The sequence below is a fragment of the Strix uralensis genome, chromosome 1 (assembly GCF_047716275.1).
Source record: "Strix uralensis isolate ZFMK-TIS-50842 chromosome 1, bStrUra1, whole genome shotgun sequence".
NCBI lineage: Eukaryota > Metazoa > Chordata > Aves > Strigiformes > Strigidae > Strix > Strix uralensis.
In genome coordinates, this window is record NC_133972.1 from 175368835 (window position 1) to 175503275 (window position 134441).

At 58.6% G+C, this 134441-nt stretch overlaps 3 protein-coding genes and 4 long non-coding RNA genes across 42 annotated transcripts; all 7 read left to right on the forward strand.

Annotated features, from left to right (window-relative positions):
- Positions 1–30218: 30218 nt before the first annotated feature.
- Positions 30219–43845, forward strand: LOC141952455 (uncharacterized). 3 transcript variants are annotated; one of them, XR_012631631.1, is made up of 13 exons: positions 30219–30862; positions 31037–31141; positions 31923–33199; positions 33374–33478; positions 34260–35536; positions 35711–35815; positions 36597–37873; positions 38048–38152; positions 38934–40210; positions 40385–40489; positions 41271–42547; positions 42736–42790; positions 42897–43845. It is a non-coding gene; the product is annotated as an uncharacterized LOC141952455 (long non-coding RNA). The 3 variants fall into 3 exon arrangements; XR_012631630.1 differs by having other exon boundaries at positions 42900–43845; XR_012631632.1 differs by lacking the exons at positions 30219–30862; positions 31037–31141; positions 31923–33199; ... (5 more) ...; positions 38934–40210; positions 40385–40489 and having other exon boundaries at positions 42538–42547; positions 42739–42790; positions 42900–43845.
- Positions 43846–57967: 14122 nt separating this feature from the next.
- Positions 57968–66524, forward strand: LOC141940234 (uncharacterized). The gene is made up of 7 exons (XM_074861034.1): positions 57968–57977; positions 58373–58440; positions 58531–58647; positions 59193–59389; positions 59657–59838; positions 64987–66247; positions 66392–66524. The coding sequence occupies exons 1-6, from the start codon at positions 57968–57970 to the stop codon at positions 65310–65312; spliced, it is 900 nt and encodes a 299-aa protein (XP_074717135.1). The 3' UTR covers positions 65313–66247; positions 66392–66524.
- Positions 66525–69692: 3168 nt separating this feature from the next.
- Positions 69693–72435, forward strand: LOC141952711 (uncharacterized). Its single transcript, XR_012631708.1, has 3 exons — positions 69693–70962; positions 71137–71191; positions 72010–72435. It is a non-coding gene; the product is annotated as an uncharacterized LOC141952711 (long non-coding RNA).
- A 2-nt stretch (positions 72436–72437) lies between these two features.
- On the forward strand, positions 72438–77267 carry LOC141952708 (uncharacterized). The gene is made up of 5 exons (XR_012631701.1): positions 72438–73281; positions 73456–73510; positions 74346–75617; positions 75792–75846; positions 76682–77267. It is a non-coding gene; the product is annotated as an uncharacterized LOC141952708 (long non-coding RNA).
- A 13-nt stretch (positions 77268–77280) lies between these two features.
- LOC141952702 (uncharacterized) lies at positions 77281–79253 on the forward strand. Of its 3 annotated transcripts, none has more exons than XR_012631698.1 (3): positions 77281–77955; positions 78138–78192; positions 78299–79253. It is a non-coding gene; the product is annotated as an uncharacterized LOC141952702 (long non-coding RNA). The 3 variants fall into 3 exon arrangements; XR_012631697.1 differs by having other exon boundaries at positions 78141–78192; positions 78302–79253; XR_012631696.1 differs by having other exon boundaries at positions 77282–77955; positions 78302–79253.
- A 2177-nt stretch (positions 79254–81430) lies between these two features.
- On the forward strand, positions 81431–103193 carry LOC141952717 (uncharacterized). 26 transcript variants are annotated; one of them, XM_074890538.1, is made up of 16 exons: positions 81431–82111; positions 83189–83279; positions 83854–84049; positions 97012–97074; positions 97154–97194; positions 97287–97350; positions 97435–97491; positions 97575–97615; positions 97701–97747; positions 97840–97928; positions 99176–99228; positions 99464–99521; positions 99620–99647; positions 99875–99989; positions 100311–100337; positions 101127–103193. In XM_074890538.1, the coding sequence occupies exons 10-16, from the start codon at positions 97885–97887 to the stop codon at positions 101168–101170; spliced, it is 369 nt and encodes a 122-aa protein (XP_074746639.1). In that variant the 5' UTR covers positions 81431–82111; positions 83189–83279; positions 83854–84049; positions 97012–97074; positions 97154–97194; positions 97287–97350; positions 97435–97491; positions 97575–97615; positions 97701–97747; positions 97840–97884; the 3' UTR covers positions 101171–103193. The 26 variants fall into 26 exon arrangements, 9 of the variants coding, with proteins under 9 accessions (XP_074746639.1, XP_074746656.1, XP_074746603.1 ...); XM_074890555.1 differs by lacking the exon at positions 97701–97747 and adding an exon at positions 99311–99373 and having other exon boundaries at positions 97840–98304; positions 99178–99228; positions 99483–99521; XM_074890502.1 differs by lacking the exon at positions 99620–99647 and adding an exon at positions 99311–99373 and having other exon boundaries at positions 97701–97928.
- Positions 103194–113941: 10748 nt separating this feature from the next.
- Positions 113942–117398, forward strand: LOC141952779 (uncharacterized). Of its 7 annotated transcripts, XM_074890640.1 has the most exons (6): positions 113942–114018; positions 114448–114722; positions 114897–115013; positions 115561–115755; positions 116051–116201; positions 117198–117398. In XM_074890640.1, exons 1-6 carry the CDS (start codon positions 113985–113987, stop codon positions 117242–117244), a joined length of 819 nt encoding a protein of 272 aa, XP_074746741.1. In that variant the 5' UTR covers positions 113942–113984; the 3' UTR covers positions 117245–117398. The 7 variants fall into 7 exon arrangements, 5 of the variants coding, with proteins under 5 accessions (XP_074746741.1, XP_074746757.1, XP_074746722.1 ...); XM_074890656.1 differs by lacking the exon at positions 117198–117398 and having other exon boundaries at positions 115567–115670; positions 116053–116875; XM_074890621.1 differs by lacking the exon at positions 117198–117398 and having other exon boundaries at positions 113944–114018; positions 116051–116875.
- The last annotated feature ends 17043 nt before the right edge of the window (positions 117399–134441 follow it).

The following is a 134441-nucleotide window of genomic DNA, read 5'->3' on the forward strand; positions in this document are numbered from 1 at the left end:
TGGTTAGTGGGGTAGCTGAATGCGTGTTGTGTTTACAATGTGTTTGCCTGTGCATGACTGCGTAATGTAATGTGGGTTTTCTTGTTGCAGGTGGTGTTTTTTGAGTAGTTAGGGAAAAAAAAAAAACCCAACTGGGGGATTTTATTTTTCACCCGGGTCCTAGCCACTCAGCGAGGTGACAGTTGTTGCCCGTGTTTTGACATAGAGCAGTCTAGGGATGGCATTTTTGCAGGCAGGGTGGTTTTGTGTGGTCCTTGGGAATGGTGTTGCTGGAGTCACGTATGTCATAGTCTCTAAACAGTTATGAATCTAGTGAGTAAAGACATGATGCTAATGGGCATGTGTGAAATGACCATAAGTGCTGTGAGAGGTAATAGTGGTAGGTAAAGCACTCATCATGGTTGTAGGGGTTTTGAAGTCCGTAAGTTTTTGTGTAAGGTAGGTTCAATAAAGGTGTATTTGCTGTTGGTTCCAAGGTTTAATCAGTATGTAAAAGGTGGTTTGTAATGTGCATGTAGTGAAGGTGCTTGCAGTGCTTGTAAGGTTTCCAAAGTAAATAAAGGGTTTTGATCAATGTAGGCTCAATGAAAGCGTATGTGCTCTTGGTTCTAACTTTATTAAAGAAGTAAAAGCTGTTTTGTAATGTAGCTTTAATAAAGGTGTGGTTGGGGGGGTTGGCTCCTGTGTGGTTTTTTTGGATGTGTGACTTGGTCTCTCTCTCTACCTCTGTCTGACTCTGCTCCTCTGTCTTACTCCTTGTCTGACTTTGCCCCCTCTGTGTCTGACTTTGACTCTCTGTCTGTCTGGGTCTGACTTTTGTCTTGGAGTCTCTCTGCCTTTGACTCTCTTTCTGCCTTAGCCTCTGTCTGGGTGTTTGTCTGTATTTGTCTCTCTCTGTCTCGCTTTGACTCTTTGTCTCTCTCTGTCTCCCTTAGTCCCTCTCTGTTTAGTTAAGTCCCCCTCTATTTAGTTAAGAGGGAATTAACAGCACGGGTTGTGGCCTGGGAGTAATGGAATATATGAAATTTTGATTTTAAAAAATAAAATTGATTACTCCTAGGCATTTTGGCCACATTCTACTGCTGCACCGGCCTTATTATTTTTTTGTTCTTTTCCATACACAACTCTTACACCACTACAAAATGAACCACCCCCAAACAACCCCCCCTTCACAAAACAACTTCACCTCCCTTCACAGCTGAAAAATCACAACCCAAGCACAACGCAACCACACCCCTTCCACCCATTCACCCCCCAGTATCTGCCCCAAGTCACTGTTTCCGCGCGGACCCTATTCTGGGTTGAACCTTGCCGCGGGTCACTGTTTCCGCCCCGACTCTGTTCGGGGTCGCACCTTCCCCGCGCACTGCCGTGCCCGGGGTCATGCTCGGGAAGTGCCGCCCCCACTCCGTGCGCGCTGTCGGCGGGTGCTCGGGGCGCAAAGCGCGGAACGGCAGCGCCGGTGCCGCCCGTGAACAAGTGCCGGGGGCGATCAGCGGCAATAACGGTCAGTGCTGCTGCTCTCTGCCCTCTTCCAGAGGCTGCACTGAGGACACGCTGCCTGGCCTTAATCCCGGTGCTGGTCGCTAGAGTTACCGCGGGGGGGAGGGAGGGAGCGTGGGCCGGGCTGGAGGAGCCCCCGGGGGGGGCAGTGAGGCTGCGGGCAGCGGCCCTTCCCTGTCCGGGGCGGTGCTGGAGGAGGAGCCGGTGCGAGCCGAGGGAGCAGCAGAGAGAAGGGGAGCGGGGCCGCGCGGTCGGTCGCCTGGCGGCTGCCGGGTAAAGCCGCGACGGGGCGGGCCGTGCAGTGCAGCGGGACCGGCGGCAGAAGCCGCTCCGGGTCGGGGCCGGGCGGCGGCGGCGCTTCCCGGGGCCGCGCGGGGCCGGGTTTCCGGGTGCGTAGGCGGCGTGGCTGGCGCTGTAGTCACGTGAGCGGGGCTTCCGGTCGGCCATGTTGTCTCCCCGGGGCACGCCGGGAGCTGTAGTTTTTGCGCACTCGGCTGCCCGGCAGCTGCGTCGCTCCCGCGCGCGCGCGGCACGGCACAGTCCTCGCTACCGGCGCGGCCCCGCGGCGCAGCGCGAGGGGCGGTTTTGTGGCGGGTTCGTGCGGTTTCCCGCGGGCTGCCCGCGGCTCCCCCAGGACCGGTGTGCCCGTGCCCCAGCAGTGCGCATGCGCGATGGCGGCCCCCGGAAGTGCCGCAATCCCCAAGCGCTTCCCAAACCTGCCCGTGGGTCTCTGGGAGTGCAGGGCTATGGGGTGGCTGCATTTCCCCCTCCCCCTCCCCCCCCCCCTCGGCATCGCCCGTGGGGACTGCGGAGGGGGTCAGAGAGCAGACGGGGTGAGCTGTGCCGTGGGCCAGAAATGGAGGCAACGTTTTGCCTTCCTGGGGCTTGAGAACAGACGCGTGTGGCTGATTGAGGGGCTCTGAAACAGACGGAGTTGTGTGGCTTTGGGCTCAGAAACAGAGGTCAAGTCGTGCATTTTTTGGACTTGAGAAGAGGCTCAGCAGGCAGGTTTTTGGGCTCAGAAAGAGGCACTAAGGCAGCTGGTTTGGGGGCCAAAAGCAGAATGCAGTTTGGCTGGTTTTGCAGGCAGGTGAGAGGCGGAGGGTTGTGGGAGGGCCCTGGGGGCTGCGGGGGAAAGGAGGGGGTGGGTGTCGGGGTGGCATGGGACCCCGAAGCTTGGGAGGCCGGCGTGCACCAGGCCAAACTCCACGTCTGCGGTGACTGGCGGCGCTCTGTCTTGCGGGTGATGGAGAGGAACCTGTTGAATGCGGGAGCATCCCAGTGAGATGACGTGCTCCTGATGAGGATGGATTCTGGAGCGTGCTCTCTGAAAGGTAAGTCAAGGGGCAAAAGCCGTGGGTAGGGTGGGGCCAGCAGAGGCTCTGCCATCAGGGCTGTGGAGAGGGCTATTTAGGCTTCCTTAAGTCTGTGGGAAGAGAGCAGGGTCTGTCCCACAGGACGTGCATGTTCTGGCCTGTGTCTGTGTCCTCGTGTCGTTTGTGGTGTCTGTGTTCTGTCTTGTATGCGGTGCCTTCCCCACGTCTCTGTGGTGCCCCGTGGGCTCTCTGCACGGCGCATGCACCTTGGTAGGTGTCCATGGGGTCTCGGATGCCTTGCTGCTTTGGAAAAGAGCCCGTTGAGCACTCCACATCTTGTGAGTGGTGCTTACAGCGTCTTTTGCATCACAGATGTTTGTGGAGGGTTGCCTTTGTGGAGGAGATCTGGGCCAGAATGACAGCTCTGCTCTTCAGAGTTCTGTTTCCACAGAGGTCCCTCCCGTACAGCACTTCACCCCCCGCCCCGTGTCCTTGTGGTCCTCGGCCTTAAAGCCCGGCTCCTCCCACGTCGGTTGTTCTGGTTGTGTATTGCACTGCAGCACTCGCTGTCGGTTTTGACTACGCCTTGCTTTGCAGGGCTTTGTGTTCTGCAGCTGACGCAGGGCCATCTGGATCCCCAGAGCAAATCCTCGAGCGAGGTTTGCCGGAGTGTACAAACGCAAGCGAAGGAGGAGCGGGAGCGGGGCCCGTTGCGAAACATCTTCCTTGGCTCCCGGTTAGGAAGGCTGACACCGTGGGGGCGTGTGGAGCAGCGACGCTGCCGAGGCGCACGGTGAGGCAGTTCCAGGGGTGGGTTTAGAATGGGGGTGATCTGCCACTGTGGCAGGTGGGCAGTGGAACGGATGTTTGGAGTGAGGGGTGGATCGAGTGGCTGTTGAATGAGCGTCAGTTTCTGAATGTGTCTAACCTTGTGTGTGTGAAGTTTTTTTCATTTCAGGTTGTATTTAATGTTGAGATAGTAAATGTTTTTTTAAAATTGTGTTTAATAAAAAGCCCAGGTGGGGGTTCGATGTCTCTCTTACTCAGACAGAACCCTTCCTCAGGCTTTCTCTGTGCCCCGGAGCTCTCTCACAGTCTTCACTGCTGTCTTGGATGTCTCCATTCAGTCGCTCATCCCCTGAGGACATCTGTACGTTGCTGGAATGCCTTGACTTTTGCACCGTGTCCCAGAGCCGCCCTCTGTCTCTCTTTCAGTCTCAGCACCCTGCTCCTGCTGTCATCACACCTACTGAGGCCAACCTCGTGCCCCACAGCCCCCTTTTGGCACCGTGGCGCACTCTGCACCCTCCTTCCTCCCTGAGACCCTTTCCTGATGCCACCTTTCATCTGCAGAACGCTCGCGTTGTCCTCTGTGATAGCTAGGATACCTACCTGGTCCGCTGAGGACACCTGTAGTTTCTTCAAATCCCCTTCGGAATTCTTCATCATGTCCTTGAGCATACTTTTGGCTGTCCTCCTCTGCCCTCCTGAGACTCCAGGGCCCTCGCTGTGTCTGCAAGGCTTCTTTTCTTACCCTCCTAACTTCTCTACTCTCTACAACGATGTCTTCCGAGTCCTTTTGCGTACTCCACCGCGCTCTTGTGGCACTTCAGCTCCCTTTGGATTTTGGTTTTTGGCACTCTTCAGAGCACTCTTCTCTTACTCTCTGGCGTGTCAGCCTGCACACATATCTGGGTTGGAACTGCCCTGCCTGGGGGCACAGCGATGTCGGTCAGGGGAAGAATAGCACTAAGAGTCTGTAGTTAATGTTGATTTGCCTGGACTGTTTAGGTACAGCCCGTACAGCCCACTTAGAGCAAGCAGCCCTCAGCAGCAGGCAAGGATGTCACGGGGATGACCGGAGCTATCTGGGAGAGGCTGCGGGAGTGGTAGTTGAACAGATGGAATCTCAAAGGTGTTAAGGCTTGTGTGTGTAGGGCTTAATGCTGTTTTGTGTCTATGTTTTTTTTTAATGGCAGGCTGTAATGAGACCCTAGACAGTGTTCCTACATGGAGTCAAGAACTCTGGAATTGTTAAGCTGTCACTCAGCATCCAGGTGACCTGCTTAAAAATTTTTTTCAGATCCAGAGGGACAATATATGCACCAAAGAGTGACAGAGGCAGCGAGCAGGGCACTGTAAGAAGGTGGGTCAGCGTGTGGTGTCGGAGGAGAAGACGTGACTGGTTGCTACATGACTGGCTTATCGGTTTGGGGTTTTTTTTGTTTTGAAGGTGCAAAGCAGGATATCGGCACCGGAGATGACTCGGGCAAGGTGAGACGCGTGGGCTGAAGTAGCAGTTATTTTTCAGGTGTCGTACTGTTGGTGAAGCTAGAAGCATCTCCTGTTGTCTGTGTCTTACAGGTGGTACCCAGGCCTCGACGTGGGCGACCGGTAAATGTCAGAGGCAGGGTGGGTGAGCGGCCAAGGTAACGGGGCAGGAGATGGCAGTCGGTGTGGGCAGGCTGCAGGTTCAGCTTGTGCCTCTCGCTTTGGTTTATGCAGGTGCCACATGTAGGCTGGGAGGGGTGAAGCCACGTGCCGCTGAGCAGTCCAGGACAGCGAGGCGGTTGTCGGCTGGGTCAGGGTTTCTGTGCAGAGAATCACGTGGCAGCTCGATGAAGCATTTCTCTTTGGTTTTGCAGGTGCCGGGCAGGCTGCCTTTGGAATCGGACGAGCGTTTGAGGTGAGCTGGGTAGTAGAGAGCAGGAGCACGGGGCTGGTGATTTCTCGCAAGCACAGTGGTAGCTCTCTGTCTTTTGGTATCGTAGGTGCCACGGGCCACGCTGGCCGCAGCGTCCGACACTGGACTCTGCACAGAGCAGCTGAGCGGAAAGCCCCGTGGCTGTTGAGGTGGAGGGTGTTGTGGCAGAGGTGTGTCAGCTGACGTGATGCTGACTGCTGGCACTGTTGGTTTTTTTTGCAGATGATGAAGAGGAACCTGGCAGCTGCAGGAATGTCCCGGTTAGCTGATGTGGTTTTTGTGGAGGATGGATTCAGACCCCTGGCTCTCTGAAAGTTGAGGGATGAGGGACCGCTGCCCTACAGTGTCTAATCTTGACTTCAGTTAGAAAGAGACTTTACAAAATGGAAACCTTTCTCAAGGAAGTTTCATTTTATGAACTCTCCATCAGAGTGGATCTTCAGAGATGATGTATTTGGCAGTAGTACTCTTGGGTGGTGCAGCTGGCCCGACGTCCCTGCTAATTATGGAACACACCAAACCCGCCCCCCCCCTTGTCAAGTTGTCCGTGTGTATTTTGGAGATAGACAGTCTAATGGTATCAGCTCACAGCTGGGCGAGTTCAGGGAATGCAAAAGGAAAATCAAATACTTACACATCTAATAAAAACACTTCTATAAGCATATGCCCACCTTTACACTAAAGAGTGAAGGACTGAGCTTTATTCTTTATTGTTTGTTTTACCCTTTAAAGTTTTACACTTCACTTCTGATTTTATTGACCCAGCAAGCAGGATGTGCAGCAGCAGCAGCAGCAGCAGCGCAAGGGTCGCGGCGGATCCGTCGGCTGTAGGTTGTGATGACCGTACGACCTCGTCCTGCAGCCTCGCAGGGTTCCCTCCTTGCAGCCCTGCTGTAAGGACAGGATGAGACATTCCGACGCCAGCAAGAGCGTTTGCTTTTATGGGCAGAATGTGCTCGGGATCGTATCGATCGGCCTTGCTGGTGATTTGAGGAGTTGAAATCGCTCCGGCCTTGCCAGGGTGTGTTGTATGTGGAGCTGACCTGTTCACGCAGAGTCTTCCCCGAGCTCCACTGCTATTCCGTCCCTTCTTCTGACAGAACTTTCTTCTGTGTTAGTTTTTCAAGATGCTGGAATAGGATTTGGGGTTTTTGTTTTTCAGGTGTGTTGTTGTCAGCATCTTCTGATGCTCGACAGGTTCCCCCCGGGCCAGGTTTGCCTGGCGGCCGTTAACCCCCTGACCACGGGGCCAGCCCTGTGTCGCTGCCACGGCACAAAAATACCCCAAGCACCCTGATTCAGGGTCTGCAACGGGAGGGAAAAAAAACAGGGTTTTTTTGGAAAAAAAACTTCAATTTGGGGCTCCTGGGAAAGCCAAACCTGCCTGGAGTGGTGCAGCTGGAAAGCAGAAAACCCACCATTTTCATGCACAAGACCAAAAATCACCAATTTTGATGTTGTGGAGAAGTGCTGAAAAAAAATAAAATGGAATATTTTGGAAAAGCAAAAAACCCGATTTTCGTATTGCAGAAAAACAAAAAAAAACCCCAGACCCAATTTGGGGAAAATCTGGGGTGAGATGCCGGCTGTTTGAGGGGCATTGCTGGGGGTTCTCTGGTGTGGATTATCTGGTGAGGGACAGTTCTCCAGAGTGGATCATCTGTTGGGGTTGTCCCAGATGAGTGATCTGCTGCGGGTTATCCCGGGTGGACTCCCTGGTGCGGGTCATCCCCACCCGCGTCCCCCCACGCGCGTTTCTACCCACACGCAGACCCCGCTGCCGTGTCTGCCCCAGGTTCCCCCCCGCCCTGCGTGAGGTTTTTTTCCCCCACAAAAGGTGGGTGTACTGGTTTTTTCTTTTATTAAACTATTTGTATCTCAACCCATGAGTTTTCTCACGTTCCCCTTCCCGTTCTTTCCCTGTCCCGCTGGTGGGGGGTGTGAGTAAGCGGTTGTGTGGTGCTCAGTGTCCAGCTGGGCTCAAACCATGACATGAGGTGAGTTGCCAGCCCTGCCCGGCTGATGCTTTAGTCTCTCCTTGTTACTGCCACCATCCCGATGGGCCGTCCTCGTTCTTCACTGCTGTTTTCTAGTGCCTGTTGCTCTGTAAGCAGCAGTGCTCACGCTGCGCCCGCAGACCCGTCTGCCGACCTCTGGGACGTAACTCTGCCAAAGAGAAAGAGCTAAACGGCCCCGGCACAATCTGCAGCCGTTCTGCTTCTGAAGGGAACCGCCGGCCCTTCTCCTGCCCCTTCCTCTGCCCAGCTGGGCTGGGAAAGTACGGTTGTTGCAGAAGCTGCTACACACCCTGGGGTTCCTTCTTAGGTTCCTTCTGTCAGCTTTGCCCTGTGTCTGGGCTGCCGAGGCCATCGACTGCGCGTGGGACACAGGCAGTCTGGAGAGCTTTAGCCCAAGTCCTTCCTCTCCCCTTTGGGCAGCAGCGGTTCTGCCGCTGCTACAGGCAGCCGCTTTCTCGGGGGCGAGGGGCTGGTACGCCAACAGGCCGCTGCCCGCTCCAGTCAGAGGAAGAGGCTGTTCTCCGGGCACCAGGCGCAGGGCAAGCGGAGGGACGTTCTGCGCTGCCGATGGCTCTTCCCGAGGGAGCTGTGCTCTGGTTTTAGCAGAAAAAGGTGTCGGTCCCAGGCAGCCGCGTATGGCTGTGCACAGCTATTTGGCCGGTGTCTTGCTTGTTCGAGTAAAGGCATATTTCTTGCCTTGCAGTCCTGCTGACAGGTCAGACGTCCGAGTTACAAAAGCCTTTTGCCATCAAAGCAAGATGACCGCTAGATTTCCACCAGCACTGTATGTCAGCTGTGTTGCTAGCTGAAAACAGCTGGCAGGCCAGGAGATAGCTAGAGGGGTCTCAATTAAAGAAAGCGAGGGTTGAAGTGCGTGTTTTAAGGAGGTGAATCAGGCAGCCGAAGGCACTGAGCTGCTCACCTGACCCAGTGGCAGAAGAGCCCCTCCAGCCGACCAAGTATTGCGTGTTGCAGGCAGCAAAGTGCTCGCTGGCGGGAGCGGCAAGGAGCACGGGGCTCCGCGGCTGCCCGGAGCAAAGACGGACCCTCCCGGGCTCTGCGGTCCCCTGCTGAGGACATCTCCCAGCCCAACGGGCCTCTCTGCTTTCCCTGCCGCCCGGCTCGCTGCGCGCTGGAGGGCAGGCTGGGGAGGAACTTTGTGCGGCGTCTCTTCTCGAAGGGACAGGCCCTGCCCAGGGAGCCTCGTGTGGATGCCGGGGGAGGAGAGCAGAGCACCGGTAGCCCAGAGGTGAGGAAAGGTGCAAACAGCCTCGCAGAGCCCGCGGGTCCCCAGGGTGTCATCGCTGCTGTGCAGCTCCGCCGCTGGCACCGGCTCTGCTCGGCCGTGCTGTTTGCTGCTGAGCGCGGCCCACCCCCCGGCACAAAGCAGCTTTCCGTCTGTGCCCTGCTGCCTTCAGCACCCGCTGTGCTGCCGCCGGGGTGAAAACTCTCTCTGCAGTGTCTGCTGCCGGCACTGCCGGGGCCGGGGAACGCGAGCCCTGTCCGCCCGGGGAGCAGTTGCCGCGTTGGGATGGTAGAAGGGGGCTGCTGCGGGCGTCATTTCTGCTGCCGGGAACTGCTCCGAGGGGCGGGATGGGGCGATGGCGCCGCCCGGCGGGTAAATGTCGGTACTGCAGCGCGGGGCCGGGCTGGCGGAGCGGCGCGGCTGTTTGCCGTGTTCTGTGCTGCCACCCTGTGGTTAAAGCCGGGTACTGCAGCCCGGGTACCGCGCCCGCGCACGGCCGTGCCCGGGGTCATGCTCGGGAAGTGCCGCCCCCACTCCGTGCGCGCTGTCGGCGGGTGCTCGCAGCGCAAAGCGCGGAACTGCAGCGCCGGTGCCGCCCGTGAACAAGTGCCGGGGGCGATCTACGGCAATAACGGTCAGTGCTTCTGCCTCTTGCCCTCTTCCAGAGGCTGCACTGAGGACACGCTGCCTGGCCTTAATCCCGGTGCTGGTCGCTAGAGTTACCGCGGGGAGGGGGGGAGCGTGGGCCGGGCTGGAGGAGCCCCCGGGGGGGGCAGTGAGGCTGCGGGCAGCGGCCCTTCCCTGTCCGGGGCGGTGCTGGAGGAGGAGCCGGTGCGAGCCGAGGGAGCAGCAGAGAGAAGGGGAGCGGGGCCGCGCGGTCGGTCGCCAGGCGGCTGCCGGGTAAAGCCGCGACGGGGGGGCCGCGCGGTGCGGCGGGACCGGCGGCAGAAGCCGCTCCGGGTCGGGGCCGGGCGGCGGCGGCGCTTCCCAGGGCCGCGTGGGCCGGGCTTCCGGGTGCGTGGGCGAAGGGCGGGCGCTGTAGTCACGTGAGCGGGGCTTCTGGTCGGCCATGTTGGCTCCCCGGGGGACGCCGGGAGTTGTAGTTTGTCGGCACTCGGCTGCCCGGCAGCTGCGTCGCTCCCGCGCGCGCGCGGCACGGCACAGTCCTCGCTACCGGCGCGGCCCCGCGGCGCAGCGCGAGGGGCGGTTTTGTGGCGGGTTCGTGCGGTTTCCCGCGGGCTGCCCGCGGCTCCCCCAGGACCGGTGTGCCCGTGCCCCAGCAGTGCGCATGCGCGATGGCGGCCCCCGGAAGTGCCGCAATCCCCAAGCGCTTCCCAAACCTGCCCGTGGGTCTCTGGGAGTGCAGGGCTATGGGGTGGCTGCATTTCCCCCTCCCCCTCCCCCCCCCCTCGGTATCGCCCGTGGGGACTGCGGAGGGGGTCAGAGAGCAGACGGGGTGAGCTGTGCCGTGGGCCAGAAATGGAGGCAACGTTTTGCCTTCCTGGGGCTTGAGAACAGACGCGTGTGGCTGATTGAGGGGCTCTGAAACAGACGGAGTTGTGTGGCTTTGGGCTCAGAAACAGAGGTCAAGTCGTGCATTTTTTGGACTTGAGAAGAGGCTCAGCAGGCAGGTTTTTGGGCTCAGAAAGAGGCACTAAGGCAGCTGGTTTGGGGGCCAAAAGCAGAATGCAGTTTGGCTGGTTTTGCAGGCAGGTGAGAGGCGGAGGGTTGTGGGAGGGCCCTGGGGGCTGCGGGGGAAAGGAGGGGGTGGGTGTCGGGGTGGCATGGGACCCCGAAGCTTGGGAGGCCGGCGTGCACCAGGCCAAACTCCACGTCTGCGGTGACTGGCGGCGCTCTGTCTTGCGGGTGATGGAGAGGAACCTGTTGAATGCGGGAGCATCCCAGTGAGATGACGTGCTCCTGATGAGGATGGATTCTGGAGTGTGCTCTCTGAAAGGTAAGTCAAGGGGCAAAAGCCGTGGGTAGGGTGGGGCCAGCAGAGGCTCTGCCATCAGGGCTGTGGAGAGGGCTATTTAGGCTTCCTTAAGTCTGTGGGAAGAGAGCAGGGTCTGTCCCACAGGACGTGCATGTTCTGGCCTGTGTCTGTGTCCTCGTGTCGTTTGTGGTGTCTGTGTTCTGTCTTGTATGCGGTGCCTTCCCCACGTCTCTGTGGTGCCCCGTGGGCTCTCTGCACGGGACACCCACCTTGGTAGGTGTCCATGGGGTCTGTGATGCCTTGCTGCGCGGTGGGAGGTGGAAGGTGGGGCTCCGGCCGCGTGCGATCTACAGCAATAATGGTCAGTGCTGCTTCTTTCCCTCTTCCAGAGGCCGTGCTGAGGCTGCGCTTGTCTGTTCCTGCCCAGGGGTGCTGTTGACTGCGCCCACCTCGGGCTTGTGTGAGGTATCTCTGCCTGGCCTTGCGCTTCTCACGGCACGGGGGCAAAAAGGGACAGGCGGAGCCCTTCCCGGCTGTGGACAGCGGACAGGAGCTGCCGCGGCTGAAGCTGGAGAGACCAGAGAAAGCGGAAGAAAGAGAAAATCAAGACCATCTGTGCAGCACCCGCCTCCCAGTGCAGGAAGAGAGAGCCTGCCTCTCTGCGTGAGGAAGGAGCCCTCTTCACAGTCAGACCGCCAGCGTGCACCCAGGGTCTGCGTGCGTCACCCCAAGCGTGGTACGGCCGCGTAGTGCGCGAGCAAGCGAGGCTGCGTGTGTCGGAAGCCTGGTCTTGTAAGAGGTGAGAGACACCCGCGTATTCTTTTAGGGTGAGGACAGCCAGGCGACTGGATTTTCAGAAGAAGAAGAGGGGCGGGCAGGAGGAAGGAAGGAGAAAGAAGCATCTGACCCGTCAAATTCTCCCGGCAGTGCCGAGAACGAGAGCTGCGGTGAGTCCTGGGCCTTCAGGGCCCTGTCACACGTCTTGTGCGTCCCGGTCCTTTCCTGCCCGTCACCTGGACCTCTTTTTTCCATGCTGCTGTTATTTCTGCCGCCCCCGCCCCTTTCCTAGACCTCTCCTCGTCTTTATTCTTCTGTCCTGCTCCCCCTTCCTTTCTCACTTTCTCTCTCTTGTCCTACTGCTCCCTTTTCTCATTTCTCTCTGTGCTTTTGTCCTGCCTCTCCCTCCTTTTTTTCATCTTCCATCTCTGCGCTTAGTGTCGTCATTTTTTAAATTTTCATTCTACGTCTTTTAGTTTGCTGTCGCTATTTCGTGTTTCCTTAGTGCTGCCGCTTTTTAAATTTTCTTTTCTGTGCCTCTGTTCTAGTTCGGTATCCCTGTGTGATCATTTTTTCCTTTATTTCACCAACACCTGTTGCTTTTAAAATGTTCTTTTTCCCTTCAGTGTCTTTTTAGTGAGTTTTTCTCTTTCCTTAGTGCCCTCTCTGTCTTTTTAAATCGTCCCCTCTTTTGTTTGACGTGGCTACTTTTTAGTTCCAGGGCGTGGTTGGACCAGATGACCTGCAAGAGTTCCCTTCCCACCTCAAACCGTTCTGCAGTTCTGGAGTCACAGCTGTCACATCCAGGGCCGTGAGCTACCACAGGCGTGAGAAAGTTGCCCCAGGCTTCAAGGCCATCCCGAGGGCCTGCTGCTTTACTCCGGCCGCAGCGCTCCTGAAGAAGAGGAGAAGGTAATTTTGCAGTGGTCAGGGCTTTTAGGGCTCAGTGGTCGTGCTCAGTGGGTTGCGTGGTAGGGTGGTTTGAAGGGACAGTCCGAGAGGGCGTCTGAAATGCCCTTGCAGGGTGGAGGGAGGCAGGAAAGTGGGGGGGGGGGGTTAGAGCTGGCAAGGGACTGCCCCGGGCTTGGGGGCGGTGTGCCCGTGGGTGCCAGTACCTCAGCTGCTGTGTCGGCATTGCGGGAGCCGTGGAGGTCGTGGACTTTACTCTGCCTCCCCCCAGAAAGCTCCGGCTGACGAAGTTATGCCACAACAGAGACTGCAGCCGTCAGCACCACGGGATGCTGATAATGACCAGCACAGGCCTCGCTGTACTGTCGTTTTCCCTGCTGCTTGCAGTGGGTCTGCAGTGGTCTTTGATTCGCGGAAAAAGACTCTACAACTCGAAATGGAGTTATAAAGCAGGTATGTTTTACTCCGGCCAGGGTGCAAGGGGATTTCTCCACAAACCTTGCACACCAACAGCACATTTTACCAAAACGTTACAGAGTGTGGATACACTTATTCACTGGATTACATAACACAAACATACATATGCATGAGTAAGGCTGGGTTAGTTCTAGAGGCTGGTGTCAGCAGTTTATGTTATCTTTGCACCTGCGCATTGCCTCCTGGGGGGCGTCTTCGGGGTCTTTGGGAGGAAGGCTCGTAGTCTTTCTCACCTTGTTTTTTCCCCGGAGCATGCGCAGATTCTCTTAGCCAATTTCTTGAACAACGAAAAACAAAAATGTTTTTCAGCTGGTTTACTCATGCTATCTTATTTAAGGGAAGCAATGAAACTTCTACCATCCGTATATGTCTATCTTTACTCATTACCGAGGCCCAACTAGTTAGAGCACACCTGTTCCTCGAGGACAAAAACATGATGTTTTGCTGAACACTGCAGTTCTTGGTAGATTTTTACAGTAAACCGCTTTGTTTTGATGAACACATCAGTCCTTGGTAAAATTCCACAGAACAGTCTGGGCAAGCAGGATTTTTAGCAATATTAAAAAGTACTATAAGTAGTACTATAACTTGCTAGAAGTAAGTAAATAAGTTGCTAAGCAGCTTTCTATTGCAGATTTAGAAAAACGACAGATTACTCGCCTCCCCCCCCCCCCTACAATTTTCCTGTTTGGCCAGTCAGTAAACCAGAGGGGGAGGTGGCGTTGAACAGGCCATTATGGGCATTTAAGTGCTTAAATAGAGCCCCATTGTCAGCGGCAGACCCCAACAATGCAGCCTTAACGACTAGGCTGCAAGTCCCTGCACGTCCTTGGCTGGCAGTGCTACATGTCAAAGACATGGTTTTTCCCTTAGGGGAAGAAGGCAAAACAAAAATTTGCATTTACATGGGCGGGTAGCCAGCATACCTTTACCAGACTCCCAGAGGGGGGTAGAAACAATCAGAAATGCCCCAATCTAGAAAAAAAATTACAACAGCTTTGTAATGGGTACTTTAGGATATTGGAGAAAACAGGTACCTGGATTCTCCATTGCCTGTCCACTGTATTCGCTTTTACAAAAAGGAAAACGGTGGAGTTGGCATTCAGAACATGAAGAAGCGATTAAAACTCTGATACTCGAATTAAAAACATATCTAAATTACAAATGCCTATTAATACTTGACCCACGAGCATTACAGCAGCCATTTAAACGTTCACCAATTTTAGATGCACCCCCCCTACCTCTAGCATGGGATGCTAGTGACAACAATGGAGTAAAAGAAACTCAGTACGAGATGGATTTATCCTGCATCCTAAGGGGTAACCTGTTCAGCCTTCCCCCCCCCCCCCCCGCCCCGAGACAGCTCTCTTTTCTTTCCTGGAAGAACATCGATGGTGGGAAAACTTATCTGGATGGTCACCACCACCAACAGGACTGTTCAATTCCATGTTTCACTCGGTCTGATTTTCCTAATTCCAACTTTAATATGTTTACTACTTCTAATAGTATTGTATATTAAGGTTTGGAGGATGATTAAACAGATCACTCGCTTACAAAAGCATCCCTGTGTGTATGCTTCCCTAAAATAATTTTTTTTTAATAGCAGCTAATAAAACACAAAATTCGCTTCAGTTATAATTGGATTATGGCATCCGCTGCTTATAGGCATAGAGGCAAGAGGCAACCACACTGTTGCTTGTGGGAGGCATTGGCCTGTCAGCCTTGCACAGCCTCTGAGAAATAGCTAGGCTTTGATGAAAAACAGGCCTTAGAAGAAAGATAAGAAACTGCTGAGTAGTGCCAAGGTGGCAGGGAAAAACAGACAGCTGCAACACTGAACTGTGGAAAAGTACTGAATTGTGAGAAGTTACTGCTGCGAAAACAGCGCGTGAACGAGAGGGTGATTGGTCTGCACAGGGCATGTTAGAGTGGTCTGATGCTGATAGGAGAAAAGGTTGGTAGCTGTCTAATTGCTGATTTGGTAGCTATGAAGTAAGAGCTTTACTGACAGCATCCTAGAGCATAAGTATGTACCATTGTAACAATAAAGTCTCTTTTTTCCTTCTGCACTTCATGGAGAGTCCGTGCCTCAGTTGCCTCAAATGGTGCCCCGTGTGAGGCAGCGATAGGCGTGATTAGCTTGGATCACTGCGGTGGCAAACCCCACAGAACTTAGGTAGCTGCTGAAAGGAAGCAGGAGCCGGCATCAGTCACCATTGCAGTGTGAGCAAGGTGAGCTGTGGGGAAGCGATGGGTAGGTCAATACCCTCGGAAGAAAAGTCAGTGCTTGCACTGATGGAAAGACTGTTAGCTAAATATAAGGTGCATATTAATCTGCATGCCTTGAAGAGAATTTTAAAGTGGGTAGCAGCCGCGGTTACTATATTCACTGTTCCGATATGGGATAAAGCAGGAGTAAGACTGTGGGACTGTGCAACCCGAGGGAATGAGGTTGCAGATAATAAAGCAGGTTTTTTTTTTTTTTGAGATCCAGATTTTGAGATAATAAAAAGACAAAATAATGAACACGGCCAGACTGTAAACACAGAGAATGAGAACCCAGAGAGCAAGGACGCATATTTTGAACCCCGGGAGCAAGATTTATATGCTGGGTCTCTAGACTGTGATAATCTTTTAGACCCTGACACTGTAAATCCTAAAAGACAACCTGGGCTCTGTCCTCCCTTAGCTGGGGATGATCGTGGGTAAAAGTGAGGCAAGAAGCCTTGGCGCAAGGGGATATGGACATGGCAAAAAAGATTGTTGCTCCTGTAATTTATGAGCCAGGACGTCAGCCACGTTGTGAAGGACTGCATTTTTCTGTTATTAAAGAACTACAGAAGACCGTTAATGAGGACAGACTTAAACTCATTTACAACAGGTATACTGGAGGCAATCGCTCATGGATGTCAATTGGTCCCATGGGATTGGCTGGCACTGTTAAAAACGGCATTAACGCCGGCACAGTGTTCTATCTGGAAAACCGACTGTGTGGATCTCTGTACTCAGCATTCACGCCCCCCCACCTGCAAGCGCCCCGGACCTCCCCGAGCCCCCCCCCCCCGGCGTGGGGCAACTGCCTGCAGCCAAGCCCGGCACCAGGCGAAGCCCGGCACCGCGCTCTAGGCCCCCCGCCGCCCCCCGCCAAAAGCGGCAGTTTTTACAGAAGGTGCTGAAACTGGGATGCGGTGTCCCTTGTCTGTCAAGACCACATAACCTATAAGCAATGGCTTTATATATTCTTAATATTATATTCATGGCGAGTCCGTGCCTCAGTTGCCACTGCCACTCTATGGAGAAGATAAATTGACTTTAGTCACGGGGTGGATTGTGGTGGTGCAATTCTTACCCCTCCCCGCTCCTCCTTGTTGGGCTGCTTGGTGCTAGGTGTGATTCCACCCACATCCCCCCCGAGCTACACACCGATCTGGGGAGATAAAGCAATCACCTCGTCCTCGGTGTCTTTTGCAGGGCTTTTGCGAGCTGTCATTACGCTACTTGTCTGACTTTGGCTCACTGTTTGACATATGATTTCCACTGCACTCGCAACAGTCGTGGCTATGTAATAATGTTCTCTCTTGTCTCCTTAACCTGCATTGCTCTAAATTTCCCATCTCCCGGAGTTTTGCTCGCTATTGGTGTGTGTGAAGGTGCCTTTGGCTCTAAAAAGATGCCTGACGTATAATGCTTATATCTCAGAAAGGCCACAAGAAATGAAGTACTGTAGCCCAGGTAATAGACAGTGAGGGCGGGAAAGTCGCTGTGGTGGCGGAGCGGCCGCCTGAGGGGAAGGGGGCGGGACCCGCCTGTGGGAAGGGGAAGGGCGGGAAAGTCGCGCGCCGCTGTGAGGGGCGGAGCGGCCGCCTGAGGGGAAGGGGGCGGGTCCAGCCCCGCCAGACGCGGCCAGGAGTCCGAGCAGAGGAGTGGCGGTCGCAGTCGTCTCTGCGGGAAGCACTGGCGCAGCAACTGGGTGAGTAAAGCCGATCTGTGAGTTTTTGGCGGGGCGGGGCGGGGCGGGGGGGGGGAGGCGCTGAGATTCGGGTGGTGCAGTGGCGAGCTCTGTCCGGGGGCCGGCGACCCTCTCAGACCCGACGGCGTCTTCTTGCCCTTGCAACAGCTGGTGGTGGAGCAGAAAGAAGAGACAAACATGGCGTGCAGAAGGACCCGCAAGACAAGAGAGAGCGGCAGGAGGAGCGGAGGAAGTCTGAGCAACAAGTGCAGGAAAGAGAAGGGCGCTCCGGGCAAAGCGCCGCTGTGAGGGGCGGAGCGGCCACCTGAGGGGAAGGGTAGTGGGACCTGTCTGGGGTGGGGGGGAAGCGCCGTCGCCGTGGGGCGGGCGGGGGAAGAGCGTCGTCGCCGCGGGGCGGGCGGGGGGTGGTGTGGAGCCGTCTGTGGGGGGGAGCACCGTAGCCGCCTGGGGTGGGGGGAAGAGCGCCGTCGCCGTCCGACGCGGGGGGGGAGCGCTGTCGCCGTGGAGGGGGGGGGGAAGAGCGTCGTCGCCGCGGGGCGGGCGGGGGGTGGTGTGGAGCCGTCTGTGGGGGGGAGCACCGTCGCCGCCTGGGGTGGGGGGAAGCCGCCGCCCGGGGGGGGGGGGAGGGAAAGAGAGCCGTCGCCGTCCGACGGCGGGGGGGTCGCAGTCTCGGACGGGGGAGCAGCGACATCGCCGTCTGAGGCGGGAGCGGGGGGAGCACCGTCGCCGCGGGGCGGGCGGGGGGTGGACTGGACCCGCTTGGGGGGGCGAGCACCGTCGCCTCAGGGGCTGAGGAGGGTCCAAGGCCCCGCTGGATGCAGCCAGGAGCCCGGAGCAGATGAGTGGCCGTCGCAGTCGTTGAGCATTGAAGCACCAACTGGGTGAGACAAGCTGATCTGTGAGGTTTTCTCGGGGGGGGGGGGGTGGGTGTTGGGTTATGGGCGGGGGGGGCCGGCTTCCCTCTATCCTCCCTGTGGGGAAGCTGGCATCTGACCGTACTCTCCTTCCAAGCAGCAGCTCCTGAAGAAGAAAGAAGAGGCATCGTGAGGAGCGGTGGGCTGAAGAGAGGAGCGGGGCGAGAGAAGGGAGCTCTGGACAAAGGGGACCTCCCTGTTACCGGGGCTGCGGTCGCACGAGACCGTTGCCGGCACTTCTGGTGTCCTGGCCGGCGCTGCGCTGGGTGACCTCCCTGTAAGCAGGGCTCGGGTCTCTGGTCTTTTGCCACCTTGCCCCACGGTTTGGCTGCCCGGAGAGAAGGGCGGCCCTGTCAGGAGAGTGAGCGGCGCTGTCTCCGCGCCGAGGGGGAAACGGGGCTCTCCGGACCCCACGCCCGCCCTGTAAGCAGGGGAGGGCTGTGTCCCCGGCCCCGGCGGCTTTCTGGCTGCTGGCGGCCTGGCCAGCGTGACCCCCTGGAGTCGGGGCGTGTCACGGCACTTGTCCCTTGGCCACCCCATGAAGCCCCGCGGCACGTTGAGTCCCTGTGGCCTGCGTGCATCCTGCGGGGCAGGTCTGGGGCTCTGCTCTCCTGCTCGTGGGAAGGGATGGCTCCCCAGACTCTGGCTGCACAGAGCTCGCTCTCTCTTCCGGGAAGTTTTGTTTGTCCCTGTGTGTGTGTGTGTGTGTGTGTGTGTCTGTCTGTCTGTCTGTCTGTGTGTGCCTGCCCGTGTCTGTGTCTGTGTCTGTGAGTGAGCGAGCGAGCGAATGAGCTTCTCGTTTAGGCCCCTGTTGAAATCGCTGCAGTGTACTTAGCTTAAACTTCCCGGGAGGGAAAGAAGGGCTCTGTGCAGCAACAGGGGGTCGGTCCCCTCTGAGCCCGCGAGCGGAGGGCGAGTCCCGGCTTGCCCCTCCTTGCCCCTCCTTTCGAAGGAGAGAGCGAAGCCCCGTGGCCGTAGCGCGGCCAGCGTGCGACCCGCCTGTGTTCAGGGCCCGGGTCTCTGCCTGGGTGGCCGCCTGTCCTGGCTGGCGACCTGCCAGCGTGCCCGCCCCGTACTCGGGGCGAGTGCCACGAGCCGTGGAGCCCTCTGTCCCCAGGAGCCGCTCGGCCGCCCTGTAATCAGGGCTGGGCGGGCTGCTGTAGGCAGCCAGCAGAGGCTGCCCTGTAAGTCCGGGGCTGGCCAGTGACCTGCAGGCCCGGGCACTCTGCAGTGCCGGCAGCGGCTCGAGCCCCGCTGTGTAAGCAGGGGCGCAGCTTCCTTGGCCGCCGCTTTTGTGTGCCCAGCTCCCCTTTGTCCAGAGTTCCCAACTCCGAGCCCAGCTCCAGCGCCGGCCGGCACTGCACGCGTGGCAGCCCCGGAGCGTCGATTGGGTGAGAAAAGCCGATCTGTGAGGGTTTTTTTGGGGGAGGCGGGGGGTGGTGGTGGTGTTAGGTTATACGGGGTTGCGGGTGGGAGGGCGTCTGGGATTCGGGTGGTGCTGTGGCGAGCTCTGTCCGGGGGCCGGTGTCCCTCTCAGACCTGACGGCGTCCTTCTGCCGTTACAGGAGCTGGTGGAGAAGAAGGAAGAGCCAAACATCGCATGCGGAAAGACCTTCAAAGGCAAGAGAGAGCGGGGGGAGGAGCGGAGGAAGTCTGGGCAACAAGCGGAGGTAAAAGAAGGGCGCTCTGGGCAACAGGACCACCCTGACACTGGGCTCTGGTCGCGCAAGGGTGTCACCAGGACCTTTGGTGCCCTGGCCGGCTTGGTGCCGTGGCCGGCATTGTGCCCTGGCCGGCTTTGTGCTGGGTGATCTCCCTGTAAGCGGGGCTCGGGTCTTTGGGTTTTTGCCGGCCTTTTGCCACGTTGCCCCATGGTTAGGCTGCCCGGGCGGGTGGCAAGCGTCTGAGGGGGTTGAGCAGCACCGTCTCCGCAGCCGAGGCGGGAAGCTGGGCTCCTAAAGCGCACCGTGGTGGTGAGCTGCAGTCAGGACGGCCAGCCCATAACTCGGGCGTAGATGGGAGCCTTGAAGTGCACGGGGCTCGTTGAGCGGGCCGAGCCAAGGGAGAACCCCCTGTAAGGAAGGCCGTGAGCATCCCCTGTGCTTAAGGGGAGGTGCTGGGAGGGACGAGGGACCCTCCCCTGTGAGCAGGCCGGTGTCCCTGGCCCCGGCCTTTCAGAGGCGTGGGGCTGAGACGTGCAGGGCTGGGCGTGCCCTGCCCTAGCCCTCTTTCTGTGTGCTGTCAGCCCCAGGAGCAGCTTGGGAGGAAGAGAGGCACGGGGGAAGGCAGGAGGCTGGGAGGCAACGGTGCCTGCGAGCCGGGCCCAGGTCCGGCCCGGGCAGGCCTGGCAGTGCTTTGAGCTGGGCCAGTGCCCTGGAAGCAGGGCTGGGGCCTCTGCTCCATCCTCCGGGTGGGGGAGCTGGCGCCTGACTGCACTCTCCTTCCAAGCAGTTCCTCTTGGAGAAGAAAGGCGAGGCATCGTGAGGAGCGGCGGGCTGAAGAGAGGAGCGGGGCGAGAGAAGGGAGCTCTGGACAAAGGGGACCTCCCTGTTACCGGGGCTGCGGTCGCACGAGACCGTTGCCGGCACTTCTGGTGTCCTGGCCGGCGCTGCGCTGGGTGACCTCCCTGTAAGCAGGGCTCGGGTCTCTGGTCTTTTGCCACCTTGCCCCACGGTTTGGCTGCCCGGAGAGATGGGCGGCCCTGTCAGGAGAGTGAGCGGCGCTGTCTCCGCGCCGAGGGGGAAACGGGGCTCTCCAGACCCCACGCCCGCCCTGTAAGCAGGGGAGGGCTGTGTCCCCGGCCCCGGCGGCTTTCTGGCTGCTGGCGGCCTGGCCAGCGTGACCCCCTGGAGTCGGGGCGTGTCACGGCACTTGTCCCTTGGCCACCCCGTGAAGCCCCGCGGCACGTTGAGTCCCTGTGGCCTGCGTGCGTCCTGCGGGGCAGGTCTGGGGCTCTGCTCTCCTGCTCGTGGGAAGGGATGGCTCCCCAGACTCTGGCTGCACAGAGCTCGCTCTCTCTTCCGGGAAGTTTTGTTTATCCCTGTGTGTGTGTGTGTGTGTGTCTGTCTGTCTGTCTGTCTGTGTGTGCCTGCCCGTGTCTGTGTCTGTGAGTGAGCGAGCGAGCGAATGAGCTTCTCGTTTAGGCCCCTGTTGAAATCGCTGCAGTGTACTTAGCTTAAACTTCCCGGGAGGGAAAGAAGGGCTCTGTGCAGCAACAGGGGGTCGGTCCCCTCTGAGCCCGCGAGCGGAGGGCGAGTCCCGGCTTGCCCCTCCTTGCCCCTCCTTTCGAAGGAGAGAGCGAAGCCCCGTGGCCGTAGCGCGGCCAGCGTGCGACCCGCCTGTGTTCAGGGCCCGGGTCTCTGCCTGGGTGGCCGCCTGTCCTGGCTGGCGACCTGCCAGCGTGCCCGCCCCGTACTCGGGGCGAGTGCCACGAGCCGTGGAGCCCTCTGTCCCCAGGAGCCGCTCGGCCGCCCTGTAATCAGGGCTGGGCGGGCTGCTGTAGGCAGCCAGCAGAGGCTGCCCTGTAAGTCCGGGGCTGGCCAGTGACCTGCAGGCCCGGGCACTCTGCAGTGCCGGCAGCGGCTCGAGCCCCGCTGTGTAAGCAGGGGCGCAGCTTCCTTGGCCGCCGCTTTTGTGTGCCCAGCTCCCCTTTGTCCAGAGTTCCCAACTCCGAGCCCAGCTCCAGCGCCGGCCGGCACTGCACGCGTGGCAGCCCCGGAGCGTCGATTGGGTGAGAAAAGCCGATCTGTGAGGGTTTTTTTGGGGGAGGCGGGGGGTGGTGGTGGTGTTAGGTTATACGGGGTTGCGGGTGGGAGGGCGTCTGGGATTCGGGTGGTGCTGTGGCGAGCTCTGTCCGGGGGCCGGTGTCCCTCTCAGACCTGACGGCGTCCTTCTGCCGTTACAGGAGCTGGTGGAGAAGAAGGAAGAGCCAAACATCGCATGCGGAAAGACCTTCAAAGGCAAGAGAGAGCGGGGGGAGGAGCGGAGGAAGTCTGGGCAACAAGCGGAGGTAAAAGAAGGGCGCTCTGGGCAACAGGACCACCCTGACACTGGGCTCTGGTCGCGCAAGGGTGTCACCAGGACCTTTGGTGCCCTGGCCGGCTTGGTGCCGTGGCCGGCATTGTGCCCTGGCCGGCTTTGTGCTGGGTGATCTCCCTGTAAGCGGGGCTCGGGTCTTTGGGTTTTTGCCGGCCTTTTGCCACGTTGCCCCATGGTTAGGCTGCCCGGGCGGGTGGCAAGCGTCTGAGGGGGTTGAGCAGCACCGTCTCCGCAGCCGAGGCGGGAAGCTGGGCTCCTAAAGCGCACCGTGGTGGTGAGCTGCAGTCAGGACGGCCAGCCCATAACTCGGGCGTAGATGGGAGCCTTGAAGTGCACGGGGCTCGTTGAGCGGGCCGAGCCAAGGGAGAACCCCCTGTAAGGAAGGCCGTGAGCATCCCCTGTGCTTAAGGGGAGGTGCTGGGAGGGACGAGGGACCCTCCCCTGTGAGCAGGCCGGTGTCCCTGGCCCCGGCCTTTCAGAGGCGTGGGGCTGAGACGTGCAGGGCTGGGCGTGCCCTGCCCTAGCCCTCTTTCTGTGTGCTGTCAGCCCCAGGAGCAGCTTGGGAGGAAGAGAGGCACGGGGGAAGGCAGGAGGCTGGGAGGCAACGGTGCCTGCGAGCCGGGCCCAGGTCCGGCCCGGGCAGGCCTGGCAGTGCTTTGAGCTGGGCCAGCGCCCTGGAAGCAGGGCTGGGGCCTCTGCTCCATCCTCCGGGTGGGGGAGCTGGCGCCTGACTGCACTCTCCTTCCAAGCAGTTCCTCTTGGAGAAGAAAGGCGAGGCATCGTGAGGAGCGGCGGGCTGAAGAGAGGAGCGGGGCGAGAGAAGGGAGCTCTGGACAAAGGGGACCTCCCTGTTACCGGGGCTGCGGTCGCACGAGACCGTTGCCGGCACTTCTGGTGTCCTGGCCGGCGCTGCGCTGGGTGACCTCCCTGTAAGCAGGGCTCGGGTCTCTGGTCTTTTGCCACCTTGCCCCACGGTTTGGCTGCCCGGAGAGATGGGCGGCCCTGTCAGGAGAGTGAGCGGCGCTGTCTCCGCGCCGAGGGGGAAACGGGGCTCTCCGGACCCCACGCCCGCCCTGTAAGCAGGGGAGGGCTGTGTCCCCGGCCCCGGCGGCTTTCTGGCTGCTGGCGGCCTGGCCAGCGTGACCCCCTGGAGTCGGGGCGTGTCACGGCACTTGTCCCTTGGCCACCCCGTGAAGCCCCGCGGCACGTTGAGTCCCTGTGGCCTGCGTGCGTCCTGCGGGGCAGGTCTGGGGCTCTGCTCTCCTGCTCGTGGGAAGGGATGGCTCCCCAGACTCTGGCTGCACAGAGCTCGCTCTCTCTTCCGGGAAGTTTTGTTTATCCCTGTGTGTGTGTGTGTGTGTGTCTGTCTGTCTGTCTGTCTGTGTGTGCCTGCCCGTGTCTGTGTCTGTGAGTGAGCGAGCGAGCGAATGAGCTTCTCGTTTAGGCCCCTGTTGAAATCGCTGCAGTGTACTTAGCTTAAACTTCCCGGGAGGGAAAGAAGGGCTCTGTGCAGCAACAGGGGGTCGGTCCCCTCTGAGCCCGCGAGCGGAGGGCGAGTCCCGGCTTGCCCCTCCTTGCCCCTCCTTTCGAAGGAGAGAGCGAAGCCCCGTGGCCGTAGCGCGGCCAGCGTGCGACCCGCCTGTGTTCAGGGCCCGGGTCTCTGCCTGGGTGGCCGCCTGTCCTGGCTGGCGACCTGCCAGCGTGCCCGCCCCGTACTCGGGGCGAGTGCCACGAGCCGTGGAGCCCTCTGTCCCCAGGAGCCGCTCGGCCGCCCTGTAATCAGGGCTGGGCGGGCTGCTGTAGGCAGCCAGCAGAGGCTGCCCTGTAAGTCCGGGGCTGGCCAGTGACCTGCAGGCCCGGGCACTCTGCAGTGCCGGCAGCGGCTCGAGCCCCGCTGTGTAAGCAGGGGCGCAGCTTCCTTGGCCGCCGCTTTTGTGTGCCCAGCTCCCCTTTGTCCAGAGTTCCCAACTCCGAGCCCAGCTCCAGCGCCGGCCGGCACTGCACGCGTGGCAGCCCCGGAGCGTCGATTGGGTGAGAAAAGCCGATCTGTGAGGGTTTTTTTGGGGGAGGCGGGGGGTGGTGGTGGTGTTAGGTTATACGGGGTTGCGGGTGGGAGGGCGTCTGGGATTCGGGTGGTGCTGTGGCGAGCTCTGTCCGGGGGCCGGTGTCCCTCTCAGACCTGACGGCGTCCTTCTGCCGTTACAGGAGCTGGTGGAGAAGAAGGAAGAGCCAAACATCGCATGCGGAAAGACCTTCAAAGGCAAGAGAGAGCGGGGGGAGGAGCGGAGGAAGTCTGGGCAACAAGCGGAGGTAAAAGAAGGGCGCTCTGGGCAACAGGACCACCCTGACACTGGGCTCTGGTCGCGCAAGGGTGTCACCAGGACCTTTGGTGCCCTGGCCGGCTTGGTGCCGTGGCCGGCATTGTGCCCTGGCCGGCTTTGTGCTGGGTGATCTCCCTGTAAGCGGGGCTCGGGTCTTTGGGTTTTTGCCGGCCTTTTGCCACGTTGCCCCATGGTTAGGCTGCCCGGGCGGGTGGCAAGCGTCTGAGGGGGTTGAGCAGCACCGTCTCCGCAGCCGAGGCGGGAAGCTGGGCTCCTAAAGCGCACCGTGGTGGTGAGCTGCAGTCAGGACGGCCAGCCCATAACTCGGGCGTAGATGGGAGCCTTGAAGTGCACGGGGCTCGTTGAGCGGGCCGAGCCAAGGGAGAACCCCCTGTAAGGAAGGCCGTGAGCATCCCCTGTGCTTAAGGGGAGGTGCTGGGAGGGACGAGGGACCCTCCCCTGTGAGCAGGCCGGTGTCCCTGGCCCCGGCCTTTCAGAGGCGTGGGGCTGAGACGTGCAGGGCTGGGCATGCCCTGCCCTAGCCCTCTTTCTGTGTGCTGTCAGCCCCAGGAGCAGCTTGGGAGGAAGAGAGGCACGGGGGAAGGCAGGAGGCTGGGAGGCAACGGTGCCTGCGAGCCGGGCCCAGGTCCGGCCCGGGCAGGCCTGGCAGTGCTTTGAGCTGGGCCAGCGCCCTGGAAGCAGGGCTGGGGCCTCTGCTCCATCCTCCGGGTGGGGGAGCTGGCGCCTGACCGTGCCCCCCTTCCAAGCAGCAGCTCCTGGAGAAGAAAGGCGAGGCATCGTGAGGAGCGGCAGGCTGAAGAGAGGAGCGGGGCGAGAGAAGGGAGCTCTGGACAAAGGGGACCTCCCTGTTACCGGGGCTGCGGTCGCACGAGACCGTTGCCGGCACTTCTGGTGTCCTGGCCGGCGCTGCGCTGGGTGACCTCCCTGTAAGCAGGGCTCGGGTCTCTGGTCTTTTGCCACCTTGCCCCACGGTTTGGCTGCCCGGAGAGATGGGCGGCCCTGTCAGGAGAGTGAGCGGCGCTGTCTCCGCGCCGAGGGGGAAACGGGGCTCTCCGGACCCCACGCCCGCCCTGTAAGCAGGGGAGGGCTGTGTCCCCGGCCCCGGCGGCTTTCTGGCTGCTGGCGGCCTGGCCAGCGTGACCCCCTGGAGTCGGGGCGTGTCACGGCACTTGTCCCTTGGCCACCCCGTGAAGCCCCGCGGCACGTTGAGTCCCTGTGGCCTGCGTGCGTCCTGCGGGGCAGGTCTGGGGCTCTGCTCTCCTGCTCGTGGGAAGGGATGGCTCCCCAGACTCTGGCTGCACAGAGCTCGCTCTCTCTTCCGGGAAGTTTTGTTTATCCCTGTGTGTGTGTGTGTGTGTGTGTCTGTCTGTCTGTCTGTCTGTGTGTGCCTGCCCGTGTCTGTGTCTGTGAGTGAGCGAGCGAGCGAATGAGCTTCTCGTTTAGGCCCCTGTTGAAATCGCTGCAGTGTACTTAGCTTAAACTTCCCGGGAGGGAAAGAAGGGCTCTGTGCAGCAACAGGGGGTCGGTCCCCTCTGAGCCCGCGAGCGGAGGGCGAGTCCCGGCTTGCCCCTCCTTGCCCCTCCTTTCGAAGGAGAGAGCGAAGCCCCGTGGCCGTAGCGCGGCCAGCGTGCGACCCGCCTGTGTTCAGGGCCCGGGTCTCTGCCTGGGTGGCCGCCTGTCCTGGCTGGCGACCTGCCAGCGTGCCCGCCCCGTACTCGGGGCGAGTGCCACGAGCCGTGGAGCCCTCTGTCCCCAGGAGCCGCTCGGCCGCCCTGTAATCAGGGCTGGGCGGGCTGCTGTAGGCAGCCAGCAGAGGCTGCCCTGTAAGTCCGGGGCTGGCCAGTGACCTGCAGGCCCGGGCACTCTGCAGTGCCGGCAGCGGCTCGAGCCCCGCTGTGTAAGCAGGGGCGCAGCTTCCTTGGCCGCCGCTTTTGTGTGCCCAGCTCCCCTTTGTCCAGAGTTCCCAACTCCGAGCCCAGCTCCAGCGCCGGCCGGCACTGCACGCGTGGCAGCCCCGGAGCGTCGATTGGGTGAGAAAAGCCGATCTGTGAGGGTTTTTTTGGGGGAGGCGGGGGGTGGTGGTGGTGTTAGGTTATACGGGGTTGCGGGTGGGAGGGCGTCTGGGATTCGGGTGGTGCTGTGGCGAGCTCTGTCCGGGGGCCGGTGTCCCTCTCAGACCTGACGGCGTCCTTCTGCCGTTACAGGAGCTGGTGGAGAAGAAGGAAGAGCCAAACATCGCATGCGGAAAGACCTTCAAAGGCAAGAGAGAGCGGGGGGAGGAGCGGAGGAAGTCTGGGCAACAAGCGGAGGTAAAAGAAGGGCGCTCTGGGCAACAGGACCACCCTGACACTGGGCTCTGGTCGCGCAAGGGTGTCACCAGGACCTTTGGTGCCCTGGCCGGCTTGGTGCCGTGGCCGGCATTGTGCCCTGGCCGGCTTTGTGCTGGGTGATCTCCCTGTAAGCGGGGCTCGGGTCTTTGGGTTTTTGCCGGCCTTTTGCCACGTTGCCCCATGGTTAGGCTGCCCGGGCGGGTGGCAAGCGTCTGAGGGGGTTGAGCAGCACCGTCTCCGCAGCCGAGGCGGGAAGCTGGGCTCCTAAAGCGCACCGTGGTGGTGAGCTGCAGTCAGGACGGCCAGCCCATAACTCGGGCGTAGATGGGAGCCTTGAAGTGCACGGGGCTCGTTGAGCGGGCCGAGCCAAGGGAGAACCCCCTGTAAGGAAGGCCGTGAGCATCCCCTGTGCTTAAGGGGAGGTGCTGGGAGGGACGAGGGACCCTCCCCTGTGAGCAGGCCGGTGTCCCTGGCCCCGGCCTTTCAGAGGCGTGGGGCTGAGACGTGCAGGGCTGGGCATGCCCTGCCCTAGCCCTCTTTCTGTGTGCTGTCAGCCCCAGGAGCAGCTTGGGAGGAAGAGAGGCACGGGGGAAGGCAGGAGGCTGGGAGGCAACGGTGCCTGCGAGCCGGGCCCAGGTCCGGCCCGGGCAGGCCTGGCAGTGCTTTGAGCTGGGCCAGCGCCCTGGAAGCAGGGCTGGGGCCTCTGCTCCATCCTCCGGGTGGGGGAGCTGGCGCCTGACCGTGCCCCCCTTCCAAGCAGCAGCTCCTGGAGAAGAAAGGCGAGGCATCGTGAGGAGCGGCAGGCTGAAGAGAGGAGCGGGGCGAGAGAAGGGAGCTCTGGACAAAGGGGACCTCCCTGTTACCGGGGCTGCGGTCGCACGAGACCGTTGCCGGCACTTCTGGTGTCCTGGCCGGCGCTGCGCTGGGTGACCTCCCTGTAAGCAGGGCTCGGGTCTCTGGTCTTTTGCCACCTTGCCCCACGGTTTGGCTGCCCGGAGAGATGGGCGGCCCTGTCAGGAGAGTGAGCGGCGCTGTCTCCGCGCCGAGGGGGAAACGGGGCTCTCCGGACCCCACGCCCGCCCTGTAAGCAGGGGAGGGCTGTGTCCCCGGCCCCGGCGGCTTTCTGGCTGCTGGCGGCCTGGCCAGCGTGACCCCCTGGAGTCGGGGCGTGTCACGGCACTTGTCCCTTGGCCACCCCGTGAAGCCCCGCGGCACGTTGAGTCCCTGTGGCCTGCGTGCGTCCTGCGGGGCAGGTCTGGGGCTCTGCTCTCCTGCTCGTGGGAAGGGATGGCTCCCCAGACTCTGGCTGCACAGAGCTCGCTCTCTCTTCCGGGAAGTTTTGTTTATCCCTGTGTGTGTGTGTGTGTGTGTGTGTGTCTGTCTGTCTGTCTGTGTGTGCCTGCCCGTGTCTGTGTCTGTGAGTGAGCGAGCGAGCGAATGAGCTTCTCGTTTAGGCCCCTGTTGAAATCGCTGCAGTGTACTTAGCTTAAACTTCCCGGGAGGGAAAGAAGGGCTCTGTGCAGCAACAGGGGGTCGGTCCCCTCTGAGCCCGCGAGCGGAGGGCGAGTCCCGGCTTGCCCCTCCTTGCCCCTCCTTTCGAAGGAGAGAGCGAAGCCCCGTGGCCGTAGCGCGGCCAGCGTGCGACCCGCCTGTGTTCAGGGCCCGGGTCTCTGCCTGGGTGGCCGCCTGTCCTGGCTGGCGACCTGCCAGCGTGCCCGCCCCGTACTCGGGGCGAGTGCCACGAGCCGTGGAGCCCTCTGTCCCCAGGAGCCGCTCGGCCGCCCTGTAATCAGGGCTGGGCGGGCTGCTGTAGGCAGCCAGCAGAGGCTGCCCTGTAAGTCCGGGGCTGGCCAGTGACCTGCAGGCCCGGGCACTCTGCAGTGCCGGCAGCGGCTCGAGCCCCGCTGTGTAAGCAGGGGCGCAGCTTCCTTGGCCGCCGCTTTTGTGTGCCCAGCTCCCCTTTGTCCAGAGTTCCCAACTCCGAGCCCAGCTCCAGCGCCGGCCGGCACTGCACGCGTGGCAGCCCCGGAGCGTCGATTGGGTGAGAAAAGCCGATCTGTGAGGGTTTTTTTGGGGGAGGCGGGGGGTGGTGGTGGTGTTAGGTTATACGGGGTTGCGGGTGGGAGGGCGTCTGGGATTCGGGTGGTGCTGTGGCGAGCTCTGTCCGGGGGCCGGTGTCCCTCTCAGACCTGACGGCGTCCTTCTGCCGTTACAGGAGCTGGTGGAGAAGAAGGAAGAGCCAAACATCGCATGCGGAAAGACCTTCAAAGGCAAGAGAGAGCGGGGGGAGGAGCGGAGGAAGTCTGGGCAACAAGCGGAGGTAAAAGAAGGGCGCTCTGGGCAACAGGACCACCCTGACACTGGGCTCTGGTCGCGCAAGGGTGTCACCAGGACCTTTGGTGCCCTGGCCGGCTTGGTGCCGTGGCCGGCATTGTGCCCTGGCCGGCTTTGTGCTGGGTGATCTCCCTGTAAGCGGGGCTCGGGTCTTTGGGTTTTTGCCGGCCTTTTGCCACGTTGCCCCATGGTTAGGCTGCCCGGGCGGGTGGCAAGCGTCTGAGGGGGTTGAGCAGCACCGTCTCCGCAGCCGAGGCGGGAAGCTGGGCTCCTAAAGCGCACCGTGGTGGTGAGCTGCAGTCAGGACGGCCAGCCCATAACTCGGGCGTAGATGGGAGCCTTGAAGTGCACGGGGCTCGTTGAGCGGGCCGAGCCAAGGGAGAACCCCCTGTAAGGAAGGCCGTGAGCATCCCCTGTGCTTAAGGGGAGGTGCTGGGAGGGACGAGGGACCCTCCCCTGTGAGCAGGCCGGTGTCCCTGGCCCCGGCCTTTCAGAGGCGTGGGGCTGAGACGTGCAGGGCTGGGCGTGCCCTGCCCTAGCCCTCTTTCTGTGTGCTGTCAGCCCCAGGAGCAGCTTGGGAGGAAGAGAGGCACGGGGGAAGGCAGGAGGCTGGGAGGCAACGGTGCCTGCGAGCCGGGCCCAGGTCCGGCCCGGGCAGGCCTGGCAGTGCTTTGAGCTGGGCCAGCGCCCTGGAAGCAGGGCTGGGGCCTCTGCTCCATCCTCCGGGTGGGGGAGCTGGCGCCTGACTGCACTCTCCTTCCAAGCAGTTCCTCTTGGAGAAGAAAGGCGAGGCATCGTGAGGAGCGGCAGGCTGAAGAGAGGAGCGGGGCGAGAGAAGGGAGCTCTGGACAAAGGGGACCTCCCTGTTACCGGGGCTGCGGTCGCACGAGACCGTTGCCGGCACTTCTGGTGTCCTGGCCGGCGCTGCGCTGGGTGACCTCCCTGTAAGCAGGGCTCGGGTCTCTGGTCTTTTGCCACCTTGCCCCACGGTTTGGCTGCCCGGAGAGATGGGCGGCCCTGTCAGGAGAGTGAGCGGCGCTGTCTCCGCGCCGAGGGGGAAACGGGGCTCTCCGGACCCCACGCCCGCCCTGTAAGCAGGGGAGGGCTGTGTCCCCGGCCCCGGCGGCTTTCTGGCTGCTGGCGGCCTGGCCAGCGTGACCCCCTGGAGTCGGGGCGTGTCACGGCACTTGTCCCTTGGCCACCCCGTGAAGCCCCGCGGCACGTTGAGTCCCTGTGGCCTGCGTGCGTCCTGCGGGGCAGGTCTGGGGCTCTGCTCTCCTGCTCGTGGGAAGGGATGGCTCCCCAGACTCTGGCTGCACAGAGCTCGCTCTCTCTTCCGGGAAGTTTTGTTTATCCCTGTGTGTGTGTGTGTGTGTCTGTCTGTCTGTCTGTCTGTCTGTGTGTGCCTGCCCGTGTCTGTGTCTGTGAGTGAGCGAGCGAGCGAATGAGCTTCTCGTTTAGGCCCCTGTTGAAATCGCTGCAGTGTACTTAGCTTAAACTTCCCGGGAGGGAAAGAAGGGCTCTGTGCAGCAACAGGGGGTCGGTCCCCTCTGAGCCCGCGAGCGGAGGGCGAGTCCCGGCTTGCCCCTCCTTGCCCCTCCTTTCGAAGGAGAGAGCGAAGCCCCGTGGCCGTAGCGCGGCCAGCGTGCGACCCGCCTGTGTTCAGGGCCCGGGTCTCTGCCTGGGTGGCCGCCTGTCCTGGCTGGCGACCTGCCAGCGTGCCCGCCCCGTACTCGGGGCGAGTGCCACGAGCCGTGGAGCCCTCTGTCCCCAGGAGCCGCTCGGCCGCCCTGTAATCAGGGCTGGGCGGGCTGCTGTAGGCAGCCAGCAGAGGCTGCCCTGTAAGTCCGGGGCTGGCCAGTGACCTGCAGGCCCGGGCACTCTGCAGTGCCGGCAGCGGCTCGAGCCCCGCTGTGTAAGCAGGGGCGCAGCTTCCTTGGCCGCCGCTTTTGTGTGCCCAGCTCCCCTTTGTCCAGAGTTCCCAACTCCGAGCCCAGCTCCAGCGCCGGCCGGCACTGCACGCGTGGCAGCCCCGGAGCGTCGATTGGGTGAGAAAAGCCGATCTGTGAGGGTTTTTTTGGGGGAGGCGGGGGGTGGTGGTGGTGTTAGGTTATACGGGGTTGCGGGTGGGAGGGCGTCTGGGATTCGGGTGGTGCTGTGGCGAGCTCTGTCCGGGGGCCGGTGTCCCTCTCAGACCTGACGGCGTCCTTCTGCCATTACAGGAGCTGGTGGAGAAGAAGGAAGAGCCAAACATCGCATGCGGAAAGACCTTCAAAGGCAAGAGAGAGCGGGGGGAGGAGCGGAGGAAGTCTGGGCAACAAGCGGAGGTAAAAGAAGGGCGCTCTGGGCAACAGGACCACCCTGACACTGGGCTCTGGTCGCGCAAGGGTGTCACCAGGACCTTTGGTGCCCTGGCCGGCTTGGTGCCGTGGCCGGCATTGTGCCCTGGCCGGCTTTGTGCTGGGTGATCTCCCTGTAAGCGGGGCTCGGGTCTTTGGGTTTTTGCCGGCCTTTTGCCACGTTGCCCCATGGTTAGGCTGCCCGGGCGGGTGGCAAGCGTCTGAGGGGGTTGAGCAGCACCGTCTCCGCAGCCGAGGCGGGAAGCTGGGCTCCTAAAGCGCACCGTGGTGGTGAGCTGCAGTCAGGACGGCCAGCCCATAACTCGGGCGTAGATGGGAGCCTTGAAGTGCACGGGGCTCGTTGAGCGGGCCGAGCCAAGGGAGAACCCCCTGTAAGGAAGGCCGTGAGCATCCCCTGTGCTTAAGGGGAGGTGCTGGGAGGGACGAGGGACCCTCCCCTGTGAGCAGGCCGGTGTCCCTGGCCCCGGCCTTTCAGAGGCGTGGGGCTGAGACGTGCAGGGCTGGGCGTGCCCTGCCCTAGCCCTCTTTCTGTGTGCTGTCAGCCCCAGGAGCAGCTTGGGAGGAAGAGAGGCACGGGGGAAGGCAGGAGGCTGGGAGGCAACGGTGCCTGCGAGCCGGGCCCAGGTCCGGCCCGGGCAGGCCTGGCAGTGCTTTGAGCTGGGCCAGCGCCCTGGAAGCAGGGCTGGGGCCTCTGCTCCATCCTCCGGGTGGGGGAGCTGGCGCCTGACTGCACTCTCCTTCCAAGCAGTTCCTCTTGGAGAAGAAAGGCGAGGCATCGTGAGGAGCGGCAGGCTGAAGAGAGGAGCGGGGCGAGAGAAGGGAGCTCTGGACAAAGGGGACCTCCCTGTTACCGGGGCTGCGGTCGCACGAGACCGTTGCCGGCACTTCTGGTGTCCTGGCCGGCGCTGCGCTGGGTGACCTCCCTGTAAGCAGGGCTCGGGTCTCTGGTCTTTTGCCACCTTGCCCCACGGTTTGGCTGCCCGGAGAGATGGGCGGCCCTGTCAGGAGAGTGAGCGGCGCTGTCTCCGCGCCGAGGGGGAAACGGGGCTCTCCGGACCCCACGCCCGCCCTGTAAGCAGGGGAGGGCTGTGTCCCCGGCCCCGGCGGCTTTCTGGCTGCTGGCGGCCTGGCCAGCGTGACCCCCTGGAGTCGGGGCGTGTCACGGCACTTGTCCCTTGGCCACCCCGTGAAGCCCCGCGGCACGTTGAGTCCCTGTGGCCTGCGTGCGTCCTGCGGGGCAGGTCTGGGGCTCTGCTCTCCTGCTCGTGGGAAGGGATGGCTCCCCAGACTCTGGCTGCACAGAGCTCGCTCTCTCTTCCGGGAAGTTTTGTTTATCCCTGTGTGTGTGTGTGTGTGTGTGTCTGTCTGTCTGTCTGTGTGTGCCTGCCCGTGTCTGTGGGTGTGAGTGAGCGAGCGAGCGAATGAGCTTCTCGTTTAGGCCCCTGTTGAAATCGCTGCAGTGTACTTAGCTTAAACTTCCCGGGAGGGAAAGAAGGGCTCTGTGCAGCAACAGGGGGTCGGTCCCCTCTGAGCCCGCGAGCGGAGGGCGAGTCCCGGCTTGCCCCTCCTTGCCCCTCCTTTCGAAGGAGAGAGCGAAGCCCCGTGGCCGTAGCGCGGCCAGCGTGCGACCCGCCTGTGTTCAGGGCCCGGGTCTCTGCCTGGGTGGCCGCCTGTCCTGGCTGGCGACCTGCCAGCGTGCCCGCCCCGTACTCGGGGCGAGTGCCACGAGCCGTGGAGCCCTCTGTCCCCAGGAGCCGCTCGGCCGCCCTGTAATCAGGGCTGGGCGGGCTGCTGTAGGCAGCCAGCAGAGGCTGCCCTGTAAGTCCGGGGCTGGCCAGTGACCTGCAGGCCCGGGCACTCTGCAGTGCCGGCAGCGGCTCGAGCCCCGCTGTGTAAGCAGGGGCGCAGCTTCCTTGGCCGCCGCTTTTGTGTGCCCAGCTCCCCTTTGTCCAGAGTTCCCAACTCCGAGCCCAGCTCCAGCGCCGGCCGGCACTGCACGCGTGGCAGCCCCGGAGCGTCGATTGGGTGAGAAAAGCCGATCTGTGAGGGTTTTTTTGGGGGAGGCGGGGGGTGGTGGTGGTGTTAGGTTATACGGGGTTGCGGGTGGGAGGGCGTCTGGGATTCGGGTGGTGCTGTGGCGAGCTCTGTCCGGGGGCCGGTGTCCCTCTCAGACCTGACGGCGTCCTTCTGCCGTTACAGGAGCTGGTGGAGAAGAAGGAAGAGCCAAACATCGCATGCGGAAAGACCTTCAAAGGCAAGAGAGAGCGGGGGGAGGAGCGGAGGAAGTCTGGGCAACAAGCGGAGGTAAAAGAAGGGCGCTCTGGGCAACAGGACCACCCTGACACTGGGCTCTGGTCGCGCAAGGGTGTCACCAGGACCTTTGGTGCCCTGGCCGGCTTGGTGCCGTGGCCGGCATTGTGCCCTGGCCGGCTTTGTGCTGGGTGATCTCCCTGTAAGCGGGGCTCGGGTCTTTGGGTTTTTGCCGGCCTTTTGCCACGTTGCCCCATGGTTAGGCTGCCCGGGCGGGTGGCAAGCGTCTGAGGGGGTTGAGCAGCACCGTCTCCGCAGCCGAGGCGGGAAGCTGGGCTCCTAAAGCGCACCGTGGTGGTGAGCTGCAGTCAGGACGGCCAGCCCATAACTCGGGCGTAGATGGGAGCCTTGAAGTGCACGGGGCTCGTTGAGCGGGCCGAGCCAAGGGAGAACCCCCTGTAAGGAAGGCCGTGAGCATCCCCTGTGCTTAAGGGGAGGTGCTGGGAGGGACGAGGGACCCTCCCCTGTGAGCAGGCCGGTGTCCCTGGCCCCGGCCTTTCAGAGGCGTGGGGCTGAGACGTGCAGGGCTGGGCGTGCCCTGCCCTAGCCCTCTTTCTGTGTGCTGTCAGCCCCAGGAGCAGCTTGGGAGGAAGAGAGGCACGGGGGAAGGCAGGAGGCTGGGAGGCAACGGTGCCTGCGAGCCGGGCCCAGGTCCGGCCCGGGCAGGCCTGGCAGTGCTTTGAGCTGGGCCAGCGCCCTGGAAGCAGGGCTGGGGCCTCTGCTCCATCCTCCGGGTGGGGGAGCTGGCGCCTGACTGCACTCTCCTTCCAAGCAGTTCCTCTTGGAGAAGAAAGGCGAGGCATCGTGAGGAGCGGCAGGCTGAAGAGAGGAGCGGGGCGAGAGAAGGGAGCTCTGGACAAAGGGGACCTCCCTGTTACCGGGGCTGCGGTCGCACGAGACCGTTGCCGGCACTTCTGGTGTCCTGGCCGGCGCTGCGCTGGGTGACCTCCCTGTAAGCAGGGCTCGGGTCTCTGGTCTTTTGCCACCTTGCCCCACGGTTTGGCTGCCCGGAGAGATGGGCGGCCCTGTCAGGAGAGTGAGCGGCGCTGTCTCCGCGCCGAGGGGGAAACGGGGCTCTCCGGACCCCACGCCCGCCCTGTAAGCAGGGGAGGGCTGTGTCCCCGGCCCCGGCGGCTTTCTGGCTGCTGGCGGCCTGGCCAGCGTGACCCCCTGGAGTCGGGGCGTGTCACGGCACTTGTCCCTTGGCCACCCCGTGAAGCCCCGCGGCACGTTGAGTCCCTGTGGCCTGCGTGCGTCCTGCGGGGCAGGTCTGGGGCTCTGCTCTCCTGCTCGTGGGAAGGGATGGCTCCCCAGACTCTGGCTGCACAGAGCTCGCTCTCTCTTCCGGGAAGTTTTGTTTATCCCTGTGTGTGTGTGTGTGTGTGTGTCTGTCTGTCTGTCTGTGTGTGCCTGCCCGTGTCTGTGGGTGTGAGTGAGCGAGCGAGCGAATGAGCTTCTCGTTTAGGCCCCTGTTGAAATCGCTGCAGTGTACTTAGCTTAAACTTCCCGGGAGGGAAAGAAGGGCTCTGTGCAGCAACAGGGGGTCGGTCCCCTCTGAGCCCGCGAGCGGAGGGCGAGTCCCGGCTTGCCCCTCCTTGCCCCTCCTTTCGAAGGAGAGAGCGAAGCCCCGTGGCCGTAGCGCGGCCAGCGTGCGACCCGCCTGTGTTCAGGGCCCGGGTCTCTGCCTGGGTGGCCGCCTGTCCTGGCTGGCGACCTGCCAGCGTGCCCGCCCCGTACTCGGGGCGAGTGCCACGAGCCGTGGAGCCCTCTGTCCCCAGGAGCCGCTCGGCCGCCCTGTAATCAGGGCTGGGCGGGCTGCTGTAGGCAGCCAGCAGAGGCTGCCCTGTAAGTCCGGGGCTGGCCAGTGACCTGCAGGCCCGGGCACTCTGCAGTGCCGGCAGCGGCTCGAGCCCCGCTGTGTAAGCAGGGGCGCAGCTTCCTTGGCCGCCGCTTTTGTGTGCCCAGCTCCCCTTTGTCCAGAGTTCCCAACTCCGAGCCCAGCTCCAGCGCCGGCCGGCACTGCACGCGTGGCAGCCCCGGAGCGTCGATTGGGTGAGAAAAGCCGATCTGTGAGGGTTTTTTTGGGGGAGGCGGGGGGTGGTGGTGGTGTTAGGTTATACGGGGTTGCGGGTGGGAGGGCGTCTGGGATTCGGGTGGTGCTGTGGCGAGCTCTGTCCGGGGGCCGGTGTCCCTCTCAGACCTGACGGCGTCCTTCTGCCGTTACAGGAGCTGGTGGAGAAGAAGGAAGAGCCAAACATCGCATGCGGAAAGACCTTCAAAGGCAAGAGAGAGCGGGGGGAGGAGCGGAGGAAGTCTGGGCAACAAGCGGAGGTAAAAGAAGGGCGCTCTGGGCAACAGGACCACCCTGACACTGGGCTCTGGTCGCGCAAGGGTGTCACCAGGACCTTTGGTGCCCTGGCCGGCTTGGTGCCGTGGCCGGCATTGTGCCCTGGCCGGCTTTGTGCTGGGTGATCTCCCTGTAAGCGGGGCTCGGGTCTTTGGGTTTTTGCCGGCCTTTTGCCACGTTGCCCCATGGTTAGGCTGCCCGGGCGGGTGGCAAGCGTCTGAGGGGGTTGAGCAGCACCGTCTCCGCAGCCGAGGCGGGAAGCTGGGCTCCTAAAGCGCACCGTGGTGGTGAGCTGCAGTCAGGACGGCCAGCCCATAACTCGGGCGTAGATGGGAGCCTTGAAGTGCACGGGGCTCGTTGAGCGGGCCGAGCCAAGGGAGAACCCCCTGTAAGGAAGGCCGTGAGCATCCCCTGTGCTTAAGGGGAGGTGCTGGGAGGGACGAGGGACCCTCCCCTGTGAGCAGGCCGGTGTCCCTGGCCCCGGCCTTTCAGAGGCGTGGGGCTGAGACGTGCAGGGCTGGGCATGCCCTGCCCTAGCCCTCTTTCTGTGTGCTGTCAGCCCCAGGAGCAGCTTGGGAGGAAGAGAGGCACGGGGGAAGGCAGGAGGCTGGGAGGCAACGGTGCCTGCGAGCCGGGCCCAGGTCCGGCCCGGGCAGGCCTGGCAGTGCTTTGAGCTGGGCCAGCGCCCTGGAAGCAGGGCTGGGGCCTCTGCTCCATCCTCCGGGTGGGGGAGCTGGCGCCTGACCGTGCCCCCCTTCCAAGCAGCAGCTCCTGGAGAAGAAAGGCGAGGCATCGTGAGGAGCGGCAGGCTGAAGAGAGGAGCGGGGCGAGAGAAGGGAGCTCTGGACAAAGGGGACCTCCCTGTTACCGGGGCTGCGGTCGCACGAGACCGTTGCCGGCACTTCTGGTGTCCTGGCCGGCGCTGCGCTGGGTGACCTCCCTGTAAGCAGGGCTCGGGTCTCTGGTCTTTTGCCACCTTGCCCCACGGTTTGGCTGCCCGGAGAGATGGGCGGCCCTGTCAGGAGAGTGAGCGGCGCTGTCTCCGCGCCGAGGGGGAAACGGGGCTCTCCGGACCCCACGCCCGCCCTGTAAGCAGGGGAGGGCTGTGTCCCCGGCCCCGGCGGCTTTCTGGCTGCTGGCGGCCTGGCCAGCGTGACCCCCTGGAGTCGGGGCGTGTCACGGCACTTGTCCCTTGGCCACCCCGTGAAGCCCCGCGGCACGTTGAGTCCCTGTGGCCTGCGTGCGTCCTGCGGGGCAGGTCTGGGGCTCTGCTCTCCTGCTCGTGGGAAGGGATGGCTCCCCAGACTCTGGCTGCACAGAGCTCGCTCTCTCTTCCGGGAAGTTTTGTTTATCCCTGTGTGTGTGTGTGTGTGTGTGTCTGTCTGTCTGTCTGTGTGTGCCTGCCCGTGTCTGTGTCTGTGAGTGAGCGAGCGAGCGAATGAGCTTCTCGTTTAGGCCCCTGTTGAAATCGCTGCAGTGTACTTAGCTTAAACTTCCCGGGAGGGAAAGAAGGGCTCTGTGCAGCAACAGGGGGTCGGTCCCCTCTGAGCCCGCGAGCGGAGGGCGAGTCCCGGCTTGCCCCTCCTTGCCCCTCCTTTCGAAGGAGAGAGCGAAGCCCCGTGGCCGTAGCGCGGCCAGCGTGCGACCCGCCTGTGTTCAGGGCCCGGGTCTCTGCCTGGGTGGCCGCCTGTCCTGGCTGGCGACCTGCCAGCGTGCCCGCCCCGTACTCGGGGCGAGTGCCACGAGCCGTGGAGCCCTCTGTCCCCAGGAGCCGCTCGGCCGCCCTGTAATCAGGGCTGGGCGGGCTGCTGTAGGCAGCCAGCAGAGGCTGCCCTGTAAGTCCGGGGCTGGCCAGTGACCTGCAGGCCCGGGCACTCTGCAGTGCCGGCAGCGGCTCGAGCCCCGCTGTGTAAGCAGGGGCGCAGCTTCCTTGGCCGCCGCTTTTGTGTGCCCAGCTCCCCTTTGTCCAGAGTTCCCAACTCCGAGCCCAGCTCCAGCGCCGGCCGGCACTGCACGCGTGGCAGCCCCGGAGCGTCGATTGGGTGAGAAAAGCCGATCTGTGAGGGTTTTTTTGGGGGAGGCGGGGGGTGGTGGTGGTGTTAGGTTATACGGGGTTGCGGGTGGGAGGGCGTCTGGGATTCGGGTGGTGCTGTGGCGAGCTCTGTCCGGGGGCCGGTGTCCCTCTCAGACCTGACGGCGTCCTTCTGCCGTTACAGGAGCTGGTGGAGAAGAAGGAAGAGCCAAACATCGCATGCGGAAAGACCTTCAAAGGCAAGAGAGAGCGGGGGGAGGAGCGGAGGAAGTCTGGGCAACAAGCGGAGGTAAAAGAAGGGCGCTCTGGGCAACAGGACCACCCTGACACTGGGCTCTGGTCGCGCAAGGGTGTCACCAGGACCTTTGGTGCCCTGGCCGGCTTGGTGCCGTGGCCGGCATTGTGCCCTGGCCGGCTTTGTGCTGGGTGATCTCCCTGTAAGCGGGGCTCGGGTCTTTGGGTTTTTGCCGGCCTTTTGCCACGTTGCCCCATGGTTAGGCTGCCCGGGCGGGTGGCAAGCGTCTGAGGGGGTTGAGCAGCACCGTCTCCGCAGCCGAGGCGGGAAGCTGGGCTCCTAAAGCGCACCGTGGTGGTGAGCTGCAGTCAGGACGGCCAGCCCATAACTCGGGCGTAGATGGGAGCCTTGAAGTGCACGGGGCTCGTTGAGCGGGCCGAGCCAAGGGAGAACCCCCTGTAAGGAAGGCCGTGAGCATCCCCTGTGCTTAAGGGGAGGTGCTGGGAGGGACGAGGGACCCTCCCCTGTGAGCAGGCCGGTGTCCCTGGCCCCGGCCTTTCAGAGGCGTGGGGCTGAGACGTGCAGGGCTGGGCGTGCCCTGCCCTAGCCCTCTTTCTGTGTGCTGTCAGCCCCAGGAGCAGCTTGGGAGGAAGAGAGGCACGGGGGAAGGCAGGAGGCTGGGAGGCAACGGTGCCTGCGAGCCGGGCCCAGGTCCGGCCCGGGCAGGCCTGGCAGTGCTTTGAGCTGGGCCAGCGCCCTGGAAGCAGGGCTGGGGCCTCTGCTCCATCCTCCGGGTGGGGGAGCTGGCGCCTGACTGCACTCTCCTTCCAAGCAGTTCCTCTTGGAGAAGAAAGGCGAGGCATCGTGAGGAGCGGCAGGCTGAAGAGAGGAGCGGGGCGAGAGAAGGGAGCTCTGGACAAAGGGGACCTCCCTGTTACCGGGGCTGCGGTCGCACGAGACCGTTGCCGGCACTTCTGGTGTCCTGGCCGGCGCTGCGCTGGGTGACCTCCCTGTAAGCAGGGCTCGGGTCTCTGGTCTTTTGCCACCTTGCCCCACGGTTTGGCTGCCCGGAGAGATGGGCGGCCCTGTCAGGAGAGTGAGCGGCGCTGTCTCCGCGCCGAGGGGGAAACGGGGCTCTCCGGACCCCACGCCCGCCCTGTAAGCAGGGGAGGGCTGTGTCCCCGGCCCCGGCGGCTTTCTGGCTGCTGGCGGCCTGGCCAGCGTGACCCCCTGGAGTCGGGGCGTGTCACGGCACTTGTCCCTTGGCCACCCCGTGAAGCCCCGCGGCACGTTGAGTCCCTGTGGCCTGCGTGCGTCCTGCGGGGCAGGTCTGGGGCTCTGCTCTCCTGCTCGTGGGAAGGGATGGCTCCCCAGACTCTGGCTGCACAGAGCTCGCTCTCTCTTCCGGGAAGTTTTGTTTATCCCTGTGTGTGTGTGTGTGTGTGTGTCTGTCTGTCTGTCTGTGTGTGCCTGCCCGTGTCTGTGGGTGTGAGTGAGCGAGCGAGCGAATGAGCTTCTCGTTTAGGCCCCTGTTGAAATCGCTGCAGTGTACTTAGCTTAAACTTCCCGGGAGGGAAAGAAGGGCTCTGTGCAGCAACAGGGGGTCGGTCCCCTCTGAGCCCGCGAGCGGAGGGCGAGTCCCGGCTTGCCCCTCCTTGCCCCTCCTTTCGAAGGAGAGAGCGAAGCCCCGTGGCCGTAGCGCGGCCAGCGTGCGACCCGCCTGTGTTCAGGGCCCGGGTCTCTGCCTGGGTGGCCGCCTGTCCTGGCTGGCGACCTGCCAGCGTGCCCGCCCCGTACTCGGGGCGAGTGCCACGAGCCGTGGAGCCCTCTGTCCCCAGGAGCCGCTCGGCCGCCCTGTAATCAGGGCTGGGCGGGCTGCTGTAGGCAGCCAGCAGAGGCTGCCCTGTAAGTCCGGGGCTGGCCAGTGACCTGCAGGCCCGGGCACTCTGCAGTGCCGGCAGCGGCTCGAGCCCCGCTGTGTAAGCAGGGGCGCAGCTTCCTTGGCCGCCGCTTTTGTGTGCCCAGCTCCCCTTTGTCCAGAGTTCCCAACTCCGAGCCCAGCTCCAGCGCCGGCCGGCACTGCACGCGTGGCAGCCCCGGAGCGTCGATTGGGTGAGAAAAGCCGATCTGTGAGGGTTTTTTTGGGGGAGGCGGGGGGTGGTGGTGGTGTTAGGTTATACGGGGTTGCGGGTGGGAGGGCGTCTGGGATTCGGGTGGTGCTGTGGCGAGCTCTGTCCGGGGGCCGGTGTCCCTCTCAGACCTGACGGCGTCCTTCTGCCGTTACAGGAGCTGGTGGAGAAGAAGGAAGAGCCAAACATCGCATGCGGAAAGACCTTCAAAGGCAAGAGAGAGCGGGGGGAGGAGCGGAGGAAGTCTGGGCAACAAGCGGAGGTAAAAGAAGGGCGCTCTGGGCAACAGGACCACCCTGACACTGGGCTCTGGTCGCGCAAGGGTGTCACCAGGACCTTTGGTGCCCTGGCCGGCTTGGTGCCGTGGCCGGCATTGTGCCCTGGCCGGCTTTGTGCTGGGTGATCTCCCTGTAAGCGGGGCTCGGGTCTTTGGGTTTTTGCCGGCCTTTTGCCACGTTGCCCCATGGTTAGGCTGCCCGGGCGGGTGGCAAGCGTCTGAGGGGGTTGAGCAGCACCGTCTCCGCAGCCGAGGCGGGAAGCTGGGCTCCTAAAGCGCACCGTGGTGGTGAGCTGCAGTCAGGACGGCCAGCCCATAACTCGGGCGTAGATGGGAGCCTTGAAGTGCACGGGGCTCGTTGAGCGGGCCGAGCCAAGGGAGAACCCCCTGTAAGGAAGGCCGTGAGCATCCCCTGTGCTTAAGGGGAGGTGCTGGGAGGGACGAGGGACCCTCCCCTGTGAGCAGGCCGGTGTCCCTGGCCCCGGCCTTTCAGAGGCGTGGGGCTGAGACGTGCAGGGCTGGGCGTGCCCTGCCCTAGCCCTCTTTCTGTGTGCTGTCAGCCCCAGGAGCAGCTTGGGAGGAAGAGAGGCACGGGGGAAGGCAGGAGGCTGGGAGGCAACGGTGCCTGCGAGCCGGGCCCAGGTCCGGCCCGGGCAGGCCTGGCAGTGCTTTGAGCTGGGCCAGCGCCCTGGAAGCAGGGCTGGGGCCTCTGCTCCATCCTCCGGGTGGGGGAGCTGGCGCCTGACTGCACTCTCCTTCCAAGCAGTTCCTCTTGGAGAAGAAAGGCGAGGCATCGTGAGGAGCGGCAGGCTGAAGAGAGGAGCGGGGCGAGAGAAGGGAGCTCTGGACAAAGGGGACCTCCCTGTTACCGGGGCTGCGGTCGCACGAGACCGTTGCCGGCACTTCTGGTGTCCTGGCCGGCGCTGCGCTGGGTGACCTCCCTGTAAGCAGGGCTCGGGTCTCTGGTCTTTTGCCACCTTGCCCCACGGTTTGGCTGCCCGGAGAGATGGGCGGCCCTGTCAGGAGAGTGAGCGGCGCTGTCTCCGCGCCGAGGGGGAAACGGGGCTCTCCGGACCCCACGCCCGCCCTGTAAGCAGGGGAGGGCTGTGTCCCCGGCCCCGGCGGCTTTCTGGCTGCTGGCGGCCTGGCCAGCGTGACCCCCTGGAGTCGGGGCGTGTCACGGCACTTGTCCCTTGGCCACCCCGTGAAGCCCCGCGGCACGTTGAGTCCCTGTGGCCTGCGTGCGTCCTGCGGGGCAGGTCTGGGGCTCTGCTCTCCTGCTCGTGGGAAGGGATGGCTCCCCAGACTCTGGCTGCACAGAGCTCGCTCTCTCTTCCGGGAAGTTTTGTTTATCCCTGTGTGTGTGTGTGTGTGTGTGTCTGTCTGTCTGTCTGTGTGTGCCTGCCCGTGTCTGTGTCTGTGAGTGAGCGAGCGAGCGAATGAGCTTCTCGTTTAGGCCCCTGTTGAAATCGCTGCAGTGTACTTAGCTTAAACTTCCCGGGAGGGAAAGAAGGGCTCTGTGCAGCAACAGGGGGTCGGTCCCCTCTGAGCCCGCGAGCGGAGGGCGAGTCCCGGCTTGCCCCTCCTTGCCCCTCCTTTCGAAGGAGAGAGCGAAGCCCCGTGGCCGTAGCGCGGCCAGCGTGCGACCCGCCTGTGTTCAGGGCCCGGGTCTCTGCCTGGGTGGCCGCCTGTCCTGGCTGGCGACCTGCCAGCGTGCCCGCCCCGTACTCGGGGCGAGTGCCACGAGCCGTGGAGCCCTCTGTCCCCAGGAGCCGCTCGGCCGCCCTGTAATCAGGGCTGGGCGGGCTGCTGTAGGCAGCCAGCAGAGGCTGCCCTGTAAGTCCGGGGCTGGCCAGTGACCTGCAGGCCCGGGCACTCTGCAGTGCCGGCAGCGGCTCGAGCCCCGCTGTGTAAGCAGGGGCGCAGCTTCCTTGGCCGCCGCTTTTGTGTGCCCAGCTCCCCTTTGTCCAGAGTTCCCAACTCCGAGCCCAGCTCCAGCGCCGGCCGGCACTGCACGCGTGGCAACCCCGGAGCGTCGATTGGGTGAGAAAAGCTGATCTGTGAGGGTTTTTTTTGGGGGGGTTGGGGGGGTGGGGGTGGGGGTGGTGGTGGTGTTAGGTTATACGGGGTTGCGGGTGGGAGGGCGTCTGGGATTCGGGTGGTGCTGTGGCGAGCTCTGTCTGGGGGCCGGTGTCCCTCTCAGACCCGACAGCGTCCTTCTGCCATTGCAGCAGCTGGTGGTGAACAAGGAAGAGACGACCATCGCGTGCAGAAGGACCTGCAAAGGTAAGAGCGAGCGGGGGGATGAGCAGCAGCAGGCTGCCGAAGAAGCGAGAGAAAGCAGTCCTCAAGCATCCCTGCCCCTTTGGGGATGTTTTCTGTGCCTCTCAAGCAGGTACTTGGTTCTTGGCAGTTCCCCAGAGTTTTAGAAACTGCTCCAAATCCACCTGAAGTTGATTCGACTCCCTGAAGTTGTCAGGAAACTCCTTTTTTTAGTTTGGTGTGGCCGCACCAGCTGTGGGGAGAGGGAGGGCTCTGCAGCCACCCGAAGTGTCCTTTGAGGCTGTGTGGCATGCCGGGGGAAGAGCAGTCGGGAGCAGGGATTTGGAGGTGGTTTCCCCTGTTCTGAATGCTTCTCTTTCAGCACCTGCACGGTTCTGATGTAAAAAGTGGAAGTGTTGAAGCCTGAGCAGCAGGCCCTGAGCCGAAGCTGCTAACTCAGTATGTAATCATTAGCGAGATACGTATGGAAGACGTAGCTATCTTGAATGTATATTTATCTTTCTTTGTGTGTGGATAAAACAACAGGGTCATGGAGACCGTTGTCTGTCGCTGTGGCCTGATGCGAGACCTTGCGCCTAATGCAATTAGATAAGCCGAGGAACTCCCTTAGCTTCTCCCCTGAGCCCTGGCCAGGCTCTGGGGGAATCTAATGTGAGATTGAAACCAGATATTTCCGCTCAAATCAAAGGTGCCAGCTATTCTGGCTTGCTGATTTTTGGGTATATAAGGCTGGACCCGCTCACAGCGACTTTGGAAGCCTCACCTACGGGTGGACGCACCGCGTAGGACTTCCCACTTGCCGGGAAAGGCTCTCCAAATCCTCGCTGTAACCGGGGCTGCCCAGCGCCTGCGGGTCTGGATGATGGGAACGGGTGCAAGTGGTGATGGGTCTTTCTTAATCGCTATTCCCTCTCTCTCGGGTAGTAATGATTTGATGCATTACCCTGTATTTTCCTGTTTGTTTGAGTGCACTATTCTGTGTTTTCTTACTGTATGTTTTCTGTATTATTCTGTTACATTATTTAGTTATTTCTAGTAAAAGATGCCTGCGCTTTTCACTCTGGTGTCTGAGTTTAATTGATACCCCTAATCAGCAAAACAGGGGGAGATCAGGTGGCGGTTTCCAGAGACGAGGTTGGTGGTGGGACGGTGTCGCCGTAGGAGCGATTTTATGTTGGTTTGGCTTTGGGCTGAGCTGTAGCCGGCGGGGCGCTAGTTCCTGGCAAGGGGATGGACGGGCTAGCTGTCGGGGCCAGCCAGAGCCGCGGCTGCACGTGTTCCGTACGGGACTGGTGTGCAGAGCAAAGTGGGGAGGGTTTCTGAGAGCGGACAATGCCCCGGCCCTCCCTGACTGTCTCGGCCTCCATCCTTCTGCATCTCGAGGCTGAGGAGGCCGTCAGTAACTGCAGTGTTCCCATCTCCTTCCGAGAAGCGCTGCAAACCTGCGCCTTAGGAAAGTCAAAAGAAAGTGTCACCGTCACGAACTTGTGAGTTTGAGTGCCGCTTCCACAGCGAAGGTGTTCGTTGGAGTGGACTGGGGTCAAATTGCTGCCCAGTTGGGGGCAAAAGCAGGAAAGGTTCCTTTTGAGAAATGCAAGGTGCTGCTACCGGTAAAGGTGTAAACGATCGGCACGACCGCTTCACTTCTTAACCTTTTATTTTAATGCCGTTAAAGTTGAGACAGACCCCGGAACGTGCCTGAGCGAGCTGCCAAGAAGTGCAGCACACCCATGAGCTCCGTGAAGGAAGTGAAGCAGCAGCAGCAGCTGCCACTCCACAACCATGGAGTGTTTTCCTCCACTCCCTCCCTTTCTCCTGAACTTTCTCTAATAAAACTTGAGCGGTTCAGGAAGGGTTTGCCCTGCCTGTGCCCAAACTTGAGGCAACGGAGCCCCGTTGTGCTCATCTGCAGCTCAGAAGTTGTGTTGGCAGGTGAGTGCTGGCGAGTGGGAGTGGAGGTGGCCGGGGGCAGTATCCCCCCTCGGCGGGCAACTCTCAGAGAATGCCCGGGAACCAACGACAATCACGTGTCAGGCTAACGCTTTCTTTCCCTAAAAGGCTGCAGAGCCTGGCTGCCTTTTTTCCTTCTTTCCCAAAAGCCTTGCAGGTGTGAGTGACGGGCCGCCGCCCGAGCACCTCATGATGTCAAATGCAGTGGAGAAGTAGCTTGCACTTCCACCGGGATCAGTCCTTCTCCAAGAGTTTCTTCAGATCTCGTATGTAGCTAAAAATCCCAGGTGAAGACTCAGTTACCCTTCAGAAATACCAATTACAATTCGTATTGCGGTAGCGCTGAGGAAACCAGTGCCACGTTCCATTTGACATGGACTCACCTACAGAGATCATCCCTGTGCTAAGTCCTTAAAGACATACATGCACGAGACCCAGACAAGGGTCGTTAAACCCTTTTGACAGCTGGGGAGCCAAGGCAGAAAGGCGCGCGTGCTGTTACTAGCGCTCCCGTGGTAAAGGTTACACTGCTCCGACCAGCTCTTCAGTATTCTCTGGTTTCTTCCTCTGCCCCTTGCAGGCGTTCGACAGTGTCCTTTATCCCTGAGGTAACCCCTCGGGTTCCCCATGTTTGTTGTATTTCTGTTTAAGTATTTTCTTAATATGGCCGGTAGTTATCAGCAAGCAGGCTCTAGAGTTCCCTCTTTTGGCTTTTGCAGGTACAATAGGGCCACCGCGATTCCAGAAGCCAATCCTTCCATGAAGTTTGCCGCAGTGTACAAAATAAAGCAAAGAAGTACCGGGAGGGGTACACAGAGGGAAACATATTCCTCTTCTTCCAGCTATGAGGGCCTGTGGTGTGGAATCATGTGAAGCGGTCGTGATGGCTTGAGGTGTATGGTGGTGCAGTTCCAGGCATGGTTATGGTATTGGGGTGGTCTGCCCCACTGACAGGTGATGGTTAGATAGAGTAGATATTGAATGAGTGTTAGTTTCCGAAGGTGTCTATCCCTGTATGTGAGGATGTTTTTCATTTTAGGGTATATTGAATGTAGCGAGAGTTAATGCGTCTTTTAAAAACAGTGAAGAAACTGTTGAGCAGGGGGACTTCTTTATCTCCCTGACCTGGTTTATTGTCGCTTAGTCCTGGCTGCTCTGTCAGGTGATGTTCATGGCCAGCATTTGGGTGGAGGTTAGGCTCAGGCCGTGGTGTTCGCAGGCAGGGTGATTTTGGAGGCCTTCGGGAAGCAAGTTCTGAGGAGTGCCGCAGCAATGGGGCAAGGAAGTGTTGTGGGGGTCAGATGGCCGGGTGGGTTTGCTGAGAGCAGGGGGTGGTTAGTGGGGTAGCTGAATGAGTGGTGTGCTTAGAATGTGTTTGCCTGTGCATGACTGCGTAATGTAATGGGTTTTTCTGTTGTAGTTGGTGTTTCTTGAATACTTAGGAAAAAAAATATAGAATAAAAAATGCCAGCGGGGGGATTTTTTTTTTCCCCCTCCACTGTTTTTTTTTTTTTCCCTGGTCCCGGCTGCTCTGTGAGGCGACGATCGTTGCCAATGTTTGGATGCGGAGCGGTGTAGGGACTGAGTTTTTGCAGGCAGGGTGATTTTGGAGGCCCCCGGGAATAGCGTTCCCGAGGAGCCATGCCCCCACGGGGTGAGGGTGTGTTGTGGTTGTCAGGGAGCGGGATGGGTTTGCTGAGAGCAGGGGGTGGTTAGTGGGGTAGCTGAATGCGTGGTGTGTTTACAATGTGTTTGCCTGTGCATGACTGCGTAATGTAATGTGGGTTTTCTTGTTGCAGGTGCTGTTTTTTGAGTAGTTAGGAAAAAAAAAAAACCAACCCAACTGGGGGATTTCATTTTTCACCCGGGTCCTAGCCCCTCAGCGAGGTGACAGTTGTTGTCCATGTTTTGACATGGAGCAGTCTAGGGATGGCATTTTTGCAGGCAGGGTGGTTTTGTGTGGTCCTTGGGAATGGTGTTCCTGGAGTCACGTATGTCATAGTCTCTAAACAGTTATGAATCTAGTGAGTAAAGACATGATGCTAATGGTCATGTGTGAAATGACCATAAATGCTGTGAGAGGTAATAGTGGTAGGTAAAGCACTCATCATGGTTGTAGGGGTTTTGAAGTCCATAAGTTTTTGTGTAAGGTAGGTTCAATAAAGTTGTATTTGCTGTTGGTTCCCAGGTTTAATAAGTATGTAAAAGGTGGTTTGTAATGTGCATGTAGTGAAGGTGCTTGCAGTGCTTGTAAGGTTTCCAAAGTAAATAAAGGGTTTTGATCAATGTAGGCTCAATGAAAGCGTATGTGCTCTTGGTTCTAACTTTATTAAAGAAGTAAAAGCTGTTTTGTAATGTAGCTTTAATAAAGGTGTGGTTTTTTTGGATGTGTGACTTGGTCTCTCTCTCTACCTCTGTCTGACTTTGCCCCTCTGTGTCTGACTTTGACTCTCTGTCTGTCTGGGTCTGACTTTTGTCTTGGAGTCTCTCTGCCTTTGACTCTCTTTCTGCCTTAGCCTCCGTCTGTGTGTTTGTCTGTATTTGTCTCTCTCTGTCTCCCTTAGTCCCTCTCTGGTTAGTTAAGTCCCCCTCTATTTAGTTAAGAGAGAATTAACAGCACGGGAACATGGTTGTGGCCTGGGAGTAATGAAATATATGAAATTTTGATTTTAAAAAATAAAATTGATTACTCCTAGGCACTTTGGCCACATTCTACTGCTGCACCGGCCTTCTTATTTTTTTGTTCTTTTCCATACACAACTCTTACACCACTACAAAATGAACCACCCCCAAACAACCCCCCCTCCACAAAACAACTTCACCTCCCTTCACAGCTGAAAAATCACAACCCAAGCACAACGCAACCACACCCCTTCCACCCACCCACCCCCCAGTATCTGCCCCAAGTCACTGTTTCCGTGCGGACCCTATTCCGGGTTGCACCTGACCGCGGGTCACTGTTTCCGCCCGGACCCTGTTCGGGGTCGCACCCTCCTCTGCGGGGTCATGCTCGGGAGGTGCCGCCCCCCGCCCCCCGTTCGCGCTGTCGGCGAGTGCTCGGAGCGCAAAGCGCGGACCGGCAGCGCCGGTGCCGCCCGTGAACAAGTGCCGAGGGCGATCAGCGGCAATAACGGTCGGTGCTGCTGCTCTCTGCCCTCTTCCAGAGGCTGCACTGAGGACACGCTGCCTGGCCTTAAGCCCAGTGCTGGTCGCTAGAGTTACCGCGGGGGGGAGGGAGGGAGCGTGGGCCGGGCTGGAGGAGCCCCAGGGGCGGGCAGTGAGGCTGCGGGCAGCGGCCCTTCCCTCTCCGGGGCGGTGCTGGAGGAGGAGCCGGTGCGAGCCGAGGGAGCAGCAGAGAGAAGGTGAGCGGGGCCGCGCGGTCGGTCGCCTGGCGGCTGCCGGGTAAAACCGCGACGGGGCGGGCCGTGCAGTGCAGCGGGACCGGCGGCAGAAGCCGCTCCGGGTCGGGGCCGGGCGGTGGCGGCGCTTCCCGGGGCCGCGCGGGGCCGGGTTTCCGGGTGCGTAGGCGGCGTGGCTGGCGCTGTAGTCACGTGAGCGGGGCTTCCGGTCGGCCCTCTTGGCTCCCCGGGGCACGCCGGGAGCTGTAGTTTTTCAGCACTCGGCTGCCCGGCAGCTGCGTCGCTACCGGGCGCGCGCGGCACGGCACAGTCCTCGCTACCGGCGCGGCCCCACGGCGCAGCGCGAGGGGCGGTTTTGGGGCGGGTTCGTGCGGTTTCCCGCGGGCTGCCCGCGGCTCCCCCAGGACCGGTGTGCCCGTGCCCCGGCAGTACGCATGCGCGGTGGCGTCTCCCGGAAGTGCCGCAATCCCCAAGCGCTTCCCAAAGCTGCCCGTGCGTCTCTGGGAGTGCAGGGCTGTGGAGTGGCTGCATTCCCCCCCCACCCACCCCTCGGCATCGCCCGTGGGGACTGCGGAGGGGGTCAGAGAGCAGACGGGGTGAGCTGTGCCGTGGGCCAGAAATGGAGGCAACGTTTTGCCTTCCTGGGGCTTGAGAACAGACGCGTGTGGCTGATTGAGGGGCTCAGAAACAGACGGAGTTGTGTGGCTTTGGGCTCAGAAACAGAGGTCAAGTCGTGCATTTTTTGGACTTGAGAAGAGGCTCAGCAGGCAGGTTTTTGGGCTCATAAAGAGGCACTAAGGCAGCTGGTTTGGGGGCCAAAAGCAGAATGCAGTTTGGCTGGTTTTGCAGGCAGGTGAGAGGCGGAGGGTTGTGGGAGGGTCCTGGGGGCTGCGGGGGAAAGGAGGGGGTGGGTGTCGGGGTGGCATGGGACCCCGAAGCTTGGGAGGCTGGCGTGCACCAGGCCAAACTCCACGTCTGAGGTGGTCTCTGGGGGGAAACACGCTTTTCAGACCCTACGTGCCCTCTTCGAGTTCAGCAATTATTTGTATGCTGCTTAGAATAATTATGACCTGATTAATAATACAAAGTAATGAATGCTTAGAGAACGTACAAGGTGGATGTTTACTCCTAATACTCAAGCTCTGACAGTGATTGATTTACAGCCTTGTCAAAGCCCAGGATGTTGCCGGTAGCTGGAGTCTGTGAGGAGAAAGAGCTGAAATCAAGCGGAGTTTCAGTGCAGAGCTGAAGCGTCACCGAGCCAGACCTGTAGCCAGCAGGAGCTGGAACGAGACAGGGTGTCCGCTGTCTGGAGCCGGCATTAGCCAGAACTACGATTCTCTGCGGCTGTGAGGAGCAGGAGCTGCGCTCAGTCGGGCTGTCGACTGGATGCAGCACCCCTTGGCTCGACGGCGGAGGCTCCTCAAAGAGTGCAGGATTTGAGGCGAGTTGGTGAGAGAGAGAGGAGCAGCCGGGCAGGAGCCACAGAGCGAGTGATTGCTTCTGAGTACGACGGATGCTTTATCTCTGTGGTTTCCTGGCTTCCATGGGAGATGCTGGCTGCAACACCTGCTTTTTGGGGGCAGCACGGCACTTCCCGGGAGGGTGCTGTTGCGGTAGAGGTCAGTGCTGGCTGGCGTGTCGGTGACTGGCGGCGCTCTGTCTTGCGGGTGATGGAGAGGAACCTGGTGAATGCGGGAACATCCCAGTGAGATGACGTGCTCCTGATGAGGATGGATTCTGGAGCGTGCTCTCTGAAAGGTAAGTCAAGGGGCAAAACCCGTGGGTAGGGTGAGGCCAGCAGAGGCTCTACCATCAGGGCTGTGGAGAGGGCTATTTAGGCTTCCTTAAGTCTGTGGGAAGAGAGCAGGGTCTGTCCCACAGGACGTGCGTGTTCTGGCCTGTGTCTGTGTCCTCGTGTCATTTGTGGTGTCTGTGTTCTGTCTTGTGTGCGGTGCCTTCCCCACGTCTCTGTGGTGCCCCGCGGGCTCTCTGCACGGCACATGCACCTTGGTAGGTGTCCGTGGGGTCTCGGATGCCTTGCTGCTTTGGAAAAGAGCCCGTTGAGCACTCCCCATCTTGTGAGTGGTGCTTACAGCATCTTTTGCATCACAGATGTTTGTGGAGGGTTGCCTTTGTGGAGGAGATCTGGGCCAGAATGACAGCTCTGCTCTTCAGAGTTCTGTTTCCATAGAGGTCGCTCCCATACAGCACTTCACCCCCCGCCCCGTGTCCTTGTGGTCCTCGGCCTTAAAGCTCGGCTCCTCCCACGTTGGTTGTTCTGGTTGTGTATTGCACTGCAGCACTCGCTGTCGGTTTTGACTACGCCTTGCTTTGCAGGGCTTTGTGTTCTGCAGGTGACACAGGGCCATCTGGATCCCCAGAGAAAATCCTTGAGCGAGGTTTGCCGGAGCGTACAAACGCAAGCGAAGGAGGAGCGGGAGCAGGGCCCGTTGCGAAACATCTTCCTTGGCTCCCGGTTAGGAAGGCTGACACCGTGGGGGCGTGTGGAGCAGCGATGCTGCAGAGGCGCACGGTGAGGCAGTTCCAGGGGTGGGTTTAGAATGGGGGTGATCTGCCACTGTGGCAGGTGGGCAGTGGAACGGATGTTTGGAGTGAGGGGTGGATCGAGTGGCTGTTGAATGAGCGTCAGTTTCTGAATGTGTCTAACCTTGTGTGTGTGAAGTTTTTTTCATTTCAGGTTGTATTTAATGTTGAGATAGTGAATGTTTTTTTAAAATTGTGTTTAATAAAAAGCCCAGGTGGGGGTTCGATGTCTCTCTTACTCAGACAGAACCCTTCCTCAGGCTTTCTCTGTGCCCCAGAGCTCTCTCACAGTCTTCACTGCTGTCTTGGATGTCTCCATTCAGTTGCTCATCCCCTGGGGACATCTGTACGTTGCTGGAACGCCTTGACTTTTGCACGGTGTCCCAGAGCCGCCCTCTGTCTCTCTTTCAGTCTCAGCACCCTGCTCCTGCTGTCATCACACCTACTGAGGCCAACCTCGTGCCCCACAGCCCCCTTTTGGCACCGTGGCGCACTCTGCACCCTCCTTCCTCCCTGAGACCCTTTCCTGATGCCACCTTTCATCTGCAGAATGCTCACGTTGTCCTCTGTGCTAGCTAGGATACCTACCTGGTCTGCTGAGGACACCTGTAGTTTCTTCAAATCCCCTTCGGAATTCTTCATCATGTCCTTGAGCATACTTTTGGCTGTCCTCCTCTGTCCTCCTGAGACTCCAGGGCCCTCGCTGTGTCTGCAAGGCTTCTTTCCTTACCCTCCTAACTCCTCTACTCTCTACAACGATGTCTTCCGAGTCCTTTTGCGTACTCCACCGCGCTCTTGTGGCACTTCAGCTCCCTTTGGATTTTGGTTTTTGGCATTCTTCAGAGCACTCTTCTCTTACTCTCTGGCATGTCAGCCTGCACACGTATGTGGGTTGGAACTGCCCTGCCTGGGGGCACAGCGATGTCGGTCAGGGGAAGAATAGCACTAAGAGTCTGTAGTTAATGTTGATTTGCCTGGACTGTTTAGGTACAGCCCGTACAGCCCCCTCAGAGCAAGCAGCCCTCAGCAGCAGGCAAGGATGTCACGGGGATGACCGGAGCTATCTGGGAGAGGCTGCGGGAGTGGTAGTTGAACAGATGGAATCTCAAAGGTGTTAAGGCTCGTGTGTGTAGGGCTTAATGCTGTTTTGTTTCTATGTTTTTTTTAATGGCAGGCTGTAATGAGACCCTAGACGGTGTTCCTACATGGAGTCAAGAACTCTGGAATTGTTAAGCTGTCACTCAGCATCCAGGTGACCTGCTTAAATTTTTTTCAGATCCAGAGGGACAATATATGCACCGAAGAGTGACAGAGGCAGCAAGCAGGTCACTGTAAGAAGGTGGGTCAGCGTGTGGTGTCGGAGGAGAAGACGTGACTGGTTGCTACATGACTGGCTTATCAGTTTGGGGTTTTTTTTGTTTTGAAGGTGCAAAGCAGGATATCGGCACCGGAGGTGACTCGGGCAAGGTGAGACGCGTGGGCTGAAGTAGCAGTTGTTTTTCATGTGTCGTACTGTTGGTGAAGCTAGAAGCATCTCCTGTTGTCTGTGTCTTACAGGTGGTACCCAGGCCTCGACGTGGGCGACCGGTAAATGTCAGAGGCAGGGTGGGTGAGCGGCCAAGGTAACGGGGCAGGAGATGGCAGTCGGTGTGGGCAGGCTGCAGGTTCAGCTTGTGCCTCTCGCTTTGGTTTATGCAGGTGCCACATGTAGGCTGGGAGGGGCGAAGCCGCGTGCCGCTGAGCAGTCCAGGACAGCGAGGCAGTTGTCGGCTGGGTCAGGGTTTCTGTGCAGAGAGTCACGTGGCAGCTCGATGAAGCATTTCTCTTTGGTTTTGCAGGAGCCGGGCACACTGCCTTTGGAATCGGACGAGCGTTTGAGGTGAGCTGGGTAGTAGAGAGCAGGAGCACGGGGCTGGTGATTTCTCGCAAGCACAGTGGTAGCTCTCTGTCTTTTGGTATCGTAGGTGCCACGGGCCACGCTGGCCGCAGCGTCCGACACTGGACTCTGCACAGAGCAGCTGAGCGGAAAGCCCCGTGGCTGTTGAGGTGGAGGGTGTTGTGGCAGAGGTGTGTCAGCTGACGTGATGCTGACTGCTGGCACTGTTGGTTTTTTTGCAGATGATGAAGAGGAACCTGGCAGCTGCAGGAATGTCCCGGTTAGCTGATGTGGTTTTTGTTGAGGATGGATTCAGACCCCTGGCTCTCTGAAAGTTGAGGGATGAGGGACCGCTGCCCTACAGTGTCTAATCTTGACTTCAGTTAGAAAGAGACTTTACAAAATGGAAACCTTTCTCAAGGAAGTTTCATTTTATGAACTCTCCATCAGAGTGGATCTTCAGAGATGATGTATTTGGCAGTAGTACTCTTGGGCGGTGCAGCTGGCCAGACGTCCCTGCTAATTACGGAACACACCAAACCCGCCCCCCGCCTTGTCAAGTTTTCTTTGTGTATTTTGGAGATAGACAGTCTAATGGTATCAGCTCACAGCTGGGCGAGTTCAGGGAATGCAAAAGGAAAATCAAATACTTACACATCTAATAAAAACGCTTCTATAAGCATATGCCCACCTTTACACTAAAGAGTGAAGGACTGAGCTTTATTCTTTATTCTTTGTTTTAGCCTTTAAAGTTTTACACTTCACTTCTGATTTTATTGACCGAGCAAGCAGGATGTGCAGCAGCAGCAGCAGCAGCAGCAGCAGCAGCGCAAGGGCCGCGGCGGATCCGTCAGCCGTAGGTTGTGATGACGGTACGACCTCGTCCTGCAGCCTCACAGGGTTCCCTCCCTGCAGCCCTGCTGTAAGGACGGGATGAGACATTCCGACACCAGCAAGAGCATTTGTTTTTATGGGCACGATGTGCTCGGGATCGTATCGATCGGCCTTGCTGGTGATTTGAGGAGTTGAAATCGCTCCGGCCTTGCCAGGGTGTGTTGTATGTGGAGCTGACCTGTTCACGCAGAGTCCTCCCTGAGCTCCACTGCTATTCCGTCCCTTCTTCTGACAGAACTTTCTTCTGTGATAGTTTTTCAAGATGCTGGAATAGGATTTGGGGTTTTTGTTTTTCAGGTGTGTTGTCAGCATCTTCTGATGCTCGACAGGTCCCCCCGGGCCAGGTTTGCCTGGCAGCCGCTAACCCCCTGACCGTGGGGCCAGCCCTGTGTCGCTGCCACGGCACAAAAATACCCCAAGCACCCTGATTCTGGGTCTGCAATGGGAGGAAAAAAATACAGGGTTTTTTGGGGAAAAAAACTTCGATTTGGGGCTCCTGGGAAAGCCAAACCTGCCTGGCTTGGTGCAGCTGGAGAGCAGAAAACCCACCATTTTCATGCACAAAACCAAAAATCACCAATTTTGATGTTGTGGAGAAGTGCTGAAAAAAAACAAAATGGAGTATTTTGGAAAAGCAAAAACCCCAATTTTTGTATTGCAGAAAAGCAAATAAAAACCCCAGACCCAATTTGGGGAAAATCTGGGGTGAGATGGTGGCTGTTTGAGGGGCATTGCTGGGGGTTCTCTGGTGTGGATTATCTGGTGAGGGTCAGTTCTCCAGAGTGGATCATCTGTTGGGGTTGTCCCAGGTGAGTGATCTGCTGCGGGTTATCCCAGGTGGACTCCCTGGTGCGGGTCATCCCCACCCGCGTCCCCCCACGCGCGTTTCTACCCACACGCAGACCCCGCTGCCGTGTCTGCCCCAGGTTCCCCCCCCTCCCCGCCGCGTGAGGTTTTTTCCCCCCACAAAAGGTGGGTGTGTGGTGGTTTTTTCTTTTATTAAACTATTTGTATCTCAACCCGTGAGTTTTCTCACGTTCCCCTTCCCGTTCTTTCCCCGTCCCACTGGTGGGGGGTGTGAGTGAGCGGTTGTGTGGTGCTCAGTGTCCAGCTGGGCTCAAACCATGACATGAGGTGAGTTGCCAGCCCTGCCCGGCTGATGCTTTAGTCTCTCCTTGTTATTGCCACCATCCCGATGGGCCGTCCTCGTTCTTCACTGCTGCTTTCTAGTGCCTGTTGCTCTGTAAGCAGCAGTGCTCACACTGTGCCCGCAGACCCGTCTGCCGACCTCTGGGACATAACTCTGCCAAAGAGAAAGAGCTAAACGGCCCCGGCACAATCTGCAGCCGTTCTGCCTCTGAAGGGACCCGCCGGCCCTTCTCCTGCCCCTTCCTCTGCCCAGGTGGGCTGGGAAAGTACGGTTGTTGCAGAAGCTGCTACACACCCTGGGGTTCCTTCTTAGGTTCCTTCTGTCGGCTTTGCCCTGTGTCTGGGCTGCCGAGGCCATCGACTGCGCGTGGGACACAGGCAGCCTGTAAGGCTTTAGCCCAAGTCCTTCCTCTCCCCTTTGGGCAGCAGCGGTTCTGCCGCTGCTACAGGCAGCCGCTTTCTTGGGGGCGAGGGGCTGGTACGCAACAGGCCGCTGCCCCCTCCAGTCAGAGGAAGAGGCTGTTCTCCGGGCACCAGGCGCAGGGCAAGCGGAGGGACGTTCTGCGCTGCCGATGGCTCTTCCCGAGGGAGCTGTGCTCTGGTTTTAGCAGAAAAAGGTGTCGGTCCCAGGCAGCCGCGTATGGCTGTGCACAGCTATTTGGCCGGTGTCTTGCTTGTTCGAGTAAAGGCATATTTCTTGCCTTGCAGTCCTGCTGACAGGTCAGACATCCGAGTTACAAAAGCCTTTTGCCATCAAAGCAAGATGACTGCTCGATTTCCACCAGCACTGTATGTTGGCTGTGTTGCTAGCTGAAAATGGCTGGCAGGCCAGGAGATAGCTAGAGGGGTCTCAATTAAAGAAAGCGAGGGTTGAAGTGCGTGTTTTAAGGAGGTGAATCAGGCAGCCGAAGGCACTGAGCTGCTCGCCTGACCCAGTGGCAGAAGAGCCCCTCCAGCCGACCAAGTATTGCGTGTTGCAGGCAGCAAAGTGCTCGCTGGTGGGAGCGGCAAGGAGCACAGGGCTCCGCGGCTGCCCGGAGCAAAGACGGACCCTCCCGGGCTCTGCGGTCCCTGCTGAGGACATCTCCCAGCCCAACGGGCCTCTCTGCTTTCCCTGCCGCACGGCTCGCTGCGCGCTGGAGGGCAGGCTGGGGAGGAACTTTGTGCGGCGTCTCTTCTCGAAGGGACAGGCCCTGCCCAGGGAGCCTCGTGTGGATGCCGGGGGAGGAGAGCAGAGCACCGGTAGCCCAGAGGTGAGGAAAGGTGCAAACAGCCCCGCAGAGCCCGCGGGTCCCCAGGGTGTCATCGGTGCTGTGCAGCTCCGCCGCTGGCCCCGGCTCTGCTCGGCCGTGCTGTTTGCTGCTGAGCGCGGGCCCCCCCCGGCACAAAGCAGCTTTCCGTCTGTGCCCTGCTGCCTTCAGCACCCGCTGTGCTGCCGCCGGGGTGAAAACTCTCTCTGCAGTGTCTGCTGCCGCGCTGCCGGCGCTGCCGGGGCCGGGGAACGCGAGCCCTGTCCGCCCGGGGAGCAGTTGCCGCGTTGGGATGGTAGAAGGGGGCTGCTGCGGGCGTCATTTCTGCTGCCGGGAACTGCTCCGAGGGGCGGGATGGGGCGATGGCGCCGCCCGGCGGGCAAATGTCGGTACTGCAGCGCGGGGCCGGGCTGGCGGAACGGCGCGGCTGTTTGCCGTGTTCTGTGCTGCCACCCTGTGGTTAAAGCCGGGAACTGTAGCCCGGGGTCATGCTCGGGAAGTGCCGCCCCCACTCCGTGCGCGCTGTCGGCGGGTGCTCGGAGCGCAAAGCGCGGAACGGCAGCGCCGGTGCCGCCCGTGAACAAGTGCCGGGGGCGATCTACGGCAATAACGGTCAGTGCTGCTGCCTCTTGCCCTCTTCCAGAGGCTGCACTGAGGACACGCTGCCTGGCCTTAATCCCGGTGCTGCTCGCTAGAGTTACCGCGGGGCGGGGGGGAGCGTGGGCCGGGCTGGAGGAGCCCCAGGGGCGGGCAGTGAGGCTGCGGGCAGCGGCCCCTCCCTGTCCGGGACGGTGCTGGAGGAGGAGCCGGTGCGAGCCGAGGGAGCAGCAGAGAGAAGGGGAGCGGGGCCGCGCGGTCGGTCGCCAGGCGGCTGCCGGGTACAGCCGCGACGGGGGGGCCGCGCGGTGCGGCGGGACCGGCGGCAGAAGCCGCTCCGGGTCGGGGCCGGGCGGCGGCGGCGCTTCCCGGGGCCGCGCTTGGCCGGGCTTCCGGGTGCGTGGGCGACGGGCGGGCGCTGTAGTCACGTGAGCGGGGCTTCCGGTCGGCCATGTTGGCTCCCCGGGGCACGCCGGGAGCTGTAGTTTTTGCGCACTCGATTGCCCGGCAGCTGCGTCGCTCCCGCGCGCGGCACGGCACAGTCCTCGCTACCGGCGCGGCCCCACGGCGCAGCGCGAGGGGCGGTTTTGTGGCGGGTTCGTGCGGTTTCCCGCGGGTTGCCCGCGGCTCTCCCAGAACCGTGCCCCGGCAGTGCGCATGCGCGGTGGCGGCCCCCGGAAGTGCCGCAATCCCCAAGCGCTTCCCAAACCCGCCCGTGGGGCTCTGGGGGTGCAGGGCTGTGGGGTGGCTGCATTCCCCCCCCCAACCCCTCGGCATCGCCCGTGGGGACTGCGGAGGGGGTCAGAGAGCAGACGGGGTGAGCTGTGCTGTGGGCCAGAAATGGAAGCAACGTTTTGCCTTCCTGGGACTTGAGAACAGACGCGTGTGGCTGATTGAGGGGCTCTGAAACAGACAGAGTTGTGTGGCTTTGGGCTCAGAAACAGAGGTCAAGTGCGTTTTTGGGGACTTGAGAAGAGGCTCAGCAGGCAGGTTTTTGGGCTCATAAAGAGGCACTAAGGCAGCTGGTTTGGGGGCCAAAAGCAGAATGCAGTTTGGCTGGTTTTGCAGGCAGGTGAGAGGCGGAGGGTTGTGGGAGGGCCCTGGGGGCTGCGGGGGAAAGGAGGGGGTGGGGGTCAGGGTGGCATGGGACCCCGAAGCTTGGGAGGCCGGCGTGCACCAGGCCAAACTCCACGTTTGCGGTGACTGGCAGCGCTCTGTCTTGCAGGTGATGGAGAGGAACCTGGTGAATGCGGGAGCATCCCATTGAGATGATGTGCTCCTGATGAGGATGGATTCTGGAGTGTGTTCTCTGAAAGGTAAGTCAAGGGGCAAAAGCCGTGGGTAGGGTGGGGCCAGCAGAGGCTCTATCATCAGGGCTGTGGAGAGGGCTATTTAGGCTTCCTTAAGTGTGGGGGAAGAGAGCAGGGTCTGTCCCACAGGACGTGCATGTTCTGGCCTGTGTCAGTGTCCTCGTGTCATTTGTGGTGTCTGTGTTCTGTCTTGTATGCGGTGCCTTCCCCACATCTCTGTGGTGCCCCGTGGGCTCTCTGCACGGGACATGCACCTTGGTAGGTGTCCATGGGGTCTGTGATGCCTTGCTGCGCGGTGGGAGGTGGAAGGTGGGGCTCCGGTCACGTGCGATCTACAGCAATAATGGTCAGTGCTGCTTCTTTCCCTCTTCCAGAGGCCGTGCTGAGGCTGCGCTTGTCTGTTCCTGCCCTGGGGTGCCATTGACTGCGCCCACCTCGGGCTTGTGTGGGGTGTCTCTGCCTGGCCTTGCGCTTCTCACGGCACAGGGGCAAAAAGGGACAGGCGGAGCCCTTCCCGGCTGTGGGCAGCGGACAGGAGCTGCCGCGGCTGAAGCTGGAGAGACCAGAGAAAGGGGAAGAAAGAGAAAATCAAGACCATCTGTGCAGCACCCGCCTCCCAGTGCAGGAAGAGAGAGCCTGCCTCTCTGCGTGAGGAAGGAGCCCTCTTCACAGTCAGACCGCCAGCGTGCACCCAGGGTCTGCGTGCGTCACCCCAAGCGCAGTACGGCCGCGTAGTGCGCGAGCAAGCGAGGCTGTGTGTGTCGGAAGCCTGGTCTTGTAAGAGGTGAGAGACACCCGCGTATTCTTTTAGGGTGAGGACAGCCAGGCGACTGGAGTTTCAGAAGAAGAAGAGGGGCAGGAGGAAGGAAGGAGAAAGAAGCATCTGACCCGTCAAATTCTCCCGGCAGTGCCGAGAACGAGAGCTGCGGTGAGTCCTGGGCCTTCAGGGCCCTGTCACACATCTTGTGCGTCCCGGTCCTTTCCTGCCCGTCACCTGGACCTCTTTTTTCCATGCTGCTGTTATTTCTGCCGCCCCCGCCCCTTTCCTAGACCTCTCCTCTTCTTTATTCTTCTGTCCTGCTCCCCCTTCCTTTCTCACTTTCTCTCTCTTGTCCTACTGCTCCCTTTTCTCATTTCTCTCTGTGCTTTTGTCCTGCCTCTCCCTCCTTTTTTTCATCTTCCATCTCTGCGCTTAGTGTCGTCGCTTTTTAAATTTTCATTCTACGTCTTTTAGTTTGCTGTCGCTATTTCATGTTTCCTTAGTGCTGCTGCTTTTTAAATTTTCTTTTCTGTGCCTCTGTTCTAGTTCGGTATCCCTGTGTGATCATTTTTTCCTTTATTTCACCAATGCCTGTTGCTTTTAAAATGTTCTTTTTCCCTTCAGTGTCTTTTTAGTGAGTTTTTCTCTTTCCTTAATGCCCTCTGTGTCTTTTTAAATCGTCCCCTCTTTTGTTCGCTGTGGCTACTTTTTAGTTCCAGGGCGTGGTTGGACCAGATGACCTGCAAGAGTTCCCTTCCCACCTCAAACCGTTCTGCAGTTCTGGAGTCACAACTGTCACATCCAGGGCCGTGAGCTACCACAGGTGTGAGAAAGTTGCCCCAGGCTTCAAGGCCATCCCGAGCGCCTGCTGCTTTACTCCGGCCGCAGCGCTCCTGAAGAAGAGGAGAAGGTAATTTTGCAGTGGTCAGGGCTTTTAGGGCTCAGTGGTCGTGCTCAGTGGGTTGCGTGGTTGGGTGGTTTGAAGGGACAGTCCGAGAGGGCGTCTGAAATGCCCTTGCAGGGTGGAGGGAGGCAGGAAAGCGGGGGGGGGGGTTAGAGCTGGCGAGGGACCGCCCCGGGCTGGGGGGCGGTGTGCCCGTGGGTGCCAGTACCTCAGCTGCTGTGTCGGCATTGTGGGAGCCGTGGGGGTCGTGGACTTTACTCTGCCTCCCCCCAGAAAGCTCTGGCTGACGAAGTTATGCCACAACAGAGACTGCAGCCGTCAGCACCACGGGATGCTGATAATGACCAGCACAGGCCTCGCTGTACTGTCGTTTTCGCTGCTGCTTGCAGTGGATCTGCAGTGGTCTTTGATTCGCGGAAAAAGACTCTACAACTCGAAATGGAGTTATAAAGCAGGTATGTTTTACTCCGGCCGGGGTGCAAGGGGATTTCTCCACAAACCTTGCACACCAACAGCACGTTTTACCAAAACGTTACAGAGTGTGGATACACTTATTCACTGGATTACATAACACAAACATACATATGCATGAGTAAGGCTGGGTTAGTTCTAGAGGCTGGTGTCAGCAGTTTATGTTCTTTGCACCTGCGCATTGCCTCCTGGGGGGCGTCTTCGGGGTCTTTGGGAGGAAGGCTCGTAGTCTTTCTCACCTTGTTTTTTCCCCGGAGCATGCGCAGATTCTCTTAGCCAATTTCTTGAAAAACAAAAATGTTTTTCAGCTGGTTTACTCATGCTATCTTATTTAAGGGAAGCAATGAAACTTCTACCATCCGTATATGTCTATCTTTACTCATTACCGAGGCCCAACTAGTTAGAGCACACCTGTTCCTCGAGGACAAAAACATGATATTTTGCTGAACACTGCAGTTCTTGGTAGATTTTCACAGTAAACTGCTTTGTTTTGATGAACACAGCAGTCCTTGGTAAAATTCCACAGAACAGTCTGGGCAAGCAGGATTCTTAGCAAAATTAAAAACTACTATAAGTAGTACTATAACTTGCTAGAAGTAAGTAAATAAGTTGCTAAGCAGCTTTCTATTGCAGATTTAGAAAAACGACAGATTACTTCCACAACTCGCCTCCACACACCCCCCCCCCCCCCCACACCCCCCCCCCCCCCCCCCCCACCCCTCCCCCGCAATTTTCCTGTTTGGCCAGTCAGTAAACCAGAGGGGGAGGTGGCGTTGAACAGGCCATTATGGGCATTTAAGTGCTTAAATAGAGCCCCATTGTCAGCGGCAGTCCCCAACAATGCAGCCTTAACGACTAGGCTGCAAGTCCCTGCACGTCCTTGGCTGGCAGTGCTACATGTCAAAGACATGGTTTTTCCCTTAGGGGAAGAAGGCAAAACAAAAATTTGCATTTACATGGGAGGGTAGCCAGCATACCTTTACCAGACTCCCAGAGGGGGGTAGAAACAATCAGAAATGCCCCAATCTAGAAAAAAAATTACAGCAGCTTTGTAATGGGTACTTTAGGATATTGGAGAAAACAAGTACCTGGATTCTCCATTGCCTGTCCACTGTATTCGCATTTACAAAAAGGAAAACGGTGGAGTTGACATTCAGAACATGAAGAAGCGATTAAAACTCTGATACTCGAATTAAAAACATATCTAACTTACAAATGCCTATTAATACTTGACCCACGAGCGTTACAGCAGCCATTTAAACCTTCACCAATTTTAGATGCACCCCCCCTACCTCTAGCATGGGATGCTAGTGACAACAATGGAGTAAAAGAAACTCAGTACCAGATGGATTTATCCTGCATCCTAAGGGGTAACCTGTTCAGCCTTCCCCCCCCTCCACCCCGAGACAGTTCTCTTTTCTTTCCTTGAAGAACATCGATGGTGGGAAAGCTTATCTGGATGGTCACCACCACCAACAGGACTGTTCAATTCCATGTTTCACTCGGTCTGATTTTCCTAATTCCAACTTTAATATGTTTACTACTTCTAATAGTATTGTATATTAAGGTTTGGAGGATGGTTAAACAGATCACTCAGTTACAAAAGCATCCCTGTGTGTATGCTTCCCTAAAATAATTTTTTTTTAATAGCAGCTAATAAAACACAAACTTGCCTTCAGTTATAATTGGATTATGGCATTCTCTGTTTATAGGCATAGAGGCAAGAGGCAACCACACTGTTGCTTGTGGGAGGCATTGGCCTGTCAGCCTTGCACAGCCTCTGAGAAATAGCTAGGCTTTGATGAAAAACAGGCCTTAGAAGAAAGATAAGAAACTGCTGAGTAGTGCCAAGGTGGCAGGGAAAAACAACAGACAGCTGCAACACTGAAATGTGGAAAAGTACTGAATTGTGAGAAGTTACTGCTGCGAAAACAGCGCGTGAACGAGAGGGTGATTGGTCTGCACAGGGCATGTTAGAGTGGTCTGATGCTGATAGGAGAAAAGGTTGGTAGCTGTCTAATTGCTGATTTGGTAACTATGAAGTAAGAGCTTTACTGACAGCATCCCAGAGCATAAGTATGTACCGTTGTAACAATAAAGTCTCTTTTTTCCTTCTGGACTTCATGGAGAGTCCGTGCCTCAGTTGCCTCAAATGGTGCCCCGTGTGAGGCGGCGATAGGTGTGATTAGCTTGGATCACTGCAGTGGCAAACCCCACAGAACTTAGGTAGCTGCTGAAAGGAAGCAGGAGCCGGCATCAGTCACCGTTGCAGTGTGAGCAAGGTGAGCTGTGGGGAAGCGATGGGTAGGTCAATACCCTCGGAAGAAAAGTCAGTGCTTGCACTGATGGAAAGACTGTTAGCTAAATATAAGGTGCATATTAATCTGCATGCCTTGAAGAGAATTTTAAAGTGGGTAGCAGCCGCGGTTACTATATTCACTGTTCCGATATGGGATAAAGCAGGAGTAAGACTGTGGGACTGTGCAACCCGAGGGAATGAGGTTGCAGATAATAAAGCAGGTGGGTTTTTTTTGAGATCCAGATTTTGAGATAATAAAAAGACAAAATAATGAACGCGGCCAGACTGTTAACACAGAGAATGAGAACCCAGAGGGCAAGGACGCATATTTTGAACCCCGGGAGCAAGATTTATATGCTGGGTCTCTAGACTGTGATAATCTTTTAGACCCTGACACTGTAAATCCTAAAAGACAACCTGGGCTCTGTCCTCCCTTAGCTGGGGATGATCGTGGGTAAAAGTGAGGCAAGAAGCCTTGGCGCAAGGGGATATGGACATGGCAAGAAAGATTGTTGCTCCTGTAATTTATGAGCCAGGACGTCAGCCACGTTGTGAAGGACTGCATTTTTCTGTTATTAAAGAACTACAGAAGACCGTTAATGAGGACAGACTTAAACTCATTTACAACAGGTATACTGGAGGCAATTGCTCATGGATGTCAATTGGTCCCATGGGATTGGCTGGCACTTTTAAAAACGGCATTAACGCCGGCACAGTGTTCTATCTGGAAAACCGACTGTGTGGATCTCTGTACTCAGCATTCACGCCCCCCCACCTGCAAGCGCCCCGGGCCTCCCCGAGCCCCCCCCCCTGCCGCGGGGCAACTGCCTGCGGCCAAGCCCGGCACCAGGTCAAGCCCGGCACCGCGCTCTAGGCCCCCGCCCCCCCCCCCCCCCCCCCCCCCCCGCCAAAAGCGGCAGTTTTTACAGAAGGTGCTGACACTGGGATGCGGTGTCTCTTGTCTGTCAAGACCACATAACCTATAAGCAATGGCTTTATATATTCTTAATATTATATTCATGGCGAGTCTGCGCCTCAGTTGCCACTGCCACTCTATGGACAAGATAAATTGACTTTAGTCACAGGGTGGATTGTGGTGGTGCAATTCTTACCCCTCCCCGCTCCTCCTTGTTGGGCTGCTTGGTGCTAGGTGTGATTCCACCCACATCCCCCCGAGCTACACACCGATCTGGGGAGATAAACCAATCACCTCGTCCTCGGTGTCTTTTGCAGGGCTTTTGCGAGCTGTCATTACACTACTTGTCTGACTTTGGCTCACTGTTTGACATATGATTTCCACTGCACTCGCAACAGTCGTGGCTATGTAATAATGTTCTCTCTTATCTTCTTAACCTGCATTGCTCTAAATTTCCCATCTCCAGGAGTTTTGCTCGCTATTGGTGTGTGTGAAGGTGCCTTTGGCTCTAAAAAGATGCCTGACGTATAATGCTTATATCTCAGAAAGGCCACAAGAAATGAAGTACTGTAGCCCAGGTAATAGATGGTGAGGGCGGAAAAGTCGCTGTGGTGGCGGAGCGGCCGCCTGAGGGGAAGGGGGCGGGACCCGCCTGTGGGAAGGGGAAGGGCGGGAAAGTCGCGCGCCGCTGTGAGGGGCGGAGCGGCCGCCTGAGGGGAAGGGGGCGGGTCCAGCCCCGCCAGACGCGGCCAGGAGTCCGAGCAGAGCAGTGGCGGTCGCAGTCGTCTCTGCGGGAAGCACTGGAGCAGCAACTGGGTGAGTAAAGCCGATCTGTGAGTTTTTGGCGGGGCGGGGCGGGGGGGGGGAGACGCTGAGATTCGGGTGGTGCTGTGGCGAGCTCTGTCCGGGGGCCGGCGACCCTCTCAGACCCGACGGCGTCTTCTTGCCCTTGCAACAGCTGGTGGTGGAGCAGAAAGACCCGCAAGACAAGAGAGAGCGGCAGGAGGAGCGGAGGAAGTCTGAGCAACAAGTGCAGGAAAGAGAAGGGCGCTCCGGGCAAAGCGCCGCTGTGAGGGGCGGAGCGGCCACCTGAGGGGAAGGGTAGTGGGACCTGTCTGGGGCGGGGGGGAGCGCCGTCGCCGGGGGGGGGAGAGTGTCGTCGCCGCGGGGCGGGCGGGGGGTGGTGTGGAGCCGTCTGTGGGGGGGAGCACCGTCGCCGCCTGGGGTGGGGGGAAGCCGCCGCCGGGGGGGGGGGGGGGAGCGCCGTCGCCGCCGGAGGAGGGGAGGGGTTGGGGGAAGAGCGCCGTCGCCGTCCGACGCGGGGGGGTCGCAGTCTGGGGCGGGGGGGAGCGCCGTCGCCGTGGTGGGGGGGAGAGCGTTGTCGCCGCGGGGCGGGCGGGGGGTGGTGTGGAGCCGTCTGTGGGGGGGAGCACCGTCGCCGCCTGGGGTGGGGGGGAAGTCGCCGCCCGGGAGGGGGGGAGCGCCGTCGCCGCCGGGGGGGGGAGGGGTGGGGGGGAAGAGCGCCGTTGCTGTCCGACGCGGGGGGGGCTGCAGTCTGGGACGGGGGAGCAGCGACATCGCCGTCTGAGGTGGGAGTGGGGGGAGCACCGTCGCCGCGGGGCGGGCGGGGGGTGGACTGGACCCGCTTGGGGGGGCGAGCACCGTCGCCGCAGGGGCTGAGGAGGGTCCAAGGCCCCGCTGGATGCAGCCAGGAGCCCGGAGCAGATGAGTGGCCGTCGCAGTCGTCCCTGCAGGGATCATTGAAGCACCAACTGGGTGAGACAAGCTGATCTGTGAGGTTTTCTCGGGGGGGGGTGGGGGGGGTGGTGGTGTTGGGGTATGGGCGGGGAGGGCCGCCTTCCCTCTGTCCTCCCTGTGGGGAAGCTGGCATCTGACCGTACCCCCCCTTCCAAGCAGCAGCTCCTGAAGAAGAAAGAAGAGGCATTGTGAGGAGCGGCGGGCTGAAGAGAGGAGTGGGGCGAGAGAAGGGAGCTCTGGACAAAGGTGCTTCCCCATTACCGGGGCTGCAGTCGCACAAGACCGTTGCTGGCACCTTTGGTACGCTGGCCGGCGCTGCGCTGGGTGACCTCCCTGTAAGCAGGGCTCGGGTCTCTGGTCTTTTGCCACCTTGCCCCACGGTTTGGCTGCCCGGAGAGAAGGGCGGCCCTGTCAGGAGAGTGAGCGGCGCTGTCTCCGCGCCAAGGGGGAAATGGGGCTCTCCGGACCCCACGCCCACCCTGTAAGCAGGGGAGGGCCGTTTCCCCGGCCCCGGCGGCTTTCTGGCTGCTGGCGGCCTGGCCAGCGTGACCCCCTGGAGTCGGGGCGTGTCACGGCATTTGTCCCTTGGCCACCCGTGAAGCCCCGCGGCACGTTGAGTCGCTGTGGCCTGCGTGCGTCCTGGGGGGCAGGTCTGGGGCTCTGCTCTCCTGCTCGTGGGAAGGGATGGCTCCCCAGACACTGGCTGCACAGAGCTCGCTCTCTCTTCCGGGAAGTTTTGTTTGTCCCTGTGTGTGTGTGTGTGTGTGTCTGTGTGTCTGTGTGTGTGCCTGCCTGTGTGTGTGTCTGTGGGTGTGAGTGAGCGAGCGAATGAGCTTCTCGTTTAGGCCCCTGTTGAAATCGCTGCAGTGTACTTAGCTTAAACTTCCCGGGAGGGAAAGAAGGGCTCTGTGCAGCAACAGGGGGTCGGTCCCCTCTGAGCCCGCGAGCGGAGGGCGAGTCCCGGCTTGCCCCTCCTTGCCCCTCCTTTCGAAGGACAGAGCGAAGCCCCGTGGCCGACGTGCGACCCGCCTGTGTTCAGGGCCTGGGTCTCTGCCTGGGTGGCCGCCTGTCCTGCTGGCGACCTGCCAGTGTGCCCGCCCTGTAGTCGGGGCGAGTGCCACAAGCCGTGGAGCCTTATGTCCCCAGGAGCCGCTTGGCCGCCCTGTAATCAGGGCTGGGCGGGCTGCCTGCGTTGGGCAGCCAGCAGAGGCTGCCCTGTAAGTCCGGGGCTGGCCGGTGACCTGCAGGCCCGGGCACGCTGCAGTGCCGGCAGCGGCTGGAGACCCCTGTAAGCAGGGGCGCAGTTTCTTTGGCTGCCACTTTGTGTGCCCAGCTCCCATTTGTCCAGAGTTCCCAACTCCGAGCCCAGCTCCAGCGCCGGTCGGGACTGCATGCGTGGCAACCCCGGAGTGCCGATTGGGTGAGAAAAGCTGATCTGTGAGGGTTTTTGGGGGGGGGGGCGGGGAGGGAGGGAGGGGGGTGTTGGGGTATGGGTGGGGGACCGGATTGCCTCTGTCCTCCGGGTGGGGGAGCTGGCACCTGACCGTACTCTCCTTCCAAGCAGCAGCTCCTGGGGAAGACAAGGCATCTTGAGGCGCAGCGGGCTGAAGAGAGGAGCGGGGCGAGAGAAGGGAGCTTTGCTGCCGCTTTGTGTGCCCAGCTCCCATTTGTCCAGAGTTCCCGACTCTGAGCCCAGCTCCAGCGCCGGCCGGTACTGCACACGTGGCAGCCCCGGAGCGCCGATTGAGTGAGAAGAGTGAGAAAAGCTGATCAGTGAGTTTCTTTTCAGGGTGGGGGGGTGTTGGGGTATGGGCGGGGGGGTGGGGTGGGGGGGTGGGTGTGGGAAGCGCTCTGGGGACCTCCCTCCAGAGGCCGGCCTCCCTCTGTCCTCCGTGTCGGGGAGCTGGCGCCTGACTGAACTTTCCTTCCAAGCAGCACCTTGGAAGCTGCAGCGACACGGGATGCTGATAATGACCAGCACAGGCCTCGCTGTACTGTCGTTTTGTGCTGCTTGCAATGGATCTGCAGTGGTCTTTGATTCGCGGAAAAAGACTCTACAACTCGAAATGGAGTTATAAAGCAGGTATGTTTTACTCCGGCCGGGGTGCAAGGGGATTTCTCCACAAACCTTGCACACCAACAGCACATTTTACCAAAACGTTACAGAGTGTGGATACACTTATTCACTGGATTACATAACACAAACATACATATGCATGAGTAAGGCTGGGTTAGTTCTAGAGGCTGGTGTCAGCAGTTTATGTTCTTTGCACCTGTGCATTGCCTCCTGGGGGGCGTCTTCGGGGTCTTTGGGAGGAAGGCTCGTAGTCTTTCTCACCTTGTTTTTTCCCCGGAGCATGCGCAGATTCTCTTAGCCAATTTCTTGAAAAACAAAAATGTTTTTCAGCCGGTTTACTCATGCTATCTTATTTAAGGGAAGCAATGAAACTTCTACCATCCGTATATGTCTATCTTTACTCATTACCGAGGCCCAACTAGTTAGAGCACACCTGTTCCTCGAGGACAAAAACATGATATTTTGCTGAACACTGCAGTTCTTGGTAGATTTTCACAGTAAACTGCTTTGTTTTGATGAACACGGCAGTCCTTGGTAAAATTCCACAGAACAGTCTGGGCAAGCAGGATTCTTAGCAAAATTAAAAACTACTATAAGTAGTACTATAACTTGCTAGAAGTAAGTAAATAAGTTGCTAAGCAGCTTTCTATTGCAGATTTAGAAAAACGACAGATTACTTCCACAACTCGCTTCCACCACCCCCCACCCCCCCCCCCCGCAATTTTCCTGTTTGGCCAGTCAGTAAACCAGAGGGGGAGGTGGCGTTGAACAGGCCATTATGGGCATTTAAGTGCTTAAATAGAGCCCCATTGTCAGCGGCAGTCCCCAACAATGCAGCCTTAACGACTAGGCTGCAAGTCCCTGCACGTCCTTGGCTGGCAGTGCTACATGTCAAAGACATGGTTTTTCCCTTAGGGGAAGAAGGCAAAACAAAAATTTGCATTTACATGGGAGGGTAGCCAGCATACCTTTACCAGACTCCCAGAGGGGGGTAGAAACAATCAGAAATGCCCCAATCTAGAAAAAAAATTACAGCAGCTTTGTAATGGGTACTTTAGGGTATTGGAGAAAACAGGTACCTGGATTCTCCATTGCCTGTCCACTGTATTTGCATTTACAAAAAGGAAAACGGTGGAGTTGGCATTCAGAACATGAAGAAGCGATTAAAACTCTGATACTCGAATTAAAAACATATCTAACTTACAAATGCCTATTAATACTTGACCCACGAGCATTACAGCAGCCATTTAAACCTTCACCAATTTTAGATGCACCCCCTCTACCTCTAGCATGGGATGCTAGTGACAACAATGGAGTAAAAGAAACTCAGTACGAGATGGATTTATCCTGTATCCTAAGGGGTAACCTGTTCAGCCTTCCCCCCCCTCCACCCCGAGACAGTTCTCTTTTCTTTCCTTGAAGAACATCGATGGTGGGAAAGCTTATCTGGATGGTCACCACCACAAACAGGACTCGGTCTGATTTTCCTAATTCCAACTTTAATATGTTTACTACTTCTAATAGTATTGTATATTAAGGGTTGGAGGATGGTTAAACAGATCACTCAGTTACAAAAGTATCCCTGCGTGTATACTTCCCTAAAATATTTTTTTTTTAATAGCAGCTAATAAAACACAAAATTCGCTTCAGTTATAATTGGATTATGGCATCCGCTGCTTATAGGCAGAGAGGCAAGAGGCAACCACACCGCCACTCTCTGGACAAGATCAAGTACTGTAGCCCAGGTAATGGACTGTGAGGGCGGGAAAGTCCATGTGGGGGCGCAGCGGCCGCCTGAGGGGAAGGGGGCGGGACCCGCCTGTGGGAAGGGGAAGGGCGGGAAAGTCACGATGAGGGGCGGAGCGGCCGCCTGAGGGGAAGGGGGCCGGTGCAGCCCCGCCAGACGCGGCCAGGAGTCCGGAGCAGAGGAGTGGCGGTCGCAGTCGTCTCTGCGGGAAGCACTGGAGCAGCAACTGGGTGAGTAAAGCCGATCTGTGAGTTTTTGGCGGGGCGGGGCGGGGGGGGGAGGCGCTGAGATTCGGGTGGTGCTGTGGCGAGCTCTGTCCGGGGGCCGGCGACCCTCTCAGACCCGACGGTGTCTTCTTGCCTTTGCAACAGCTGGTGGTGGAGCAGAAAGAAGAGACAAACATCGCGTGCAGAAGGACCCGCAAGACAAGACAGAGCGGCAGGAGGAGCGGAGGAAGTCTGAGCAACAAGTGCAGGAAAGAGAAGGGCGCTCCGGGCAAAGCGCCGCTGTGAGGGGCGGAGCGGCCACCTGAGGGGAAGGGTAGTGGGACCTGTCTGGGGCGGGGTGGAGCGCCGCCGCCGGGGGGGGAGGGGGGGAGCGCCGTCGCCGCCGGAGGAGGGGAGGGGTTGGGGGAAGAGCGCCGTCGCCGTCCGACGCGGGGGGGGGCCGCAGTCCGGGACGGGGGAGCAGCGACATCGCCGTCTGAGGTGGGAGTGGGGGGAGCACCGTCGCCGCGGGGCGGGCGGGGGGTGGACTGGACCCGCTTGGGGGGGCGAGCAGCGTTGCCGCAGGGGCTGAGGAGGGTCCAAGGCCCCGCTGGATGCAGCCAGGAGCCCGGAGCAGATGAGTGGCCGTCGCAGTCGTCCCTGCAGGGATCATTGAAGCACCAACTGGGTGAGACAAGCTGATCTGTGAGGTTTTCTCGGGGGGGGGGGTGGGGGTGGGGGTGGTGTTGGGGTATGGGCGAGGAGGGCCGCCTTCCCTCTGTCCTCCCTGTGGGGAAGCTGGCATCTGACCGTACCCCCCCTTCCAAGCAGCAGCTCCTGGAGAAGAAAGGCGAGGCATCGTGAGGAGCGGCGGGCTGAAGAGAGGAGTGGGGCGAGAGAAGGAAGCTCTGGACAAAGGGGACCTCCCTGTTACCGGGGCTGCGGTCGCACGAGACCGTTGCCGGCACTTCTGGTGCCCTGGCCGGCGCTGCGCTGGGTGACCTCCCTGTAAGCAGGGCTCGGGTCTCTGGTCTTTTGCCACCTTGCCCCACGGTTTGGCTGCCCGGAGAGAAGGGCGGCCCTGTCAGGAGAGTGAGCGGCGCTGTCTCCGCGCCGAGGGGGAAATGGGGCTCTCCGGACCCCACGCCCGCCCTGTAAGCAGGGGAGGGCCGTTTCCCCGGCCCCGGCGGCTTTCTGGCTGCTGGCGGCCTGGCCAGCGTGACCCCCTGGAGTCGGGGCGTGTCACGGCATTTGTCCCTTGGCCACCCCGTGAAGCCCCGCGGCACGTTGAGTCGCTGTGGCCTGCGTGCGTCCTGGGGGGCAGGTCTGGGGCTCTGCTCTCCTGCTCGTGGGAAGGGATGGCTCCCCAGACACTGGCTGCACAGAGCTCGCTCTCTCTTGCGGGAAGTTTTGTTTGTCCCTGTGTGTGTGTGTGTGTGTGTGTCTGTGTGTGCCTGCCTGTGTCTGTGTGTGTGTCTGTGGGTGTGAGTGAGCGAGCGAATGAGCTTCTCGTTTAGGCCCCTGTTGAAATCACTGCAGCGTACTTAGCTTAAACTTCCCGGGAGGGAAAGAAGGGCTCTGTGCAGCAACAGGGGGTCGGTCCCCTCTGAGCCCGCGAGCGGAGGGCGAGTCCCGGCTTGCCCCTCCTTGCCCCTCCTTTCGAAGGAGAGAGCGAAGCCCCGTGGCTGTAGCGCGGCCAGCGTGCGACCCGCCTGTGTTCAGGGCCCGGGTCTCTGCCTGGGTGGCCGCCTGTCCTGGCTGGCGACCTGCCAGCGTGCCCGCCCCGTACTCGGGGCGAGTGCCACGAGCCGTGGAGCCCTCTGTCCCCAGGAGCCGCTCGGCCGCCCTGTAATCAGGGCTGGGCGGGCTGCTGTAGGCAGCCAGCAGAGGCTGCCCTGTAAGTCCGGGGCTGGCCAATGAGTGACCTGCAGGCCCGGGCACTCTGCAGTGCCGGCAGCGGCTCGAGCCCCCCGTAAGGAGGGGCGCAGCTTCCTTGGCCGCCGCTTTTGTGTGCCCAGCTCCCCTTTGTCCAGAGTTCCCAACTCCGAGCCCAGCTCCAGCGCCGGCCGGCACTGCACGCGTGGCAGCCCCGGAGCGTCGATCGGGTGAGAAAAGCCGATCTGTGAGGGTTTTTTTTTTGGGGGGGGGGGGAGTGGTGGTGTTAGGTTATACGGGGTTGCGGGTGGGAGGGCCTCTGGGATTCGGGTGGTGCTGTGGCGAGCTCTGTCCGGGGGCCGGTGTCCCTCTCAGACCCGACCGGCGTCCTTCTGCCATTACAGGAGCTGGCGGAGAAGAAGGAAGAGCCAAACATTGCGTGCGGAAAGACCTTCAAAGGCAAGAGAGAGCGGGGGGAGGAGCGGAGGAAGTCTGGGCAACAAGTGGAGGCAAAAGAAGGGCGCTCTGGGCAACAGGACCACCCTGTCACTGGGCTCTGGTCGTGCAAGGGTGTCACCAGGACCTTTGGTGCCCTGGCCGGCTTTGTGCCCTGGCCGGCTTTGTGCCGGGTGATCTCCCTGTAAGCGGGGCTCGGGTCTTTGTTTTTTTGCCGGCCTTTTGCCACGTTGCCCCATGGTTCGGCTGCCCGGGCAGGTGGCAAGCGTCTGAGGGGGGTGAGCAGCACCGTCTCCGCAGCCGAGGCGGGAAGCGGGGCTCCTAAAGCCCACCGTGGTGGTGAGCTGCAGTCAGGACGGCCAGCCCATAACTCGGGCGTAGATGGGAGCCTTGAAGTGCACGGGGCTCGTTGAGCGGGCCGAGCCAAGGGAGAACCCCCTGTAAGTAAGGAAGGCCGTGAGCATCCCCTGTGCTTAAGGGGAGGTGCTGGGAGGGACGAGGGACCCTCCCCTGTGAGCAGGCCGGCGTCCCTGGCCCCGGCCTTTCAGAGGCGTGGGGCTGAGACGTGCAGGGCTGGGCGTGCCCTGCCCTAGCCCTCTTTCTGTGTGCTGTCAGCCCCAGGAGCAGCTTGGGAGGAAGAGAGGCACGGGGAAAGGCAGGAGGCTGGGAGGCAACGGTGCCTGCGAGCCGGGCCCAGGTCCGGCCCGGGCAGGCCTGGCAGTGCTTTGAGCTGGGCCAGCGCCCTGGAAGCAGGGCTGGGGCCTCTGCTCCATCCTCCGGGTGGGGGAGCTGGCGCCTGACTGTGCCCCCCTTCCAAGCAGCAGCTCCTGGAGAAGAAAGGCGAGGCATCGTGAGGAGCGGCGGGCTGAAGAGAGGAGTGGGGCGAGAGAAGGAAGCTCTGGACAAAGGGGACCTCCCTGTTACCGGGGCTGCGGTCGCACGAGACCGTTGCCGGCACTTCTGGTGCCCTGGCCGGCGCTGCGCTGGGTGACCTCCCTGTAAGCAGGGCTCGGGTCTCTGGTCTTTTGCCACCTTGCCCCACGGTTTGGCTGCCTGGAGAGAAGGGCGGCCCTGTCAGGAGAGTGAGCGGCGCTGTCTCCGCGCCGAGGGGGAAATGGGGCTCTCCGGACCCCACGCCCGCCCTGTAAGCAGGGGAGGGCCGTTTCCCCGGCCCCGGCGGCTTTCTGGCTGCTGGCGGCCTGGCCAGCGTGACCCCCTGGAGTCGGGGCGTGTCACGGCATTTGTCCTTTGGCCACCCCGTGAAGCCCCGCGGCACGTTGAGTCGCTGTGGCCTGCGTGCGTCCTGGGGGGCAGGTCTGGGGCTCTGCTCTCCTGCTCGTGGGAAGGGATGGCTCCCCAGACACTGGCTGCACAGAGCTCGCTCTCTCTTGCGGGAAGTTTTGTTTGTCCCTGTGTGTGTGTGTGTGTGTGTCTGTGTGTGCCTGCCTGTGTCTGTGTGTGTGTCTGTGGGTGTGAGTGAGCGAGCGAATGAGCTTCTCGTTTAGGCCCCTGTTGAAATCACTGCAGCGTACTTAGCTTAAACTTCCCGGGAGGGAAAGAAGGGCTCTGTGCAGCAACAGGGGGTCGGTCCCCTCTGAGCCCGCGAGCGGAGGGCGAGTCCCGGCTTGCCCCTCCTTGCCCCTCCTTTCGAAGGAGAGAGCGAAGCCCCGTGGCTGTAGCGCGGCCAGCGTGCGACCCGCCTGTGTTCAGGGCCCGGGTCTCTGCCTGGGTGGCCGCCTGTCCTGGCTGGCGACCTGCCAGCGTGCCCGCCCCGTACTCGGGGCGAGTGCCACGAGCCGTGGAGCCCTCTGTCCCCAGGAGCCGCTCGGCCGCCCTGTAATCAGGGCTGGGCGGGCTGCTGTAGGCAGCCAGCAGAGGCTGCCCTGTAAGTCCGGGGCTGGCCAATGAGTGACCTGCAGGCCCGGGCACTCTGCAGTGCCGGCAGCGGCTCGAGCCCCCCGTAAGGAGGGGCGCAGCTTCCTTGGCCGCCGCTTTTGTGTGCCCAGCTCCCCTTTGTCCAGAGTTCCCAACTCCGAGCCCAGCTCCAGCGCCGGCCGGCACTGCACGCGTGGCAGCCCCGGAGCGTCGATCGGGTGAGAAAAGCCGATCTGTGAGGGTTTTTTTTTTGGGGGGGGGGGGAGTGGTGGTGTTAGGTTATACGGGGTTGCGGGTGGGAGGGCCTCTGGGATTCGGGTGGTGCTGTGGCGAGCTCTGTCCGGGGGCCGGTGTCCCTCTCAGACCCGACCGGCGTCCTTCTGCCATTACAGGAGCTGGCGGAGAAGAAGGAAGAGCCAAACATTGCGTGCGGAAAGACCTTCAAAGGCAAGAGAGAGCGGGGGGAGGAGCGGAGGAAGTCTGGGCAACAAGTGGAGGCAAAAGAAGGGCGCTCTGGGCAACAGGACCACCCTGTCACTGGGCTCTGGTCGTGCAAGGGTGTCACCAGGACCTTTGGTGCCCTGGCCGGCTTTGTGCCCTGGCCGGCTTTGTGCCCTGGCCGGCTTTGTGCCGGGTGATCTCCCTGTAAGCGGGGCTCGGGTCTTTGTTTTTTTGCCGGCCTTTTGCCACGTTGCCCCATGGTTCGGCTGCCCGGGCAGGTGGCAAGCGTCTGAGGGGGGTGAGCAGCACCGTCTCCGCAGCCGAGGCGGGAAGCGGGGCTCCTAAAGCCCACCGTGGTGGTGAGCTGCAGTCAGGACGGCCAGCCCATAACTCGGGCGTAGATGGGAGCCTTGAAGTGCACGGGGCTCGTTGAGCGGGCCGAGCCAAGGGAGAACCCCCTGTAAGTAAGGAAGGCCGTGAGCATCCCCTGTGCTTAAGGGGAGGTGCTGGGAGGGACGAGGGACCCTCCCCTGTGAGCAGGCCGGCGTCCCTGGCCCCGGCCTTTCAGAGGCGTGGGGCTGAGACGTGCAGGGCTGGGCGTGCCCTGCCCTAGCCCTCTTTCTGTGTGCTGTCAGCCCCAGGAGCAGCTTGGGAGGAAGAGAGGCACGGGGAAAGGCAGGAGGCTGGGAGGCAACGGTGCCTGCGAGCCGGGCCCAGGTCCGGCCCGGGCAGGCCTGGCAGTGCTTTGAGCTGGGCCAGCGCCCTGGAAGCAGGGCTGGGGCCTCTGCTCCATCCTCCGGGTGGGGGAGCTGGCGCCTGACTGTGCCCCCCTTCCAAGCAGCAGCTCCTGGAGAAGAAAGGCGAGGCATCGTGAGGAGCGGCGGGCTGAAGAGAGGAGTGGGGCGAGAGAAGGAAGCTCTGGACAAAGGGGACCTCCCTGTTACCGGGGCTGCGGTCGCACGAGACCGTTGCCGGCACTTCTGGTGCCCTGGCCGGCGCTGCGCTGGGTGACCTCCCTGTAAGCAGGGCTCGGGTCTCTGGTCTTTTGCCACCTTGCCCCACGGTTTGGCTGCCCGGAGAGAAGGGCGGCCCTGTCAGGAGAGTGAGCGGCGCTGTCTCCGCGCCGAGGGGGAAATGGGGCTCTCCGGACCCCACGCCCGCCCTGTAAGCAGGGGAGGGCCGTTTCCCCGGCCCCGGCGGCTTTCTGGCTGCTGGCGGCCTGGCCAGCGTGACCCCCTGGAGTCGGGGCGTGTCACGGCATTTGTCCTTTGGCCACCCCGTGAAGCCCCGCGGCACGTTGAGTCGCTGTGGCCTGCGTGCGTCCTGGGGGGCAGGTCTGGGGCTCTGCTCTCCTGCTCGTGGGAAGGGATGGCTCCCCAGACACTGGCTGCACAGAGCTCGCTCTCTCTTGCGGGAAGTTTTGTTTGTCCCTGTGTGTGTGTGTGTGTGTGTCTGTGTGTGCCTGCCTGTGTCTGTGTGTGTGTCTGTGGGTGTGAGTGAGCGAGCGAATGAGCTTCTCGTTTAGGCCCCTGTTGAAATCACTGCAGCGTACTTAGCTTAAACTTCCCGGGAGGGAAAGAAGGGCTCTGTGCAGCAACAGGGGGTCGGTCCCCTCTGAGCCCGCGAGCGGAGGGCGAGTCCCGGCTTGCCCCTCCTTGCCCCTCCTTTCGAAGGAGAGAGCGAAGCCCCGTGGCCGTAGCGCGGCCAGCGTGCGACCCGCCTGTGTTCAGGGCCCGGGTCTCTGCCTGGGTGGCCGCCTGTCCTGGCTGGCGACCTGCCAGCGTGCCCGCCCCGTACTCGGGGCGAGTGCCACGAGCCGTGGAGCCCTCTGTCCCCAGGAGCCGCTCGGCCGCCCTGTAATCAGGGCTGGGCGGGCTGCTGTAGGCAGCCAGCAGAGGCTGCCCTGTAAGTCCGGGGCTGGCCAATGAGTGACCTGCAGGCCCGGGCACTCTGCAGTGCCGGCAGCGGCTCGAGCCCCCCGTAAGGAGGGGCGCAGCTTCCTTGGCCGCCGCTTTTGTGTGCCCAGCTCCCCTTTGTCCAGAGTTCCCAACTCCGAGCCCAGCTCCAGCGCCGGCCGGCACTGCACGCGTGGCAGCCCCGGAGCGTCGATCGGGTGAGAAAAGCCGATCTGTGAGGGTTTTTTTTTTGGGGGGGGGGGGAGTGGTGGTGTTAGGTTATACGGGGTTGCGGGTGGGAGGGCCTCTGGGATTCGGGTGGTGCTGTGGCGAGCTCTGTCCGGGGGCCGGTGTCCCTCTCAGACCCGACCGGCGTCCTTCTGCCATTACAGGAGCTGGCGGAGAAGAAGGAAGAGCCAAACATTGCGTGCGGAAAGACCTTCAAAGGCAAGAGAGAGCGGGGGGAGGAGCGGAGGAAGTCTGGGCAACAAGTGGGGGCAAAAGAAGGGCGCTCTGGGCAACAGGACCACCCTGTCACTGGGCTCTGGTCGTGCAAGGGTGTCACCAGGACCTTTGGTGCCCTGGCCGGCTTTGTGCCCTGGCCGGCTTTGTGCCCTGGCCGGCTTTGTGCCGGGTGATCTCCCTGTAAGCGGGGCTCGGGTCTTTGTTTTTTTGCCGGCCTTTTGCCACGTTGCCCCATGGTTCGGCTGCCCGGGCAGGTGGCAAGCGTCTGAGGGGGGGGAGCAGCACCGTCTCCGCAGCCGAGGCGGGAAGCGGGGCTCCTAAAGCCCACCGTGGTGGTGAGCTGCAGTCAGGACGGCCAGCCCATAACTCGGGCGTAGATGGGAGCCTTGAAGTGCACGGGGCTCGTTGAGCGGGCCGAGCCAAGGGAGAACCCCCTGTAAGTAAGGAAGGCCGTGAGCATCCCCTGTGCTTAAGGGGAGGTGCTGGGAGGGACGAGGGACCCTCCCCTGTGAGCAGGCCGGCGTCCCTGGCCCCGGCCTTTCAGAGGCGTGGGGCTGAGACGTGCAGGGCTGGGCGTGCCCTGCCCTAGCCCTCTTTCTGTGTGCTGTCAGCCCCAGGAGCAGCTTGGGAGGAAGAGAGGCACGGGGAAAGGCAGGAGGCTGGGAGGCAACGGTGCCTGCGAGCCGGGCCCAGGTCCGGCCCGGGCAGGCCTGGCAGTGCTTTGAGCTGGGCCAGCGCCCTGGAAGCAGGGCTGGGGCCTCTGCTCCATCCTCCGGGTGGGGGAGCTGGCGCCTGACTGTGCCCCCCTTCCAAGCAGCAGCTCCTGGAGAAGAAAGGCGAGGCATCGTGAGGAGCGGCGGGCTGAAGAGAGGAGTGGGGCGAGAGAAGGAAGCTCTGGACAAAGGGGACCTCCCTGTTACCGGGGCTGCGGTCGCACGAGACCGTTGCCGGCACTTCTGGTGCCCTGGCCGGCGCTGCGCTGGGTGACCTCCCTGTAAGCAGGGCTCGGGTCTCTGGTCTTTTGCCACCTTGCCCCACGGTTTGGCTGCCCGGAGAGAAGGGCGGCCCTGTCAGGAGAGTGAGCGGCGCTGTCTCCGCGCCGAGGGGGAAATGGGGCTCTCCGGACCCCACGCCCGCCCTGTAAGCAGGGGAGGGCCGTTTCCCCGGCCCCGGCGGCTTTCTGGCTGCTGGCGGCCTGGCCAGCGTGACCCCCTGGAGTCGGGGCGTGTCACGGCATTTGTCCTTTGGCCACCCCGTGAAGCCCCGCGGCACGTTGAGTCGCTGTGGCCTGCGTGCGTCCTGGGGGGCAGGTCTGGGGCTCTGCTCTCCTGCTCGTGGGAAGGGATGGCTCCCCAGACACTGGCTGCACAGAGCTCGCTCTCTCTTGCGGGAAGTTTTGTTTGTCCCTGTCTGTGTGTGTGTGTGTGTCTGTGTGTGCCTGCCTGTGTCTGTGTGTGTGTGTCTGTGGGTGTGAGTGAGCGAGCGAATGAGCTTCTCGTTTAGGCCCCTGTTGAAATCACTGCAGCGTACTTAGCTTAAACTTCCCGGGAGGGAAAGAAGGGCTCTGTGCAGCAACAGGGGGTCGGTCCCCTCTGAGCCCGCGAGCGGAGGGCGAGTCCCGGCTTGCCCCTCCTTGCCCCTCCTTTCGAAGGAGAGAGCGAAGCCCCGTGGCTGTAGCGCGGCCAGCGTGCGACCCGCCTGTGTTCAGGGCCCGGGTCTCTGCCTGGGTGGCCGCCTGTCCTGGCTGGCGACCTGCCAGCGTGCCCGCCCCGTACTCGGGGCGAGTGCCACGAGCCGTGGAGCCCTCTGTCCCCAGGAGCCGCTCGGCCGCCCTGTAATCAGGGCTGGGCGGGCTGCTGTAGGCAGCCAGCAGAGGCTGCCCTGTAAGTCCGGGGCTGGCCAATGAGTGACCTGCAGGCCCGGGCACTCTGCAGTGCCGGCAGCGGCTCGAGCCCCCCGTAAGGAGGGGCGCAGCTTCCTTGGCCGCCGCTTTTGTGTGCCCAGCTCCCCTTTGTCCAGAGTTCCCAACTCCGAGCCCAGCTCCAGCGCCGGCCGGCACTGCACGCGTGGCAGCCCCGGAGCGTCGATCGGGTGAGAAAAGCCGATCTGTGAGGGTTTTTTTTTTTGGGGGGGGGGGGGGGGGGGAGTGGTGGTGTTAGGTTATACGGGGTTGCGGGTGGGAGGGCCTCTGGGATTCGGGTGGTGCTGTGGCGAGCTGTGTCCGGGGGCCGGTGTCCCTCTCAGACCCGACCGGTGTCCTTCTGCCGTTGCAGCAGCTGGTGGTGAACAAGGAAGAGATGACCTTCGCGTGCAGAAGGACCTGCAAAGGTAAGAGCGAGCGGGGGGATGAGCGGCAGCGAGCTGCCGAAGAAGCGAGAGAAAGAATTCCTCAAGCATCCCTGCCCCTTTGGGGATGTTTTCTGTGCCTTTCAAGCAGGTACTTGGTTCTTGGCAGTTCCCCAGAGTTTTAGAAACTGCTCCAAATCCACCTGAAGTTGACTCGACTCCCTGAAGTTGTCAGGAAACTCCTTTTTTTAGTTTGTTGTGGCCGCAACAGCTGTGGGGAGAGGGAGGGCTCTGCAGCCACCTGAAGTGTCCTTTGAGGCTGTGTGGCATGCCGGGGGAAGAGCAGTCGGGAGCAGGGATTTGGAGGTGGTTTCCCCTGTTCTGAATGCTTCTCTTTCAGCGCCTGCACGGTTCTGATGTAAAAAGTGGAAGTGTTGAAGCCTGAGCAGCAGGCCCTGAGCCGAAGCTGCTAACTCAGTATGTAATCATTAGCGAGATACGTATGGAAGACGTAGCTATCTTGAATGTATATTTATCTTTCTTTGTGTGTGGATAAAACAACAGGGTCATGGAGACCGTTGTCTGTCGCTGTGGCCTGATGCGAGACCTTGCGCCTAATGCAATTAGAATTAGATAAGCCGAGGAACTCGCTTAGCTTCTCCCCTGAGCCCTGGCCAGGCTCTGGGGGAATCTAATGTGAGATTGAAACCAGATATTTCCGCTCAAATCAAAGGTGCCAGCTATTCTGGCTTGCTGATTTTTGGGTATATAAGGCTGGACCCGCTCACAGCGACTTTGGAAGCCTCACCTACGGGTGGACGCACCGCGTAGGACTTCCCACTTGCCGGGAAAGGCTCTCCAAATCCTCGCTGTAACCGGGGCTGCCCAGCGCCTGCGGGTCTGGATGATGGGAACGGGTGCAAGTGGTGATGGGTCTTTCTTAATCGCTATTCCCTCTCTCTCGGGTAGTAATGATTTGATGCATTACCCTGTATTTTCCTGTTTGTTTGAGTGCACTATTCTGTGTTTTCTTACTGTATGTTTTCTGTATTATTCTGTTACATTATTTAGTTATTTCTAGTAAAAGATGCCTGCGCTTTTCATTCTGGTGTCTGAGTTTAATTGATACCCCTAATCAGCAAAACAGGGGGAGATCAGGTGGCGGTTTCCAGAGACGAGGTTGGTGGTGGGACGGTGTCGCCGTAGGAGCGATTTTATGTTGGTTTGGCTTTGGGCTGAGCTGTAGCCGGCGGGGCGCTAGTTCCTGGCAAGGGGATGGACGGGCGAGCTGTCGGGGCCAGCCAGAGACGCGGCTGCACGTGTTCCGCACGGGACTGGTGTGCAGAGCAAAGTGGGGAGGGTTTCTGAGAGCGGACAAGGCCCTGGCCTTCCCTGACTGTCTCGGCCTCCATCCTTCTGCATCTCGAGGCTGAGGAGGCCGTCAGTAACTGCAGTGTTCCCATCTCCTTCCGAGAAGCGCTGCAAACCTGCGCCTTAGGAAAGTCAAAAGAAAGCGTCACCGTCACGAACTTGTGAGTTTGAGTGCCACTTCCACAGCGAAGGTGTTCGTCGGAGTGGACTGGGGTCAAATTGCTGCCCAGTTGGGGGCAAAAGCAGGAAAGGTTCCTTTTGAGAAATGCAAGGTGCTGCTACCGGTAAAGGTGTAAACGATCGGCACGACCGCTTCACTTCTTAACCTTCTATTTTAATGCCGTTAAATTTGAGACAGACCCTGGAACGTGCCTGAGCGAGTTGCCAAGAAGTGCAGCACACCCGTGAGCTCCGTGAAGGAAGTGAAGCAGCAGCAGCAGCTGCCACTCCACAACCATGGAGTGTTTTCCTCCACTCCCTCCCCTTCTCCTGAACTTTCTCTAATAAAACTTGAGCGGTTCAGGAAGGGTTTGCCCTGCCTGTGCCCAAACTTGAGGCAACGGAGCCCCGTTGTGCTCATCTGCAGCTCAGAAGTTGTGTTGGCAGGTGAGTGCTGGCGAGTGGGAGTGGAGGTGGCCGGGGGCAGTATCCCCCCTCGGGGGGCAACATCCCCCCTCGGGGAGCAACTCTCAGAGAATGCCCGGGAACCAACGACAATCACGTGTCAGGCTAACGCTTTCTTTCCCTAAAAGGCTGCAGAGCCTGGCTGGCTTTTTTCCTTCTTTCCCGAAAGCCTTGCAGGTGTGAGTGACGGGCCGCCGCCCGAGCACCTCATGATGTCAAACGCAGTGGAGAAGTAGCTTGCACTTCCACCAGGATCAGTCTTTCTCCAAGAGTTTCTTCAGATCTCGTATGTAGCTAAAAATCCCAGGTGAAGACTCAGTTACCCTTCAGAAATACCAATTACGATTCGTATTGCGGTAGCGCTGAGGAAACCAGTGCCACGTTCCATTTGACATGGACTCACCTACAGAGATCATCCCTGTGCTAAGTCCTTAAAGACATACATGCACGAGACCCAGACAAGGGTCGTTAAACCCTTTTGACAGCTGGGGAGCCAAGGCAGAAAGGCGCGCGTGCTGTTACTAGCGCTCCCGTGGTAAAGGTTACACTGCTCCGACCAGCTCTTCAGTATTCTCTGGTTTCTTCCTCTGCCCCTTGCAGGCGTTCGACAGTGTCCTTTATCCCTGAGGTAACCCCTCGGGTTCCCCATGTTTGTTGTATTTCTGTTTAAGTATTTTCTCAGGTTCATGCACTCGTGGTCGCCACACGCTAGTTCTGGGGTCTTTGCCCAGTTCAAAATCACATGCTCGTATGGCTTCTTGTCGTGTTACTGACAACAGTCGAGGCAGTTCAGCCTGAGCAGGGACTGTCCTCGTTAGTTGGCAGTGCTCACGATCTTCATACTATGTCTGCATTTCATTCTCTTTTGGGGAAAGAAAAAAGTCATGTCTGCGCATGCGCCGCGGTGGCCCTGGGAGTGGCGGACTGGCAGCTCCTACAGCGCGAGTACCCGGTGCTGGTCGCTATAGTTACCGCAGGGGGGAGGGTGGGAGCGTGGGCCGGGCTGGATGAGCCCCAGCGGCGGCAGTGAGGCTGTGGGCAGCGGCCCCTCCGTGTCCTGGGAGGTGCTGGAGGAGGAGCCGGTGCGATGCGCGGGAGCAGCAGAGAGAAGGTGAGCGGGGCCGCGTGGTCGGTCGCCTGGCGGCTGCCGGGTAAAGCCGCAACGGGGTGGGTGCCGCGCGGTGCGGCGGGACCTACAGCAGAAGCCGCTCCGGGTCGGGGCCGGTCGGCGGCGTCGCTTCCCCGGGCCGTGCTTGGCCGGGCTTCCAGGTGCGTGTGCGACGGAGGGGGGGGTGGTGTGAAGGTGACCTTCACCTTTCTTCACAGCTGAAAAATCACAACCCAAACACACCTCTTACACCCTCCCCCCCCAGTATCTCCCCCAAGTCACTGTCACCGCCCGGACCCTATTCCGGGACTGCACCTTGCCGCGGGTCACTGTTTCCGCCCGGACACTATTCCAGGTTGCACGCTCTCCCTGGTCACTGTTTCTGCCCGGACCGTATTCGGGGTTGCACCTCGCCGCGGGTCACTGTTCCCGCACGGACCCTATTGGGGGTTGCACCTTGACGCGGGTCACTGTTCCCGCCCGGACCCTATTCGGTGTTGCACCTGCCCCGCGCACGGCCGTACGGATGGTCATGCTCGGATAATTCCGCCCCCCCCCGCGCTGTCGGCGGGTGCTCGGGGCGTAAAGAGCGGAACGGCAGCGCCGGTGCCGATCTACGGCAATAACGGTCAGTGCTTCTGCCCCTTGCCCTCTTCCAGAGGCTGCACTGAGGACACGCTGCCTGGCCTTAATCCCGGTGCTGGTCGCTAGAGTTACCGCGGGGGCGGGGGGGAGGAGCGTGGGCCGGGCTGGAGGAGCCCCAGGGGCGGGCAGTGAGGCTGCGGGCAGCGGCCCCTCCCTGTCCGAGACGCTGCTGGAGGAGGAGCCGGTGCGAGCCGAGGGAGCAGCAGAGAGAAGGTGAGCGGGGCCGCGTGGTCGGTCGCCTGGCGGCTGCCGGGGAAAGCCGCAACGGGGGGTGCCGCGCGGTGTGGCGGGACCGGCGGCAGAAGCCCCTCCGGGTCGGGGCCAGGCGGGGCAGCGGCGCTTCCTGGAGACGCGCGGGGCTGCGCTCGGCCGGGCTTCTGGGTGTATGGGCGACGGGGGGGTGGGAAAGCACGGTGTCCCCGTAGGGTCAGAAAGCCGGGACGGCCGCCTGTGCCAGTGTGGGAGGCGCTGTAGTCACGTGATCGGAGTTTCCGGTCGGCCATGTTGGCTCCCCGGGGCACGCCGGGAGCTGTAGTTTGTCGGCACTTGGCTGCCCGGCAGCTGCGTCGCTGCCGGGCGCGCGCGGCACGGCACAGTCCTCGCTACCGGCGCGGCCCCGCGGCGCTGCGCGAGGGGCGGTTTTGTGGCGGGTTCGTGCGGTTTCCCGCGGGCTGCCCGCAGCTCCCCCAGGACCGGTGTGCCCGTGCCCCGGCAGTGCGCATGCGCGGTGGCGGCCCCCGGAAGTGCTGCAATCCCCAAGCGCTTCCCCAAACCTGCACGTGGGGTTCTGGGAGTGCAGGGCTGTGGGGTGGCTGCATTCCCCCCCCAACCCCTCGGCATCGCCCGTGGGGACTGCGGAGGGGGTCAGAGAGCAGACGGGGTGAGCTGTGCTGTGGGCCTGAAATGGAGGCAACGTTTTGCCTTCCTGTGGCTTGAGAACAGACGCGTGTGGCTGATTGAGGGGCTCAGAAACAGACGGAGTTGTGTGGCTTTGGGCTCAGAAACAGAGGTCAAGTTGTGCATTTTTGGGACTTGAGAAGAGTCTCAGCAGGCAGGTTTTTGGGCTCATAAAGAGGCACTAAGGCAGCTGGTTTGGGGGCCAAAAGCAGAATGCAGTTTGGCTGGTTTTGCAGGCAGGTGAGAGGCGGAGGGTTGTGGGAGGGCCCTGGGGGCTGCGGGGGAAAGGAGGGGGTGGGTGTCGGGGTGGCATGGGACCCCGAAGCTTGGGAGGCCGGCGTGCACCAGACCAAACTCCACGTTTGCGGTGTCTGGCTGCACACTGTCTTGCAGGTGATGGAGAGGAACCTGGTGAATGCGGGAGCATCCCAGTGAGATGATGTGCTCCTGATGAGGATGGATTCTGGAGCGTGCTCTCTGAAAGGTAAGTCAAGGGGCAAAAGCTGTGGGTAGGGTGGGGCCAGCAGAGGCTCTACCATCAGGGCTGTGGAGAGGGCTATTTAGGCTTCCTTAAGTCTGTGGGAAGAGAGCAGGGTCTGTCCCACAGGATGTGCATGTTCTGGCCTGTGTCAGTGTCCTCGTGTCATTTGTGGTGTCTGTGTTCTGTCTTGTATGCGGTGCCTTCCCCACATCTCTGTGGTACCCCGTGGGCTCTCTGCACGGCGCATGCACCTTGGTAGGCGTCCATAGGGTCTCGGATACCTTGCTGCTTTGGAAAAGAGCCCGTTGAGCACTCCCCGTCTCGTGAGTGGAGCTTACGGTGTCTTTTGCATCACAGATGTTTGTGGAGGGTTGCCTTTGTGGAGGAGATCTGGGCCAGAATGACAGCTCTGCTCTTCAGAGTTCTGTTTCCATAGAGGTCCCTCCCCTACAGCACTTCACCCCCCGTGTCCTTGTGGGCCTCGGCCTTAAAGCCTGGCTCCTCCCACGTCGGTTGTTCTGGTTGTGTATTGCACTGCAGCACTCGCTGTCGGTTTTGACTACGCCTTGCTTTGCAGGGCTTTGTGTTCTGCAGGTGACACAGGGCCATCTGGATCCCCAGAGAAAATCCTTGAGCGAGGTTTGCCGGAGCGTACAAACGCAAGCGAAGGAGGAGTGGGAGCCGGGCCCGTTGCGAAACATCTTCCTTGGCTCCCGGTTAGGAAGGCTGACACCGTGGGGCCGTGTGGAGCAGCGATGCTGCCGAGGCGCACGGTGAGGCAGTTCCAGGGGTGGGTTTAGAATGGGGGTGATCTGCCACTGTGGCAGGTGGGCAGTGGAATGGATGTTTGGAGTGAGGGGTGGATCGAGTGGCTGTTGAATGAGCGTCAGTTTCTGAATGTGTCTAACCTTGTGTGTGTGAAGTTTTTTTCATTTCAGGTTGTATTTAATGTTGAGATAGTAAATGTTTTTTTAAAATTGTGTTTAAAATAAAAGCCTAGCTGGGGGTTCGGTGTCTCTCTTACTCAGACAGAACCCTTCCTCAGGCTTTCTCTGTGCCCCTGAGCTCTCTCACAGTCTTCACTGTTGTCTTGGATGTCTCCATTCAGTTGCTCATCCCCTGGGGACATCTGTACGTTGCTGGAACGCCTTGACTTTTGCACTGTGTCCCAGAGCCGCCCTCTGTCTCTCTTTCAGTCTCAGCACCCTGCTCCTGCTGTCACCACGCCTACTGAGGCCAACCTTGTGCCCCGCAGCCCTCTTTTGGCACCGTGGCGCACTCTGCACCCTCCTTCCTCCCTGAGACCCTTTCCTGATGCCACCTTTCATCTGCAGAACGCTCGCGTTGTCCTCTGTGCTAGCTAGGATACCTACCTGGTCCCCTGAGGACACCTGCAGTTTCTTCAAATCCCCTCTGAACCTCGTCATGTCCTTGAGCATTCTTTTGGCTGTCCTCCTCTGCTGCTGTCACGATGCCTCCTGAGGTCTTAGATGATCCCTGCAGCACACTTTGAGCCCTGTAAGTCTCCTCTGGACTTGTTTTGTCGCAATAGCACCTCTCCTAAGATCTCTGTTCCCAAAAAAGAGCATTCTTTTTCTTCTTTATGCCACCTAGGATGCCTCCTCAGACCTTCTTTGTGTACCACAGCCCTGTTTTAGCTCTGTAGCGGGCTTGGATTCTCTCTCATGCCCTCAGAAACCCATCCTCAGGTGTGTTTGTACCTCAGAGCACTCTTAATCATCCTTTGTGCCATCTAGGGTGTCTCCATTTGGTCCCTGCCTCCTGACGACATCTATACCTTTCAAATCCCCTCTAGACTTCCTTCTCATGTCCCTGAGCCTTCTTTGGTGCCTTTGGCCCGATCAGGATCTCTCTAAGGGTGTCATGATGCCTATCGATGCCTTCAAGGATGCCCCTAGCAGACTTCTAGCTTTGTAGCAGACTTCGCAGCCATCTCATTCCCTCAGAGGGCTTCCTGAGTGTTCCTGCTATCTGTGACCCAGCCCAGTCAGTCTGTCCTCCCTTCCCTCTAGCCGTGCCTCTGTTCGTTCCCTGGCCCTCTGATGACGCGTTTCCTTGGTTCAGATCCCCTCGGGATTTAATCGTCATGTCCCCAGTCCTTTTTCTGTCTCTCTGGCTCCCTCGGGACAGTTCTCCTCCCAGTCACGATGCCTCCCAAGACCTTCCTTGTGGTCCGGTTCCATCCTGTAGCACTTTAGGTGGGGCCGTCTTTGAGCCGCACACGAACTCATTTGTTCCTCTGTGCTAGCCAGGATTCCCATGTTTAGTTCCCAGCCACCCAAGACCATCTGTACTCTGCTCAGGTGATCACCCAAGTTCCTCCTGGTTGTCCCTCAGCCTTCGTTTATCCATCAACCCTGCCCCCACGATCCCTCTCCTCACAGTCGCAGTGCCTGCTGAGACCTCCCTCGATCTCCGCAGCACCTTGAGGCACTCGATCTCCTTTTCTCTCTCTCTCATTCTGTCAGAGCCTCCTCCTTTCTTTGCTGTGCAGCGCTCCTTTTTCTTTCTCTCTGCCATCGAGGGTGTCTCTGCTTGGTTGTTCTCTCAGTCATCTGTAGTTTGCCCAGATGCCCTCCTGAGACTCCAGGGCCCTCGCTGTGTCTGCAAGGCTTCTTTTCTTACCGTGCTTCCTCCTAACTCCTCTACTCTGTATAACAGTGTCTTCCGAGTCCTTTTGCGTACGCCACCCCACTCTTGTGGCACTTCAGCTCCCTTTGGATTTTGGTTTTTGGCGCTGTTCAGAGCACTCTTCTCTTACTGTCTGGCGTGTCAGCCTGCACACGTATGTGGGTTGGAACTGCCCTGCCTGGGGGCACAGCGATGTCGGTCAGGGGAAGAATAGCACTAAGAGTCTGTAGTTAATGTTGATTTGCCTGGACTGTTTAGGTACAGCCCGTACAGCCCCCTCAGAGCAAGCAGCCCTCAGCAGCAGGCAAGGATGTCACGGGGATGATCGGAGCTATCTGGGAGAGGCTGCGGGAGTGGTAGTTGAACAGATGGAATCTCAAAGGTGTTAAGGCTCGTGTGTGTAGGGCTTAATGCTGTTTTGTTTCTATGTTTTTTTTAATGGCAGGCTGTAATGAGACCCTAGACAGTGTTCCTACATGGAGTCAAGAACTCTGGAATTGTTAAGCTGTCACTCAGCATCTAGGTGACTTGCTTAAAAGTTTTTTTCAGATCCAGAGGGACAATATATGCACCAAAGAGTGACAGAGGCAGCAAGCAGGTCACTGTAAGAAGGTGGGTCAGCGTGTGGTGTCGGAGGAGAAGACGTGACTGGTTGCTACATGACTGGCTTATCGGTTTGGGGTTTTTTTTGTTTTGAAGGTGCAAAGCAGGATATCGGCACCGGAGGTGACTCGGGCAAGGTGAGACGAGTGGGCTGAAGTAGCAGTTATTTTTCATGTGTTGTACTGTTGGTGAAGCTAGAAGCATCTCCTGTTGTCTGTGTCTTACAGGTGGTACCCAGGCCTCGACGTGGGCGACCAGTAAATGTCAGAGGCAGGGTGGGTGAGCGGCCAAGGTAACGGGACAGGAGATGGCAGTCGGTGTGGGCAGGCTGCAGGTTCAGCTTGTGCCTCTCGCTTTGGTTTATGCAGGTGCCACATGTAGGCTGGGAGGGGCGAAGCCGCGTGCCGCTGAGCAGTCCAGGACAGCAAGGCAGTTGTCGGCTGGGTCAGGGTTTCTGTGCAGAGAGTCACGTGGCAGCTCGATGAAGCATTTCTCTTTGGTTTTGCGGGTGCCGGGCAGGCTGCCTTTGGAATCGGATGAGCGTTTGAGGTGAGCTGGGTGTTAGAGAGGAGGAGCACGGTGCTGGTGATTTCTCGCAAGCACAGTGGTAGCTCTGTGTCTTTTGGTATCGTAGGTGCCACGGGCCACGCTGGCCGCAGCGTCCGACACTGGACCCTGCACAGAGCAGCTGAGCGGAAAGCCCTGTGGCTGTTGAGGTGGAGGGTGTTGTGGCAGAGGTGTGTCAGCTGACGTGATGCTGACTGTTGGCACTGGTTTTTTTTGCAGATGATGAAGAGGAACCTGGCAGCTGCAGGAGTGTCCTGGTTAGCTGATGTGGTTTTTGTTGAGGATGGATTCAGACCCCTGGCTCTCTGAAAGTTGAGGGATGAGGGACCGGTGCCCTACAGTGTCTAATCTTGACTTCAGTTAGAAAGAGACTTTACAAAATGGAAACCTTTCTCAAGGAAGTTTCATTTTATGAACTCTCCATCAGAGTGGATCTTCAGAGATGATGTATTTGGCAGTAGTACTCTTGGATGGTGCAGCTGGCCCGACGTCCCTGCTAATTACGGAACACACCAAACCCGCCCCCCGCCTTGTCAAGTTTTCTTTGTGTATTTTGGAGATAGACAGTCTAATGGTATCAGCTCACAGCTGGGCGAGTTCAGGGAATGCAAAAGGAAAATCAAATACTTACACATCTAATAAAAACGCTTCTATAAGCATATGCCCACCTTTACACTAAAGAGTGAAGGACTGAGCTTTATTCTTTATTCTTTGTTTTAGCCTTTAAAGTTTTACACTTCACTTCTGATTTTATTGACCGAGCAAGCAGGATGTGCAGCAGCAGCAGCAGCAGCAGCAGCAGCAGCGCAAGGGCCGCGGCGGATCCGTCAGCCGCAGGTTGTGATGACGGTACGACCTCGTCCTGCAGCCTCGCAGGGTTCCCTCCCTGCAGCCCTGCTGTAAGGACGGGATGAGACATTCCGACACCAGCAAGAGCATTTGTTTTTATGGGCACGATGTGCTCGGGATCGTATCGATCGGCCTTGCTGGTGATTTGAGGAGTTGAAATCGCTCCGGCCTTGCCAGGGTGTGTTGTATGTGGAGCTGACCTGTTCACGCAGAGTCCTCCCTGAGCTCCACTGCTATTCCGTCCCTTCTTCTGACAGAACTTTCTTCTGTGATAGTTTTTCAAGATGCTGGAATAGGATTTGGGGTTTTTGTTTTTCAGGTGTGTTGTCAGCATCTTCTGATGCTCGACAGGTCCCCCCGGGCCAGGTTTGCCTGGCAGCCGCTAACCCCCTGACCGTGGGGCCAGCCCTGTGTCGCTGCCACGGCACAAAAATACCCCAAGCACCCTGATTCTGGTCTGCAATGGGAGGAAAAAAATACAGGGTTTTTTGGGGAAAAAAACTTCGATTTGGGGCTCCTGGGAAAGCCAAACCTGCCTGGCTTGGTGCAGCTGGAGAGCAGAAAACCCACCCTTTTCATGCACAAAACCAAAAATCACCAATTTTGATGTTGTGGAGAAGTGCTGAAAAAAACCGAAGTGGAGTATTCTGGAAAAGCAAAAACCTCCAGTTTCTATTACAGAAATAAAAACCCCAGACCCAATTTGGGGAAAATCTGGGGTGTAGACGGTGGCTGTTTGAGGGGCATTGCTGGGGGTTCTCTGGTGTGAATTATGCGGTGAGGGTCAGTTCTCCAGAGTGGATCATCTGTTGGGGTTCTCCCAGGTGAGTGGTTAAAATGGCTTATTGCAGACCGTTATTGTCGCATGCGCATTGGCGGCGGCAATGTAGTGCTTGTTGCTGCCACCGTGTAGCCAAAAGGGGTACTGCAGCCCTTTATTGGTGCATGCGTATTGGCGCCGCCGCTTTCGTGCTCGTTGCTGCCGCCGTGTGGCCAAAGACGGGTACTGCAGCCCGTTATTGGCGCATGTGCAGTCTGGCCGCCGCTTTCGTGCTCGTTTCTGCCGCCCTGTGGCCAAAAGCAGGTACTGCAGCCCGTTATTGGCGCATGCGCATTAGCGCCGCCGCTTTCGTGCTCGCTGCTGCCGCCCTGTGGTCAAAAGCAGGTACAGCAGCCCGTTATTGGCACATGGAGAGTAGCGCCGCTGCTTTCTTGCTCGCTGCTGCCGCCATGTGGTTAAAAGTGGGTACTGCAGCCCGCTATGTGTTCATGCGCATTAGTGCCGTAGCTTTCTTGATCGTTGCTGCCGCCCTGTGGTTAAAAGCGGGTACTGCAGCCCGTTATTGGCGTATATGCAGTCTCGCCGCCGCTTCCGTGCTCGTTGTTGCCGATAAGTGGCCAAAAGCCGGTACTGCAGCCTGCGATTAGCACAAGCGCCAATCGCGGGCTGCAGTAGCGGCTTCTGGCCATACGGCGGCAGCAGCGAGGAAGAAATCGGCGGCGCCAGTGCGCATGCGCCTATCACGGACTGCAGTACCCGATTCTGGCCACAGGGCGGCAGCAACGAGCAAGAAAGCGGCGGCGCCAGTGCGCATGCGCGAAAAACGGGTTGTAGTACACGCTTTTCACCACAGGGCGGCAGCAACGAGCAAGAAAGCGGCGGCGCTACTGCGCATGCGCCAATCACGGGCTGCAGTACCCGATTCTGGCCACAGGGCGTCCAAAAGCAGGTACAGCAGCCCGTTATTGGCACATGGGGAGTAGCGCCGCTGCTTTCTTGCTCGCTGCTGCCGCCCTGTGGTTAAAAGTGGGTACTGCAGCCCGTTTATGGGTTCATGCGCATTAGTGCCGTCGCTTTCTTGATCGTTGCTGCCGCCCTGTGGTTAAAAGCGGGTACTGCAGCCCGTTATTGGCGTATGTGCTGTCTCGCCGCCGCTTCCGTGCTCGTTGTTGCCGATAAGTGGCCAAAAGCCGGTACTGCAGCCCGCGATTGGCGCTTCTGCTAATCGCGGGCTGCAGTAGCGGCTTCTGGTCAGACGGCGGCAGCAGCGAGCACGAAAGCGGCGGCGCCAGTGCGCATGCGCCAACCACGGACTGCTGTACCTGTGTTTGGCCACATGGCGCAGCAACGAGAACGAAAGCGGCGGCGCCAGTGCGCATGCGCTAAAGACGGGCTGCAGTACCCGATTCTGGCCACAGGGCGGCAGCAACGAGCAAGAAAGCGGCGGCGCCAGTGCGCATGCGCGAAAAACGGGTTGTAGTACACGCTTTTGACCACAGGGCGGTAGCAACGAGCAAGAAAGCGGCGGCGCTACTGCGCATGCGCCAATCACGGGCTGCAGTACCCGATTCTGGCCACAGGGCGGCAGCACCGAGCAAGGAAGCGGCGGCGCCAGTGCGCATGCGCGAAAAACGGGTTGTAGTACACGCTTTTGGCCACAGGGCGGTCAAAAGCAGGTACAGCAGCCCGTTATTGGCACATGGGGAGTAGCGCCGCTGCTTTCTTGCTCGCTGCTGCCGCCCTGTGGTTAAAAGTGGGTACTGCAGCCCGTTATTGGCGTATATGCAGTCTCGCCGCCGCTTCCGTGCTCGTTGTTGCCGATAAGTGGCCAAAAGCCGGTACTGCAGCCCGCGATTAGCACAAGCGCCAATCGCGGGCTGCAGTAGCGGCTTCTGGCCAGACGGCGGCAGCAGCGAGCACGAAAGCGGCGGCGCCAGTGCGCATGCGCCAATCGCGGACTGCTGTACCTGTGTTTGGCCACAGGGCGGCAGCAGCGAGCAAGGAAGCGGCGGCGCCAGTGCGCATGCGCGAAAAACGGGTTGTAGTACACGCTTTTGACCACAGGGCGGCAGCAACGAGCAAGAAAGCGGCGGCGCTGCTGCGCATGCGCCAATCACAGACTGCAGTACCTGATTCTGGCCACAGGGCAGCAGCAACGAGCACGAAAGCGGCGCCGCCAATGCGCATGCGCCAATCACGGACTGCAGTACCCGATTCTGGCCACAGGGCGGCAGCAGCGAGCAAGGAAGCGGCGGCGCCAGTGCGCATGCGCGAAAAACGGGTTGTAGTACACGCTTTTGGCCACAGGGCGGTCAAAAGCAGGTACAGCAGCCCGTTATTGGCACATGGGGAGTAGCGCCGCTGCTTTCTTGCTCGCTGCTGCCGCCCTGTGGTTAAAAGTGGGTACTGCAGCCCGTTATGGGTTCATGCGCATTAGTGCCGTCGCTTTCTTGCTCGCTTGTACCGCCCTGTGGTTAAAAGTGGGTACTGCAGCCCGTTATTGGCGTATATGCAGTGTCGCCGCCGCTTCCGTGCTCGTTGTTGCCGATAAGTGGCCAAAAGCCGGTACTGCAGCCCGCGATTAGCACAAGCGCCAATCGCGGGCTGTAGTAGCGGCTTCTGGCCAGACGGCGGCAGCAGCGAGCACGAAAGCGGCGGCGCCAGTGCGCATGCGCCAATCACGGACTGCTGTATCTGTGTTTGGCCACAGGGCGGCAGCAACGAGGTGGAAAGCGGCGGCGCCAGTGCGCATGCGCCATCCACAGACTGCAGTACCCGATACTGGCCACAGGGCGGCAGCAACGAGCACGAAGGCAGCGTCGCCAATGCGCATGCGCCAATCACGGGCTGCAGTACCCGATTCTGGCCACAGGGCGGCAGCAGCGAGCAAGAAAGCGGCGGCGCCAGTGCGCATGCGTGAAAAAGGGCTGCAGTACACGCTTTTGGCCACAGGGCGGCAGCAACGAGCACGAAAGCGGCGGCGCCTGTGCGCATGCTCAATAACGGGCTGCAGTACCTGCTTTTGACCACAGGGCGGCCAAAAGGAGGTATAGCAGCCCGTTATTGGCTCATGTGGAGTCTGGCCGCCGCTTTCGTGCTCGTTTCTTCCGCCCTGTGGCCAAAAGCAGGTACTGCAGCCCGTTATTGGTGCATGCGCATTAGCGCCACCGCTTTCTTGCTCGCTGCTGCTGCCTTGTGGTTAAAAGCGGGTACTGCAGCCCGTTATTGGCCCATGCGCACTAGTGCCGTCGCTTTCGTGCTCGTTGTTGCCGCCCTGTGGCCAAAGACGGGTACTGCAGCCCGTTATTGGCGCATGTGCAGTGTCGCCGCCGCTTCCGTGCTCGTTGTTGCCGATAAGTGGCCAAAAGCCGGTACTGCAGCCCACGATTGGGGCTTGTGCGAATCGCGGGCTGCAGTAGTGGCTTCTGGCCAGATGGCGGCAGCAGCGAGCAAGAAAGTGGCGGCGCCAGTGCGCATGCGCCAATAACGGGCTGCAGCACACACTGTTGTCCGCTATCGTGCGCCTATTCTTTTAGGGGGAGGACAGCCAGGCGACTGGAGTTTCGAGAGAAGAAGAGGGGCTGGAGGAAGGAAGGAGAAAGAAGCGTCTGACCTGTCCAATTCTCCGGGCACTGCTGAGAGCGAGAGCTGCAGTGAGTCCCAGGCCCTTGGGACCCTGTTGCCCCCCTTATATGTCCCAGTCCCTTCCTGTCCCTCTCTTCCCCATTCTGTGATTTATTTTTTTTTCTTCTCTATACCTTTTCTTTCTATTATTCTGTCCTGCTCCCCCTTACTCTTTCATCCTGGTGTTCCCTTTTCTTTTTCTGTCTGCACTTTTGAGGATGAGTTATTTGACAACCTGGCAAACGGACTAATCAATTAATTAACTTGACAATGAAACTAATTTTTGAGTGTCCTGACAGTGAACTACCTTCCTTATAAGAATGAAAACTCTGCCCAGGTTAAGACCCTTTCCCTGAGCATGTGTAGTCATAGAAGCATTACGTAAGCCATATTCTAAATGCATGTTAATCACTAGCAATCAATATCTAATAGGTGTGTTTGGAAAAGCACTAAGATCTGATTTTTGTGTGTAAGAGAAGCATGAAAACCTGCTGTTGGTGTACGTGATTTGTGGAAAAGTCCCCCAAGCAGCCAGGCCTGAAGAAATACGCTATCTCTCCTGAGCGTGTTCAGATGGGTTTATTGCACGCCGGGCAGGAATCCTGTTTTGGGATAACAGTTTTTTGGCGACCCAGATGGGACGGCTGTAACGCCCTGTCTGGAGCGACTGGCTGACTCTTGGCGGGGAGACCCTCGCCCCCGCCCACCGCGCATTCGCGGCTGCTGGCCACGCCTCCGCCTGTTTGCTGCGGCTGGCCACACACACACCCGCCCCCCCCCCCGCATGCGCGGTGGCAGTCCCGGGACTGGAGGACTGGCAGCTCATAGAGCGCAAGTTCGGGGGCCTGAGGGGCATGTCAGGCGGTTAATCCCGGTGCTGGTAGCTATAGTTACCGCTGGGGGGGGGGGGGGGGGGGGAGCGTGGGCCGGGCTGGAGGAGCGCCAGGGGCGGGCAGTGAGGCTGCGGGCAGCGGCCCCTCCCTGTCCGGGGAGGTGCTAGAGGAGGAGCCGGTGCGAGCCGAGGGAGCAGCAGAGAGAAGGTGAGTGGGGACGCGCGGTCGGTCGCCTGGTGGCTGCCGGGGAAAGCCGCGCGGTGCGGCGGGACCGGCGGCAGAAGCCGCTCCGGGTCGGGGCCGGGCGGCGGCGCTTCCCGGAGCCGCGCGGGGCCGGGCTTCCGGGTACGTGGGCGACGGGCGGGCGCTGTAGTCACGTGAGCGGGGCTTCCTGTCGGCCATGTTGACTCCCCGGGGCACGGCGGGAGCTGTAGTTTTTGCGCACTCTGCTGCCCGGCAGCTGCATCGCTGCCGGGCGCGCGCGGCACGGCACAGACCTCGCTACCGGCGCGGCCCCGCGGCGCAGGACGAGGGGCGGTTTTGTGGCAGGTTCGTGCGGTTTCCCGCGGGCTGCCCGCGGCTCTCCCGGGACCGGTGTGCCCGTGCCCCGGCAGTGCGCATGAGCGGTGGGAGGTGGCCGGTGGGGCTCCGGTTGCGTGCTATCTGCGGCAACAATGGCCGGTGCTGCTGCCGCCTCTTTTCCTCTTCCAGCGCGGTGCGGCTGCGTAGTGAGTGAGTGAGCGAGGCTGCGTGAGTAGGGGGATCGCGTGTTGGGGGCTGTACTGTGCAGGGAACGGGGGTGACCGCGCACCGAGGGGAAACTCGGCCTGTGGGAAAAATGGAAACGTGGCCCTGGGAAAATGGCCGTGGAGAGGGGCCGGGCTGTGCTGTGCTTGGAGGGGACGTGGCCAGGCACGGCTCCCCACGGGAGTCCTTCAGCCTGGGGGGTTTGGGGTGTGGTGCTGACAGCGCTGGAGAAAGAAAACCTGAAGCGGCACTAAGGAAGTGATGCCCTGCCTGTGCTGGTGCGGCCCCGCAGAGAGGTGGGGCTGGGCCCTCTGCAATTCTCAAGCGCTCCCCAAACCTGCACGTGGGTCTCTGGGGGTGCAGGGCTGTTGGGTGGCAGCATTCCCCCACACACACCCCTGGGCATCGCCCGTGGGGACTGCAGAGGGGGTCAGAGAGCAGACGGGGTGAGCTGTGCTGTGGGCCAGAAATGGAGGCAATGTTTTGTGTTCCTGGGGCTTGAGAACAGACGCGTGTGGCTGATTGAGGGGCTCAGAAACAGACGGAGTTGTGTGGCTTTGGGCTCAGAAACAGAGGTCAAGTTGTGCATTTTTGGGACTTGAGAAGAGTCTCAGCAGGCAGGTTTTTGGGCTCAGAAAGAGGCACTACGGCGGCTGGTTTGGGGGCCAAAAGCAGAATGCAGTTTGGCTGGTTTTGCAGGCAGGTGAGAGGCGGAGGGGTGTGGGTGGGTGACGGGGGGGTGTGGGGGTGGTGGGGGGGTGGTGGGTGTGGTGGAGGACGGTGTCCCTGCAGGGTCAGAAAGGTGGGACGGCCACCTGTGACGGCGTGGCGGGTGCTGTAGTCACGTGACTGATGCAATAGATGTAGTGAAAGAGCAGATGTTGTTTCCAATAAAGGTTGCTTTCTTCAGTCAGTATTTTGCAGGTTGTAAACTTAAGGCAGGTGAGAAAACTTGCTGCTGCTCCCCTGGCTGCTTTTATGTCTTCTGGTGGTTCACCCCTCCCCTTTTGCCAGGTGATTGTGGTCAGGGTGGTGGGTGGGGCCTGGCATATATGAGCCACAGCCTCTCCTCAGCGAGGTCATTCTGCTTTTGGGCATCTCTGAGGTCAGTGCTCTGGTGTTCCTTAAGTTAGTGGCAGATCTTGAGGTGTTGAAGCTCTTTAGGTAGGTGTGTTTTGATCATCACAGAAAGAGATGTCTGTGAGATAAGAGTTTCAGGATCAGTTAAGGTTCAGCAGTGTATATAATATGAAATACACTGGTCTGTAGAGGTCTATTTTCAGGTAAGTACTTTTGTATTGATTGGGTGGGGTGGGTAAAATGGTTTAATAGTGTACACTTACAGTTTTTCTTTTCCTTCTAGAGGCACTGCATTTTCCTGGCTTTTTCTGTCTTTAATGAAGAGGGGATCTTGTTTTTTTCCCTAGTATTACTGGATACATTGGAAGTCGTTGATATTATCTGTCTAAATAGGACTAATGCTGAGGTGATGGAGCAAGGGTTAGAGTGAGCATCTTGTATGTATCTGTATATAGGGTTTTAGCATTGCTTAAGAAAGTAGCATGGATGTAAGGCACAGTGTCTTTCAGGATATGGGATGGTAGTGTTTTCCTAATTGTCCACAGAGCAACATATTGTTTTGCAGGTGCTGTCTAGGCAGCCTTTGGAATAGGATGAGTGTTTGAGGTGAGTCAGGATAGCAGAGAGGAGGGCCAGGCGTTTTCACAGAAACACAACTAGACTGTTTGGTCTTTTGGTGTCATAGGTGTCACAAGTGATGATGGCCGTAGTGTCCAACACCCAAACTGGCATGGAGCAGGTGAGCAGAAAGTCCGATGTTTTTGAGGAGGAGCTTTTTGTGGGAGATGGTCGCGTCAGCTGCCACGATGTTCGCTCCTGGTGCTGTTTTTGTGCAGCTGATGAAGAGGAACCTGGCATCTATAGGAATATCTGGGATAGCGGATGCGGTTGCTGTTGAAGATGGCTTCAGACCCCCAGCCCCCAGATAAGTTGAGAGACTGGTGTTTGGGAGAGGGCTCTGGGGCGAGCCAAGGTTGGGAATGGGAGGGAGGGGTTTTCAAGTTAACGTAGGGGAGAGGACCGTCCAGGAACAGTGCCTTTTGGGCAGGGAAAGGGAGCAGGTTAACTTTCTGCCCAAGACTGCCATGTGCCAGGCAGGGCAGTTCTAGCCTATGGCTATGTTGTTGTGTAGTTTGTGTTTTCTGTTTTACGTGTCCTAGAGCTTCCTCAGGTCACGACATCCTTGTTGCTCTTTGTGCCGAAGTAGCGCAGTGTGCGCTTCAGGCACCATCCCTAGGGTCTAGAATGCCCGGAGTCATCGGCAGAATGCCGGTCAGGTGCTTCTTTTATTGCGTTACAAGCCTAAAGCATGGATAGGTCTCGGAAGTTTCAGGTCGGTCTGCTTTTGTAGCATTGTTCTAGGCTGTATTAACATCTTTGATCTCGAGCGGTCCATCATTGCAAAGACCTTTTCTGGATGTTCTTCCCTGCATCTTTCTATGCTTAGGTCTTGAAGTAAGCTGTCTTGCATATGACTCATCCCAGTTGCTCCTGTCTGTTTTCGTCTTGGGCCACAGTGTTTGGCTCTTCTCAGCCTGCCATGGATTCTTCCTCTTGGCCCCCTAGGTCTTCTCATCTGGCACTGTCTGTGGCCGAGGGGTCATTCTTAGAGAGCTTGTTTTAATGTGTCGGTCACAGCATTTGTCTTATATGTGTGCAGTGTTGGTCTGTGCCTGTTTATGTCTGGGTTGGAGCTGCTCTGCCTGGGGGCACAGCAGTGATAGCCAACAAAAGAATAGCAATAAGAATCTATAGTTAATAGGGTGATAAGGCTAGGTTTTGTAGGCCAAGGTGTGCAGTCTGTTTCAGAGCAAGTAGCCATATATGCAGCAGGCGTAAAACTTTTCTCTGTAGTGTTATGCAGAGATGCTGGGGATGACCAGGTTGTGTTTAATGGCAGGCTGCAATGACAATCTAGATGGCATACCTAAAGGAGACCTCTGGAATTGTTAAGCCGTCACTCGGCATGCAGGTGACTTGTTCGATGCTATTTTTTCAGGTGCAGAGGGGTGACCCGTGGGACAAAGGGTGACAGAGGAGGTGAGCGGAGCACCGTGAGAAGGTAGGTCGATGTGTGGCGTCAGAGGGACGACGTGACCGGTGTCTATGTGAGTAGGCTATAAGCATGTCTTGTTTTGAAGGTGTGAAGAAAGACAGCGGCACCAGAGGCGAGTTGAATGAGGTGTGGTATGACCAGTGTGCTCAAATATCAGTTATTTTTCAGGCATCGTATTGTTGGTGAAGTAAGAAGCATCCCCTGTTTGTGTCTTACAGGCGGTATCCAAGTCTCCACAGGAGAACCCGTGACTGGCAGAGGTGGGGTGGGTGAGCACACAAGGTGAAGGAGTGGGAGAGGGTTATTGGTGTGGGTGGGCTGTAGTTTTGGGCAGCATCCCACCAAGTGTTACTTTGGTTTTTGCAGGTGACATTCGTAGCCTTGGAAGGGTGAAGCCGCATGCTCGACGAGCGGTCTGAGAAGGTGAGGCGGCATCGGCCGGGTCTGCGTTTAAGAGCAAAGCGTCCCATGACATCTAAGCAAAATGTTTCTCTTTGGTTTTGCAGGTGCTGTGCAGGCAGCCTTTGGAGTCGGATGAGCATTTGAGGTGAGGTGGGGCGGTAACAAGGAGGAGCAGGGGCGGGTGACTTGTCAGAAGTGCAACGGTGATTTTGTGTCTCTTGGTATCTTAGGTAGCACAAGCAATGATGGCTGCAGTGTCTGACTCTGGAACGAGGAGGCGAGCGGCGCTTCTGAGGAGGGTGTTATGAAAGAGGTTGCCATCGGCTGGCATGACGCTGACTGGTCGCACTCTTTGTGGGTGTCCTGCAGATGATGCAGAGGAACCTGGTGGCTCAGGAACATCCCAGTTAGCCCATGTGGTTATTGTGGAAGACGACTCTGGCCCCTGGTCCTCTGAAAGATAAGTTGAGGGTCCAGGGTTGGGAAGGGTCTGGGTGGAAGGGACAGGGTTGGGAATTGCAGGGAGGCCTTCTCATGTTAGCGTAGGGGAGAGGACTGTGCAGGAGCAGTGCCCTTTGTGCCCACAAAGGGAGCGAGTTAATTCTCAGCACCAGAATACTGTGTGCTGGGCAGGGCAGTTCCAGCCTGTGTCTGTGTTGTGTATTATGTATCTTATACCATGCAGTCCTCAGGTCTTGATGTCTGTGTAGCTCTTTATGATCAGCTGGCATCTCAATAGCCCTCCCAAGAGTCTCACGTGCATCAACTCATCGGCTTAGTGCCCGTCGAGCCTTTCTTGTCTTGCAATTGTAACTCGAAGCGTGGATTCATCAGGTGCGTGTTGCATCGAGGATGTTCTTGAGCAGTGGTCTCTAGCGTGGGCGAGCTAGATGGCACCTGCAGCTGTGTGTTTTTGAGAGTTCTTTTGGCACGTGGTAGTCTTCTGGGATTTCATCCCCATGTCTTAGGCCTTGAAGCCCGGCTTCTCCTGTATCCGTTGTTCTGGTTTCAATGGTAGCTTTGTCTCACAGGCTGCAGCGGTCGACTCTCATTTTGGGGCCGCTTCAATGCGTCTGTGCTATCGTGGTGCTGTAGGGCTTCTCTGCCGGCAGCATCTTCCCTACAGTCATCGTTCTTCTCGCTTGTGGTCTTCTTGTGTCTCACAGTCGCTTCACTTGTGGTGTCTGTGTGTGGTGTAGGTCTGTGCCAGGGGTGCAGCTGTCCTGCCCAGGAGTTTAGCTGTAGTAAAGATGAGGGGAGTGTAGGTTTGTAGTTGTGTAGTAATAACCTGGATCTGCCCAGATGCTTTTGGCAAAGATCCATACAGTCCATCTCCGGGCAAGTAGCTGTAGACAGCTGCCACAGAGTTAATCTCCTTGTGTTTGGCAGGTGCTGGAGGGTGGACTTGCTGGGAGTGGCAGTTTGTGCAGTAGTTGAGTGGGTTGAACATTGAATGACTCTTAGCTTGTATGTGGGGCTCAATATTTAGGGTTTCGGGTATTTTGGTAGTAGTTAGAAGGGAGACAGAAATGGAGGACAAACCTTTGGTCTCATAAAAGTCTTGGTTAACAATGAGGTGGCTTGCCTTATGTTGTTTGGGTTGTTTAGGCTCAAAGCGAGAAGCTGCTTCCTGGAGGGTGGTGGAAGATAACAGAGCATCTGTGTGACCGGTGGCTCTGATGGGCTTACTCGGGTTTTATTTTCTAGGTGTGAATCAATGTGCGAAGTGGGATACCTGCACCCTTGGAGTTTGGCAAGGTGAGTGATGACCTGTGTGCTGATGCAGCAGTTCTTTGAGGTGTCATAATATTGTTGTAGCTAAAATCATATCCTGTTTTAGTTCTTTCGATGGTGATCAGGCCTTGGCACAGCAGATGGAAGAATCCATCTCTGAGCGGCTGAGGTAAATGAGCAGGGGAGAGGAAGCACCGTGAGCCAGCTGAGGATTCGGGCCGCATCTCACTCCATGCTTTTTTGTCTGTTTATTTTGCAGGTGCCACTCTCGTTCCCAGAGGGTTGATGTTGCAGAGTCAAGGGCAGTTTCAGAAAAGGTGAGAGAGTTGTTAATCGGTCTGATCAGACCTGAATTGCTGAGGATCACGTGGCAATTGGAATGACCATTTTCTTTGCTTTTGCATGCATTGTGAAGTCTCTGCTCAAACAGCAGAGGATTTGAGGTGAGTTGGTGGAAGAGAGGAGCAGCAGGCTCGGAGATGCCGAGTGGGCAATTGCTTCTGAGTAGGATGGTGGCAGCATTTCTCCAGTTTTGTGGCTTTCATGAGAGATGGGGCGGGGTGCAGCATACAGTTATTGGGAGCGGTGCGGCTCTTCTGAGGAGGGTGTCATTGCGGTAGAGGTTGATACAGGTCGGCGTGTCGGTGACACGTGGTGCTCTGTCTTGCAGGTGATGAACCTGGTGAATGCTGGGAAACCCCAGTTAGATAATGTGCTGCTGATGAGGATGAACTACGGACTGTGCTCTCTGCTTTGGTCCCTTGACTTACCTTTCAGTGGGTGGGGTAGGGTGAGAAGAGGGGGTAGGACATCAGGGTCAGTGGGAGGGCTCTTGAGGTTTTGTTAAATTGGGGGCAGATAGTGGGCCTGGGGCCTGTGTATGGCAGTGCGTGCGTCTCTGGGCGTTCTGTTTGGTTTTGTCTGATGTGAGTGTTACGCTGTATGGCATTAAAGTGGCAAGAGCATTGCGTAGCTCTATATCTGTATTGTGTGACCTTGTCAAGCCAGTGTTCATGTGAGTGGGAGCTGAGAAGATCTCAACTGAATTGTGAGGTAGCACGAGGGAAGCCTGTACATCAGCAATAGCTTTCATATTTTTCTTGCAGGCACCTTGTGGCAAGAAACTAGAAATGGTGAGTGATACTGGCAAAGCAGCTCTGAGATGAGTTGGTAGAGTTGTGTAGTATGCCTAGTGTGCCTTAGTTATGTGATGTGTCAATGTTTGTCTTGACCTTCACTGTTGAGGACCCTCTGGCATACTCACATCCTACTCTGCGTGCAGTCACCATCCATTGCATTTTGCAGCCTTGAGTTATTGGCACAGTGCCCATTCTGTCTTGGTAGTCAGTGTGATATAGAAGCTCAATGTTACTGATCCAGTTCAGCATTGTAGATGTATTTGGTTGGTCTTTCATGTAACTTAGTCTCAGACTAAACCACCAGGTCTCACCTCTGTGACTCTTTCTTGTGAGGTCTTCCAAGGGAATCCTCCCTGTGTCTTTGTAGTCTTTAGTCTTTCACAGCATTTTGTCTCGACTGCTCACTGGGGGGTTATCGCCCATATATCATTCAGTGTTCTGGCATTCTCACACGGCAGGCCACACGGGGGTGTCTGTGTCACGTCACCTCGGCATCGTTGCGTGTACTGTCAGGCTGTGTCTTTTGGACTGGCATTAAGTCTACCCTGTGTGGTACTGTTGCATCCTTAGGCCATGTTTGTGAGCATGTAGATGTGTGTGTTTGAGGTGGTGCTGATTTGTGTGTTTGTAGCCATTCTCGATGGGGTGGAAAGGTCCCAGAAGGGGATGATAATGTGCTGGTGAATGTGGCCTGTTGGGGTGGAGGTGGTGTAGGTTGGTTTTGGAGATGGCCAGTAGTTATCAGTAAGCAGGCTCTAGAGTTCCCTCTCTTGTCTTTTGCAGGTACAATAGGGCCACCGGGATTCCAGAAGCAAATCCTTCCATGAAGTTTGCTGCAGTGTACAAAATGAAGCAAAGAAGGACCGGGAGGGGTACACAGAGGGAAACATATTCCTCTTCTTCCAGCTATGAGGGCCTGTGGTGTGGAATCACGTGAAGCGGTTGTGATGGCTTGAGGTGTATGATGGTGCGGTTCCAAGCATGGTTATGGTATTGGGGTGATCTGCCCCACTGACAGGTGATGGTTAGATAGAGTAGATGTTAAATGAGTGTTAGTTTCAGAAGGTGTCTATCCTTGTATGTGAGGATGTTTTTCATTTCAGGGTATATTGAATGTAGCGAGAGTTAATGCGTCTTTTAAAAACAGTGAAGAAACTGTTGAGCAGGGGGACTTCTTTATCTCCCTGACCTGGTTTATTGTCACTTAGTCCTGGCTGCTCTGTCGGGTGATGTTCATGGCCAGCGTTTGGGTGGAGGTTAGGCTCAGGCCGTGGTGTTCGCAGGCAGGGTGATTTTGGAGGCCTTCAGGAAGCAAGTTCTGAGGAGTGCCGCAGCAATGGGGCAAGGAAGTGTTGTGGGGGTCAGATGGCCGGGTGGGTTTGCTGAGAGCAGGGGGTGGTTAGTGGGGTAGCTGAATGAGTGGTGTGTTTAGAATGTGTCTGCCTGTGCATGACTGTTTAATGTAACTGGGTTTTTTTTTGTTGCAGATGGTGTTTTTTGAGTAGGTAGAAAACAAAAAAACAGAATAAAAAAACCCCAGCCGGGGGATTTTTTTTTCCCCTGGCTGGGTTTTTTTTTTCCCCGGTCCCGGCCACTCTGCAAGGTGACGATCGTCGCCAATGTTTGGATGCAGAGCGGTGTAGGGATGGGGTTTTTGCAGGCAGGGCGGTTTTGGAGGCCCCTGGGAACGGCATTCCTGAGGAGCCATGGAGCCACGGGGTGAGGGCGTGTTGTGGCGGTCAGGGAGGGGGATGGCTTTGCTGAGAGCAGGGGGGGGTTAGTGGGGTAGGTGAATGCATGGTGTGTTTAGAATGTGTTTGCCTGTGCATGACTGCGTAATGTAATGTGGGGTTTTTTGTTGCAGGTGGTGTTTTTTTGAGTAGTTAAGGAAAAAAGTAAAATACCCTAACTGGGGGATTTTATTTTTCACCCGGGTCCTAGCCACTCAGCGAGGTGACAGTTGTTGCCCGTGTTTTGACATGGAGCAGTCTAGGGATGGCATTTTTGCAGGCAGGGTGGTTTTGTGTGGTCCTTGGGAATGGTGTTGCTGGAGTCATGTATGTCATAGTCTCTAAACAGTTATGAATCTAGTTAGTAAAGACATGATGCTAATGGTCATGTGTGAAATGACCATAAATGCTGTGAGAGGTAATAGTGGTAGGTAAAGCACTCATCATGGTTGTAGGGGTTTTGAAGTCCATAAGTTTTTGTGTAAGGTAGGTTCAATAAAGGTGTATTTGCTGTTGGTTCCAAGGTTTAATAAGTATGTAAAAGGTGGTTTGTAATGTGCATGTAGTGAAGGTGCTTGCAGTGCTTGGAAGGTTTCCAAAGTAAATAAAGGGTTTTGAGCAATGTAGGCTCAATGAAAGTGTATGTGCTCTTGGTTCGAACTCTAATAAAGAAGTAAAAGCTGTTTTGTAATGTAGCTTTAAAAAAGGTGTAGTTGCTGGGGTTGGCTCCAGTGTGGGTTTTTTGGATGTGTGATTTGGTCTCTCTCTCTACCTCTGTCTGACTCTGCTCCTCTGTCTTTCTCCTTGTCTGACTTTGCCCCTCTATGCCTGAGTTTGACTCTCTCTCTGTCTAGGTCTGACTCTTGTCTTAGAGTCTCTCTGACTTTGACTCTCTGCCTTAGCCTTTGTGTTTGTCTGTATTTGTATCTCTCTGTCTCGCTTTGACCCTCACTCCCTCTCTGTCTGTCTGCCTCCTTCAGTCCCTCTCTGTCTATCTGCCTCCCTCAGTCCCTCTCTGCCTCCTTCAGTCTGTTTAGTTAAGAGGGAATTAGCAGCACTGTAACATGGTTGTTGCCTGGGAGTAATGAAATAAATAAAATTTTGGTTTTAAAAAATAAAACTGATTAGTCCTAGGCATTTTGGCCATGGCTCGGGACTTACTATTTTTGATTCTTTTCCATACACAACTCTTGCACCACTACACACTGAACCACCCCCAAACGAGCCCCCTCTACAAAACTTCACCTCCCTTCACAGCTGAAACCTCACCGCCCACGCACGACCCCACCACATCAGTTACACCCACCCCTCCCACACTATCTCCCCCAAGTCCCTGTTTCCGCCCGGACCGTATTCGGAGTTGCACCTTGCTGCGGGTCCCTGTTCCCGCCCAGACCCTATTCGCGGTTGCACCTCGCTGCGGGTCACTGTTTCCGCCCGGACCCTATTCGGGGTTGCACCTCGCTGCGGGTCACTGTTTCCGCCCGGTCCCTATTCGGGGTTGCACCTTGCCGCGGGTCACTGTTTCCGCCCGGACCCTATTCGGGGTTGCACCTCGCCGCGGGTCACTGTTTCCGCCCGGACCCTATTCGGGGTTGCACCTCGCCGCGGGTCACTGTTTCCGCCCGGACCCTATTCGGGGTTGCACCTCGCCGCGGGTCACTGTTTCCGCCCGGACCCTATTCGGGGTTGCACCTCGCCGCGGGTCACTGTTTCCGCCCGGACCCTATTCGGGATTGCACCTTGCCGCGGGTCACTGTTCCCGCCCGGACCCTATTCGGAAGTGCACCTTCCCCGCGCACGGCCGTGCCGATGGTCATGCTCGGGAAGTGCCGCCCCCCCCCCCCCCCCCCCGTGCGCGCTGTCGGCGGGTGCTCGGGGCGCAAAGCGCGGAACGGCAGCGCCGGTGCCGATCTACGGCAATAACGGTCAGTGCTTCTGCCTCTTGCCCTCTTCCAGAGGCTGCACTGAGGACACGCTGCCTGGCCTTAATCCCGGTGCTGGTCGCTATAGTTACCGGGGGGGGGGGGAGGGGGGAGGGAGCGTGGGCCGGGCTGGAGGAGCCCCCGGGGCGGGCTGTGAGGCTGCGGGCAGTGGCCCCTCCCTGTCCACCTCCAGCGGGCGGTGCTGGAGGAGGAGCCGGTGCGAGCCGAGGGAGCAGCAGAGAGAAGGTGAGCGGGGCCGCGCGGTCGTTCGCCTGGCGGCTGCCGGGGAAAGCGGCCACGGGGTGGGGGCGCGCGTTGCGGCGGGACCGGCGGCAGAAGCCGCTCGGGGTCGGGGCCGGGCGGCAGCGGCGCTTCCCGGAGCCGCGCGGCGCTGCGCTCGGCCGGGCTTCTGGGTGCATGGGCGACGGGGTGGGGGGGGGGAAGAATGGTGTCCCCGTAGGGTCAGAAAGGCGGGACGGCCGCCTGTGGCGGTGTGGGAGGTGCTGTAGTCACGTGAGCGGGTCTTCCGGTCGGCCATGTTTGCTCCCCGGGGCACGCCGGGAGCTGTAGTTTTTGTGCACTCGGCTGCCCGGCAGCTGCGTCGCTCCCGGGGGCGCGCGCGGCACGGCACAGTCCTCGCTACCGGCGCGGCCCCGCGGTGCAGCGCGAGGGGCGGTTTTGTGGCAGGTTCGTGCGGTTTCCCGCGGGCTGCCCGCGGCTCTCCCAGGACCGGTGTGCCCGTGCCCCGGCAGTGCGCATGCGCGGTGGCGGCCCCCGGAAGTGCTGCAATCCCCAAGCGCTCCCCAAACCTGCCCGTGGGGCTCTGGGAGTGCAGGGCTGTGGGGTGGCTGCATTCACCCCACCCCCCCAACCCTCGGCATCGCCCGTGGGGACTGCGGAGGGGGTCAGAGAGCAGACGGGGTGAGCTGTGCTGTGGGCCAGAAATGGAGGCAACGTTTTGCCTTCCTGGGACTTGAGAGCAGACGCATGTGGCTGATTGAGGGGCTCAGAAACAGACGGAGTTGTGTGGCTTTTGGCTCAGAAACAAAGGTCAAGTCGTGAATTTTTGGGACTTGAGAAGCGGCTCAGCAGGCAGGTTTTTGGGCTCATAAAGAGGCACTAAGGCAGCTGGTTTGGGGGCCAAAAGCAGAATGCAGTTTGGCTGGTTTTGCAGGCAGGTGAGAGGCGGAGGGGTGTGGGAGGGCCCTGGGGGCTACGGGGGAAAGGAGGGGGTGGGGTTTGGGGTGGCATGGGACCCCGAAGCTTGGGAGGCCGGCGTGCACCAGGCCAAACTCCATGTCTGAGGTGGTCTCGGGGGGGAAACGCGCTTTTCAGACCCTACGTGCCCTCTTTGAGTTCAGCAATTATTTGTACGCTGCTTAGAATAATTATGACCTGATTAATAATCCAAAGTAATGAATGCTTAGAGAATGTACAAGGTGGATGTTTACTCCTAATACTCAAGCTCTGACAGTGATTGATTTACAGCCTTGTCAAAAGCTCAGGCTGTTGCCGGTAGCTGGAGCCTGTGAGGAGAAAGAGCTGAAATCAAGCGGAGTTTCAGTGCAGAGTTGAAGCGTCACCGAGCCAGACCTGTAGCCAGCAGGAGCTGGAATGAGACAGGGTGTCCGCTGTCTGGAGCCGGCATTAGCCAGAACTACGATTCTCTGCGGCTGTGAGGAGCAGGAGCTGCAGCCGGACTGCCGACTGGCTGCAGCACCCCTTGGCTCGACGGCGGAGGCTTCTCAAAGAGTGCAGGATTTGAGGTGAGTTGGTGGGAGAGAGAGGAGCAGTAGGGCAGGAGCCACAGAGCAAGTGATTGCTTCTGAGTACAACGGATGCTTTACCTCTCTGGTTTTCTGGCTTCCACGGGAGATGACGGCTGCAACACCTGCTTTTTGGGGGCAGCACAGCACTTCCCAGGAGGGTGCTGTTGCAGTAGAGGTCAGTGCTGGCTGGCATGTCGGTGACTGGGGGCGCTCTGTCTTGCAGGTGATGGAGAGGAACCTGGTGAATGCGGGAGCATCCCAGTGAGATGACGTGCTCCTGATGAGGATGGATTCTGGAGCATGCTCTCTGAAAGGTAAGTCAAGGGGCAAAAGCCGTGGGTAGGGTGGGGCCAGCAGAGGCTCTACCATCAGGGCTGTGGAGAGGGCTATTTAAGCTTCCTTAAGTCTGTGGGAAGAGAGCAGGGTCTGTCGCACAGGACGTGCATGTTCTGGCCTGTGTCAGTGTACTTGTGTCGTTTGTGGTGTCTGTGTTCTGTCTTGTATGCAGTGCCTTCCCCACGTCTCTGTGGTGCCCCGCGGGCTCTCTGCACGGCGCATGCACCGTGGTAGGCGTCCATAGGGTCTCGGATGCCTTGCTGCTTTGGAAAAGAGCCCGTTGAGCACTCCCCGTCTCGTGAGTGGAGCTTACGGCGTCTTTTGCATCACAGATGTTTGTGGAGGGTTGCCTTTGTGGAGGAGATCTGGGCCAGAATGACAGCTGTGCTCTTCAGAGTTCTGTTTCCATAGAGGTCCCTCCCCTACAGCACTTCACCCCCCGTGTCCTTGTGGGCCTCGGCCTTAAAGCCCGGCTCCTCCCACGTCGGTTGTTCTGGTTGTGTATTGCACTGCAGCACTCGCTGTCGGTTTTGACTACGCCTTGCTTTGCAGGGCTTTGTGTTCTGCAGGTGACACAGGGCCATCTGGATCCCCAGAGAAAATCCTTGAGCGAGGTTTGCCGGAGCGTACAAACGCAAGCGAAGGAGGAGTGGGAGCGGGGCCCGTTGCGAAACATCTTCCTTGGCTCCTGGTTAGGAAGGCTGACACCGTGGGGGCGTGTGGAGCAGCGACGCTGCCGAGGCGCACGGTGAGGCAGTTCCAGGGGTGGGTTTAGAATGGGGGTGATCTGCCACTGTGGCAGGTAGGCAGTGGAACGGATGTTTGGAGTGAGGGGTGGATCGAGTGGCTGTTGAATGAGCGTCAGTTTCTGAATGTGTCTAACCTTGTGCGTGTGAAGGTTTTTTCATTTCAGGTTGTATTTAATGTTGAGATAGTAAATGTTTTTTTAAAATTGTGTTTAAAAAGAAGCCCAGCTGGGGGTTCGGTGTCTCTCTTACTCAGACAGAACCCTTCCTCAGGCTTTCTCTGTGCCCCTGAGCTCTCTCACAGTCTTCACTGCTGTCTTGGATGTCTCCATTCAGTCGCTCATCCCCTGGGGACATCTGTACATTGCTGGAACGCCTTGACTTTTGCACCGTGTCCCAGAGCCGCCTTCTGTCTCTCTTTCAGTCTCAGCACCCTGCTCCTGCTGTCACCACGCCTACTGAGGCCAACCTCGTGCCCCGCAGCCCTCTTTTGGCACCGTGGCGCACTCTGCACCCTCCTTCCTCCCTGAGACCCTTTCCTGATGCCACCTTTCATCTGCAGAACGCTCACATTGTCCTCTGTGCTAGCTAGGATACCTACCTGGTCCCCTGAGGACACCTGCAGTTTCTTCAAATCCCCTCCGAGCTTCTTTATCATGTCCTTGAGCATTCTTTTGGGTGTCCTCCTCTGCTGCTGTCACGATGCCTCCTGAGGTCTTGGATGATCCCTGCAGCACACTTTTATCCCTGTAAGTCTCCTTTGGACTTGTTTTGTCGCAATAGCACCTCTCCTAAGATCTCTGTTCCCAAAAAAGAGCATTCTTTTTCTTCTTTATGCCACCTAGGATGCCTCCTCAGACCTTCTTTGTGTACCACAGCCCTGTTTTAGCTCTGTAGCGGGCTTGGATTCTCTCTCATGCCCTCAGAAACCCATCCTCAGGTGTGTTTGTACCTCAGAGCACTCTTAATCATTCTCTGTGCCATCTAGGGTGTCTCCATTTGGTCCCCGCCTCCCGATGACATCTGTACTGTTCAAATCCCCTCTAGACTTCCTTTCTCATGTCCCTGAGCCTTCTTTGGCGTCTTTGGCCCAATCAGGACCTCTCTAAGGGTGTCATGATGCCTATCGATGCCTTCAAGGATGCCCCTAGCAGACTTCTAGCTTTGTAGCAGACCTCGCAGCCATCTCATTCCCTCAGAGGGCTTCCCGAGTGTTCCTGCTATCTGTGACCCAGCCCAGTCAGTCTGTCCTCCCTTCCCTCTAGCCGTGCCTCTGTTCGTTCCCTGGCCCTCTGATGACGTGTTTACTTGGTTCAGATCCCCTCGGGATTTAATCGTCATGTCCCCAGTCCTTTTTCTGTCTCTCTGGCTCCCTTGGGACAGTTCTCCTCCCAGTCACGATGCCTCCCAAGACCTTCCTTGTGGTCCGGTTCCATCCTGTAGCACTTTAGGTGGGGCCGTCTTTGAGCCGCACACGAACTCATTTGTTCCTCTGTGCTAGCCAGGATTCCCATGTTTAGTTCCCAGCCACCCAAGACCATCTGTACTCTGCTCAGGTGATCACCCGAGTTCCTCCTGGTTGTCCCTCAGCCTTCGTTTATCCATCAGCCCCGCCCCCACGATCCCTCTCCTCACAGTCGCAGTGCCTGCTGAGACCTCCCTCGATCTCCGCAGCCCCTTGAGGCACTCGATCTCCTTTTCTCTCTCTCTCGTTCTGTCAGAGCCTCCCTCCTTTCTTTGCTGTGCAGCGCTCCTTTTTCTTTCTGTCTGCCATCGAGGGTGTCTCCGTTTGGTTGTTCTCTCAGTCATCTGTAGTTTGCCCAGATGCCCTCCTGAGACTCCAGGGCCCTCGCTGTGTCTGCAAGGCTTCTTTTCTTACCGTGCTTCCTCCTAACTCCTCTATTCTGTATAACAGTGTCTTCCGAGTCCTTTTGCGTACTCCACCGCGCTCTTGTGGCACTTCAGCTCCCTTTGGATTTTGGTTTTTGGCGCTGTTCAGAGCACTCTTACTCTCTGGCGTGTCAGCCTGCACACGTATGTGGGTTGGAACTGCCCTGCCTGGGGGCACAGCGATGTCGGTCAGGGGAAGAATAGCACTAAGAGTCTGTAGTTAATGTTGATTTGCCTGGACTGTTTAGGTACAGCCCGTACAGCCCCCTCGCAGCAAGCAGCCCTCAGCAGCAGGCAAGGATGTCACGAGGATGACAGGAGCTATCTGGGAGAGGCTGCGGGAGTGGTAGTTGAACAGATGGAATCTCAAAGGTGTTAAGGCTCCTTGTGTGTAGGGCTTAATGCTGTTTTATTTTTATGTTTTTTTTTAATGGCAGGCTGTAATGACACCCTAGACGGTGTTCCTACATGGAGTCAAGAACTCTGGAATTGTTAAGCTGTCACTCAACATCCAGGTGACTTGCTTAAAAGTTTTTTTCAGATCCAGAGGGACAATATATGCACCGAAGAGTGACAGAGGCAGCGAGCAGGGCACTGTAAGAAGGTGGGTCAGCGTGTGGTGTCGGAGGAGAAGACGTGACTGGTTGCTACATGACTGGCTTATCGGTTTGGGGGTTTTTTTGTTTTGAAGGTGCAAAGCAGGATATCGGCACCGGAGGTGACTCGGGCAAGGTGAGATGAGTCGGCTGAGTTATTTTTCAGTTATTTTTCATGTGTCGTACTGTTGGTGAAGCTAGAAGCATCTCCTGTTGTCTGTGTCTTACAGGTGGTACCCAGGCCTCGACGTGGCGACCGGTAAATGTCAGAGGCAGGGTGGGTGAGTGGCCAAGGTAACGGGGCAGGAGATGGCAGTCGGTGTGGGCAGGCTGCAGGTTCAGCTTGTGCCTCTCGCTTTGGTTTATGCAGGTGCCACATGTAGGCTGGGAGGGGCGAAGCCGTGTGCCGCTGAGCAGTCCAGGACAATGAGGCGGTTGTCAGCTGGGTCAGGGTTTTCATGCAGAGAATCATGTGGCAGCTCAATGAAGCATTTCTCTTTGGTTTTGCAGGAGCCGGGCAGGCTGCCTTTGGAATCGGATGAGCGTTTGAGGTGAGCTGGGTAGTAGAGAGCAGGAGCACGGTGCTGGTGATTTCTCACAAGCACAGTGGTAGCTCTGTGTCTTTTGGTATCGTAGGTGCCACGGGCCACGCTGGCCGCAGCGTCCAACACTGGACTCTGTGCAGAGCAGCTGAGCAGAAAGCCCCGTGGCTGTTGAGGTGGAGGGTGTTGTGGCAGAGGTGTGTCAGCTGATGTGATTCTGACTGCTGGCACTGGTTTTTTTTGCAGATGATGAAGAGGAACTTGGCAGCTGCAGGAATGTCCCGGTTAGCTGATGTGGTTTTTGTTGAGGATGGATTCAGACCCCCAGCCCTCTGAAAGCTGAGTTGAGGGATGAGGGACCAGTGCCCTACAGTGTCTAATCTTGACTTCAGTTATAAAGAGACTTTACAAAATGGAAACCTTTCTCAAGGAAGTTTCATTTTATGAACTCTCCATCAGAGTGGATCTTCAGAGATGATGTATTTGGCAGTAGTACTCTTGGGCGGTGCAGCTGGCCCGACATCCCTGCTAATTATGGAACACACCAAACCCCCCCCCCCCCCCGTCAAGTTGTACGGGTGTATTTTGGAGATAGACAGTCTAATGGTATCAGCTCACAGCTGGGCGAGTTCAGGGAATGCAAAAGGAAAATCAAATACTTACACATCTAATAAAAACACTTCTATAAGCGTATGCCCACCTTTACACTAAAGAGTGAAGGACTGAGCTTTATTGTTTGTTTTACTCTTTAAAGTTTTACACTTCACTTCTGATTTTATTGACCCAGCAAGCAGGATGTGCAGCAGCAGCAGCGCAAGGGCTGCGGCTGTCGCGGCGGATCCGTCAGCTGTAGGTTGTGATGACGGTACGACCTCGTCCTGCAGCCTCACAGGGTTCCCTCCCTGCAGCCCTGCTGTAAGGACGGGATGAGACATTCCAACACCACCAAGAACGTTTGCTTTTATGGGCAGAATGTGCTCGGGATCGTATCGATTGGCCTTGCTGGTGATTTGAGGAGTTGAAATTGCTCCGGCCTTGCCAGGGTGTGTTGTATGTGGAGCTGATTAGATCAGGTGAGTTCAGGATGGCCGGGCTGTCTGTGGGCAGTCCCAGCTGCTGTTCTCATTATGCAAGAAGCCAGAAAATTAACTATGGTGCAGAAGATAACAATGCACGTCCCTCATGCTGTACTTACTGCACTGGAACACAAAGGACGTTACTGGCTTGCGCCGAGTCGTTTGTTACGGTATCAAGCCCTGTTATTGGAGCAAGACGACATCACCTTAGAAAAAAGTACGGTACTAAATCCTGCATCTTTAATGCCGACAGAGAAGAAAAATGACTCTAACCTTGATTGTTTACAAGTGATTGAACAGGCATATGCCAGCAGACCAGATCCGAGAGATGCTCCCCTCCAAACTCCAGCTGAGGAACTGTATATACTGATGGAAGCAGTTGCGTTTTGAAAGGAATAAGAAAGGCTGGTTGTGCTGTGGTGACACTAACTGAGGATTGGGAAGCTAAAGCATTGTCTCCAAATACCTCTGCACAAAAGGCTGAAATAATTGCCTCAACCAGGCCTTTGGAATTAGCCAAAGGAAAAAGAGTCAGTATCTATACAGACTCTAAATATGCTTTTGGGGTTGTTCATGCCCATGGCGCTATTTGGAAAGAATGAGGACTTTGATCTGCCAGTGGCACACCTATAAAGCACAGAGCAGAGATTTTAAACTTGCTGGAAGCAGTACAGAAGCCGGAGTCACCGTGATACATTGTAAAGCACATCAGAGAGGAAATGCGGATGTAATCAAAGGAAATCGGAGGGCAGATGAAGCTGCAAAACCAGTGACGCTCAGTGCTCCTTGTGTTCTAATTCCATCAAGGGAAATGCAAGTAGAATCCCCGAGGTCTAAAGAGAAAGAAAATAAATTGGCTGAGTTACTAAAGCACAAAAGCACGGTGGAGGGTGGTAGATTACCCCACACGGGCAATGCGTAGTGACTCCTGAAAACATGAAAAGGTTAACGACTAAAACCCGTGAAGAAACGCATGTGGGAGCAGAAGCAGCGGTCGGATCAGGAAGACGTTATGCAGTCGGGGTCAAAATGTTGCTCACTGCCAAAAGTGTGAGTAACCCCTGTGAAATTTGTTTTAGGAACGATCCAAAGATACAAGCCCGACGCCCTCCGGGAGAGGTAAGAAAAGGCATAACTCCTAGTGAGTATTGGCAAGTAGATTTTTCAGAATTGCCAAGGTGTAACCAGTACTGATGTTTATTGGTACTGGTGGATGCCTTCTCCGGTTGGCCTGAAGCTTTCCCATGTCAAACCAGCAAGGTAACAAAGCATTTACTAAAAGAAATTATTCCAAGGTTTGGGGTTCCTTTACGAATGTCCTCTGACAGAGGTCCACATTTTATAGCTGAGGTTGTCAAGAATATGAGCAAAATACTAGGGATGGGGTGGAACCGACACACCCCCTGGGGGCCCCAATCCAGTGGACAGGTAGAAAGAATGAATCAAACACGAAACTGACAAATTGCTAAATTATGCCAGGAAGTCCAAGGAAAATGGGTTGAAGCTTTGCCACTTGCCCTGCTGAGGATTAGAGTGACTCCTAGAACTAGAGGAAGGATAAGCCCATGTGAAAGTCTATACAGCAAACCTTCTAACGTCAGTCTGACAGGGAGGCCCCAACGCTTGCATCTCGTAGGGGAAAAGGTATGAACCGAATACGTTATTGAGGTCCATCCACAAATGTGTCCTTTTAAGAGCACCTGTACCCCTTGGTTTCCCGGCACACTCTTTCTGTGCCAGAGATCAGGTCTGCCTACGGACGTGGAAGGACGATCCCCTTGATGAACAGCGGAAGGGACCCTATCGAGTGTTGCTAACCGCGAGCGCTGCTGTGAAGCTGGGACGAGTGGAACCCTGGGTCCATGACACGAGGGTAAAGGAAACACCTCCTGGGCTGGGGCGTCTGTACCTAAGGGACCTTGGAAATTCACTTTAAGATGCAGTTAACGAATCGCACCTGCAATGCTGCTGAAACATTGGTTCATCTAGGTTGTACACAAGGAATATCTCTGGTTTGTATCCTTACAAGTGTGGGGAGAATAGCCGTATTAACCTGTTTGTACAGAGAATTTAACCTGTGCTAAGGATGGACATCAGAGTTGGAGATTAAAGTCTTCGGAAGTTTATGAGCGCTTCCATTAGATGGTATTGAGCGTCAGTTCTTGGTGATTGGAACTTGTTGCTTAATTCAGCGTATGGCGCTTTGGAGACAAAAAACCTAGAAAAGAACGGTGTGAGCCTTGCGTTGTTTACAACAGGGTAAGCCTCTCGGGGGGGAATTGCTACCAAGCGCTTTGCACTTGCCAGCGGCCGCGGTTAATCCCGGTGCTGGTCGCTATAGTTACCGGGGGGGGGGGGAGCGTGGGCCGGGCTGGAGGAGCCCCCGGGGCGGGCAGTGAGGCTGCGGGCAGTGGCCCCTCCCTGTCCACCTCCAGCGGGCGGTGCTGGAGGAGGAGCCGGTGCGAGCCGAGGGAGCAGCAGAGAGAAGGTGAGCGGGGCCGCGCGGTCGTTCGCCTGGCGGCTGCTGGGGAAAGCCGCGACGGGGGGGCCGCGCGGTGCGGCGGGACCGGCGGCAGAAGCCGCTCCGGTCGGGGCCGGGCGGCAGCGGCGCTTCCCGGAGCCGCGCGGGGGCCGCGCTCGGCCGGGCTTCCGGGTGCGTGGGCGATGGGGGGGGTGGGAAGGACGGTGTCCCCGCAGGGTCAGAAAGGCGGGACGGCCGCCTGTGGCGGGGTGTGTGTGTGGGTGCTGTAGTCACGTGATCGGGGCTTCCGGTCGGCCATGTTGTCTCCCCGGGGCACGGCGGGAGCTGTAGTTTTCGCGCACTCTGCTGCCCGGCAGCTGCGTCGCTGCCGGGCGCGCGCGGCACGGCACAGTCCTCGCTACCGGCGCGGCCCCGCGGCGCAGCGCGAGGGGCGGTTTTGTGGCGGGTTCGTGCGGTTTCCCGCGGGCTGCACGGGGCTCCCCGAGGACCGGTGTGCCCGTGCGCCAGCAGTGCGCATGCGCAGTGGTGCCCCGGTGCTGCCGCTGCAATATGGCGGCTGGAGGGGCGAGATTGCTGGCGGCGGGTGAGGGCCGAGGGGAGTGGTGGGGCGGGGGTGTCTGCTGCCCGCCGGCCGCCTGGTGGGGGCGGGACGGGAAGCTTCACTCCGCCGCTGCGGCAGGGTCCTGTTCCGCTGGAGGTGAGGCGGGCCGGGGCAGCCCCGGGCAGTTCCCCGAGAGCTGGTAGAGGGGAAGAGGGGCAGTTGCCGGGCGCCTCCGCAACTCGCCAGAGCTCCCCCATAGCCGGCTTTGGCCCCGCTCACCCAGTGCAGCTGCCTCGAGCTCCAGCACCTGCCCTGAAGCCTGTCCCGTAGCCCCAGGCCACCGCCAAGCCCTGTGGTGAGGGCAGCAGGCTGGTCCTCGGTGCGTCTGCAGAAGCCTCTGTGGAAGGTGGGGCTCCGGCCGGGGGCGATCTAAGGTAGTAATGGTCAGTGCTGCTTCTTTCCCTCTTCCAGAGACCGTGCTGAGGCCGCGCTGGTCTGTTCCTGTCCTGGGGATGCTGTTTACTGCACCCACCTCGGGCTTGTGTGGGGTGTCTCTGCCTGGCCTTGTGCTTCTCACAGCACGGGGGCAAAAAGGGACAGGCGGAGCCCTTCCCGGCTGTGGACCGTGGCCAGGAGCTGCCGCAGCTGAAGCTGGAGAGGCCAGAGAAAGGGAAAGAAGGAGAAAATCAAGGCTATGTGGGCAGCACCTGCCTCCCAGTGCAGGAAGAGAGAGCCTGCCTCTCTGGGTGAGGAAGGAGCCCTCTTCACAGTCCGCAGCAGGCCAGGCCGCCAGCGTGCACCCACGGTCTGCGTGCGTCACCCCAAGCGCAGTACGGCCGCGTAGTGCGCAAGCAAGCGAGGCTGCGTGTGTCGGAAGGCTGGTCTTGTAAGAGGTGAGACACACCCGCGTATTCTTTGAGGGGGAGGACAGCCAGGCGACTGGATTTTCAGAAGAAGAAGAGGGGCAGGAGGAAGGAAGGAGAAAGAAGCATCTGACCCGTCAAATTCTCCCGGCAGTGCCGAGAGCGAGAGCTGCGGTGAGTCCTGGCCCTTCGGGGCCCTGTCACCCGTCTTGTGCGTCCCGGTCCCTTCCTGCCCCTCTCCTGTACCTCTCTCTTTTCCATGCTGCTGTTATTTCTGCCCCCCCCCACCCCTTTCCTATACCTCTCCTTTATTCTTCTGTCCTGCTCCTCCGTCCTTCCTTTCTCACTTTCTCTCTCTTGTCCTACTGCTCCCTTTTCTCATTTCTCTCTGCGCTTTTGTCCTGCCTCTCCCTCCTTTTTTTCATCTTCTGTCTCTGCGCTTAGTGCCGTCACTTTTTAAATTTTCATTCTACGTCTTTTAGTTTGCTGTTGTTATTTCGTGTTTCCTTAGGGCTGTCACTTTTTAAATTTTCTTTTTTCTACCTCTGTTCTAGTTTGGTGTCCATGTGTGATCATTTTTTCCTTTATTTCACCAATGCCTGTTGCTTTTAAAATGTTCTTTTTCCCTTCAGTGTCTTTTTAATGAGTTATTCTCTTTCCTTAATGCCGTCTCTGTCTTTTTAAATCGTCCCCTCTTTTGTTCGCTGTGGCTACTTTTTAGTTCCAGGGCATGGTTGGACCAGATGACCTGCAAGAGTTCCCTTCCCACCTCAAACCGTTCTGCAGTTCGGGAGTCACAACTGTCACATCCAGGGCCGTGAGCTACCACAGGTGTGAGAAAGTTGCCCCAGGCTTCAAGGCCATCCCGAGCGCCTGCTGCTTTACTCCGGCCGCAGCGCTCCTGAAGAAGAGGAGAAGATAATTTTGCAGTGGTCAGGGCTTTTAGGGCTCAGTGGTCGTGCTCAGTGGGTTGCGTGGTTGGGTGGTTTGAAGGGACAGTCTGAGAAGGTGTCTGAAATGCCCTTGCAGGGTGGAGGGAGGCAGGAAAGCGGCGGGTTAGAGCTGGCAAGGGACTGCCCCGGGCTGGGGGGCGGTGTGCCCGTGGGTGCCAGTACCTCAGCTGCTGTGTCGGCATTGCGGGAGCCGTGGGGGTCGTGGACTTTACTCTGCCTCCCCCCAGAAAGCTCTGGCTGACGAAGTTATGCCACAACAGAGACTGCAGCCGTCAGCACCACGGGATGCTGATAATGACCAGCACAGGCCTCGCTGTACTGTCGTTTTCCCTGCTGCTTGCAATGGATCTGCAGTGGCCTTTGATTCGTGGAAAAAGACTCTACAACTCGAAATGGAGTTATAAAGCAGGTATGTTTTACTCCAGCCGGGGTGCAAGGGGATTTCTCCACAAAGCTTGCACACCACCAGCACATTTTACCAAAAACTTACAGAGTGTGGATATACATATTCACTGGATTACATAACACAAACATGCATATGCATGAGTAAGGCTGGGTTAGTTCTAGAGGCTGGTGCCAGCAGTTTATGTTATCTTTGCACCTGCGCATTGCCTCCTGGGGGGCGTCTTCGGGGTCTTTGGGAGGAAGGCTCGTAGTCTTTCTCACCTTGTGTTTTCCCCGGAGCATGCGCAGATTCTCTTAGCCAATTTCTTGAACAACAGAAATGTTTTTCAGCTGGTTTACTCATGCTATCTTATTTAAGGGAAGCAATGAAACTTCTGCCATCCGTATATGGCTATCTTTACTCATTACTGAGGCCGAACTAGTTAGAGCACACCTGATCCTCAAGGACAAAGCCATGATGTTTTGCTGAACACTGCAGTTCTTGGTAGATTTTGACAGTAAACTGCTTTGTTTTGATGAACACAGCAGTCCTTGGTAAAATTCCACAGAACAGTCCGGGCAAGCAGGATTGTTAGCAATATTAAAAAATACTATAAGTAATACTATAACTTGCTAGAAGTAAGGAAATAAGTTGCTAAGCAGTTTTCTACAAGTAAATAAGTCTTCCCCCCCCCCCCCCGCCCCCCCCCCCCAAAACAGTTTTCTTTTCTTTCCTTGAAGAACATCGATGGTGGGAAAGCTTATTTGGATGGTCACCACCACCAACAGGACTGTTTAATTCCATGTTTCACTCGGTCTGATTTTCCTAATTCCAACTTTAATATGTTTAGTACTTCTAATAGTATTGTATATTAAGGTTTGGAGGATGGTTAAACAGATCACTCAGTTACAAAAGTATCCCTGTGTGTATACTTCCCTAAAATATTTTTTTTTAATAGAAGCTAATAAAACACAAAATTCCGTTCAATTATAATTGGATTATGGCATCATCTGTTTATAGGCATAGAGGCAAGAGGCAACCACACTGCCAGTCTATGGACAAGATAAATTGACTTTAGTCACGGGGTGGATTGTGGTGGTGCAATTCTTACCCCTCCCCGCTCCTCCTTGTTGGGCTTCTTGGTGCTAGGTGTGATTCCACCCACATTCCCCCGAGCTATACACCGATCTGTGGAGATAAAGCAATCATCTCGTCCTTGGTGTCTTTTGCAGGGCTTTTCCCAGCTGTCATTATGCTACTTGTCTGACTTTGGCTCACTGTTTGACATATGATTTCCACTGCACTCGCAACAGTCGTGGCTATGTAATAATGTTCTCTCTTATCTCCTTAACCTGCATTGCTCTAAATTTCCCATCTCCTGGAGTTTTGCTCGCTATTGGTGTGTGTGAAGGTGCCTTGGCTCTAAAAAGATGCCTGACGCATACTGCTTACATCTCAGAAGAGGCACAAGAAATGAAGTACTGTAGCCCAGGTAATAGATTGTGAGGGCGGGAAAGTGGCTGTGGGGGGCGGAGCAGCCGCCTGAGGGGAAGGGGGCGGGACCTGCTTGTGGGAAGAGGGAAGGGCGGGAAAGTCGCTGTGAGGGGCGGAGCGGCCGCCTGAGGGGAAGGGGGCGGGACCTGCCTGTGGGAAGGGCAAAGGGCGGGAAAGTCACGATGAGGGGCGGAGCGGCCGCCTGAGGGGAAGGGGGCGGGACTTGCCTGTGGGAAGGGCGAAGGGCGGGAAAGTTGCTGTGAGGGGCGGAGCGGCCGCCTGAGGGGAAGGGGGCGGGACCTGCCTGTGGGAAGGGCGAAGGGCGGGAAAGTCGCTGTGAGGGGCAGAGCAGCCACCTGAGGGGAAGGGGGCGGGACCTGCCTGTGGGAAGAGGGAAGGGCGGGAAAGTCGCTGTGAGGGGCGGAGCGGCCGCCTGAGGGGAAGGGGGCGGGACCTGCTTGTGGGAAGGGCGAAGGGTGGGAAAGTCGCTGTGAGGGGCGGAGCGGCCGCCTGAGGGGAAGGGGGCGGGACCTGCCTGTGGGAAGAGGGAAGGGCGGGAAAGTCGCAGTGAGGGGCGGAGCGGCCGCCTGAGGGGAAGGGGGGGGGACCTGCCTGTGGGAAGGGCGAAGGGCGGGAAAGTCGCAGTGAGGGGCGGAGCGGCCGCCTGAGGGGAAGGGGGCGGGACCTGCCTGTGGGAAGGGCGAAGGGCGGGAAAGTCGCTGTGAGGGGCAGAGCAGCCACCTGAGGGGAAGGGGGCGGGACCTGCCTGTGGGAAGGGCGAAGGGCGGGAAAGTCGCTGTGAGGGGCGGAGCGGCCGCCTGAGGGGAAGAGGACGGGTCCAGCCCTGCCAGATGCAGCCAGGAGCCCAAAGCAGATGAATGCCCGTTGCAGTCGTCCCTGCGGGAACCACTGGAGCACCAACTGGGTGGGAAAAGCTGATCTGTGAGGTTTTTTCGGGGGGGGGGGGTGGGGGGGTGGGCAGCGCGGCCGGGATTTGGGTGGTGCTGTGGTGAGCTCTGTCCACGGGCCGGCGTCCTTCTCAGACCCAACGGCGTCCCTCTCAGACCCAATGGCGTCCTTCTGCCCTTGCAACAGCTGGTGGTGGAGAAGAAAGAAGAGACAAACATGGCGTGCGGAAGGACCCGCAAGGCAAGAGAGAGTGGCAGGAAGAGTGGAGGAAGTCTAGGCAACAAGTGGAGGAAAGAGAAGGGTGCTCTGGGCAAAGCAGCACTGTGAGGGGCGGAGCGGCCACCTGAGGGGAAGGGGAGCACTGTCGCCGCCTGCGGGCGGGGGGGAGCGCCGTCACCGTGAGGCAGGGTGGGGGTGGACTGGAGCTGCCTGGGGGGGGAGCGCCATCGCCTCAGGGGCTGAGGAGGGTCCAAGGCCCCGCTGGACGCAGCCAGGAGCCCGGAGCAGACGAGTGCCCATCACAGTCGTCCCTGCAGGAAGCACTGAAGCACGAACTAGGTGAGAAAAGCTGATCTGTGAGGTTTTTTCGGCTGGGGCGGGGGGGGGGGGTATGGGGGGGGGCACGGAGTGCTGTGGGGACCTCCCTCCAGGGGCCGGCTTCCTTCTGTGCTCTGGGTGGGGGAGCTGCTGCCTGACTGCACCCTCCTTCTGAGCAGCAGCTCCTGGAGAAGACGAGGCATCATGAGGAGTGGCGGGCTGAAGGGAGGAGCGGGGCAAGAGAAGGGAGCTCTGGGCAAAGGGGCTTCCCCGCTACCGGGGCTGCGGTCACACAAGACCATTGCTGGCACCTTTGGTGCCCTGGCCGGCACTGCACTGGGTGACCTCCCTGTAAGCAGGGCTCGGGTCTCTAGCCTTTTGCCACCTTGCCCCACGGTTTGGCTGCCCAGAGAGAAGGGCGTCCCTGTCAGGAGAGTGAGCGGCGCTGTCTCCGTGCTGAGAGGGAAATGGGGCTCTCCAGACCCCACGCCCACCCTGTAAGCAGGGGAGGGCTGTTTACCCAGCCCTGGCGGCTTTCTGGCTGCTGGCGGCCTGGCCAGCGTGACCCCCTGGAGTCGGGGCGTGTCACGGCATTTGTCCCTTGGCCAGCCGTGAAGGCCCGCGGCACGTTGAGTCCCTGTGGCCTCCGTGCATCCTGGGGGGCAGGTCTGGGGCTCTGCTCTCCTGCTCGTGGGAAGGGATGGCTCCCCAGACACTGGCTGCACAGAGCTCGCTCTCTCTTCTGGGAAGTTTTGTTTGTCCCTGTGTGTGTCTGTGTGTGTGTGCCTGCCTGTGTCTGCGTCGGTGCGAGTGAGCGAGTGAATGAGCTTCTCGTTTAGGCCCCTGTTGAAATCACTGCAGCGTACTTAGCTTAAACTTCCCAGGAGGGAAAGAAGGACTCTGTGCAGCAACAGGGGGTCGGTCCCCTCTGAGCCCGCGAGCGGAGGGTGAGTCCCGGCTTGCCCCTCCTTTCCAAGGACAGAGCGAAGCCGCGTGGCCGTAGCATGGCCAACGTGCGACCCGCCTGTAGTCAGGGCCCGGGTCTCTGCCTGGGTGGCCGCCTGTCCTGCTGGTGACCTGCCAGCGTGCCCGCCCTGTACTCGGGGCGAGTGCCACGAGCCGTGGAGCCCTCTGTCCCCAGGAGAAGCTGGGCTGCCCTGTAATCAGGGCTGGGCAGGCTGCTGTAGGCAGCCAGCAGGGGCTACCCTATAAGTCTGGGGCTGCCCTGTAGGTCCGGGGCTGGCCAGTGACCTGCAGGCCAGGGCACTCTGCAGTGCCAGCAGCGGCTCGAGCCCCCTGTAAGCAGGGGTGCAGCTTCTTTGGCTGCCGCTTTGTGTGCCCAGCTCCCATTTGTCCAGAGTGCCTGACTCTGAGCCCAGCTCCAGTGCCGGCTGGGACTGCACGTGTGGCAGCCCCGGAGCACCGACTGCATGAGAAAAGCAGATCTGTGAGATTTTTTGCTGGGAGGGGGTTGGGGGGTGTTAGGGTATAGGGGGTTGCGGGTGGGAGGGCAGCCAGGATTCGGGTGGTGCTGTGGCGAGCTCTGTCCGGGGGCCGGCATCCCTCTCAGACCCAATGGTGGCGTCCTGGCCTTGCAGCAGCTGGTGGTGGAGAAAAAGGAAGAGACAAACACCACGTGCGAAAGGACCTGCAAAGGTAAGAGTGGGGGTAGGAGCGGAGGAAGTCTGGGCAACAAGTGGAGGCAAGAGAAGGGCACTCTGGGCAACGGGACCTCCCTGTCACCGGGGCTGCGGTCGCGCAAGGGTGTCGCCAGGACCTTTGGTGCCCTGGCCGGCGTTGTGCCAGGTGACCTCCCTGTAAGCAGGGCTCGGGTCTTTGGGTATTTGCCGGACTTTTGCCCACCCCTTCTAGTCCTTGCACACTGTTTCGGCCTTCACTTTTTTCTGGCCTCTAATTACCTCCAGCCTCCCACCCCATTTTGGCCTCCACTATTTTCTGGCCTCTACTTCGCTCTGGCCTCCCACCCCGTTTCAGCCTCCCACCCCATTTTGGCCCCCACTTTTCTCTGGCCTCTAATTCCCTCTGGCCTCCCACCCCGTTTCAGCCTCTCACCCAATTTCGGCCTACACTTTTTTCTAGCCTCTACTTCCCTCCAGCCTCCCACCCCGTTTCAGCTTTCCCATCGCATTTCAGACTCCACTTTTTTCCTGGCCTCTCCTTCTCTCCAGCCTCCCACCCCTTGTGATCCTCCCATCCCATTTTGACCTCCACTTTTTTCTGGCCTCTACTTCCCTCTGGCCTCCCACCCCTTGTGATCCTCCCACCCCATTTGTGCCTCCACTTTCTTCTGGCCTCTACTTCCCTGTGGCCTCCCACCCCGTTTTAGCCTCCCATGCCGTTTTGGCCTTTACTTTTTTATTGCCTCTGCTTCCCTACGGCGTCCCACCCTGTTTCATCCTCCCACCCCATTTTGGCCTCCACTTTTTTCTCCCACCTCTACTTCCCTCCGGCTTCCCACCCCATTTCGGCCTACACTTTTTTCTGGCCTCTACTTCCCTCCAGCCTCCCACCCTGTTTCAGCCTCCCACCGCATTTCAGACTCCACTTTTTTCCTGGCCTCTCCTTCTGTCCAGCCTCCCACCCCTTGTGATCCTCCCATCCCATTTTGACCTCCACTTTTTTTCTGGCCTCTACTTCCCTCCGTCATCCCGCCCCGTTTCAGCCTCCCACCCCGTTTTGGCCGCCACTTTTTTTTGGCCTCTACTTCCCTGTGGCCTCCCACCCAATTTTAGCCTCCACTTTTATCTGGCCTCTATTTCTCTCCGGCCTCCCACCCCCTTTCGGCCTCCACTTTTTTCTGGCCTCTTCTTCCCTACAGCCCCCCACCCCTTGTGATCCTCCCACCCCATTTTGGCCTCCACTTTCCTCTGGCCTCTACTTCCCTCCGGCCTCTCACCCCGTTTCAGCCTCCCACCCCATTATGGCCTCCACTTTTTTCTCCCGCCTCTACTTCCCTCCCGTTCCCACCCCGTTTCAGCCTCCCACCCCATTTTGGCCTCCACTTTTCTCTGGCCTCTACTTCCCTCCGTCATCCCGCCCCGTTTCAGCCTCCCACCCCGTTTTGGCCGCCACTTTTTTTTGGCCTCTACTTCCCTGTGGCCTCCCACCCCGTTTCAGCCTCCCACCCAATTTTAGCCTCCACTTTTATCTGGCCTCTATTTCTCTCCGGCCTCCCACCCCCTTTCGGCCTCCACTTTTTTCTGGCTTCTACTTCCCTCCAGCCTCCCACCCCTTGTGATCCTCCCACCCCATTTTGGCCTCCACTTTTCTCTGGCCTCTTCTTCCTTCCGGCCTCTCACCCCATTTCAGCCTCCCACCCCATTTCAGCCTCCACTTTTTTCTCCCACCTCTACTTCCCTCTGGCTTCCCACCCATTTCAGCCTCCCACCCCATTTCGGCCTCCACCTTTTTCTGGCCTCTACTTCCCTCCGCCCTCCCACCCCGTTTCAGCCTCCCACCCCATTATGGACTCCACTTTCTTCTGGCCTCTACTTCCCTCTGGCCTCTCACCCCATTTCAGCCTCCCACCCCATTTTGGCCTCCACTTTTCTCTGGCCTCTACTTCCCTCCGGCCTCCCACCCCGTTTCATCCTCCCACCCCCCTTTTGTCCTCCACTTTCTTGTGGCCTCTACTTCCCTGTGGCCTCCCACCCCGTTTCAGCCTCTCACCCCATGTCGGCCTCCACTTTTTTCTGGCCTCTACTTCCCTCTGTCATCCCACCCCGTTTCAGCCTCCCACCCCGTTTTGGCCGCCACTTTTTTCTGGCCTGTATTTCCCTCCGGCCTCCCACCCCATTTCAGCCTCCCACCCCGTTTTGGCCACCACTTTTTTTTGGCCTCTATTTCCCTCCGGCCTCCCACGCCGTTTCAGCCTCCCACCCAATTTTAGCCTCCACTTTTTTCTGGCCTCTACTTCCCTCCGTCATCCCACCCCGTTTCAGCCTCCCACCCAATTTTAGCCTCCACTTTTATCTGGCCTGTATTTCTCTCAAGCCCCCCACCCCCTTTCGGCCTCCCACCCCTTTTCGGCGTCCACTTTTTTCTGGCCTCTTCTTCCCTACAGCCTCTCACCTCTTGTGATCCTCCCACCGGATTTCAGCCTCCACTTTTTTCTGGCCTCTAATTCCCTCCGTCCTCCCACCCCGTTTTAGCCTTCCATGCCGTTTTGGCCTTTACTTTTTTATTGCCTCTACTTCCCTCCAGCCTCCCACCCCATTTTGGCCTCCACTTTTTTCTCCCGCCTCTACTTCCCTCCGGCCTCCCACCCCATTTCAGCCTTCACTGTATTCTGGCCTCTACTTCCCTCCAGCCTCTCACCCCTTGTGATACTCCCACCCCCTTTTGGCCTCCACTTTTTTCTGGCCTCTACTTCCCTCTGGCCTCCCACCCCGTTTCAGCCTCCCACCCCATTTCGGCCTCCACTTTTTTCTCCAGCCTCTACTTCCCTCCAGCCTCCCACCCCGTTTCAGCCTCCCACCGCATTTCAGACTCCACTTTTTTCCTGGCCTCTGCTTCTCTCCAGCCTCCCATCCCTTGTGATCCTCCCATCCCATTTTGACCTCCACTATTTTGCCCTCTACTTCCCTCAGGTCTCCCACCCCGTTTCAGCCTCCCACCCAATTTTAGCCGCCACTTTTTTCTGGCCTCTGCTTCCCTCCGGCGTCCCACCCTGTTTCATCCTCCCACCCCATTTTGGCCTCCACTTCCCTCTGGCCTCCCACCTCGTTTCAGCCTCCCACCCCATTTCAGTCTTCACTTTTTTCTGGCCTCTTCTTCCCTACAGCCTCTCACCTCTTGTGATCCTCCCACCCCATTTTGTCCTCCACTTCTTCTGGCCTCTACTTCCCTCCGGCATCCCACCCCGTTTTAGCCTCCCATGCCGTTTTGGCCTTTACTTTTTTATTGCCTCTACTTCCCTCCAGCCTCCCACCCCTTGTGATCCTCCCACCCCATTTTGGCCTCCACTTTTTTCTCCCACCTCTACTTCCCTCCGGCTTCCCACCCCATTTCAGCCTCCCACGCCATTTCGGCCTACACTTTTTTCTGGCCTCTACTTCCCTCCAGCCTCCCACCCTGTTTCAGCCTCCCACCGCATTTCAGACTCCACTTTTTTTCTGGCCTCTCCTTCTCTCCAGCCTCCCACCCCTTGTGATCCTCCCATCCCATTTTGACCTCCACTTTTTTCTGGCCTCTACTTCCCTCCGTCATCCCACCCCGTTTCAGCCTCCCACCCCGTTTTGGCCGCCACTTTTTTTTGGCCTCTACTTCCCTGTGGCCTCCCACCCCGTTTCAGCCTCCCACCCAATTTTAGCCTCCACTTTTATCTGGCCTCTATTTCTCTCCGGCCTCCCACCCCCTTTCGGCCTCCACTTTTTTCTGGCCTCTACTTCCCTCCAGCCTCCCACCCCTTGTGATCCTCCCACCCCATTTCAGCCTCCACTTTTTTCTGGCCTCTACTTCCCTCCGCCCTCCCACCCCGTTTCAGCTTCCCACCCCATTATGGACTCCACTTTCTTCTGGCCTCTACTTCCCTCTGGCCTCTCACCCCATTTCAGCCTCCCACCCCATTTTGGCCTCCACTTTTCTCTGGCCTCTACTTCCCTCCGGCCTCCCACACCGTTTCAGCCTCCCACCCCCCTTTTGTCCTCCACTTTCTTGTGGCCTCTACTTCCCTGTGGCCTCCCACCCTGTTTCAGCCTCTCACCCCATGTCGGCCTCCACTTTTTTCTGGCCTCTACTTCCCTCCGTCATCCCACCCCGTTTCAGCCTCCCACCCCGTTTTGGCCGCCACTTTTTTCTGGCCTGTATTTCCCTCCGGCCTCCCACCCCATTTCAGCCTCCCACCCCGTTTTGGCCGCCACTTTTTTTTGGCCTCTATTTCCCTCCGGCCTCCCACGCCGTTTCAGCCTCCCACCCAATTTTAGCCTCCACTTTTTTCTGGCCTCTACTTCCCTCCGTCATCCCACCCCGTTTCAGCCTCCCACCCAATTTTAGCCTCCACTTTTATCTGGCCTGTATTTCTCTCAAGCCCCCCACCCCCTTTCAGCCTCCCACCCCTTTTCAGCGTCCACTTTTTTCTGGCCTCTTCTTCCCTACAGCCTCTCACCTCTTGTGATCCTCCCACCCCATTTCAGCCTCCACTTTTTTCTGGCCTCTAATTCCCTCCAGCCTCCCACCCCGTTTTAGCCTTCCATGCCGTTTTGGCCTTTACTTTTTTATTGCCTCTACTTCCCTCCAGCCTCCCACCCCATTTTGGCCTCCAGTTTTTTCTCCCGCCTCTACTTCCCTCCGGCCTCCCACCCCATTTCAGCCTTCACTGTATTCTGGCCTCTACTTCCCTCCAGCCTCTCACCCCTTGTGATACTCCCACCCCCTTTTGGCGTCCACTTTTTTCTGGCCTCTACTTCCCTCTGGCCTCCCACCCCGTTTCAGCCTCCCACCCCATTTTGGCCCCCACTTTTCTCTGGCCTCTAATTCCCTCTGGCCTCCCACCCCGTTTCAGCCTCTCACCCAATTTCGGCCTACACTTTTTTCTAGCCTCTACTTCCCTCCAACCTCCCACCCCGTTTCAGCTTTCCCATCGCATTTCAGACTCCATTTTTTTCCTGGCCTCTCCTTCTCTCCAGCCTCCCACCCCTTGTGATCCTCCCATCCCATTTTGACCTCCACTTTTTTCTGGCCTCTACTTCCCTCTGGCCTCCCACCCCTTGTGATCCTCCCACCCCATTTGTGCCTCCACTTTCTTCTGGCCTCTACTTCCCTGTGGCATCCCACCCCGTTTTAGCCTCCCATGCCGTTTTGGCCTTTACTTTTTTATTGCCTCTGCTTCCCTCCGGCGTCCCACCCTGTTTCATCCTCCCACCCCATTTTGGCCTCCACTTTTTTCTCCCACCTCTACTTCCCTCCGGCTTCCCACCCCATTTCAGCCTCCCACCCCATTTCGGCCTACACTTTTTTCTGGCCTCTACTTCCCTCCAGCCTCCCACCCTGTTTCAGCCTCCCACCGCATTTCAGACTCCACTTTTTTCCTGGCCTCTCCTTCTGTCCAGACTCCCACCCCTTGTGATCCTCCCATCCCATTTTGACCTCCACTTTTTTCTGGCCTCTACTTCCCTCCGTCATCCCGCCCCGTTTCAGCCTCCCACCCCGTTTTGGCCGCCACTTATTTTTGGCCTCTACTTCCCTGTGGCCTCCCACCCCGTTTCAGCCTCCCACCCAATTTTAGCCTCCACTTTTATCTGGCCTCTATTTCTCTCCGGCCTCCCACCCCCTTTCGGCCTCCACTTTTTTCTGGCCTCTTCTTCCCTACAGGCCCCCACCCCCTGTGATCCTCCCACCCCATTTTGGCCTCCACTTTCCTCTGGCCTCTACTTCCCTCCGGCCTCTCACCCCGTTTCAGCCTCCCACCCCATTATGGCCTCCACTTTTTTCTCCCGCCTCTACTTCCCTCCCGTTCCCACCCCATTTTGGCCTCCACTTTTCTCTGGCCTCTACTTCCCTCCGTCATCCCGCCCCGTTTCAGCCTCCCACCCCGTTTTGGCCGCCACTTTTTTTTGGCCTCTACTTCCCTGTGGCCTCCCACCCCATTGCAGCCTCCCACCCAATTTTAGCCTCCACTTTTATCTGGCCTCTATTTCTCTCCGGCCTCCCACCCCCTATCGGCCTCCACTTTTTTCTGGCCTCTACTTCCCTCCAGCCTCCCACCCCTTGTGATCCTCCCACCCCATTTTGGCCTCCACTTTTCTCTGGCCTCTTCTTCCTTCTGGCCTCTCACCCCATTTCAGCCTCCCACCCCATTTCAGCCTCCACTTTTTTCTCCCACCTCTACTTCCCTCTGGCTTCCCACCCATTTCAGCCTCCCACCCCATTTCGGCCTCCACCTTTTTCTGGCCTCTACTTCCCTCCGCCCTCCCACCCCGTTTCAGCCTCCCACCCCATTATGGACTCCACTTACTTCTGGCCTCTACTTCCCTCTGGCCTCTCACCCCATTTCAGCCTCCCACTCCATTTTGGCCTCCACTTTTCTCTGGCCTCTACTTCCCTCCGGCCTCCCACCCCATTTTGGCCTCCACTTTTCTCTGGCCTCTACTTCCCTCCGGCCTCCCACACTGTTTCAGCCTCCCACCCCCCTTTTGTCCTCCACTTTCTTGTGGCCTCTACTTCCCTCCAGCCTCTCACCCCATTTCAGCCTCCCACCCCATTTTGGCCTCCACTTTCCTCTGGCCTCTACTTCCCTCCGGCCTCCCACACCGTTTCAGCCTCCCACCCCCCTTTTGTCCTCCACTTTCTTGTGGCCTCTACTTCCCTGTGGCCTCCCACCCCGTTTCAGCCTCTCACCCCATGTCGGCCTCCACTTTTTTCTGGCCTCTACTTCCCTCTGTCATCCCACCCCGTTTCAGCCTCCCACCCCGTTTTGGCCGCCACTTTTTTCTGGCCTGTATTTCCCTCCGGCCTCCCACCCCATTTCAGCCTCCCACCCCGTTTTGGCCGCCACTTTTTTTTGGCCTCTATTTCCCTCCGGCCTCCCACGCCGTTTCAGCCTCCCACCCAATTTTAGCCTCCACTTTTTTCTGGCCTCTACTTCCCTCCGTCATCCCACCCCGTTTCAGCCTCCCACCCAATTTTAGCCTCCACTTTTATCTTGCCTGTATTTCTCTCAAGCCCCCCACCCCCTTTCGGCCTCCCACCCCTTTTCAGCGTCCACTTTTTTCTGGCCTCTTCTTCCCTACAGCCTCTCACCTCTTGTGATCCTCCCACCCCATTTTGTCCTCCACTTCTTCTGGCCTCTACTTCCCTCCGGCATCCCACCCCGTTTTAGCCTTCCATGCCGTTTTGGCCTTTACTTTTTTATTGCCTCTACTTCCCTCCAGCCTCCCACCCCTTGTGATCCTCCCACCCCATTTTGGCCTCCACTTTTTTCTCCCACCTCTACTTCCCTCCGGCTTCCCACCCCATTTCAGCCTCCCACGCCATTTCGGCCTACACTTTTTTCTGGCCTCTACTTCCCTCCAGCCTCCCACCCCTTGTGATCCTCCCATCCCATTTTGGTCTCCACTTTTCTCTGGCCTCTTCTTCCTTCCGGCCTCTCACCCCATTTCAGCCTCCCACCCCATTTCAGCCTCCACTTTTTTCTCCCACCTCTACTTCCCTCTGGCTTCCCACCCATTTCAGCCTCCCACCCCATTTCGGCCTCCACCTTTTTCTGGCCTCTACTTCCCTCCGCCCTCCCACCCCGTTTCAGCCTCCCACCCCATTATGGACTCCACTTTCTTCTGGCCTCTACTTCCCTCTGGCCTCTCACCCCATTTCAGCCTCCCACCCCATTTTGGCCTCCACTTTTCTCTGGCCTCTACTTCCCTCCGGCCTCCCACACCGTTTCAGCCTCCCACCCCCCTTTTGTCCTCCACTTTCTTGTGGCCTCTACTTCCCTGTGGCCTCCCACCCCGTTTCAGCCTCTCACCCCATGTCGGCCTCCACTTTTTTCTGGCCTCTACTTCCCTCCGTCATCCCACCCCGTTTCAGCCTCCCACCCCGTTTTGGCCGCCACTTTTTTCTGGCCTGTATTTCCCTCCGGCCTCCCACCCCATTTCAGCCTCCCACCCCGTTTTGGCCGCCACTTTTTTTTGGCCTCTATTTCCCTCCGGCCTCCCACGCCGTTTCAGCCTCCCACCCAATTTTAGCCTCCACTTTTTTCTGGCCTCTACTTCCCTCCGTCATCCCACCCCGTTTCAGCCTCCCACCCAATTTTAGCCTCCACTTTTATCTGGCCTGTATTTCTCTCAAGCCTCCCACCCCTTTTCGGCGTCCACTTTTTTCTGGCCTCTTCTTCCCTACAGCCTCTCACCTCTTGTGATCCTCCCACCCCGTTTCAGCCTCCCACCGCATTTCAGACTCCACTTTTTTCCTGGCCTCTGCTTCTCTCCAGCCTCCCATCCCTTGTGATCCTCCCATCCCATTTTGACCTCCACTTTTTTTTGCCCTCTACTTCCCTCAGGTCTCCCACCCCGTTTCAGCCTCCCACCCAATTTTAGCCGCCACTTTTTTCTGGCCTCTGCTTCCCTCCGGCGTCCCACCCTGTTTCATCCTCCCACCCCATTTTGGCCTACACTTTCTTCTGGCCTCTACTTCCCTCCGGCCTCCCACCTCGTTTCAGCCTCCCACCCCATTTCGGTCTTCACTTTTTTCTGGCCTCTTCTTCCCTACAGCCTCTCACCTCTTGTGATCCTCCCACCCCATTTTGTCCTCCACTTCTTCTGGCCTCTACTTCCCTCCGGCATCCCACCCCGTTTTAGCCTCCCATGCCGTTTTGGCCTTTACTTTTTTATTGCCTCTACTTCCCTCCAGCCTCCCACCCCTTGTGATCCTCCCACCCCATTTTGGCCTCCACTTTTTTCTCCCACCTCTACTTCCCTCCGGCTTCCCACCCCATTTCAGCCTCCCACCCCATTTCGGCCTACACTTTTTTCTGGCCTCTACTTCCCTCCAGCCTCCCACCCTGTTTCAGCCTCCCACCGCATTTCAGACTCCACTTTTTTCCTGGCCTCTCCTTCTGTCCAGCCTCCCACCCCTTGTGATCCTCCCATCCCATTTTGACCTCCACTTTTTTCTGGCCTCTACTTCCCTCCGTCATCCCGCCCCGTTTCAGCCTCCCACCCCGTTTTGGCCGCCACTTTTTTTTGGCCTCTACTTCCCTGTGGCCTCCCACCCCGTTTCAGCCTCCCACCCAATTTTAGCCTCCACTTTTATCTGGCCTCTATTTCTCTCCGGCCTCCCACCCCCTTTCGGCCTCCACTTTTTTCTGGCCTCTTCTTCCCTACAGCCTCTCACCTCTTGTGATCCTCCCACCCCATTTCAGCCTCCACTTTTTTCTGGCCTCTACTTCCCTCCAGCCTCCCACCCCTTGTGATCCTCCCACCCCATTTTGGCCTCCACTTTTCTCTGGCCTCTTCTTCCTTCCGGCCTCTCACCCCATTTCAGCCTCCCACCCCATTATGGACTCCACTTTCTTCTGGCCTCTACTTCCCTCTGGCCTCTCACCCCATTTCAGCCTCCCACCCCATTTCGGCCTCCACCTTTTTCTGGCCTCTACTTCCCTCCGCCCTCCCACCCCGTTTCATCCTCCCACCCCATTATGGACTCCACTTTCTTCTGGCCTCTACTTCCCTCTGGCCTCTCACCCCATTTCAGCCTCCCACCCCATTTTGGCCTCCACTTTTCTCTGGCCTCTACTTCCCTCCGGCCTCCCACCCCGTTTCATCCTCCCACCCCATTTTGGCCTCCACTTTTCTCTGGCCTCTACTTCCCTCCGGCCTCCCACACCGTTTCAGCCTCCCACCCCCCTTTTGTCCTCCACTTTCTTGTGGCCTCTACTTCCCTCCAGCCTCCCACCCCGTTTCAGCCTCTCACCCCATGTCGGCCTCCACTTTTTTCTGGCCTCTACTTCCCTATGTCATCCCACCCCGTTTCAGCCTCCCACCCCGTTTTGGCCAGCACTTTTTTCTGGCCTCTATTTCCCTCCGGCCTCCCACCCCATTTCAGCCTCCCACCCCGTTTTGGCCGCCACTTTTTTTTGGCCTCTATTTCCCTCCGGCCTCCCACGCCGTTTCAGCCTCCCACCCAATTTTAGCCTCCACTTTTTTCTGGCCTCTACTTCCCTCCGTCATCCCACCCCGTTTCAGCCTCCCACCCAATTTTAGCCTCCACTTTTATCTGGCCTGTATTTCTCTCAAGCCCCCCACCCCCTTTCGGCCTCCCACCCCTTTTCAGCGTCCACTTTTTTCTGGCCTCTACTTCCCTCCAGCCTCCCACCCCTTGTGATCCTCCCATCCCATTTTGGTCTCCACTTTTCTCTGGCCTCTTCTTCCTTCCAGCCTCTCACCCCATTTCAGCCTCCCACCCCATTTCAGCCTCCACTTTTTTCTCCCACCTCTACTTCCCTCTGGCTTCCCACCCATTTCAGCCTCCCACCCCATTTCGGCCTCCACCTTTTTCTGGCCTCTACTTCCCTCCGCCCTCCCACCCCGTTTCATCCTCCCACCCCATTATGGACTCCACTTTTCTCTGGCCTCTACTTCCCTCCGGCCTCCCACCCCGTTTCATCCTCCCACCCCATTTTGGCCTCCACTTTTCTCTGGCCTCTACTTCCCTCCGGCCTCCCACACCGTTTCAGCCTCCCACCCCCCTTTTGTCCTCCACTTTCTTGTGGCCTCTACTTCCCTCCAGCCTCCCACCCCGTTTCAGCCTCTCACCCCATGTCGGCCTCCACTTTCTTCTGGCCTCTACTTCCCTGTGGCCTCTCACCCCATTTCAGCCTCCCACCTCATTTTGGCCTCCACTTTTCTCTGGCCTCTACTTCCCTCCGGCCTCCCACACCGTTTCAGCCTCCCACCCCCCTTTTGTCCTCCACTTTCTTGTGGCCTCTACTTCCCTGTGGCCTCCCACCCCGTTTCAGCCTCTCACCCCATGTCGGCCTCCACTTTTTTCTGGCCTCTACTTCCCTCCGTCATCCCACCCCGTTTCAGCCTCCCACCCCGTTTTGGCCGCCACTTTTTTCTGGCCTGTATTTCCCTCCGGCCTCCCACCCCATTTCAGCCTCCCACCCCGTTTTGGCCGCCACTTTTTTTTGGCCTCTATTTCCCTCCGGCCTCCCACGCCGTTTCAGCCTCCCACCCAATTTTAGCCTCCACTTTTTTCTGGCCTCTACTTCCCTCCGTCATCCCACCCCGTTTCAGCCTCCCACCCAATTTTAGCCTCCACTTTTATCTGGCCTGTATTTCTCTCAAGCCCCCCACCCCCTTTCGGCCTCCCACCCCTTTTCGGCGTCCACTTTTTTCTGGCCTCTTCTTCCCTACAGCCTCTCACCTCTTGTGATCCTCCCACCCCATTTCAGCCTCCACTATTTTCTGGCCTCTAATTCCCTCCGTCCTCCCACCCCGTTTTAGCCTTCCATGCCGTTTTGGCCTTTACTTTTTTATTGCCTCTACTTCCCTCCAGCCTCCCACCCCATTTTGGCCTCCACTTTTTTCTCCCGCCTCTACTTCCCTCCGGCCTCCCACCCCATTTCAGCCTTCACTGTATTCTGGCCTCTACTTCCCTCCAGCCTCTCACCCCTTGTGATACTCCCACCCCCTTTTGGCCTCCACTTTTTTCTGGCCTCTACTTCCCTCTGGCCTCCCACCCTGTTTCAGCCTCCCACCCCATTTCGGCCTCCACTTTTTTCTCCAGCCTCTACTTCCCTCCTGCCTCTCACCCCGTTTCAGCCTCCCACCCCATTTTGGCCTACACTTTTTTCTGGCCTCTACTTCCCTCCAGCCTCCCACCCCGTTTCAGCCTCCCACCGCATTTCAGACTCCACTTTTTTCCTGGCCTCTGCTTCTCTCCAGCCTCCCATCCCTTGTGATCCTCCCATCCCATTTTGACCTCCACTTTTTTTTGCCCTCTACTTCCCTCAGGTCTCCCACCCCGTTTCAGCCTCCCACCCAATTTTAGCCGCCACTTTTTTCTGGCCTCTGCTTCCCTCCGGCGTCCCACCCTGTTTCATCCTCCCACCCCATTTTGGCCTACACTTTCTTCTGGCCTCTACTTCCCTCCGGCCTCCCACCTCGTTTCAGCCTCCCACCCCATTTCGGTCTTCACTTTTTTCTGGCCTCTTCTTCCCTACAGCCTCTCACCTCTTGTGATCCTCCCACCCCATTTTGTCCTCCACTTCTTCTGGCCTCTACTTCCCTCCGGCATCCCACCCCGTTTTAGCCTCCCATGCCGTTTTGGCCTTTACTTTTTTATTGCCTCTACTTCCCTCCAGCCTCCCACCCCTTGTGATCCTCCCACCCCATTTTGGCCTCCACTTTTTTCTCCCACCTCTACTTCCCTCCGGCTTCCCACCCCATTTCAGCCTCCCACCCCATTTCGGCCTACACTTTTTTCTGGCCTCTACTTCCCTCCAGCCTCCCACCCTGTTTCAGCCTCCCACCGCATTTCAGACTCCACTTTTTTCCTGGCCTCTCCTTCTGTCCAGCCTCCCACCCCTTGTGATCCTCCCATCCCATTTTGACCTCCACTTTTTTCTGGCCTCTACTTCCCTCCGTCATCCCGCCCCGTTTCAGCCTCCCACCCCGTTTTGGCCGCCACTTTTTTTTGGCCTCTACTTCCCTGTGGCCTCCCACCCCGTTTCAGCCTCCCACCCAATTTTAGCCTCCACTTTTATCTGGCCTCTATTTCTCTCCGGCCTCCCACCCCCTTTCGGCCTCCACTTTTTTCTGGCCTCTTCTTCCCTACAGCCTCTCACCTCTTGTGATCCTCCCACCCCATTTCAGCCTCCACTTTTTTCTGGCCTCTACTTCCCTCCAGCCTCCCACCCCTTGTGATCCTCCCACCCCATTTTGGCCTCCACTTTTCTCTGGCCTCTTCTTCCTTCCGGCCTCTCACCCCGTTTCAGCCTCCCACCCCATTATGGACTCCACTTTCTTCTGGCCTCTACTTCCCTCTGGCCTCTCACCCCATTTCAGCCTCCCACCCCATTTCGGCCTCCACCTTTTTCTGGCCTCTACTTCCCTCCGCCCTCCCACCCCGTTTCATCCTCCCACCCCATTATGGACTCCACTTTCTTCTGGCCTCTACTTCCCTCTGGCCTCTCACCCCATTTCAGCCTCCCACCCCATTTTGGCCTCCACTTTTCTCTGGCCTCTACTTCCCTCCGGCCTCCCACCCCGTTTCATCCTCCCACCCCATTTTGGCCTCCACTTTTCTCTGGCCTCTACTTCCCTCCGGCCTCCCACACCGTTTCAGCCTCCCACCCCCCTTTTGTCCTCCACTTTCTTGTGGCCTCTACTTCCCTCCAGCCTCCCACCCCGTTTCAGCCTCTCACCCCATGTCGGCCTCCACTTTTTTCTGGCCTCTACTTCCCTATGTCATCCCACCCCGTTTCAGCCTCCCACCCCGTTTTGGCCAGCACTTTTTTCTGGCCTCTATTTCCCTCCGGCCTCCCACCCCATTTCAGCCTCCCACCCCGTTTTGGCCGCCACTTTTTTTTGGCCTCTATTTCCCTCCGGCCTCCCACGCCGTTTCAGCCTCCCACCCAATTTTAGCCTCCACTTTTTTCTGGCCTCTACTTCCCTCCGTCATCCCACCCCGTTTCAGCCTCCCACCCAATTTTAGCCTCCACTTTTATCTGGCCTGTATTTCTCTCAAGCCCCCCACCCCCTTTCGGCCTCCCACCCCTTTTCAGCGTCCACTTTTTTCTGGCCTCTACTTCCCTCCAGCCTCCCACCCCTTGTGATCCTCCCATCCCATTTTGGTCTCCACTTT

Coding starts and splice junctions, on each gene's coding strand:
- LOC141940234 (XM_074861034.1), top strand. Junction 58,648..59,192: donor TGCCGAGAACGAGAGCTGCG/GTGAGTCCTGGG, acceptor GCTACTTTTTAG/TTCCAGGGCGTGGTTGGACC. Junction 59,839..64,986: donor GAAATGGAGTTATAAAGCAG/GTATGTTTTACT, acceptor CCTTCCAAGCAG/CAGCTCCTGAAGAAGAAAGA.
- LOC141952717 (XM_074890484.1), top strand. CDS start 83,634: ATGTTTGTGGAGGGTTGCCTTTGTGGAGGAGATCTGGGCCAGAATGAC. Junction 84,050..97,011: donor CGATGCTGCCGAGGCGCACG/GTGAGGCAGTTC, acceptor CTATTTTTTCAG/GTGCAGAGGGGTGACCCGTG. Junction 97,181..97,286: donor GAAAGACAGCGGCACCAGAG/GCGAGTTGAATG, acceptor TGTGTCTTACAG/GCGGTATCCAAGTCTCCACA.
- LOC141952779 (XM_074890621.1), top strand. CDS start 113,985: ATGGCGGCTGGAGGGGCGAGATTGCTGGCGGCGG. Junction 114,019..114,447: donor GGCGAGATTGCTGGCGGCGG/GTGAGGGCCGAG, acceptor TCCCTCTTCCAG/AGACCGTGCTGAGGCCGCGC. Junction 114,723..114,896: donor GAGAGAGCCTGCCTCTCTGG/GTGAGGAAGGAG, acceptor GTATTCTTTGAG/GGGGAGGACAGCCAGGCGAC.